The sequence below is a fragment of the Pleurodeles waltl genome, chromosome 7 (assembly GCF_031143425.1).
Source record: "Pleurodeles waltl isolate 20211129_DDA chromosome 7, aPleWal1.hap1.20221129, whole genome shotgun sequence".
NCBI lineage: Eukaryota > Metazoa > Chordata > Amphibia > Caudata > Salamandridae > Pleurodeles > Pleurodeles waltl.
Genome location: NC_090446.1, coordinates 599,271,262 through 599,415,440, shown reverse-complemented (window position 1 = coordinate 599,415,440; position 144,179 = coordinate 599,271,262). Strand labels below are relative to the sequence as shown.

The 144,179-nt window shown below is 46.3% G+C and overlaps 1 protein-coding gene across 1 annotated transcript; it reads left to right on the top strand.

Annotated features, from left to right (window-relative positions):
* Positions 1-35,562: 35,562 nt before the first annotated feature.
* Positions 35,563-137,031, top strand: F12 (coagulation factor XII). The gene is made up of 14 exons (XM_069244488.1): positions 35,563-35,666; positions 37,163-37,202; positions 61,335-61,428; positions 76,976-77,046; positions 77,432-77,539; positions 82,491-82,622; positions 89,074-89,178; positions 93,419-93,593; positions 94,066-94,163; positions 94,572-94,890; positions 126,887-127,023; positions 132,406-132,546; positions 133,243-133,391; positions 136,727-137,031. Exons 1-14 carry the CDS (start codon positions 35,604-35,606, stop codon positions 136,916-136,918), a joined length of 1,824 nt encoding a protein of 607 aa, XP_069100589.1. The 5' UTR covers positions 35,563-35,603; the 3' UTR covers positions 136,919-137,031.
* Positions 137,032-144,179: the final 7,148 nt, after the last annotated feature.

Below are 144,179 nucleotides of genomic sequence, written 5' to 3'. Positions count from 1 at the left end.
AGCCTTTTCCTTTCACCCTCCCAAGGTCCATAATATAAGTACCACTGAGTAGCACAGCAATAAACACCTCTTACAAAGTGCTAAGATACCCCAAATGGTGAACATGCACCTTACAATTAAAGGTGTTATGTTATGCCAGAGGGCGCCAAAGACAACAGCAAATGCCCGATGTGATCCCGGGGCACAAAATAGCCCTAGATGTACAGTTTTAGCCTATGTGCTGTAGCAAAAATAGTCGCATATCAGGCCGTGCGCCTATTTTTATGCATTTGCAGTGGTAAAAGTGCATGCATATAACTTGGAAATTCTCCCTCTTACTGCATAAACTGCAGACAGCAAAGCTAAGGAACAGAGAGAGGCAATCACTGCTCACTGTTTCTGTTGCTGAACCAGCTCTGAAAAATTCCGAGTTTTCTGTATGAGATTTAAACAGTACAAACACATAGAAAAGGCGTTCTGCTGAGCCAGCACAACTGTTCCTGCTAAGATGCATGTGGTATGTGGTAACTGTTGTATAATATAATATAATAGTGACTGCTGCCTGTGGTGATCACTGCACAGTAATGGCTCTTTGGGTGGTATCGCCGAAATTGTGCAGCAGGTCGATACGATAACAAAGGCACACTGTTATGTTATGATGCAAAATTGGTAAATATGACAGTTGTGGAACAGCACAAATAGGAGGAATAAAGCCCACTATAGAGGGATGGGGTAACTTTTAAGTAATGCTGGTGGTGGCATGATTATTGCACAGAGGATGGTGATTGGCTGATTACTGCACACTACATGCACTCTTTGGGATTACTGCACTATAATTACTGCTGTACTCCCAGTTCCACCCATGATGCATTGATTCTGAGAAACAGTTACCACACATTATGTAATCCTACTATATATTGCACAACAAGCACATGCTCACACAGTGCTGTACCGCTTTTCTTGCTGATTACCTGCACGTAAGCATTAGCAACTTCCACATCCTCACTGTATTTGCAATCTGTGGGCTACCAAGTGACTCAGAGGCGCATGCAGCGCTTAATATGTAAATAAATAAGTGTCAGGGCCCTCACCAGGAGGCCATTTCAGCTTGCACCACATATTGCCCCTGCAAGTACTGCCAATGACACTACCAATACAACTACTAAGCCTCATTCTCCTCCAAGTTAGGTCCAGGCGGAGCTCATGGAGTTCTACTCCCTGGAATTCAACAATTTATTAAAAACTCTGTGGAATTCTGCATAGTTCCCCGTGCTGTGTAGTGCCGCCTGGTTACCACTCTGGCATATGCGCCCGAACTCAGAAACGTTCAGCAGGGTCAGGCGCGCTTCCGATCTCGGGCGCAAGTCTCCACCAGTACACTTCCTTTCACTAACTGCCCCCCTTCACAAGCTTGCTATGGAGGGCCAAGCACACCACAGTCTTGCACCAGCCTTGCAATCGCTTCCTCTGCACTTACACACAGCCTCAGATGGCCCTTTCTTGAGGGCCCAGCACTAGTCAGAAGCAAATCAGCTCATCACCAGCAGCCTAAGTTTTCACAAAATGCTTTGCTTGCTACTGGGCTCTAAGGCACTCTCTTAGGCCACACACATCTGGCGGGTTACACTCAGCAGCTGATGCTCCCCTGGTCTCCAGCTCTCTGTGCTGGCCTCAGCACTATAACTCATAACACCACTTCCTTTCCCAGGGACCCTAGGGAGACAGGTTATTTTCCAGTGAAGCTCTGATTGCACGTTTCCTTTTTTATGAGCATAGACCCCCCACCCCTCATATGCAACTACTTGCCATGCCCAATGCCGGCCCCCATGTGCACACAGAAGAGAAAGTGAAACAAGGCCGGCCTTACCTGCCTCAAGTCAAATGCTGTCTGGCCCCAGGGTCCCGTTGCCAGTGGCCTAGCTCTCTGCCTCCCTCTACTCCCAGGCTGCTGAGGACAGTGGAAGGTGGGAGGCCTGGAGCTGGCACGCAGTGCAGACCCTCAGCAGCAGCTCCATGCCGACGTGGCAGCCGGACAGAATAACGTGCAGCCCAGGTATGGGCCACATGCCGCACGTGCATATTGTCTGCATTTGCACTGTGTGGCCCATAACTGAGCTGAAGACTAGTTATGGGCCACGCAGTGCAAGCACAGACAACCTGAGCTTTCGCTGTGTGGCCCATAACACTAGTTGAGTGAGCTCCGCTCTGGGGCTAGCAGATTTTTTGGCCAAACTCCGAGTGCCAAAAACATCACTGGCTCCACCAAGGGAGCAGAACTCACCACCCACCCTTACACCAAGTGTCACAATTCTGACTATTCCAGGCCCCCAAAGCTATAAAAATGCCTTGGGGGGCTGGTATTAGTCATTTTAAGGTATATTGAATTAACAAACAGCTGTTGTTGTGCTAGTCTCTAAATTAGACAAAGTGTGCCACCATGTAGTAGAGTATCATAAGAGCCAGTGTTGACAATTAAGTGCCGGGCACTGGAATCCAGTGGCTCAAATTAAACACTAGGTGCAGGAGAAGTTCATGCATTCTGCAGTCATACTAGAAAGTGTTGCAGTCAATTACAAACATTCTGCCTCCCTAAAGCCAACATACCTGTTATCATACCCTCACAACCTCCAACATATACCATTATCAACTCTCACTAGCCTGCTCCCTTCTTAAAGCCATATAAAATTAAATGCACAGAGCATTTTTACTTACTTAGTCATTTATTTAGTGCTTTGTGGTTTATCACTCCCAGGGCCTGGTTACGAGTCAGATTGTAAATGTTATTTCTGATGGATACTTTTGCCTTCTGATTCCCCACTTGTAGAACAAGGCCCAGGCATCAGACTGGATCTGGAAAATGTTAAAAATACAATTGCACTGGTAGAGGGCGCTGGATTTAGTTGGCACCAGAAGTGACATCATGCGACACCTGCTTGGCCGTAAAGCACCCGTCTTGGCACATCAAAGTCAGTTCCCTATTCTTCTCGCCTTGCACATGGAACCAGAGCTTCGAACGCTGAGGAAATTCCTCACACAAAAATGTTTACTAACAGCAGTATCATGTCTTTCCCCCCAAAAAATCAGGTTTTAAACCTGTAAGTATTGTGAGTGACAAATGTCCCACTCAGACTGTTTGTGGTGTCTGGGGTCTGGCCATGATTCCAAGGCACGATCCTTATGTCTCAGCATGAATCCCAAGGCTATCATGGAGAGGGAGGCAAAGCTCTTTTTGGCCACGGTGAAGGATGACCGCTGGCATTGAAAGCATTCTCCTTTGTTCTTGTTTTTCATCCGCCAAGAGGTGGAAGCACCACGAGAAAGCAAAGAAACACATACACAGAAAGTCTCCCAGATGCTCTGTGACTGCCACAGAACCAACTGGAGTCGGTTGAGATGCTACCAGAGGATCCTCTGTGCAGCCTTGCTCCTCCTTCAAGCCCAGCTCTTGATAGACCTCTGCAATTCCATAAAATTTCCAGCTCCGGACTCGGATCCGGGGTGTTCCCCGATGCCATGTATAGCATCTTTGCCTACTGAGCACCTTTGGGCACATCGGCACCACCATGGCTTCGGCTGTTCTTGCTCTTCCAAATGGCATTGGGCCTTTAGATTTGATGCTGATGCGTCCTGCTTCTGTTTCCGGGCGAAACAGCTGACTCTGTGGGTGGTGCAACCTCCACCCCTGCCACCACCTCCACCACTTCCACAGGCACCACCTCCACTTATGGAGCCACTGGCGCTGCAGACCAACGTCGATCCTAGAATCCATTCTGACAGAGATGCCCAATGCTTGCTTGAAGAGGAGTCTTATAGGACACACCTCCATTATCTTTGGCACAGAGTGCTTTGTGCCATATCATTAAATCTGGGCTTAACAAAGCTGACTTCATAACCTGTGCCCAGGGGACTTCCATTTCCATCCATCGCCATGCTTGGCTCCGCACGTCCAACTTCTCTTCAGATGTCCATTCCAATCTGATGGTCCTTCTCTTTGACAAGGTATGCCTCTTCAGTGATAAGGCAGATTCTGTGCTGAAGAGATTTAAGACTTTGAAAGCCACTGCGCTCTCACTTGGTCTTCAACTTCTGCCACCATCCAAGGACCTACAGTCATTTCGCTGCTTTTTAGTTTTGGCAGCAGTCCCTCCTTTTATCCCAGACAGTAATAGACACATTAGCAGCAACCTAACCCCTTCCTTAGCCAGTACAGGGGCTGATCCAGAGGACGGGAAAGTGGATTCACATTGCAAGCTTCCTCTCTATCCTACTGCTCCTCCCCAGTGCCTGCAGTAAAGCAAGTCTAGTTTGTTTCTCCAACCGCACACCTCTCCTCCTCCCTCTTCCCCAACTCTCAATCATTCGAACATTTTGGAAGTAGCAGCCCTCCTTCTGAAAGGGGTTGTGAAGTTGGTGCCAGATGCAGAAATAGATAAAGGTTGTGATGCATGCAACTTCCTGGTGCCCAAGAAGGACAATGGTTTGCATTACATTCTAGACTTCAGGGGCTTGAACTTCTTCTGCAGCAAGGGGAAATTCAGGATGCTGACCCAAGGATGCGTACCTCCATATTCCTATCCTGTGGTCCCATCAGAGATACCTGTGGTTTGTGGTGGCTTCTAAAAACTATCAGTTTGCAGTACTATCATTTGGTTTGACATCAGTACTTAGAGTATTCATAAAGGTGATGACGGTGGTTGCTGCTCATCTCTGCCTGTCAGATGTTCCAATTTTCCTGTACCTGGACAACTGGCTCATCAAAGCCAGCTCGCTGGAGATAGTGCTGTATCATCTGCAGTTGACCTGGGTTTTTCGGTCAAGGACCCCAAATCTCAATTGTGGCCCTCCCAGTGACTCCAGTTCATAAGGTCGTTACTGGACACTACATTTCACCTTGCCTTTCCTCCTCCACAGATAATCACAGACATACAGGAGATTATTCTGTTATTTGAACCAGGTGCGAGGGAGCCTGTCCTGAGAGTCTTCCAATTCCTAGGTCCGCTGGCTTCCTGCATTCTCCTGATCACACACATACATTGGCATATGAGGGCCCTGCAGTGGTGCCTACTCAGACAGCAGCTCCAGTATGGGGGAGTTCTATTGGACTACATCACGCTCTCTCCCAGCACTCTGGCAATCACCTGGTTGGGTCTCTAAATGTCAGAGCTGGTGTTATCTTGCCAGTCACAAGTGGCGTCTTTTACCTAAGGTAGTGCAGAATATCTTAGCCCAGTGGGCACACCTCAGACTTATTCACCTCCTCGGAAAATGCTAAATGCTAGCAGTTCTGCACCCTCCAGTATCCATTGAGTGGAGCCTTGGAGAACGTGTTTCAGTTGAAGTGGAACTTTCAGCTCCATTATGCAGTTCCTCTCCATACTCTAAGTTCCTCAGGTTCTGAGGAAGATTCACCAAGACCTGGCCCAAACCATTCTCATCGCTCATATTGGCAGATAAGGGTGTGGTATGCAGACCACTTGTGCTTCCCAACTTGTCCTCCTCTCTGCCTGCCAGTCAGGCTTGATTTTCTTTCCCAGTTGGGGAAATGATTTTGCACCCACACTCTCTGAGGCCTCCACATACATGCTTAGAGATTGAGCAGGAACAACCAAGCTTCTTTTAACTGCTATCAGAGGTGGTTGATGTCATTTTATCTGTGTGTTGCCACTCCACTAAACAAGCCTATTCCAGCAGATGGGGCAACGTTGTTATATGGTGTGCAGACAATAGTGTGGATCTTTTGCAGGCCAGGTTATCCCAAGTGCTTCAGTGTGTTTGTTCCCTGGTTCTGAGGGGAGTGTGCTGATGGCTCTGTAAAGGGGTATGTAGCTGCCTTACCTGCATACCTCTCCCTGCTGGATTAGCCATCTTTGTTTAAGTCCCCTGTTATAATACATTTTCTTAAAGGCTTGACTAGCCTTTTTCCTCCCACTCCATTTGTATTTCCTCAATGGGAATTGAATTTGGTTCTCACGTTCTTAATTGGGACTCAGTTTGAGCCCTTGCATAGTTGTATCCATTGCATTTTAACCCTCAAAACAGTATTTTGGTTGCCATCACATCTACTAGAAGGTTTACTGAGTTACAAGCCCTTTCCTGTCATCCTCCATTTACTACCTACTTTCCAGGCAAGTTGGTGTTGCGAACGAGGACTGCTTTCCACCCTGAAGTGGTCAATCTCTTACACACTGCCTAATCGCCCTTCCAACTTTCTACCCCTCCCCTCATCCAACGAAGGAGGAGGAACAGTTGCATCATGTGGACACTAGGCCGGTGGTTAATTACTACCTGGACCGAACTGAGGAATACCGGAAAGATGACCAGCTCATCATAGGCTACTGTGGAGCCAAAAAAGGGAATTAGGGTCAGAAGAGGACTCTATCCTTCCGGATCTTCTTATACTAAAAGACTTGTTACACTTTAGCCAAGAAGAAGCCACCTTAAGGGATCAGGGCCCATTCCATCAGGGTAAGTCCACAACTTCTGCACTAGCTCGGGGTGTCCCAATTGTAGAAATCTGTAGCAGGCTGGTGTGGGCTTTCTTGTATACCTTTGCTTATCATTACTGCCTTGTTGCAGAGGTGCGCAAGGATGCACACTTCGCTGGATCCGTTTGGAAGGATTTCTTGGTTTAAATCATCCATCAACCCTCCTCATGGGCAATGTATTGCTGTGAAATATGTTCTATAAGGGAGGAATCTGCAGGTAGAAGTATCCATCAGAAGAAAAAGTTACCTAACTGCAATTACAAACTTTCTGGTGGATACTGTTCCTGCAGATTCCTTACCAACTCGCCCGCCTCTCCATTTAATGGATGTGTGATATGGAAAGATAATAAGATCCCAGTTACAATTTTATTGGTATTGCAATGTTTTATTGATCTTAATCCCCCCCTTGCATTGGAATAAATTAATGGAAACTAATGTGGATGTGCTAGAGCGGGTGCTTTTTGGCCTCAGAAGTGTCGACTGGCATCACTTCTGGTGTTGACTGAGCCCAGCGCCATCTACCCATGACATAGTATCTTTTGAAGTTTTCCGGATGCAATCTAACACCTGGGGGATGTTCTACAGGTGCGGAATCTGCAGGTGGATTGAGCATCCAAAAGATTGTTACCACAGGTAAGTAACTGTTTTGTTATGTCCATAGCTAACACCTTACCTAGGGTAATGGTATTTATTTGGTGGAGTAAGGACCCCTTGAGCTTCATTCAACTTAAAAAAAATATTAGTGGGGTTACTGGCAAGGCCTGCCACAACTACAATCCCCACTACCATTGGGGTTTGTGATAAGTGGGGCAGTGATGTAGTCAGGGCTATGCAGAATAATTTGATGGGTACAGTACAACAAATTAGTGTCACCTGGCACTGGTAGAGAGGTTGCTTGGGGTGTGAAAGGACTTGCCGGTGAACTATGACTAGTCTGCCATTTAGTGAAAGATGAGCAGGTTAGAGGTAATGCGTTGGTTCATCTTGGCGGTGAACATCACCATTCTATGGCTATAGGTTTATTGTCTTTTCATGGCTACGGAGATTGCTTCTTTGTTGATTTCCTACATCTGCTGCAGCACCAGCCTTACCTGAAGTTTCACTGCACCCGTCCCAAACACTGTAAGGCCACTGTCTGACCTCCCTCGAGAAAAGTTAGATGGGTTGCATCCATTGCCATTTACTTCATGGAGCGAGATACTCCAGGAATGGGCTGGTGATGGAACGTGAAGAGCGATGACCAGACTGTTTCCACCAGTGGTGCCTTGAGTATCATTAAATTGCTAGGCTGCAAGTGCAGTCACATTGCTCAAGTTCACAGTTAATTTTTCTCATCAGCCACCCACAGGTTGGCGTCAGCTTATAGATGCGCCCTTTATTCTGCTGGCACATAGATGGCTGGCATTGGAGATCAAAAGGACAGGAAGAGGTTCTCATTCTTTTTTTTTTTTGCTTTTGTCACCAGGAAGAAGAGGGTGTAGGTGTGTTACCTGCTGTGCAGAGTGGAATTTAATTAGCTATTGCTATTGAAAAAGAAAACAGGCACTTTAGAAAGTTCATAACAGTCTAACACATGTTTAATGCAAATATAGCCAGAAAATATAAAAAATATTGTAATTACAGGTTGCCATATGAATGGATCAGAGCTTTGCTGCCTGGTCATTTGGAGCATGTACTACTAAATTCCCTATAATTCAGTACCACTTTTATACACTCCTTCTCAATGCAATTGAGTAAAGTTAAAAGCAGGTATTATCACTGATTGACACTAAGGAGCAGGTGCTGGGCACTTCTCATGGAAAGAACACAAGAAGACCTTGAAGCAGTTACTGTAAGATGGAGTAAAACAAAATGGCTGCTTCACCAAATCTGCAGATCTTGCTTCATTGTGCCGACTTCAGAATGAGGCTGAGCTTACAAGAATAGTTAGGCTGAACGTCCATTGTACACTCAGGATAACAAAAAGGCAGTGCATCCAACATTTGTGTAAATGTGAAATATAACTAAGGCTTTAGTGTGCTTTAAGCAGGTATAAAATACAAATTTGCATTTGTTAATATAAACAGAAAGATATGTAAACATTTTAGGTTCTCAAAAGCATCTGGGTAAGAGGAACTAGCTGTAGTATTTAGATGGATTTTGCAGACAAACCTCTGTTAAGTCTTGTCACTCCAGAGAGTTCCATGAAGGATAAAGTATTTGAAAGAAGAGCAGGTGCTGTGAGTTTCGATTTGTCTTTATTGGTAGAGAAGATAATCAGGGTCATCAGCATCCCCTCTCTCCAAACCCCAAAAGCCCAACCATCCCTCAGCATTCCATACTTAGCTGGGTCACACATTCCCGTAATAGCACACTACCTTCAAACAGTCTCCTTTTACAGGCCACCCCATAATATAACACTCCTCCCCAATACAAATAACGAAAACCCATTGCTCAAAAGAACAAGAACTAAGGGGCATATTTATACTTTTTGATGCAAAACTGCACTAATGCAGTTTTGCATCAAAATGTTTAGTATCACCGGCTTGCACCATTCATGAACGCCAGCCGAGCACCATATTTATTGAATGGCGCAAGCTGGTGGAAAGGGTGGGCTAGCATAGAAAAATGACGTTAGCCAGGTGGGGGTGGCGCTATGGGAGAAGGGTGTTTTGCACCAAAAAATGACGTTAGGCTGGTTAGAGGCAAAAAAATGCCTCTAACCAGCCTAATGTCATTTTCTGATGCAAAACCATCCATACCACATGACTCTTGTCTTAGAAAAGACAGGAGTCATGCCTACCACCCCAATGGCCAGCACAGGGGACCAGTGTCCCTTGGGCATGGCACTGCACCCTGTGACTTGCAGGGGGCCTCAAGTTGGGCCCCCAATGGCATTTTAATGAAAAAAAAAATACTTACCTCTACTTACCCTATTTACCTGGGATGGGGCCCTCCATCCTCCGGTGCCCCTCTGATGTGTGTAGGGGTGTTCCTGGGGCTTGAGTAGGGCACCTGTGGATGTGTGTGGATGATGTTTTACCATGGATATTGGTCCACGGGTCCTCTAACGCCTGGTCTGACCCTGGCATTAAATAGAGGTGCAAAGCAAGCTTTGCACCATTATTTAGCCCCTCCTCTCACCTGTGTGTCATTTTAGCACGGGGTCGTAATTATGGGGCCATGGGGTTAGCACCGTTTCTTAGATGGCAATGCCTACCTTCCATCTCATTGCCACAAGGTAGGTTCATGCATCTAAAAATTTTTGCAAACTCCAATATTTTCACATTAGATGTGTCTAACATCAAAATATAAATATGGAGCTAGTTTTGTGCTGAATTTGAGTTAAAAAAATTACGCAAATTTGGCGCAAATGGAGTACAAATATGCCCCTCAGTCCTTCAGTCATCCTAGAGATATCATTGCGCATCTTGCAGCCTTCGCAACCATTGAAAAATTCAACACTCAACTGTGCTGTTCCAGGCAAGTTGATCTCTTAGTCATTCCGAATAAGTGGCAAACCTTAAGCATCTAGCACTCATCCATTCTTCTCACCAATCACTTTGCACACACTTGTCACACTTCACAACTCCATTCTCAAGAGTGACCGCATTTCTGTCCACCTTTGATTGGTATCTTAAGACTTAAAAACAGACTGTGGCATGTAGCTAAATGGAAGGGGCAGTGGATGATGACCTGACCACTCCTCCTCTCAATGCACCTGTGACAGTCATCAGGCCTACACACATTTCACCCAGACGCTTCAATAATATTTTTTTGTGTGCTTTTACAAGAGCATCTATACCTAGAAGCCTGGTATTTAACTCAATGCCATAAAGGGATATGAAAGTGTCCACTCGTGGTTCTGGACCACCTCTTTGGGTGAATCTATCCATGAGTCTATTATTAAGGGAGAATTCCAAGCAATTCTTCACCCCTTTCAACTAACCAATTAGCTTGTGGACAGTATTAATGAATTTTTAATTGCTGTAAGTGTAGCTTATGATGATGGTCAGCCTTGCTGAAGTATTTTAGGAAAGCATTTCTAAAATGTTCCACAAAGTAGCTACAAAGCTAATTACATTTCCACTTTACAAATTGTATGCACTGATCAGTACTTAATATTTGAGGCAGCATTGCCTCAACAAATACACGTTTGAGGAAATTAAAAAAATTCCTATGGTTATCTCAACTATGTATCTAATCGCTATCCTCTTAGAAAGACTTTCCGCTTGTGTAAACCTCAACGCTTTAAAACCTCGACAGGATCAATTACATACAATATATATTTAAACAGAACTGTAGCAGGATGCAGTGGCAGTTGTGAAGCACACTCACCGTGGCCCTGTAGCTCTTTAAGTGCTGTTTTTTACTACTTGTTACACACCACTACCCATGCCTGACCACCAGCACATTTGCCTGATTCTTGTCCTCAATGCTGCTCATGAGCAGCAGGATTCAACAGTCTGCTCAAGTCAACTTAAGGCACAACTTAGAACCCGTTGACCAGTTTCCCTTAGACAAGAAACAATTCTGCTTTTTGTGATCTCAAAATACTGAACCATTGTGGGCCCCACACCAACCTTCCTGATGAATATTAACTTAACAGGGCACAATTTGTGACTCACTGCACTGAACTAAATCATAGGGGTGGTGATCTGCAGGGGTCAGCAGACTACTATCACTGTAATTGCTTTTCAAAATTAAAAACTTTTTTTTAAGCAGCCCGATTTCCTAAAAGGAAAGGAGGCTGCTTTTAAAAACTAAAGGAGTTATTACAACTTTGGAGGAGGTGTTAATCCATCCCAAAAGTGACGGATATACCACCAGCCGTATTACGAGTTCCATAGGATAAAATGGACTCGTAATACGGCTGGTGGTATATCAGTCACTTTACCGTCACTTTTGGGACGGATTAACACCTCCTCCAAAGTTGTAATAACCCCCTAAGTTTTTAATTTTGAATACTTTTGGTGATAGTTGGTAGTGGTCACATGGACCACTGTCTACTCTAGTCCCTTTAAAGCAGCCACCCCCATTTACAAAGGGGAGAGGTCCAAAACCGACCCCTTCTCTTTTGTGAATGAGTTACCATCACAACTTTGAAGTCAGTAACTTATCAACGGTTTGTGAATGGAATTCCAGGGGCTAACTAACTATTGATACATAGGGTATTTCATTACAGTTTGGAAGGGACACTCCCAACATGCCTCATCCAAATTAGGATTAGGTTTCCATTTATAAACCCATTTTAGAAACCTGTAAAACTTTACAGATACCTGTAATGGGTTTACCACAATCCAGATAACTTTCTCGGAAGCACAAACCACCTTATATGGCAAATTGTTTTTTTTTCGACCTCTGAGTTTTAATACATCTGGCCCTAAATAACTACTTCTATCTACTCCTTTCTGACATCTTACTCTTACAGTCGGAGGAGGGTAAGAGCAATGTGCAGCTTTCAGCACCATTGCAAAAGCAAATTGTCTTTCATGCGTAACTGAGGGTAATCCTCAGACCGCTGAGTCTCAGCCTTTAATAATCAAGACTTGCGTTGAAAGCTTGTTATCGGTTGTGATCACAAAAGGCATCCAGCACACAAAGAACCTGAAATTTTGTAAAACCATGCAACACATAAGCACTTCTGTGTTTATAACTAACTAATTCACCTTCGTAACCAAGAGCACTCATGAAGCAAATGTGATCAATATCTCATGTCCGTCCATCACCTGACAGAGAATCACCATTAAACATACACACTCAGGCACAGGGTCTTTTTCATTACCACAAACTAACCCTAGGTGGGCTGTGAGGAAGTAGCCTTTTTGATTACACTGAAAGCCTGACATCAATCTACTCATCAGACAAAATATGTCTTTGTCATCAATTTGCAGTGGTTCGCCGTTCTACCAAAACCTTCCAAAAACTGTAATAATTCATTGTGAATCCCAAGAATTACCTTAGCTGCTCCTTAGCCACACTAATATCTCCTGGGCTGAGATCTACAGCTGCTCAGGCTTGCAGGCTGGGGTCGCCCCCTCTTCTGCAAGCGCATGCAACTGCTCGTCCAATAATTTTAGTTTATCCTGCCAGTCCATCCATAAGAAGTGGGTATCGGGAATAGCAGCTTGGTGTATTTGCATGAGGTGTTTTGGTATGTTTTTAGTCTTCAAGTCACCCTGCTATGTGTAGAAGAACTCAGGGGCGGCTCCTCCATTAGGACCAAGGAGCATTGCCCCCCCTGTGACCGGATGGTAGGGGATGAACTACTCCGACAGAGTTCCAAGTGTGACAACAAAGAAGTTTTATTGGAATAATATAGATGAACAAGTGCAGGTACGTGTTTATGGTCATTAACTGCTGGGTAGAAGGTGGTATGGTGTTGTCTGTAGTCAGGTCTTCACTCTCCTCTTTTCTGTTCTGCTTCCATACGGGTTCCCTGGTGGGTACATGCAGAAAGAAGAGAACAGTAGCGGTAAGTGGACTAGGCACTTCTGTCTTATGGTAAGTATTTCTTTTATTTTCCTTTTCCTCACTTTCTTTTCCTGATACTAGTCATTCCAGTGCTTTTTTATGATTTACATCCATTCTTTCTGTGGTTTTTTTTCTCCCCCCCCCTTCTATAGTACTCGTTATCCTGTGCGCGATGACTTCGGTGATCTAGACTCTTGTTGTACTCTACGGTGTTAGTGGTAAGTGTTTCCAGCCCTCCCCCTCCCTTCCTTTCACTCCCTTTCCCCGTGTTGTGCTGTGTTTGTGCCCTTGTTCGACTCTCTCTCTCTCTCTCTCCGCTTTTACTCAGATTTAGGGTCGTGGTCCCACGCACCTGTACTGCCACGCTTCTCCGGAAGCGTGGCGGGATGCAGCAGCTCGTCCTCCCGGTCTCTGGGCTTCGGGGCATCCGATGCTCGTCTCCAGCCGTCTCCTCCAGGATACGAGTGCTTCACCTGCCTCCGTGTAGTCCTTTGGCTCCGTCTTCTGCTCCCGGCGTCTGTACTGTTTCCTTCCGACTCCTCTTTTGGATGATAGTTCACGGTTCCTCGATCGCCTCCAACTCCTTCCTCACAAACCCCGAACGCCGTAAACTCTGGTAGCGGCGATTTTAACTTCCTGACATCCCGCCGCTCCAAAGCGACAAGCCAATCACGGGAAGGAAAACTGGGCTGCCTGGGCCCACCAGTGGCAGTGGCAGCACAAGTGAAGTCCGAGTGCGGGCGAACAGGTTCCAGCCCGTCACACCCCCCCACCAGCAGCAGAAGCTGCAAACCTTTCACCACGAAGGGATAATAAACTATGTTTATAATCCCTTCGTGGTGAAAGGCGGGGTAGGGGGCTATGGAGGTAACGAGCAGTAAGGGGGAGTGCTGAGCACTTCCCCTCAGAGCGCATTTGTGTTTGGCCGGCCGTCTTGGGCTGGGTAAATGCACATGCTCAGTAGGCTCAGAGCCTGCACAGGCTCCCAGTCTGCCTGGGAGCACCTAGCCAGGCTGCTCAAAGCCAATCCTGTCGCTGCTCTGAGCAGTGTCAGGATTGGCCGCAGGGCAGGCTGGGAGCCTGTGCCTGCAGCCTGGAGTGATGACGAGGGAGAGATCAGCGGCGCGGCAACGGAGGAGGTAGGTTTTTATTTTATTTCTTTTTTTAATTAAATATTAACATCCCCCGTGCTGCGGCACCCGCCCAGCCCCTTTACAGGTCAGCGAGCTGTGACTGGAGGAACTTGGGTGGTCATTACAACATTGGCGGTAAAAGCCGCTTACCGCCGTGCAGAAGACCGCCAATACACCGCCGTGGCTGCGGAAATCCGCCACAGCTATTATGATCCACATCTCGGAATCCGACTAAATTCAGACACCCACACAAGTCCGCCACACCAAAAGTCAGTGATAAACTGGCGATAACAAATCCTCCACCATCACGCCAACAGAAACACGCCCATGCTATCACTACCCACGAATCCACGCGGCGGTCTTTCAACCGCGGTATTCCATTGGCGGTACATACCGCCACGCTCAAAATACACACACATCTCCAAAACACAGCCACATTGGACAATTCCAAATACACTCACCTGATACACATACAAACACCACTCCCACACACCCAACACAATATAAAACACACACCTACATCACCCACAAACCCCTACGACCAAAAATTATTGACGAAGGCCAGAGAGACTGCACAGCATAGACAACCCCACCACACAGAGGCACACAACACCATCACCCACACAACATCCACGCACAAAACATCACACACCACTACACATCACCACACTCAGCACCACATACACCACCCCACACATCACCTACACCACCCCATGGCACGGCAAAGATACCCCAGGTTCTCGGAGGAGGAGCTCAGGGTCATGGTGGAGGAAATCGTACGGGTAGAGCCACAGCTATTTGGATCACAGGTGCAGCACACCTCCATAGCTAGGAAGATGGGGCTATGGCGAAGAATTGTCGACAGGGTCAACGCAGTAGGACAGCACCCAAGAAATCTGGACGACATCAGGAAGAGGTGGAACGACCTACGGCGGAAGGTGCGTTCCGTGGTCTCAAGACACAACATTGCGGTACAGCAGACTGGCGGCGGACCCCCACCTCCTCCCCCACAACTAACAACATGGGAGGAGCAGGTCTTGACCATTATGCATCCTGAGGGCCTCGGAGGAGTCGGTGGAGGGATGGACTCTGGTGAGTCAAATCTTAACTATCATATCCCCAACCCTACCTGCATGCTATCACAGACCACCACCCTCACCCCCACCCCTATCACTCCAACTCCTCACTAATGTACTAATAACACAAACCACCCATCCCAACACCAAGCCCTGCATGACACAACAAAGCATGGACACCCCTCACTAAAGCATGCCCACTGCACATACCCATAACACCCCCCTCAACCATCATCACACAAGCCCCCACACAGGAATGCTAGCACTGGGGTACACGCTCACCCACCCATTGCACACCATGACACACACAGATGCAATAATCATGCTTTTACACCCCTGCAGGACCACTACTCAACGTCACCAGACAGGAGGGTCCAGACATCTCCACCCCACCCACAGAAGAGGCCCACAGTGATGACAGCAGCTCTGGCCAACTGGATCCAGATGACCAGCCCGGACCATCGTGGGCCTCAGGACAGTCGGTTCCCCACACCCAGTCACAGCCCATCACAGACCTTCCACCCTCTGGAAACACCAGCACAGCACCCACCCAGCGGGCCCATACCTCCGTACCCAGGACACGTCAATCAGCTGTGTGTCCACCACTACAGGGAACACAGGATAACCCACCACCCCAACAACAACAGGGACCTGGGGGCAGTGGTAGTGGGCACACGGTCCAGTGGACGGAGGCACAGGAACACAGGGGAACTGGGAGGGCTGCTGTGCGACAGGGGGCGGACAGGCCAAGGGAACCCACTCTCCACGAGGCCCTGTCCTCCATCATGGGAGCATACCACCACTCCCAGGAGACGATGGCTACGGTCCTGGCCAAGTTTCAGAAGACCCATCGCATGCAGGAGAACCAGTATTTGGGGTTCAGGGAGGAACTCAGAACCATCAGCTCCGCCCTGGGCACCATCGTAGGGGTGCTGAAGGACATACTGAACACCATGAGGGACACCGTGGCACTCCAAGGGGCCCCTGACACTAGCATGGACGATGAACTGCCCACCACCTCCACCGGCACTAGTGGACAGGATGCCCCGCCACAGGACCACCACACCAGCACCCCACCCCCTGCAGACGGAGAACCACCCCGCAAGCGGTCCCTGAGATCCAGGAACAGGACAGAGCACAATGGCAAGACCCCAGCCAAGAAATTAGACCACCCTGATTGTCATCCCACTGTCCCACTTTGTAACCCTGTACATATTGGAACTGCCCCAGCTCCACTTCCTATGCCAATATGGGCAGTGCACCTGTGAGACTAATAGACTGGACTCTGCCATGGACATTCCTCCACCATCACCCCTCACCATTTTACCACCCCCTCAAATATTTAGCAATTCAATAAACACCCTTGAAGCACAAAACAATCTGGAGTCAGTCTGTGAGTTTGAAAATGTGTATTAGCTGTGACAGTGACAAAATCTGTTCTCAAATGTAATGTCAACATACCTATGTCACACATCACAAGTCCATGAAGAATGCAAGCAGATGACACACGTAGGTAACCACACCTGTGAAACCGTAATGGAAATGTACAACTCAGTTACCAAATACTGCTTGAAAATGACAGACAGGATAGAGGTAGAAGTGTGAAAGTACTCGTAGTAGGCAAGAAAGTGTTCTCACCTGTGTATCACTGGAAATATTGCTGGATGACTGAGTCCCTGTTGTCAATGTCTTCTTCCTCTGCTTCCTCCTCTTCACTGTCCACAGGCTCCACAGCTGCCACAACACCGTCATCTGGACCATCCTCCTGCAGAAAAGGCACCTGGCGTCGCAAAGCAAGATTGTGAAGCATACAGCAGGCGATGATGATCTGGCACACCTTCCTTGGTAAGTAGAATAGGGAACCACCTGTCATATGAAGGCACCTGAACCTGGCCTTCAGGAGGCCGAAGGTGCGTTTGATCACCCTCCTAGTCCGCCCATGGGCCTCATTGTAGCGTTCCTCTGCCCTGGTCCTGAGATTCCTCACTGGGGTCAGTAGCCATGACAGGTTGGGGTAACCAGAGTCCCCTAATAGCCACACACGGTGCCTCTGGAGTTGACCCATCACATAAGGGATGCTGCTATTCCGCAGGATGTAGTGAGTACTACACTGGCACTGAGCCAGGGAACATATCATTTACCTGGGAGATGTACTGGTCTGCCAAACATACCATCTGTACATTCATGGAATGATAACTCTTCTGGTTCCTGTACACCTGTTCACTCCTGTGGGGGGGGACCAAAGCCACATGGGTCCCATCAATGGCACCTATGATGTTGGGGATATGTCCAAGGGCATAGAAGTCACATTTAACAGTAACCAAATCCTCCACCTGAGGGAAAACGATGTAGCTCCTCATGTGTTTCAGCAGGGCAGACAACACTCTGGACAATACGTTGGAAAACATAGGCTGGGACATCCCTGATGCCATGGCCACTGTTGTTTGAACAGACCCACTTGCAAGGAAATAGAGCACTGATAGCACCTGCACTTGAGGGGGGATCCCTGTGGGATGGTGGATAGCTGACATCAGGTCAGGCTCCAACTGGGTACACAGTTCCTGGATTGTGGCACGGTCAAACCTGTAGGTGATGATTAAATGTCGCTCCTCCATTTTCAACAGGTCAACCAGCGGTCGGTACACCGGAGGATTCCACCATCTCCTCACATGTCCCAGCTGACGGTGCCTAGGAAGGACAACAGCAACCACAGAGTCAAGCAACTCAGAGGTATGTACCCACAGCTACACAGAACACGAAACATAATCCAAAAAGTTGTCTGTATGTGTGTTGAGTTCAGGCCTAGGTGTGTGTGACGCAGTTGAAAATGAAGCCATGTGGGCCCCTGAAATGGCAGCTGCCTGACCTCTAAACTGGGACAATGGGATGTGAGGTAACTTCGCTGGCGTTGTACACCGTTGCGGTAGGCGGTCGAAGACCGCTGCGCAATGCTGCATTGGTTAACATTGGACCCTATGGGTCCCAGGAGCCAATGACGAAGTGCGCAGGCGGTGATGATACGCACCGCCGCGGACGTCACCGCCGCGGACGTGACTGCCATTTTCTATCTGTTGAATCACTCAATACCTGATCTTCGACAGGAGAGGACCTATACTGCAAGTGCTGCTGTGACCTCGGTCTGGAAGAGAAAATGGCTCGTGCATCTGGGGAAAGGGCCCCTGCCTTCACTGCACAGGAGTTGGAGAAGCTCGTGGACGTGGTCCTCCCCCAGTACACGCTACTCTACGGTCCTCCAGACCAACAGGTATGTACACAGGGAGCATGTTGTATGGGCTATGCCTGGGTAGAGAGGGCTGGTTGTAAGAAGGAAGGGGGCAGAGTTCTGCAAGCATGAAGGACTGTGAATGCATGTGCCACATGGCAAGGGTAGGGATGTGGGCCACTCACTTCGACGGTGCAGTTGGTAATGACTTCTCTTCTTCCCCTGTACATGTCATGTAGGTCGGCGCCCACCAGAAGAAGGATATTTGGCGTGCCATCGCCAAGGACGTCCGGACCCTGGGGGTCCACCACAGACAGAGCACCCACTGCTGTAAAAGATGGGAGGACATTCGCCGCTGGAGCAAGAAGACGGCGGAGGCTCAGCTGGGGATGGCCTCCCAACGTGGGAGGGGTGCCCATCGCACCATGACCCCCTGATGTTCAGGATCCTGGCGGTGGCCTACCCTGAGTTGGATGGGCGCTTGAGGGCATCACATCAGACACAAGGGGGTGAGTACACTCTCATTCAGCGGACTTTGCACGCAGTGAAGGTGTCTGGGTGGGGGAGGAGAGCTGTGGGTTTCCCTAGGCCAGGGCGAGTTCCGTAGGCTAGGCCCCTCCGTAATGCAGGCCATGTGGCACTCCACCCCACATCTGTAGAGTGCCAAGTACAGGTATACATGCCCCTGTGTCATCTATGTGTGCTGGCCATATCCCAGGAACTTCATCAGTAGAGCCCAACAGCGCGGCGTAGTGCAGGGGGCTGCTGTGTCTGTATTGTCCGCCAACGGTAGCGGTAAGCCATGCACTCAACCTGTCTTTCTTCTGTCGCCCCCCCCCCCCCTTTTTGTGCTTTCCTTGTTCTTTTGTGCATCGGCATCATCAGGCGGAGGTACAGTGGCACCGGAGAACGAGGGAGCTGCATCCCACATGGCCATGGAGGGCCACACCACGGACTCCGAATACACCAGTGGGATGGAGGGCGAGTGGAGCTTCACGGCAGGGACAGGATCAGCAACCAGTGACACGGACTCGTCCTCCGATGGGAGCTCCCTTGTGGTGGCGGCGGCATAATCTGTGCCCCCCACTTCTACAGGTACAGCCGCCACCCGCCCTACCAGCACCGCCCTCCCAGCAGCCCCTCAGCCTTCGCCCCATGCCCGCTCACCCAGGAAGGTGGGCATCACCTTCGCCCCAGGCACCTCAGCCCCTGCCCCTGTCACCTCTGCTGCCCTCAGTGAGGAGGCCATTGACCTCCTCAGGTCACTCACTGTTGGGCAGTCTACCATTGTGAATGCCATCCAGGGTGTAGAAAGGGAGTTGCAACACAGTAATGCATTCCTGGATGGCATTCATTCTGGTCAGGCTGCCCTTCATCGAACCCTGCAATCTCTGGCCTCAGCACTGATGGCAGCCATTGTCCCTGTGTCTAGCCTCCCCCCTCCAACTTCCTCCACCCAGACCCAATCCCCTTTACCCCAGCCTATCCCAAGCACACCATCAGACCAGCCTGCACACACGTTAACACACAAGGGAAGCTCAGGCAAACATAAGCACCACACATCCCACAGGCACTCACGCAAGCATCACACATATACAGACACAGCAACATCCACTGCCTCCACTGTGTCCCCCTCCTCCTCGTCTCCCTCCTCCCTCCCAGTGTTGTCTACACTCTCACCTGCATGCACTACCACTACAGCCACTAGGTCCCGCACCAGCACACCCACCACCACACCCCGCTCACCTGCACTCACCACCCCCACTCCCATTTACATGTCCCCTGTGTCCTCTCCCAGTGTGTCTGTGACGCCCCCTCCCAAAGTCCACAAACGCGGGCACACACCCACCCAACATCCATCCACCTCACGACAGCCTCCAGCGCATGCACCTGCACCCAAATCAACAAAAGTTACACCTCCTACAACCACCTCCTCTTCCTCCACTCCCAGACCCCCTCCAGCTACCCGTCCCAGTGTTCGTCAGAAACTTTTCCTGAGCAACCTTGACCTTTTTCCCACCACCCCCATCCCCCAATTCATAGGTCCCGTACTAGCACCTCAGCCAAAAAATGTCCGGTACCAGTGGTGCCTGTTAGAGGTATGTGGAGTGCACCGGGCACCAGGGCAGCCAGTGTGATACGGAGCCACAGCACAGCCAGTCCCCCCCCCTGTGAAGCACTAGAAGTTGGACAGTGGCCGACGGGACAGGGGGAAGACTCCAGCCGGCAAAGCCGCTCAAAAGGGTCCCGGGGGGACTGTCCACTCAGCTGTGACTTGTCCCAAGGTGGGGAAGGGGCAGAAGAAAGCGCCAAAGTCTGGGAAGAGCAGCATGGCGGAGAAGCCCGCCATCATCCCCGCTGCCCAGGAGGCCACCGCCAGCCCCATCGTCACTGGCCAGGAGGCCACCGCCAGAGTCAGTGCCCAGGAGGGCAGTCCCATCGTCAGTGGCCAGGAGGCCACCGCCAGAGTCAGTGCCCAGGAGGCCACCGCCAGAGTCAGTGCCCAGGAGGGCAGACCCATCGTTAGTGGCCAGGAGGCCACCGCCAGAGTCAGTGCCCGGGAGGGCCCCGGCAGCCACAGCCCCGCTGGGCAATGAGGGACCGCCATGGCAGACACCGCTGCACAGGTCAGAGACAGCAAAGTCAAGCACCACTGAACAGGTCAGAGACAGCAAAGTCAAGCACCGCTGAACAGGGCAAGCACCGCTGAACAGGGCAAAGACCGCCATGGCATGCACCGCTGAACAGGTCCGAGACAGCAAAGTCAAGCACCGCTGAACAGGGCAAGCACCGCTGAACAGGGCAAGGACCTCCATGGCATGCACCGCTGAGCAGGTCAGAGATAGCAAACTCAAGCACCGCTGAACAGGGCAAAGACCGCCATGGCATGCACCGCTGAACAGGTCAGAGACAGCAAACTCAAGCACCGCTGAACAGGGCAAGCACCGCTGAACAGGGCAAAGACCGCCATGGCAAGCACCGCTAAACAGGTCAGAGACAGCAAAGTCAAGCACCGCTGAACAGGGCAAGCACCGCTGAACAGGGCAAAGACCGCCATGGCATGCACCGCTGAACAGGTCAGAGACAGCAAAGTCAAGCACCGCTGAACAGGGCAAAGACTGCCATGGCATGCATCACTGAACAGGTCAGTGACAGCAAAGTCAAGCACCGCTGAACAGGGCAAGTACCGCTGAACAGGGCAAAGACCGCCAACTCAAGCACCGCTAGCCCATGAGCAGCAGGGGCAGTGACGGAACCGGGACCGTCACGGGGAGAGTGATGCACTCTGGGCACCAGTCTCCCTCCAGAACCAGTGGAGAACAGCATCCACTTGAGAGACTGTGGCTTTGTACTCCCCAGGATTGAACAGTGGGCAAACCACCCACTGTAGAGACTTGAGAGACTGTGGCTTTGCACTCCCCAGGATTGAACAATGGGCAAACCACCCACTGTAGAGACTTGAGAGACTGTGGCTTTGCACTCCCCAGAATTGAACAGTGGGCAAACCACCCACTGTAGAGACTTGAAAGACTGTGGCTTTGCACTCCCCAGGATACATCAATGGGCATGGAGCCCCCTCGTGGATCTGGCGTGGTGCTGTCATCCGGCTGAGGTGCCCCCCCTTCCCTTCCCCCTGAGGTGCCTGTTGTATTTCTATCTGATGCCCTAGCAGTGTTCTCTCCATTTTGCTCAGGTATCGTGTGTGGGCCTCGCCCATGCATTTTGGGCCCAGTGGTCCACGGACATTGAATGGTGCATTACCTGCACTACTAATCGTGATGTATACTTTGTTGAATGTGTATATATATCTGTATATATTTGGTTACTGTATTTTGATATATTACAATTGTTGCACTCATTTCCTTTTGTCTTTGCATTCTTCCGGGGGGTTTGGGGGTTGTTACTGTAATGTTTGGATATGCATTGGTGTGTGTGTTGTAGTGGGTGAGGGTGGGGGTGGGGGTGGGGGTGTTGCGTGTGTGTGTCCCTGACTTTTGCCTCCCCCCTCCCCTATGTCGTAGGTGCAGTAGTCCCCGTTGTCGGCATTGATGATGTTCGTACAGGAGCAGGAAGACTATCGCAGGGAGTATTTGGAGTTCCGGCTCCATGGTGTCCTCCTTCCTCGTGGAGTGTGTAGAGGTGAGCGTTTTCCCATTGAGATGGCTGTTTCCGCTGTGTTTTTATCCACGGTGAATCCGCCCCGGAAAAGGTGGCGGATTGGTAGGTTGTGATAATGTGGGCGGTACTTTGTCTCCCGCCTATCTGTTGGTGGTGACCGCTGGGCTGTTTGTCTTTACCGCCGTGGCGGTCGGAGTGTTAAAGTGGCTGTCTTTGTTGGCGGTTTCCGCCACGGTCATAATTCCCTTTTTTTTCCGCCGGCCTGTTTGCGGTCTTACGGCCGCTTTAACACCGTCCGCCAGGGTTGTAATGACCCCCTTGGTGTTGTGTCTGGCATGGGACAGCAAAGTACTGTGGCAGTGCACATAGCCACCCTTTCTCTTTCTCAGCAAATGGCAGTCTGCCTGTGCATTTATGTGCTAATATCATATGCGATTTTGCCGCACCTGGTATCTTCACATGCATTATAATACATGTATGTGCTATTTTATCATTTATTGTAATCACAAATGTATATCCACATAACATACCACAAAACATTCACAAATTTCACATGCTTGTTACCTTCATTGAAGGTGGTCCAAGGATGTCCAGAATCAAACGCCTAAAATTAACTATGAAAAAGAAAGCAAAATAATGTACACAAGTAGGCACCTTAAAAATCAGTATGTAAGCTTTAAATCCCATGTAGGTTATACATGCCAAAAAAACTGTCTGCCTTGCTCATGCAATGGTGTAAAAATACAAAGATTTGATCACAATACAAATAAGCACTGGCAAGACCAAAGGTCTGACTTGGTCCACCAGCTTTTTGAGACTTCTTGTTGGGTTTTGTTACGGCTTTTGCTAAACGTTATTGTTTGGGAAACTGCTATGTTTTTGTCAATCTAAAAAAACAATGACTAAAGATTCCATAAGTCATTATGAAGTCAGCCAGTGGCTGAAATGGAGTGACACGTTGTCCCTTGATGCATGCGCAAGCGAGTTGGGAAAGATGTGAATGACACAACCACAGATAAATGGATGAAGCACGGCTAAAAAGCCCTAAAAGTAACTGTCATACATGTAATTTTAGCAAAGTCAAAAGGTCTTGGCTAACACAGGCCAAAAAAAGCTGTTCATTGTGCCATTGGCTGTCAGCTTCTTGCCCTTGAGACAGAAAGAAAGGAATAAGGAAGAAAAGCAGGAAAGAGGGAAAGAAATAAGGTGAGAAGGAAAGAGAAGGTAAGAAAGAAAGGAAGAAAAAATGAAAAAAGAAGACAGGAAAAAAGGAAGGCAAGAAAGAAAGAAGGAAAGACAGATGGAAAGAAAGGAGGAAGGTGAGAAAGAAGGGAAGAAAGAGAATAAGAAAGAAGGAATGAAAGGTAAAAAGGGAAAGCAAGAAAGAGGGAATGGAATAAAGAAGAAAGAATAAAAAAAAGTACAGAAAAATTGGAAGAAGAAAAGACCAGGAAAAAGGGAATGAAAGAACAAGAAAAAAGGAAAGTAAAAAAGAATGAAAGAAAAAAGACAGAAGGAATTAAAGAATGAAAGGAAAAAAGAAGAATGGAAAGAAAGGAAGGAGGAAATGAAAGGAAAGAAAGAAGAAATGCAAGAATGAAAGAAAGGAAGGAGAAAGAAAGGAAAGAAATGAAAGAATGAACGAAAGGGATGAGAAAGCGAAATGAAAGACAGAGAAGGCATGAAAGAATGAAAGAAAATAAGGAGAAAGAAAGAAAAAGAAAGAAACAAAGAAAGAAGGCAATAAAAAAGTGTTACAAGTGCTTCAAATTAAACACAACAAAGGCTGCTTTCCTTCCTGGACCAAGTTTATTAAAGAAACATTGGTGAAGTTGAGACCAGAATAAACGTGTTCTTAAGAATTGTCCGCTTATTAATTTTTTGGGGGGATACTTCAAAAAATTTCCTAGTGCTGGTTTCAGGCAACCTGCATATCACAGATCGTCAAATTACATTATTAATGTTTTCTTAAAGATAGATAGCTCAGTTGTGGTGCATTATTACATAGGAAGTTTATCCAGGCAACCGGCCCTAGATAGGAGAAGGATCTGCCACCAGTTCTTGCTTGGTGGATTTTAGGAATTCTGGCCAACCGACGATAGGACATAGGCCCTCATTACGACCCTGGTGGTCAGTGATAAAGTGGCAGTAAGTACCGCCAAATTATGACCATGGCGGTGATATCTCTGAAAGACAGCCAATGTACCACACCGACCGCCAGGGCGGAAACAACAGTTACCACGGCGGTAGCCGCCTACAGCCAGTTGGAAGACAAATTTCCGCCCACCATATTATGACGTGGCAATCTGCCACCTTTTCCAGGACGGAACCAACACTATCAAAAGCCTGGCAGAAACACATCACAGAAGTGAAAGGACTCACCGTTGGAGACACAGGGAACAACCACGCCGCCATGGAACCAGAACTGCAAGTATTCCCGATGATCTTCTACGTTATGCTCCACCACGAACACCAACGCCGTTGAAGATGACGATGGTTCAGCCGCCTAGCACACAAGGGAGGGGGGAGGAAAACGAGAGTGACACACACACGAACAACACACACCCCATACACACACACCATACACACAACCAGCTGCACAAGAAAAACAATTTATCCCCTTAAATTAGCTGCCTAATGCAAGGACAACAGGAATTGACTAAAGTGATTGTAATAAGATCAAAATAAAAATAAATAATTTGATTTGGCAATGCAACAGATATGTACAAATGTACAAAAAAGGGACACTGCCCAGGCCTCAGTTCACAGGGGCCACATGGCCACAGGGCAAAGTCCAAGGCCCACCTCGTTCCCTGCACCAATACAGAGAGAACACTGCAGAGGCATCAGTTGGCAAATAGGCAGGCACCTCAGGGGGACGGGGGGTACCTCAGCCGGATACGGAAACAAGACCACTGGTTCTGGAGGGGGCAAAATGCCCTGTGCTTGGTCCTGGGGAGTGCAAGGCCACAGTCTCTCGAGTGGGCTACTGGCCCACTGGTTCTGGAGGGGGCAACATGTCCTGTACTTGGTCTTGGGGAGTGCAAGGCCACAGTCTCTCAAGTGGGTGCTTGCCCACTGGTTCTAGAGGGGCAACATGCCCTGTGCTTGGTCCTGGGGAGTGCAAGTCCACAGTCTCTCAAGTGGATGACTTGCCCACTGGTTCTGGAGGGGGCAACATGCTCTGTGCTTGATCCTGGGAGAGTGCAAGGCCACAGTCTCTCAAGTGGACGACTTGCCCACTGGTTCTGGTGGGGACAGGCCGCACAACAGCCCATGGAGGCTGGATCATATGGCGTCCGCCGGCAGTGACGGCTGCACTGTGGTGGTGGTGGTAGTGGGAGGCTCCTGCTCAGCCCCTGCACCCTCTGATGGTTGCACTGTGGTGGTGGTGGTAGTGGGAGGCTCCTGCTCAGCCCCTGCACCCTCTGATGGCTGCAGAGTGGTGGTGGTGGTAGTGGGAGGCCCCTGATCAGCCCCTGCACTCTCTGGTGGCTGCACTGTGGTGGTGGTAATGGGAGGCTCCTGCTCAGCCCCTGCACTCACTGATGGCTACACAACCACGGCTGGCAGTGGGGGCTCTGTTACAGCTGCTGGTGCAGGCTCCTTCCCCTTTTTTCTGGCAGGTGAAGGGTCCTTCCCCTTTCTGCTGGCTGGTGCAGGCTCCTTCCCCTTTTTGATGGTTGGTGAGGAAACAGGCGATGTGTGCATGGATGTTGTGGAGGTATCTGCCAGTGAGATGTGTGTTCTGCTTGTTGTGGTGATGATGCAGGTAGTGGATGATGATGTAGTGCATGCAGGTGTGAGTGTGGACGTAACTGGGTGGGAGGCAGAGGAGGAGGAGGAGGGGGGGACAGTGGAAATAGTGGATGTTGTTGTGTCTGCAACTGAATGGTATTTGTGTGAGTGCCTGTGGGATGAAGTGTGGTGCTTGTGTTTGCCTGTAACACTTTTGGGTGTTGTCCTGTGTGCATGCTCGTCTGGCTGTGTGCTTGGGATGAGGTGGGGTTGAGGAGAATAGGACTGGGAAGTGGTAGTTGGAGGGGGCGGTTGAAACAGGGACAATGGCTGCCATCAGAGAGGAGGCCAGAGCCTGGATCGATCTCTGTTGGGCCGCCAATCTACTGTGAATGCCCTCCAGGAATGCATTAGAGCGCTGCATCTGGACTGCCAGCCCCTGGATGGCATTCACAATCGTTGATTGCCCTACAGAGATGGATCTCAGGAGGTCAATAGTCTCCTCACTCAGGGCAGCAGGGCTCACTGGGGCAGGGCCTGAGGTACCTGGGGTGAAGGCGATGCCCACCTTCCTCGGTGAATGGGCACGGGCAACTCGCTGAGGGGATGCTGTGAGGGCAGTGCTGGTACAGGGGAGGCAGCTGTACCTGTAGCTGGGGTGGTCACAGAGGTGTCCGCCACTACCAGGGAGCTCCCATCGGAGAAGGTACCTGAGTCTGTATTGTCCCCTCCAGTCTCCGCCGTGAAGCTCCCCTCGCCCTCTGTCCCACTAGTGCCCTCAGTCTCGGTGCCTCTGCTCCTCCGCCAGATCATGCTAATGCACATAAGGACAGGATGACAAAACAAGAAAGGGGGGAGAGAGACAAATGATACACTGGGTCAGTGACTGCACCAACACCACTGTTGGTGTACAGAGCACCCTCACACACAGGGTACAGGCCTACGCACTATGCATTGCACAAACAATGATATTGCCAGCCACCAAGGCATGAGGAGGAGCACACACCACCAACTGCAGCACACCTGGGACCCATGCAGCCCTGACCAGTAGTGGGTGCTAACAAGCTAGGAAAGCAGTATTTCCCCTCCAGACCCTTAGCCACCAGAGGACCTGTGCTGCTATGTCTGGCCTGGCCTAGGGGCACCCACTGACACACACCCACCACCCAGATACCACCGCTCCAGCCGTTTCCTTCAATAATGGCCTCTGTACTTACCCCCTTGTGGCTGCTGTGTTGCCCTCAAGCGCCCATCCAGCTCTGGATAGGCCACCGCCAGTATGCGGGCCATCAGGGGGGTCCGGGTTCAACGGGCACCCCTTCCTCATTGGGAGGCCATCCCCAGGTGGGCCTCCGCGGTCTTCCGTGCCCAGCAACTCAGGTCCTCCCACCATTTCCAGCAGTGGGTGCTCCGCCTGCCAGAGACCCCCAGGGTCCACACCTCCTTGGCGATAGCACGCCATATACCCTTCTTTTGATGGGCACTGACCTGCAGAGGCAATACAGACAGGAGAACACCCACCATTAGACAAACAGTCCAGCCAGTAACCTAAATGGCCCACCATACCCGTTTCCAGCACTATTGGCACACACATAGCCCAGCACTCAATATGTACCCAGCCAGGAGGATATCCCTCCCCCCCTTACACGATGCCTTCACACACACACCTCCATACATTCATGCCACATGCATCGTGCCCACAGTGTACTCACCTGTTGGTCTGGAGGCCTATACAGCAGTCCGTAATGGGGTAGGACCCCATCCACCAGTCTCTCCAACCCTGCCGAAGTGAAGGGTGGGGCTCTTTCCCCGGTCACACAGACCATGGTAGGTTCCAGACACAGGTCACAGAAGCACATGCAGTGTAGGTCCTCTCCTATGGAAGGTCAGGAAACAAGTGAGGAATCAGATAGAAAATGGCGGTCACATCCATGGTGGTGCATACTGTCACCACTGGCGTAGATCACCATTGGCCACAGTACCCCATAGGGCCCAATATTAACCAATAAGAAATTGCACGGTGGTTCCCGACCGCCTCCCGCCATGGCGCACAATGTCAGCGGCATTACCTCACTTCCACCTGTCCCTCCATACAGGATAGGCGGACGCCGTTTCAGGGGGGGCAGGCTTATGGAATAATGCTGCGTCACATGAGAAATAGGCACATGCTGGAAAAATTACACTGACCCATTACATGTTTACAGATTGGAGACTACTGTTGTGCCTCCATTGTTCAGTTTGTGACAGCCTCCTCACTCTTTTTTTCCCTTAGATTCCTACCGCTACAGATGAATAGGAGATGGAGACATACCCCTGTGTACAAACCCCTGGTGGACTAGGCTACACTGGAGGACAGGCACATAATACTCACCTAGAGACTGACAGGGCCACAATCACAGAGCTGTGTGCCCAAGTGGAGCATGGCCTGATATCTGCTATCCGTCATCCCACTGGGATCCCCTCTCTTGTGCAAGTTCTATCAGTGCTCCATTTCCTGGCAACTGGTTCTTTCCAAGTGACAGTGGGCTTGGCAGCAGGAATGTCACAGCCAATGTTCTCAATAGTGCTGACAAGAGTGTTGTCTGCCCTGATAAAACACATGTGCAGCTACATTGCATTCCTCCAAGTTGAGGATTTGTCCACTGTAAAGGCCGAATTTTATGCAATGGGACATATCCCAAATATAATTGGGGAGAGTGATGGAACACATATTGCATTTGTCCCCCTCCCCCGCCAATATGGACAGGTGTTCAGGAATCGTAAGAGTTTCCACTCTGTGAATGTGCAGATGATGTGCTTGGCGGACCAGTATATCTCCCACGTCAGTGCTAAGTATCCTTGGTCATTGCATGATGCCTTTGTCCTGAGGAATAGCAGCATTCCAAATGTGATGGGCCAACTACAGAGGCATAGGGTGTGGCTCATAGGTGAGCCCCGGCTCCCACCCAGTATATGTTGGTGTATGGGTATGGTGTTGGCCATAAAGGATAGTGTGTGGCTAAATGTTATCCCTCAATATTTGCAGGTGACTCTGGTTACCCAAACCTATCATGGCTGCTGACTCCTGTGAGGAATGCCAGGACAAGGGCAGAAGAACGTTATAATGAGGCACATTGGTGAACCAGAAAGACAATTGAGATAACCTTTTGCCTCCTGAAGGCCAGGTTCCGTTTCCTCTGTCTGACAGGTGGATCCCTGTGCTACTCATCCAAAAGGTCTGCCGGATAGTAGTGGCCTGCTGCATGTTGCACAACCTGGCCCTCAGATGCCATGTCCCTTTTCTTCATGAGGAGGAGACTGGAGATGCCCCTGTGGCAGCAGTTGACCCTGTGGACAGTGAGGTTGAGGAGGCAGAGGATGAGTATAAGGACAACAGAACAACTGTAATCCATCAGTACTTCCAATGACTCACAGGTGAGACGGTGTAACTTTACATTTCAATGACTTTGGTTGTATTCTGTGTGGCATTGGCATGCTGGTATTCCCCACTTATATGCCCACTTGCTGTTCCCTCTGGCTATTCATTTTTCAGATGTTGGTGATTTGACAAATACTCCTGGTGTGATCACAACAGCCAGCTACAGGTCATTAATTCTATGCTAATTCTATGTACACTTCGTTTGCACTGGCTATACCTGTTTCAATCAATACATATTTGAAATACATGACATACTCAAAATCGATTTTTATCAAATGGTGTTTATTGAAGTGCTAACATATAGAGGGCAAAGTGCAATGGGATGGGGTGATGATGGAGGAAAGTCCAGGGTATTGTTCCAGTCTATTTGTAGCACAGGTGCATTGTCCAAGGGGTCATAGGAAGGGGAGCAATGGCAGTTCAAGGTGGACAGGGTGACTGTGTGGGACACAAGAGAGACAATCAGGGGAGTCTCATTTCCTGGTGGGGGTCTTGGCAAGTGTCTCTGCGTTCTGTCTGGACTGCAGGGAACGTAGCGGGGTGGTTCACCTTCTGCAGGGGGAGGGGTGCTGGTGGCCTGTGAGTCCTGTGGCAGGGCCTCCTGGCCACTAGTGGCAGCGGAAGTGGAAGGCTGTTCAGATGACTGGCTAGTGGCAGGGGCCCGCTGGTGTGAGACTGCCTCCCTCATAATGTTGGCCATGTCTGCCAGCACCCTTGCTATGGAGATCAGGGTGTTGTTGATGGCCTGCAAGTCCTCCCTGATCCCCTGGTAGTGTCCCTCCTGCAGCCGCCTGTTCTTCTGCACGTTGTCTAGGATCTGGCCCATCGTGTCCTGGGAATGTTGATAGGCTCCCAGGGTCTCGGAGAGTGCCTCCTGGAGAGTCGGTTCCCTGGGCCTGTCCTAATCCTGGAGCACAGCAGACCTCACAGTGTCCCTCTTGGCCTGTGCGTCTCTCTCCTGAACCGTATACCCACTGACCCCAGGTTCCTGATTGTTTTGGGTGCGAGGTGTAGCCTGGGGTCCGTGTACAGGTGGGTACATTGCTGATTGACGTGTCATGGGGACAGAGGTTTGGGGATGCTGCGTGGGTGCTGTGGTGTTGTTTCCTGATGGGAGAGGCTCTGTGGTGGTCTGTTACTGGGCTTGGGTAACTGGCTGTCCAGTGGTCTCTGATGGGCCAGGTAAATCGTCCAGATCCTGAAGGCCAGAGTTACTGTCATCAATGTGGGCCTCTTCTGTTGGGGGACTGGATAGTGCTGGCCCCTCCTCTCTGGTGACATTGGCTGGGTACCTGTGGGGATGTAAATGATGTGGTATGGTTAATGTGTATGACATATTGTACATCCCTGGCTTCCCCTGTATGGTTAGTGTTGCCCTGCCAGCTTTTACTTGTGTATGTTGGTGTATGGTGGGATTGTTAGTTCTCTATGCTGTGCATGCTTTAGTGATGAGTGTCCATGCAGGGCTGTGAGGGGTATACATGCATTGGTACAGCATGCAGGGCTTGGCATTGGGATTAGTGAGATGTGATGGTGGGGCGTATGGGATGTAGTGGAGTGATGGGAGTGAGGGTGAGGGTATGTGATGGCATGCAGGTATGGGGGGTGATAATTGTTAAAAGTTGACTTACCAGTGTCCAGTCCCCCTCCGACTATGGCCAGGCCCTCAGGATGCAGTATTGCCAAGACTTGCTCTTCCCATGCTGTGAGTTGTGGGGGAGGAGGTGGGGGTCCACCGCCAGTCTGCTGGATAGCGAGCTGGTGTCTTGCTGTTATGGAACGTACCTTTCCCCATAGGTCGTTCCACTGTTCCTGATGTCGTCCCTTGTTCTGAAGTGCTGTCTCACGTCATTGACCCTGTCCATGATTCTCCACCATAGCTCCATCTTCCTGACAATTCATATTTGCTGCACCTGTACTCCAAATAGCTGTGGCTCTACCCTGACGATTTCCTCCACCATGACCCTTAACTCCTCCTCAGTGAAACTGGGGTGCCTTTGTGGTGCCATGGGTGTTATGTGATGTGTGTTGGTGAGGGTGTGTTGGGTAATGTGTTGGGGTGTGTGAAGTGGGGTGCGTGAGGGATGTATGGGTGTATGTGGTGTGTGTATGTAGTTGTGTCAGTGGTGTTGGTGTCAGTCTCGTACCAATGAATTGTAATCGTAAAGGGTTGTGGGTAATGTGGGTGTGTGTTTTATAGGTGTGTGGGTGTGATGTGTGTATGGGTGTCAGGTGTGTGTTGTTTGAATTGGCCAATGTGTTGTTGTTTTGTCTGTGGGTGTCCATTGTGAGCATGGCGGTATGTACCACCAATGGTTTACCGCCATTGAATGCCCGCTGTGGTGATTCGTGGGTCATAATGTGATGGGTGTTGTTATGTTGGTGTTACGGTGTGGGTTCCTATACCGCCACTTTATCACTGACATTTGGTCTGGCGGATTTGTGTCTGTGGCTGAATTCTGTCAGATTGGTGTGTGTGTGTCATTATATGGTGAACGGCTATCTGACGCGGCGGCGGTAGGTTGGCGGTCGTCAGCATAGCGGTAAGCGGGATTTACCACCACTGTCATAATGAGGGCCATAGTCTTTAATTCACTTCCTGAAATAGCCTGCTCTGGTAGCATGCAGTGCTTTGTGGAAAAGGACTAAAGATATGAACAGGATCGTTTTTGCAATTGGGAGCCAGTGGAGTGCCTTCAGGTGAGGAGATTTATGAGTTTGTGGGGAGAAGATTAAGGAGAGTTTGGGCACCGAGTTATGTACCACTTGAAGTCTGTTAAGAAGGTAATCTGGGAGACTCACGTATAGAGCATTTCCATAATGTAGTCTAGACGTTATCAATGCCTGAATCACCATTTTATTTACTTCAACAGAAAGTGTGAGCGCGTCTGACCTTATTTGTCCTTTATTTATTTTATTTATAAGGGGAAGCATTAGAGGGTCGATGGACCTTTGGCCTCAATTAAGATTGTTCTATCATGGACACAATACCTGCACGTAACCCGCCTGCCGCAAACACAATCAAATTGAATAAAGCATTTGTCAAATTTGAGTCAGTAACCTTCACGCATCATGGCCCATGTGACCATGAATAACCACACCTTTTAGTAAAAATTAAAATATTTATTTCCCTGTATTAACAATGCTAAAGTCATGTAAAGCAATCTCAAAACCAATTGATACACATAAATGAACAACACAGGTTGACCAAAACGGCAGAAAAACCTCAATTTAACCAATGCGTTTAATACTAAACATTTGAGAGTGATCAAGCAGATTAACATCAACAATAACTGAGTTAAAGAAATAGCATACATTTAGACATTCACAGAAGAACAAAAGCAATCATTGGTAATAATATTTGTAGGCCATGGACACTCTAACTAATCCTCTAATTCGAATGGCATGATTGGCTTTCATGCAAAAAAGAAAATACATACAAAAGGTTAATTTGGAAAACATCTAACTATGATTCTAGTAAAAAATATAGCGTTGGTACCTAGAAAACAAAAGGACACTTCTTCCTCAGCTGGACATCCGTTTGGTCAGCATTCATAGTGGGGAAAGTGAAAGGGACTGACTCAGCCATGGTGGGCTTCAAGTCAGCTGAACCAACATAAGGGCATCAAACGAAGGTAGCAGCATCCAAGTCTCTTTCTCTTTCTATCATCTCTCTCGTACCTAACTAAAGAACATACTAACTGGACTGCAACTAACTAAACTGTGACTGACCGTCCCTCCTAAAGAAAATCGGGGATAAACTAAAACTACACAGTAATTTCTCATGTCATCATTGGTCAGAATATCAAACGTTCACACTGGAACCAATGATCATTAATTCCCTAATCAGTGATATAGTTAGGCTGTAGTTCACACATTGATGATTGGTTCCTCTTCTCCTGTTCCTGTCACTAGTTTTCTTCGAGTAACTTTTGTTGCGATTTACATCTCCGGTCAGTAAGGTCATTGTTGAATCCTAGGAGCCTTAGCTTCTCACACACCAAAGATACAAAATATCAACATCTGACACGGGACATTACAGCAAGCAGTTCTCATGAGAAAGTTAGGACATCAGCTAGTTTAACATTGCAACATTACAAATCTGTTTGGTCAACTCTGCGTGAGCAAGGAACAATGAACAGTGAAGCTTCTCCCCTTGCACCAGAAAACACTTACAAACATTTGTTAATGTCATGTAACTTAGCATGAGTCTCTATCGACTAGGCCCATGATTTTCACAATTACTCTACATTTAGTAAATTAAGCAAATACATTTAGTTAATATGTCAGTATGATCCACTCATACATTTTAATCCTATTCTGTGCATTTATTTCAAACAGTTAATGTTATTTTCTTTATTACTTTCGCATAGATTATGGTGGCCACTCAAGTGGGCACATTTTACAAACTGTTGGTTATTCTATATTATCATAATTAATGTCAATTCCTAGTTACTAATCAATACAAATTCATTATTAGTTAAATCAGCTATCACAAAAGCAGGGAAAGACATTTTTTTCAGAGTTGGAAGCAACCCACAACTAGAGCCAACCACCAACTGGGTTTGTGGTTGGAAGGAGAGGGCACTATCAAATTCAATTCATAAATTCTTTGCAGTGCCCTGTTGGGGATCAGGCCAATACGCCCTCCATGCATTTGGTGAGGTAGGGCCAAAAAATAAGACCTCTGTCTTGTCAGGATTACATTTCAATTGATAGATGGATATCAAACGTATATTATGGAAGCTTTCAATAACGTAATACAGAACAGTTTCAAAATGAAGCAGTCTGTTATGCTGTGAGATACCTGCAATCCAACAGTGAACAGAGAACACTACAAAAATAATTTGCAAGTGGCAGGAGACAGGAACTGATAAAGTGTGGAATGAGGCCTATGCTCACATCTGTTATAGCGTCCTTCTGTGACACAGACTATTAACACAAAGGCAGCATCGAAATAATAAGTGAAAACTATTTTCACAGAAGGGAACTAGCTTGTTTGTGGATATGCTGCTTGTGAAAGAGCAAAATGCAGTTACTCAAAGTGAAGTTATCCAGCGGCTGAAGTGGCCTGACCCCCTCCCTTCCCCATATTGTATTCTGTAGTTGGCGGAAGTAAAATGTGAATGTCACACCAGCAGACCAAAGGATTAAGAAAGCGGGCTGAAACCCCATTTAGATAAGTATATTGTACATATATTTTTTTTTTAAATCAAAAGGTCCTGGCTAACGGCAGACCAAAAAAGAGTCAATGTTATTTGCTCTTTGAAATAAAATAGGGGTTGTTTGCTTATTACCTTTAGCCTACCCCTAAATGAACTTAAAATATCTTTTGAAGCCTCAGTAGAGGTCCACTCACTCTCCTGCTCATATGAATAGCCCAGTGCCTTCCACATAGAAATCAAATCTCACCCCACCTCAGGGATAAGCAACAGGAAGGGCATATGTATGTTAGACCGCTTTGTCAGGGAAGCCATGGGAATACTCCACATTAGGATCTTGTGGGTTCAGATCTAAAGGTGACCAAGTTTGTAATTTGGGGTCTTTGGGGAAGAAAAGAAAAGAACCAAGTTTGATGGTATGGGGACTAGCATGACATCCTTGAATCAAACAGCAGATGTCATGATACCAAAAGTCAGCACCTCCTTTTATCCTGTGTTGAAAATCCCATCCCCCAACTCGTCAGCACAGTGTTTGCAGGCTCTCCAAGCACAAAGCCCCTCTGGCACTGGATCCAGAATCGTTTCAGAGATCTAGATCAACTATGCCTGGTGTCAGAGCTCTGAACTGTCGCACACAGGGAATGCTGATTCCGCACAAAGGCCTTCTCTTGCTGCATGTTGGAATTCTTTCCTAGCAGAAGAAATGTTCTTTCACCCACGACGCATCACCTCGGAGAGAGACTTTGCCTCCTGTCCATCGATTGCGCCATGTTTACTCTTCTCCTGGGCTCGGCCAGGGCTCTGGTCACTGGCCGCCATGGAGTCCCTGCGGCTGCTCCTGCTGCTCGCGATCCTCCTGCAACCTGAGCTCTCCAGACCGGTAAGCATGTCTAGAAAAATGAAGAATACCTTATTTTGGGGTCAAAGCAGTGAAGCAGGTTTTGGAATTGCTAAAGGAGCTCCAGTTTGCCTCCATCAGAGAGTCCATGACAGTTGATTCAATAGGAACCACCACACGGAGCACACACAGGTGACTGCAGGGCAAATAATTACTTTGCTGTCCTTAGGACCAACTCAACAAGCAACGTCCTGTAGAACTGTTCAACCTGATTCATGGCCTCATTCGTCGAGGCAGTCCGCCATTTTAGCAGGTGGCGTAGTAAGTTAACCATTCGTTGTTTGCTTGTGTGTGTGACGTGTAGCTGTGAGTGTAAACCCGCAGACTCATCTTTGTGTTCTACAATGCATTTAGACACATTTAGTTACGTAACATTAATATATTTTACTTACAACGCTCCAAAATTGAAGAACTGTGGCAGTAAACACGATATAAAAATATAGCTTGTCTGAACAGCTGTGTGATGAGTTTCAACTACTCCTTGTAGAGTAAACGTATTACCCCTCTGTACTTACCTATCTGGCAGAAGGACTAACTGTGCCTTCACTCTCAGGCTCCATCTGCTCGGCCTGTGTGTTTGTAGGTATACACGTGTGACATGGCAGCCTGTGTGTGCGACGACCTAGACAGCCATACTTCGTTCTGAAACAATGGAGCGTTATATGAGAGAAGGGTTGTTGGCCTGACTCCCTCTGAATACATCCAGCACATTAATTTCCCGTTATTATGGTTTCTAGCACAGCACCTACCCTTGGCTTTTTCATTGTGATGTGTTTTTGAACCATGAGATTATCGATTCCCTGATTACCACAGTGTATTTAACCCCGGTATGCAAGACACACTAATTACCCTAGGAAATGTATTTTTTTTTTTACCCCAAACAATAAATAGACGGGCAGTCGGGAAATGTCACTCCTGCCTTGCAGTACGCACTGCGTGAATGAGAATCTGAGGAGAGCGATGCTGGTGACTGTTTCCCTACCTGGAAAGGAATGGATAGGGCCTGTGCCGGGGAACAGAAGGGTGCAGCGCCCAAGGGAGTAGTGAGATGGGACTTGTAGCGACAGTCTCAGAGTAGTTCCTGCCTGTGAATCTGGAGATAGGGCCGAGCCATGGCGATATGATGGCAACAGAAGGATGCGGCTATTGTCTGGGAGTAGTGAGAACCTCTGCCAGGTATTCGGGGAGCACGGTGTCCACCGGAGAAACGAGGAATAGGTCATCTAATGGGGAGTCTGGGGACAGGACATCTCATTAGGGATTAGGGTGGACAGCTTCTTAGCGGAAATCAAGGGGAAGAGCTTCTAGTCAGGAATCAGTGGACTGAGGATCTACCAGAAACACGGCTGATCTCCAGGCTGCGCATGTGCAGCACAGCTATTTTTCTGTTAAATGTTTATCGGGGAGGGCAGTGTTTCATGTATTATGGAGTGCTGTGTCTTATCAAACATACATATTTCCTGTACTTTTTTTTTTAGGTTTTGCCCCACAAATCTAAAAAGGATCATGTTGCAGTTGGTGAGTGTTATTTTTCTTATGTGTGGACAGGGTTATGCAGTCTTTGGATCTGTCTATATTTTCCAATTATTCATTTGCAAAAAAGGAACCGGCAAATAATTATTTGATGACAAATGGGTCCTTGTTAAGAGCCTTTCATTTTTGGTTGTGACATTTAAACAGCTGCTCCATGCACAATACATCCTGTTGGAGCCCTCTCCGACTGCGACCATCAATGGAAACCGCCCTTTGAGTTAACAAGTGTAAGGATGTCCACTTGCAGAATGAATGTTGAATACTTGCAGTGACAATGCCCCAGGTATGTACTCCAGTCAGGGCGAGGAGAGTGCCCTGTGTGTAGGCTTTTGTTGCCACCTCTAGGTGGCAGTGTTACACCCTGCTAGAGAAAATGGGGTTAATGACAGTTTCCCCTAGCAACAAGAGGGTCCCACAAGAGCCTGCAGAGATGAAACTATTTGTTAGTATTGATGAGTGTGTGATTGGCTTGGTGGTTGAAAATATGTACTTGGTGTCTGCCAGGTAAACAGAATGTTCTGGTGTATGAGTCAGAGATTTTCAGAGAGTGCTCAGAGTAAGAGCCTTCAGGGGGCAGGTACTTTACAGCACTCTCAGAGGTGTATTTCCAATGCTAGCTCTTCCCTGGGGCTGGGACAGAACATACCTAGTGGCAGTGCAAGAGCCGGACGGGTGGGTACTAAGGGCCCGGTGTAAGAGTTGGCGGATGGAGTAACATGCAAGGGCCTGGCTGAGGACATAATGTTCACCAGGCTGAGACTACTCCACCCACCAAATTTATAAATGAGGACCAAGCTTGAGGTAATTTCTAAAGCATTTGCAGGAACCACCATCACAGCGGTTCCTCCTGTCAATGCTTATTGGTGTTTAGTGCACGGCTCCAAAGATGATATCAATCCTGACAATTAGATATAAGAGCTCTAATGGCCGGAGCTGAATACATCATTTGTAACAAAATAAGTGCAGGCGCCAAATGTTTTTCTTAGGGGCTCACTGGCTAAGATGTCGAAAGTTGGGGTTGCTGAATACCTAAGCTGCCTGGTCTTCTTTACAACTCATGCCTTATTTTTCCACCACCTTACGCTTCCTGGCTCTGCATCTCACTCTTACAGGCTCTCTCTCAGACCTATTTTGTGTGTTTATATGTATGTGTTTTTTGTATTGTGTGAACCTATCCTTACCTGCTGTATTTCTTTTGCTCTGGAAGTAAGTCAGGTGATGAATAATAAGTCCTTCTGGTTACAAAAGCAGAGCTGGGGATGCTATTCATGCTACTGTGATTACTGCTGTATTTTGCAGTGAGTTCCTAAACAGATCGGAAGTACCTAGAACCCTTGTCCAGCAGGGAGGTCATTCAGCATAAACCCTGAAACTGCTAGTTGTCCTTTCCAGGCGGAGGGATCTGGAGATAAAACTTGACAGTAGTCCTCTTCCAGCAACTATGAAATGGATGCAGCATGAAAATCAGGGCCATCATCCACTGGTTTGGTAGTAAACAACAGCTATAAATATAGTATATATGCACCTCTTCCATCCCTAGGGTCCTCTGCACCAATAGTAGCCACACCCTGCTGGAGCCTGAATGCAAATGGATGCTTTCATAATGAGTAACAGTAACCTAAAGGCCATTTACAGTGTAGATCAGAGATACTCAAAGTATGGCCCGGGGGCCACACGTGGCCCCCTGGTCAATAGCTTCACTGGGTTGCTTTTTACCCGACTGAGCACTAACATTTTTTTTTTTTTTTAACTAAACAGCTGTTTATTTATAACTAAACAGCTGTTTATTTATAGGTTAGTTGCAGTTTAAAAGGATATAACTAGGTGGTGCTGCACCACTTAACTTTAGGAGCACTTTCATTTTTGAAGACATCTTGCAGCAAAAGGGTAAAACTATAAGTCTCTTCAGAATTTAAAAAGTGTATTTTATTAACATGCAGAACAGTTTCACCTTAATAAATCGGATTATATCAGAACATTGAAAAATTAGAAGTTTTGTTTTTATAGAAAGTGATGTATTTTTTTTAAACATGAACCTAGAAACATGCATTTTCCCCCACCCTGGCAACAATGCCAATAGTGAACTAAGAGGCAAGTCAGTTGTTGTGTGGCCCTTTAAGTTGCATGGGTTTGTGTTATACATGAACAAAAATATTGTTTATTAAATCAAACACAAGAGGCGGTTTCGTACATCACTCATCCTGAAGTCCTGAATTTTGAGTGCTTTTATGAGAATGGAGGGAAAGTGGAATAAAAAAATTTCATAAGATCACACAGTTTGGTAACGTGGGGGAGCTAGGATTAATCCCTGGCTTCTGGTTTCACTTTGTGCAATTCAGCCACTAGATGTTTATTCTTTACTCCCCTAAACCCACCATACCTCCAACACCCCCCCCGAACCACAACCACCGCCCTGTTCGCTTCAATGCGGCCCTTGGTCACATCACAGACCAAAATGTTGGCGACTGGGAAAATCTTTGCGAGTTCCCATGGTGTAGACGAACGCAAATGTATTTTAATGGATTGGATCCTTAGGCCCATATTTATACTCCTTTAGCGCCGCATTTGCGCCGTTTTTTGACACAAAAACGGCGCAAACTTACAAAATACAATTGTATTTTGTAAGTTTGCGCCGTTTTTGCATCAAAAAGCAGTGCAAACACGGAGCAAAAAAAGTATAAATAAGGGCCTTAGTGTCTCAGTTAATGACATGGTGGCTGGTCACATGCAAAGTTGCTGTGCAAAATGCGAGGATCGACTGATGGCAGGAACAAATGGCTATCTCTGTAGTAACTCACAGCCCTACAAAAGCAACCGCATTCTCCAAAATGGCAGCGCTGTACTACAACATTTGTCTGAAACAATTCGTGCAGTGACTGCACAGAATTTCCAGGGACAGGTCAAGAGCACAAGTAAAGGATACATAGCAACAGCCATGCTGTTTTATCAGGCTGGTAAGAAAATATTCAGGGCCTATAACTTCTCCACACAGATCCATTGTGGCGCCAGCAGAGCACTGGACGCGTAAGAGACCACAGTACAGTGCACAGGTGGTCACTTCATACCCTTGTGCATTCAGTGGCCTCTCGCCTACTGCCGTTCAGAGGCTGCTGCTCCACAGTGGCTTGTGCAGAATCACAACACTTGCAAAAGTTCCGAGGGCCATGCTTACGGATGCGGGAACACACCAATTATGTTTTTCTGACACCATTGCCCACGTAGTGCATTATGGAGGATGAATATTCCTTTGCCTGTTTCTCTGATGTAAGTGATGCAGTCAGTAGCATCCATTTACAGGAAGGGTCAGCACTCGGCAGTGTCAGATGCAATCCACACCATCACAAACATGGCTACATAACATCCTGGTAGCACACATGGTTCATAACATGCTCATGCATTGTGGCATAAGGGAATTAGGGATGGTTAGCTCCAGTGCAAGACATTATCCCATCATATAAACATTAACTGTTAGGAAAGCCTGTTCTTTTATTGGTACTATCATAGGTGACAGACCATAAGTCATGCAATTGTGTATCCAGAGACAATTTCTGAATCCTAAATTAGCAAGATATATCTTCAAGAGCAGAACCGAGAACGATGTGAGAAACAAAAATCACGAGAAATAGAAAGTGAGAAAATCAAAACAGAAGAAAACAAAAAAAGCAAGGTTTGAAAAAAGATAAAAAGGAATAGGAATGACTAGGGCTAGAGTAACAAAAAAGAAGAGGTTATGAAAAAAAATGAAGGATAGGAATGTGGCAAGGGAAAATCCTAGGAAAGTATGGATGTGCATCAGCGCTGGGGATTAAAGTGAGGGTTTTTAAGTGTTTAATGGGAGGCAAGGTGTGGGCTGGGGTTAGGTTTAAGGGTCAGTTTTGGGTTAGAGTTAAGGTTAGTGGTTGGGTTTGAGGCATGGAACATGGCTAGGCTTAGAGAAAGGGTTACCCCAAGGGTTAGCATTATGCATAGGGATAGAGTGAAGGCAATGGTATGGATGAGGTTTAAGGTTTGGGATTGAATGGGGTGGGGTAAATTGGAGTTTTGATAAGTAAGGAACCCCCCTTCAATCAGAGTAAGGGGTAGTGTGAACCATAGGAATATTTTTGGATTAGGTTTGCTGTTGGGTTTAGGAGAGATCTCACTTGGGGATCATATTTAAAGGTCAGGGGAAATCACTGTAGTTACTCTTAAGATTTAGAGGTTATATTTTACGATTAAAAGAAGAAAATATTGAGGTAATTTAAATGTGTAGAATAACTTTCACCTAATGCTTTCTTACGGTTCGTATTTCCCATTTAAAGTGATGATATTCTTAAGGAAAATTTCTCACATAACATTATCTAATGTTTTCCTATCTTCTCCAATTCAGCACTTCACCACAGCACATTGTATGACAAAGTTGTTGGTGGAATCCACCATTGGCAATTTAAAATCACAGTTTAGACACCTCTATAAATCCAGTCGTGCCCTGTACTACGACCCTCTTGTTTGCTGTAAATAGCTGAAATGTTTTATACCATTAGGAGAAAACATAAACTAGGAGTTCCAAATGCCTACTTTCTCGGCATGATACAATCTCTTCTTTCTTTCAAATGAACACAGGTTTGCATCTTTTAGGTTGAACTCAGAGTTTTTGGACGAACAAAGTTCAACCGGTTGACGAATTGTGAACTGTGATATTGAGTTGTAGACTTGTAGTCATGTACGTGTCTTTTTTTATTTCCTATGGTTTGGTCCTTCGGGCTGTTGTAGAGTCATCTGAAGCCCCCATGAGGATATGGATTTAGTTGGAATCCTTCACCGTATGTATTCAGATAGGTGCCGCTCTTAAGTGAATAATCGAGGTATGGGCTATCTAGTCAATCAGTGACTAAATCCACATAGGATGTTCCTCGTGTTCTGTTATTGCATCATGCACATGGAGGTCAATTAAGGTACCCACGAGTATTAGTGGCTATCACTGTTTGATACGCCTGCTGCTGCCTTTGCTATTCCTGATCTCAGGGGTCATGAAGGTAGCGGCAGGGCTCTAAGTGGCTTGTTTACTTTTTTTTACTTTCGGTAGTACTTCCTCTTGTCCCTGTGCAGCAGATAGGAGTCTTTAGAAGAGCTAAAGGTGGACCAAGGGGTCAACACTTCATGAGGGGCAAATGACATTTGATATCACTTCTGTGTCCCACACTTTGTTGCAGCGACATCCATGAGCACGGCCAGCTTTAGCGCTGGTGGCACCCGGTGTGACAATCTTTTTTGCGCATCCCCCCAATGACCACCTCCTCTGATTCCCTCACTACCACCGGGCAAAAGTGCCACTCATCTCTCCATAGCCCCTCTCTTATATACATTTTATTTGTTTTAAATGCTGGCTTTACTAATCCACTCAACTGTCCACATAAAATACAGACCTGTTCTTTGCATCAGGCATATTACCCTCTGTACTACTTTATGGTGAGTCAAAACTCCCACTGGAGGAAACTCCAGTCTCTTCCTAGCAGGAACATTAACCACAAGAGTTATCTTGACATTTTGTTGCTGCCTAAAAGCTGGACAAACAAAGAATTCTGCAGCAGGTGCTTTTTAAATTGCATGTTATTGCAAAACACAGCTCCCCCTGAGGTCAGTGCCCCCTCTCCAAGTCAGTGCCCAGCGTGGCCGCACTGGTCACACAGCCCTAAGGCCGGCCCTTCCATGAGTATATGGGCTGTGCACATTTGTTTAATTTGCATGTTGATTACTCTTAAGGGATAATTGCTGTGCTGCTTTTGGAACCACTGGTGTGTGCGGTGTCTGGCTGGGTTTGTTTTTAGTATACAGTGCATCAACACCTGCGGTTGCAGACAGGTTTGTGAGTTCTTCTTCACATTACTACTTGGTACAAACATGCTGAGGATAGAAAGTAGTCCTCTCTACAGGTCACGGGGAGGAGTTCAAGTGGTGTATTTAAGCTGCAGGGTAAGTGGGCAGTGGGGGCATTTAGTAAGGACTTTGAGGACTGGAAGCATGCCAAGATCTGCTCGCTCTGAAAGAAATCCACAGCCGAATTAACAGATCTCAAGAATTACCACCCAAACTCAGACTCCTGTGACACCTGTCAGAACTTACAGAGAACTGCTGTGGGGCACCCAAGGATCCTCGTTGAGACCCAGGCTGTTCAACATCTACATGACTGCGCTCGCCCCAGTCATTTGGAACTACGGACTAAACATCGTCTCTTTCGCTGATGACACCCAGCTGATCATCTCCCTGACTGAAATCCCCTCCATGGCCAAAAAGAAGTTCCAAGACGGGATGGAAGCAGGCGCTGCCTGAATGAAGGAGAGCTGCCTTAAGCTGAACTCCATCATGACTGAGATCCTCATCCTGGGACCCTCTTCCTCAGCCTGGGAGGACTCCTGGTGGCCCTCAACACTTAAAGAAACACGAGGCAACAATGACTTCAATTAGCCGCACATCCCTACAATTCCTTCAAGTCCTAATGTCTCAATTAATGGTGCTCAATAACACTATAACACATCTGTTGCCACCCTGTGTAAGCTGGAATCAAAGAACCAGTTAATAATAGACACAAAAAATAGCGGAGCACAAAATCCTGTTTTTCTCAGTCAAATGATGGTTATCAATAAGACCATCTGGAAGAATGCATTGAATAATTATATGACAAAAGAGAAAAAAAAACATGAAAAATCAGATACAAAAGCAAATGGGTGTGAGCATTTTCTTAATCATCAACACCTTTAATAGTGTTATATTTCTTTATATTAAAAAGGCATTATATGACTCATCCTGTCCATGATTCCGGAGATCACATAAGAATTATTTTGAAAGTTGGAGAGATTAATGTCCTTTCATATAAAATTCCATTTGGCAGTGGAGCCCAGATGTTCAGTCTTTGTAAGTCCTCAACCAATGGAAATAAGCTTCAGACCATGCGATGTTTAGCCAACACATGTTTCGTCCTATGCAAGGACTTTATCAAGGCTCATGTTATATTCATTATGAACTCCAAATTCCAAATCCAATAAAATCCAGCTCTTGTTATTTTATACTTGTTTACTTTTCAATGTCCTGGTTTGGCTATGTAATTGTCTATATTAACCATGCATTTTCTTATGCATATCTCTATCCTATCTGAAACCTCATAGACAGTGCTCCGTGTATACGATCAAACCACTTAGCAGTTCCCCCACCATACAGACCACACATGCAACCTCTGCGTCGTCCTCGACTCAGCGCTCACCATGACAAGACAGGTCAACTCCGTCATCTCCAGCTGTTTCCACACCCTCTGACTCCTACAGAAGATATTCAGATGGATCCCTAGTGACTGCCGCAAAACCGTGTCACACGCCCTGATCACAAGCAGACTTGACCACGGCAACACCCTCTATGCCAGAACCACCAAGAAGAACCTGAGCAAGCTACATCAAATCCAGAATGCCTCCACCAGACTCGTCCTGAACATCCCCGCCAATAAAACATCACAGGACACCTGAGAGATCTCACCTAGCTCCCCATCGAGAAGAGGATCAACATCAAGCTCCTCGTACACGCATACAGGGCCCTCCACAACCTTGGATCCAGTTAACTCAACCACGGCATCACCTTTTAGCACCCTGCCAGACCTCTCCGCTCCTCTCAGCAGTCGCTCGCCACCGTACCCCACATAAAGAAGTCCTCGGCTGTGTAATGTTGTCACCTTACTAACCCAGTGTCGCTGGGCAGCCGCAACATTCTGGGGGTACCAAATAAACACACCAGACACGGTAGACTATTGCTTATTCAGCCGTTCCGTGGGTCAACCTTCTTGCCACCGTACGCGAGCCCCTTCTTGACTCCGCCTAATGGCCGCATTTATTTTATAACTTTACCCCATGTGACTCGGGTCTACAACATTGCACAGTGCACCAAAGGGGGAGGCTCACTAGCCTCCCCTTACTTGCACCTTTCAAGATGGTAGTGCCCACAACCAGTTACATCACTGGCACAGCGCTACTTTCCTCCCGAAAACCAGTGGAACAAGAGTAAAGCAGGTATAGACCATATATAAACAAATAATAATACTTTGTCTTACATCAGATGATCCTGCAGCTTCTGGGAAGGTGCAGGATTGCCACGTAGTTCATAATTGGTGTGTGTGGACCGATCAGAGACATTGTCTACCTGTCGTTCGCTGGAGCATGCTGGGCGTTCATTGCTCCCTAGGGCTGTGCAAGAATCAGATGGATGAGATGAAGGTGTCATTGGCGGAACATTGCTGGTGTTGGACAATGAGTGTTGATCAGTGTTGGGGAAACAAAAGTCGGTGTCCAGCCTTGCAAGGCAAGAGCTGGGGTAAAACCGTTTGAACATAGATACATTTCAGGCGATGGTGGCTGTTCCTCTCCAGGCAACAACCATGGTGCCATGCCGGCAAACAGTGGTCCAAGGGTGTTGTTCAAATGGCAACCAGAACTTGCTCCTTGGGGACTGGTCCTTGAGGAGTACCAAGTCAGAGTCTTTGGTGTGCCTGCAGTGACTGGCTTTCCAGTTTGCATCTAGTAGTTTCTGTTGCACCTGTCAATCATTTACTAGATCAGGCTTCCAGAGGCAATGGTGGGGGACAGAGGCTGACACTACACGCCCCATGGAGAGGTGACCTGGAGCTCACCTGTAGTGGAGTGTGGAGTCTGGCGGTAGTCCCTAAAAAATGAGTATATGGCTAGCTGTCGGAAGACGGAGGCTATTCAGATAAAGTTATTCAAAGTTCGCATGAATCGATTCAATACCCTGTTCACTTGAGGCCAGCGTGGAGTGATCTTTATGTCGTATACCTGTCGCATTAAAACAGGATGACAACTCATGACTTTGAAAGGGGGCCCGTTGTCTGTCTTCAATTTGGATATCAGACCATGGGTGGGCAGAGTTTTCTCGACTTTGGGTATTACATATTTGGCTGTCAGAGAGGATATGACCTCTACTTTGGGGTATTTTGAGTAGTCATCTATCACTACCATGGTGTGTCTCCCATCAGGGAGGCTCCCAAAATCTAAACTGGCTGAAACCCACAGTTGGCGTGGCCTGTCTTCTGTCTCCAACGGGACAGGGTAGCTGGGCTCCCCCGAGGCTTGGCACCACTCACAGGAGCGTACTATTCCATCCACTTTTTCATCCATCAAGGGGAATCAAACCTTGGTCTTTAACTGATTTGTTAGTTTCACCATCCCTTGATGCCCATTGTGGGCTAGCTGGACCATGTGGTCGGTGAGAGAGAAAGGAATCACCAGCCGGTGTCCTCTTAACAAACACCCATCGGGGTCAACAGACAGTTCTTGTCTGACATGATAGGTTCTTCATTACTCGTTGAGAGACAGCAGTGAGTAGTGGCAGTTGCTTCTTCACAACATGCCACTGATTCATCTGTACAACTTTTAATGCCTTGTGGAAGCACTCATTTTGGCTAGTGCCTGGAATATGGTCTCAGTAGAGAGAGGCAGCGGTCTAGACTGGTCAGCTATGTATCTCACATACTCTTCTACTTCATGAGCCTCGCTTACCTCCTCCACAGTAGCTGCTCGAGGGTGTTGAGACAGGTAGTTGGCTAGGTTTATTGGATCCAGGTCAATATTCGAGACAACAATTATATTCCTGTAATTGAAGAAACCGCTTTTCCATCCATGGGGGTGTTTTTGAGGCTGTCCCGTTGAACAGTGGGATGAGTGGCTTGAGATCTGTGGTTACTATAAAAGAGTTTCCCTACACATAAAGATGAAAATGCCTGCAGCCTCAATGTACCGCAATGGCCTCTTTCCCAATTTGTGAGTACTTCTGCTCAGTGTCGGTCAGAGACCTGCTGGCAAAAGCAATCTGTGACCACTCGTGGTTGTCTTGTTTTTGGAGCAGCACTGCCCCCAAACCCTTCGGTCCTGCCTCTACAGCAATCGTTGTTTCTTTGCAGGGGTCAAAATACCGGAGGATTGTATCTGTTGAGAGTGCATCCTTGGTGGCTTAGAAGGCTGCTTGTTGGGGTGGACCCCATGACCAGGGCTCCGAAGATTTTGCCAGATCTCGGATAGATGACCCGATCAGGTCATTGATTGTGGGGGTCAGATATCTCTCTCTCTTGATCGCAACGTTTGGTAGGTGCATGTCCACGCATATTCACACCTCACTAGGCTGCTTGGGCTTCCGAGCGACAACAATCGGGGATACCCACAGCGTGGGTCCAGTCACCTTTTTGATGATGCCAGCCTTCTCAGCTAGTCCAACTCCTTTTCTATCTGTGGTCCCAGATGGAACGCGATGCGTTGATGTCAAAGTGCTACTGGTTGCACGGATTCGTCTATGTGCAGCCGTATCTCTTTGTTTTGCAGGCAGCCAATGCTGTTGAACACTTCAGGGAACTCACTTAGGATGTCAGCCACTGACTCTTGGTGTACTCTGAACGTGAATGTGATGACGCCAAGGGCTTCGGCCACTTGGCACCCCAACAGCATTCCATGGTCGCTTTCAGCAACATACACTTGGGTCTTGACTGAGCGGGTCCATAGGCAATGGTTGTCTTCTCAGGACGAGTGGTGTGTTTTGCCTATAAACGTAGACTTTTATCTTTGCAGGTTTGACACTAAGGTCTGGAGTCATCTGGTGATAGACATCGGAGGCCATGATGTTAATGGAGGCTCCTGTGTCCACGACTGCAAGGGTTGGGTGTCCGCCCATCAGTATTTGGCATCGCGGTAACCACTTTGAAGTCTGAACTGCTGTCCCTACAGTAAACATGGAGTGAATTGTGTGTTCATAATCATAGTCGTCATACATGTCATTGCTCTTATACGGCATACTAAGGGCAGAATTGACTGTGGTGCTCTCAGCCCGTGTTTTGCTTGACCAGCATTGTTTCACAAAATGATTTACCTTGCTGCATCCTGTGCAACGCTTTCCTCTTGCTGGGCAGGCTGTGGGGTGGTGCATCGGCCCTCCACAGTACCCACACATTCGGGGCAGTGGGTGGGTGTTCTTTTGTTTTGTCTTGTAGGTGTACGCATCACAACATTGACCGGGTCATTTTTAATTGGTCTTTGTAGTGCGGCTTCCATGCGTGACGTGTGAGCTTTGGATAATTCCTTCATTGTCCTCATCGTCAGGATGTGAGCTAAGGCCCTCCAAGACTCTTCAAGAACCCTTTCACGTAGCTTCGCCGGTGCACACCTTTGAAGTGCTAACTAGTTCCTTGAGTCCCATGTGGAACGATTCAATAGACTCTTCAGCCTCTTGTCGGGCTTGACGGAACACAAAGCATTCATAGTATTTATTTGCCATTGGGTTGAAGTGCATGTTAAGGGCAGTGATGAGGATCAGGTGGGTCGTGGGGGTAGCTTCTGCAAGTGTTTTGGAGTTCCTGTATATGTCTTTGCCCCTGAGGTGTAGTGTCATGGCTCTCTTCTGGGCGTTCTCAACTATAGTAGCTTCAAAGTATAGTAGGACTCTTTCAACCCAGTCTTTCCATCTGGGCGCTTGGGCTGATGAGGCCCCCCCCATGATAAATGGCTCACCTTACGGGATGGTGGACATCATGGATTGGTTAGAGCTGTTCTGTGGGTCACAGTTTCTTCCTTGAGTACTGTCACAAGGAGTGGCTTAGTTAATGCAGCTCCTTAACTCAGTGCTAGTTTCATTGCAGCTGGGGGTAGGGAGTGTGTTTGTCTGTCTCTCCTCCTCTTTTCCTCCTTTTAAATGTTTTTTTTTTTTTTTTGTACTGTATTGTCTCTGTGCCGGCTCCCTGGCAGACTGTGGAATGTGCAGGTAGGTTTAAAGATGTCACCTACAGCGGTCGATGGACTCACGTTATAGCGAGCTTGGAGCAAGGAGTCACGCCCTGGAGGCAGATCTGGACGTTGGCTGGGAGCAGCAGCACGGTGAGCACGTGTGTGTGCAGGAGTACACGTTGCAGCACGGGAGCCTCACAGGTCCGGCATGGGGGCGCACGCTGTGCTGGAGCCGGATTGCCGCAGAGACAACCACTGGGATGTGAGCATGTCACCGACATGATCATCAGTGCATTGGTAGCACTTGGCAAGAGCACTGCATATGGACACCCGGCTGCCACAGTGTGCAGTGCACGGTGAGTGTGGACAACCACTTGTCACCAATGTAATGTTGTCACCTTACTAATTCAGTGCCGCTCGGCAGCCGCAACATCCCAGGGTCTGGGGGTACCAAGTAAACACACCAGACACAGTAGACTATTGCTCTTTCGGCCAGCAGGCGGGTTAATCTTCTTGCACCCTTCCACAAACCCCTTCTTGACCCCACCTGCTATTTTATAACTTTACCCCACATGACTCGGGGTCTATAACATTGCACAATGCACAAAAGGGGGAGGCTGACTAGCCTCCCCTTACTTGCACCTTTCCAAATGGTAGTGTCCGTGACTAGTTACGTCAATGGCGCGACACTACGGGCTGGAGAAAGATCGTTTACCGAGCTTGCGGCAAAATGTTGGAACACCTTTCCTCTCCACCTCAGACAGTCGCAATCGCTACCTCAATTCAGGAAGAACCTCAAGGCCTGGCTTTTCGACTGATCTCTGATGACATACCCCACAGTGCCTTGAGACCCTACGGGTGAGTACCGGGCTCTAAAAAAGACTAATTGGTTAATTGCTTGATTGACTCAGTATAATGAAGATTACTGGTAAGTAATACAGACATTTCATCCATAAGAATCACTCACTGGCTCTGACAAAACTCTGACTGCTCACACGAAAACCAAGCAGTTTAGTTTTATAAAAACTCACACTTTGCCAGCAAATATGTTGCCCATTTCGTACCAACTAACCCTCTTGCACTCTCAACTTTTGAGATGCACCCTACATCCGAAACTTGCACTTAAAGCAAGAGCCCCCAACTCCACAACGTTGTATTAACCTGCCTGCACTGCAAGTGAGAAACACGCAATGTGTACTAATTTCTGCCTTCAGGCTGCTGCCATAAATCACTTTATGGAACACAATAGGATGGAACTATATGGGACCTGCACCAGCCTTGACAGATTGATTCTTCCTCTGGTGAACGACAGGTGTACCCGCCTCAATCCCTCACTGTTGTCTGATCTTCTACCCTGCCCAGGCAGACAACCATTTATTGGGCCTTCTTACCTAGAGTGAGCTGGATCAATCATCAACCGCTTTTAACTCACCTTTCTCCTTTAAACCAGCAGCCTTAGACTGCATCGTTTTCTGTACATATGGCCCAACATATTTTAGACCCACAAAAAATGGTGCATATCGCACCTCACTAACCCCATGCACTCAATGATCCCTTGCTCCAATCTAGCTCTCTTGATAGCCATCGCAGGCCCCGCTGCGAAGGGACTGGCTCATGCTTTAAACATGTTTTAAATTACGATTTGTAGCATCAAAAGTGTCAGATTTTTGTTTGTTTATCCTTGATGTATTTCTGTGCCTGTTTTGCGTGAGCAGGACCTTTGCTTCATACTCTTTTGCTTCTGAAAATTGACATTGGTTTTCAATGGGCGAGGGCCGCTGGGCTAGAACACGTGCCATAGTGAGCTCCATTGTGCAAGTCGCTGCCCCCACATACTCCCACCGCCCTTACTAAGAAGCGAGACAACCCAGTTGTGGTATTCTCTGTGACGTAGCCTTTTTTTTACACTCTTTCAGCAAAAAATGCACACTGTAGCTAGACAGACATTGGACATTTCGACTCTACTGTAGCTGTTGAACACTGCTTCACCTAAAGACAGCATAGAAGAAAAGCACACGGTGCCACCCACATCATCTTTTGTCTTGAACATTGCACAGCACCCTTTACAGCAAACATTGTGCAGAAGGCCCCAATAGTATGTTATACAGATACATCATATCTCCCCGTCTGTCCTTCCCAGGCGTCAAGGAGATCATTGCCTGGCAGCAAGATAAACGTCATGCACTTATTGTAACACGTCCTCTTCACATATAGGGGTGAGGAAAGACTCGCAGTTTGCTTGCTGCCAACACACAATACTAGGGTACCGCGTAGCGCTCTGACCCTGCTGGGGTACCTGAAACCAGGCATACTCCCCTTTCACGTCCGCATCTAAGCAATTCAGGGTTGGGGCTGAAGGGTCCAGGACCACCAGCAGGTCAATCCCCCCTCCCGCCAGCCCCGCACCCACTCAACAACACCCTACCAAGGGATCAGTCCATGAAAACAGTCCAATTCTTTGGGTCTCCCCCTTCTCTCCGCAGATAGGAGTTTCGCCACAGGGCAATAAGGCTATTGGCAAACTCGCCCTTACCCATTTAGCTGCCGAATCACCTCATCCGTAGACCCTAAGATTGTATGCAGGAACAATTTGTGACCGCTGGCAGACAGATGCACCCCGTCCCTTTCAAACAACTTACCCCTTGTGAGCTGCAGTATGTTGAGGAGGTAGGTCAGTCGGGCCACGTCTATTGGCCTCCTCCCATCCCAAACCACTGGGGCCAGGCGCTGCCACCCCTTTAGCGCCCTCCTCACCCTCACACCCCTCAGTCCCAAAAAGAATGCTGTGGCTGAAATCTGTCTTCTGACAAGGACCACCGACCTGCCCCTCCCCCTCTGCATCACTATGAACTGCAACACACCCTCAGGTAAGAAACTCCTTTGTCCCTCCCCACACGGAAGGATGCAGTATATGCTTGCCATGCCACCTCATATGCACGCTTTGTCCTAGGTGCGAGGGATGCTGCTATTAGATCTGGGTCACTGGAGCACTAAGCTTCCGCAATTTCTTTGGGGAAGACCTCATCATACTGTCTCCTGTGAACATAACGCTGTGAAGTCTGCCAACCTAAAACAGGACAAGGCATCCTCAACTGTATTCTGTACCCCACATGCTTGCCCGCGAAATACACATTAGATGCGAGGCAAGCACGGACAAGAGTATTGAGCAGTCTAAGAACAAAAGGGTATTTCACATTTTGATTGTTGATGGCTGCTACCGCCGACATACTGTCTGAGCAAAAGACTATCTTATTGGCCAAGAGAGACCCCCAGATGTGCAGTGCCATAATAATTGGGAACAGTTAGAGGAATGTGATGTCCTTAGTGAGCCCTGAGACCACCCAATCTGCTGGCCAATGCTGCATACACCACTTAGTACCCAGGATTGCCCCAAAGCCTACACTTCCTGCTACATCTGCGTAGAGAGCCAGGTCTGCATTGGACTGCATCGGTTGGTGCCACACTAGTGTCCCATTGAAGTCTGTTTGAAATTCTTTCCAAATCAACACATCCTCTCTCACCTCACGTGACACCCTGGTGTGTTGCTATTTGGCTTTGAGGCCAGACATGGATCTAGCTATGCTTTTGGAAAAGGCTTTCCCCATGGGAATGACTCAGAGGGGGCGAAGTTCAACTTCCCAACCAGGACCTGAAGCTGTCAAAGAGTGACTTTCCCAGCCATTAGGCACGTGTCAATGAATGCCCGAAAGGTGGACACCGTGTCCTGGGGTAGCCTACAAATACCCTCTACTGAGTCTATCTCAATACCTACAAAACAGAGTCTCGTTGTGGGCCCCTTTGTTTTGGCCTCTTCCAACGGTATGCCTAGCATGTGCTCTAACTAGTGGAAGCTCAGCACGGCCTCTCACACCCAAGGGAATCTGGTAGACCATGAACAAGAAGTCGTTCAGGTAATACACAATGTTATCTGAAGTGACCAGGTCCCTCACTGCCCACTCAGAAAGTGGCTAAAGACCTCCAACAGGGACCTTGCTATCGCGCATCCCAAGGGCATGCACATGTCCACCTAATATTAACCCTCAAATGTGAAACCCAAAAGACAGGCATCTTCCGGGTAAGAGGCAGAAAGCTGCTTCAATGTGTAGGAGGCTGGCCTGGTTTGTAGTGGGTACCTATGGTACTTACACCTTATACCAGGTCCAGTTATCCCTTATTAGTGAAATGTAGGCAGTGTGTAGAAGCCAGGCTCTCTAGAGGTAGCTGTAGCTGAGCAGCCAAGGCTTATCTGGGAAGACAGGCAAAGCTCACACAGTACTCACCATTAAAAAAAAACACTCAGTGTTACAAAAATAAAGGTACTTTATTTTGGTGACACAGATGCCAAAAATACCATAGAGACTATACTCCCTTAGGAGGTAAGTAATACACAAATTATATACACTAGTATGCAGAAATAGGCATAAAAACTGTTCGAAAACAGTGTAATTAGTGAAAATCATATTAGATAGAAATGGGCCTAGGGGAACACAAACCATATACTAAGAAAGGGGAATGCGAATGTTGGTTTCCTACCTAGGCAAGCATAGTGTGTAGAGGGGTGCTGGGAGTACTACACAGCCCCCAAAGGTAAGTACTAGAACCCACCACAGTGCCCAGGAAAGCAGGAGTAAAACACAGTAACTTTCCTAGAACACACACAGAAACGAGAAAGAAGATTATGCAAGAACCAGAAGAGACTGCAAGACACCAACAGTGGATTCCTGGAACTGAGGACCTGTGGAAGAAGGGGACCAAGTCCAAGAAGCACAGAAGAGTCCATGGAGAACAGGAACCCCTGCTAACCCAGATGAAGGTGCAAAAGAGGAACCACTGGTGAAGAAGAACAGTCAGTATTCCACCCATGAGGACGGAGTCGGGTTCCTGGTTGATGAAAGTGATGTCCCACGTCGGATGGACGATTGCAGTCTGGTTTGCGTCGCTGGAGTCCGCCAACAAGCCTTGGCACATGCAAAGCTTGCGGTTAGCAGAAAATGGAGCTGCCTGGGACCAGGAGGGACCTGGTGGACTCTACCCAGGAGGAGGAGTCAGAGGAGGCTCTCAGCAACTCAGAGAGCCCTCAGAAGACCAGGCAGCATGCACAGGAGTCCCACAACACTGGAAAAAAAGAAGTACAAAAGGAGGCCCACGCAGTACTGCGACAAAGGCTCCCACGCCACCGGAGAACCACTCAGGAAGCTGTGCATCGCAGGATAGAGTGCTGGGAGCCAGAGCTGCAAGATGCATGAAGAACTTCATGGAAGGATGCCAACAAGCCTTGACAACTGCAAACCATGCAGTGCACAGGGGAACGGTCTTACGTGGGGAGGCAAGCTCTTACCTCCACCAAAGTTGGCCAGTGCGACGTCAAGACCATTGGGACCACTTAAGTCTACCACCCATGATGCAGGATCCATGCAGCTCAGCAGGAGAGGAGATCCACACAGCTGGTCGACGTTGCAGTAGGTGCAAGCCAGGGGAGTGACTCCTTCACCCCAGGGGAGATTCCTTCGCTCTTCTGGTGCAGGCTGTGTACAGGCCATCCTCAGAGGATGCACAACTGTGAAACAGTTGCAGTTGCTGGCAGGAGCTGAAGATACAATGTTGCAGAAGGCATCTTGCTTCTTTGTTGCAGTTTGTAGAGTTCCTGGAGGGTCCAGACACAGTTTATTTGGTGAGAAGTTTAAGTGGAGGATGCAGAGGATTCCTGCTGGAGTCTTGCTATCCGAATCTTAAGAACCACCTAAAGGAGCGACCCTAGATAGTCCTGAAAGGGGGATTGGTCATCTAACCAGGTAAGCACCTATCAGGGGAGGGCTCTGATGTCACCTGCTGGCACTGGCCACTCAGATGCTCCCAGAGTTCCCTGCCAACTTGGAATCCAAGATGGCAAAACCCGGGGACCCTCTGTAGGAGCTCGGAGCACCACCCCTGGGGTGGTGATGGACAGGGGAGTGGTCACTCCCCTTTCTTTTGTCCCATTCCGTGCCAGAGCAGGGACTGGGGGTCCCTGAACTGGTGTAGACTGGATTATGCAAGGAGGGCCTCAAATGTGCCCTTCAAAGCATTTCCATTGACTTGGGGAGGCTACCCCTCCCAAGCCTGTGACACCTATTTCCAAAGGTAGAGGGTGTTACACCCCTTTCCCAAAGGAAAAGCTTTGTTCTGCCTTCCTGGGCTCAAGCTTTTCAAGCAACAGGAGGGCAGAAACCTGTCTGTGAGGTTGCAGCAGTTTGGGGCTGCCTGGAAAACCTCAGAAGGCTGTAATGGCAATACTGGGGGTCCTCTAAGGAACCCACAGAGTTCACGGAATCATACAACCAGTGCTTGCAAAAGCCTTGGGGTATGATTCCAACATGTTTGATACCAAACATGCTTATGTTCGGAGTTAGCATTATGTAGCTCGACATAGGTTGTGACCTATGTCCAGTACACACGTAAAATGGCATCCCCGCACTCACGAAATCCAGGAAAATGGTACTGAAGGTTGAGAGGGCACCTCTGCTAGTACAGGGGTGCCCTTACACACAGGTACTTTGCATCCTGCCCTCAGGGCTGGAGGGCTGCTATGTGTGTGAATTATAGGTGACTTGGTGCAGTGTAAATGGCAGTGAAAGGGTGCCTGCACGTTTTCACACAGGCTGCAATGACAGTCCTGCAGAAGCCTTTGCATGAGCTCCCTATGGGTGGCAAAATAAATGCTGCAGCCCATAAGGATCCCTTGGAACCCCAATGCCCTTGTTACCTAAGTACCATGTACTTGGGATTTATAAGGGAACACCAGTATGCCAATTGTGGGTGAAATACTGGGTTACCAGTATGCAACATCCACATTTAGAGGAGAGAGAACATAATCACTGGGGTTCTGGTCAGCAGGATCCCAGAGAACACAGTCAAGCACACTGACACCAGTCAGGAAATGGGGGTAACCATGGCAAAAAAGAGGATACTTTCCTACACAATGTCAGACTTCTCCATCAACGCCCCTGCCCTAACCTCTGCAACTTGCCCAAGGCCTCATCAAAGGAAGTGTACCTCACCGTGTACTGTTTCTGTCCCAGGCCTCACTCACTAAGAACCCTTTGGGGAAGGATAGATTATTGTATTGTATTGTAATCGTATTTATATAGCGCTTACTACCCCTGACGAGGCATCGAAGCGCTTTTCGATGAGTAGCACGCTACTCCGGAACGCAACAAGAATTAGTGATGGATTAGTATCATTTAATAATGAGTACAGTTTTAGTATTATTATGAGATAATTTGAGCCACAGATATGAGAGTTTGTTAGTTAGATTGACTGGAGTAATGGAGGGGTGGAGGAGGAAAGAAATCCAGAAGTGTTAATTGGGAGTATTTCCTTCATTTACTCAAGCCAAAGGCTTGGGATGAATAAAGGGGGGTGGATGGGGAAGAGTATGTGGAAGGGTTAGGGAGAGCATAGTAGCAGGGTGAGATGAATGCAGGAAAATTTAGTAGGGTTGTGTGGGAGGTCACAGAGGTAGAGTGAGGTTCGGTGAGTTAGATGTGGAGGTGGAGGGAAGAGCTTAGGCAGAGATATTTAGGAGATGAAAGTGGTAGAAGGGATTTGGGATGAGTCAGAGTGAGAATGGAGGATAGTTTGATAGAGACATGACATAAGAGTGATGAGTAGATAAGTGTGATAAGATGAGAGCAGGAATTCATAGATATCTAGTATAACAACCCAAAAACCAGGAGCCATGCAATGATCCACGAACATGCCAAGCACAGAAACAACATATACAGATACATACACACACACATGAATACACACACATATGCACATACAATACATAATTAGAATCATGGGTAAAAAAATACTTAGTCAGACAGGTTTAAAGAGTGTGTGTGTATTTTATTGTTATGACAGTAGCAATACATATTTTCCAAAGAAACTATAAATAAATAGAAATATACATATAATCTGAAAAAAAGATATTTATCCACATAGGCATATGCAGTTCATAGTTGTTTGAAAAAGGTGGTTATGAAGGAAAGAGACAACTCTTGAGTAGTTTTCTGAAGACAAGAAAGTTATCTGTGGCTCTTATATTTGGGGGTAATGAATTCCATAGTTTGGCTGCTTAGATGGAGAAGGATGTACCACCTACAGTCTTTTTCTTGTATGTTGGTGTTCTAAGGCGGGGTGCCAGTTTTGAGCGGAGGGTTCTTTGTTGGATGTATTTGGTGATTTTCTTTCTGATAAATAGCGGTCCTGTTCCATGTATAGCTTTGTGGGTGATACAAAGCAGCTTGAAAGTGCATCTTCTGGCAACGGGTAACCAGTGTAGTGCTCTCAAGGCAGGGGAGATGTGGGCTTGCAGCTTTATATGTAGTAGTAGCCTGGCTGCGGAATTCTGGATATGTTGTAGTTTTTTCATAACAGATAGAGATGATCCATGGTAGAGGCTATTGGCATAATCCAGTTTGGATAGTACAAGTGAGATAGTAGCTTGCACCTTGTGTGGAAATCCGAGGTGGGGGAAGATGCGTCGTAAAGTCTTTAAGATGGTGAAGCTTGTGCGTGCTAATTTGTCTACTTGGGCATTCATAGTTAGCTTGGAATCCATGGTGATTCCTAGGTTTTTAACTTCCTTGGATAATTGAGGAGGTGGTCCGAGATCATCAGGCCAGACGCACAGAGGGTCATAATTTTTCCAGTCATCACATATGAGTATTTCTGTTTTGGAGGTATTTAGTTTGAGATGGCTCCAGGTCATCCACTGATCAACGGCTCTGAGGCAACTGAAGATTTGTGAGTTTTCAATGTTTTTGGGGTCTTCTAATTTAAGTAGTATTTGTGTGTCATCTGCATAGTTGTAGCATGTGAGATGGAAATCATTGATCAGTTCTGGTAAAGATATCATGTACATGTTGAAAAGCAAAGGTGAGATGATTGACCCTTGGGGAACCCCTGCTTTTGTGAGGTAGGGTTCGGACGAGAAGGGGGGCGAGTGGATGATGTTCGCTCTTTTTTGGAGATAGGAAGTAATCCAGTCGAGAGCAATCCCTTGTATGCCAGCTTTGTGGAGTCTTTGAGTTAGGGTGTCATGGTCAACCGTATCAAAGGCAGCTGAGAGGTCCAAGAGAAGTAGTGCAGCAGCTCCATTTCGGTCGACTGTGTTTTCAAGATCGTCCCAGATTGCCATGAGTGCCGATTCAGTGCTTCTTCCTGGGCGGAATCCAGTTTGGAAGTCTGAAAGTATAGAATTGTCTTCAATGAATTGTGACATCTGGGCGAATGCTGCTCTTTCTATCAATTTGCCCAGGAAAGGTCCATTTGTGATAGGTCTGTAGTTGTTGGGGTCTTGCGGGTCTAGGTTTGTTTTCTTTAATAATGGTCGTATGTATGCCTTTTTCAGGTCTGCAGGAAAAGTTCCTGAAGTTAAAGAGTTGTTGATGATTCTTCTTACAGGTGTGGCAGCAGAAGTAGATAGCAGGATGTTCTTGAAGATTTGTGGTGGGCAAGGGTCTGAAGGGCAACCAGAAGGTCTGCTTGCTTCGACCAAATCCATAAATTCATCCTGGGATATTTGTTTGAAGGACTGTAGAGGTTGGGATGGTTTATTCTTAAAGGGTATTTTAGTAAAGGGGTTGGTGCTGATGGTTTTCTTCTGTTTTAAATAGGAGTCCAATGTGTCTGCCTTGGTTGTGTAGTAAGTTGCCAATTTGTTTGTGAAATCTTGAGTGGTGGCATGACTTCCTTCCATGCATGTAGGTTTTCGAAATTCATTGAGAATTTTATAAAATTCCTTGGTTGTAGATTGAGCATTTTGAATTCTGTCTGAGTAGTATCTTTTTTTAGCTTTTTTGATTGATGATTTGTATATCCTGTTAAGTTTGTGTAGCTGCAGTTTTAGGCAGAACTTATCTGGTTCTTTCTTGGGCACTTTGTGGCATTTTAAACACACACACACACTTGTGTTACTATCTAACCAACTATGGTGCTGTTATTAGAACAGTCTTCGCTCAGCTCTTGTCCTGGGCTCCCTTCCCTTCTTGTGCCGTGCTACCCTCTACACACCGCTGTCAGCATCCGCTTCATGCCTACTACTGGATACCCTTCCTGCCTCTGTTACGATACCCACCCTGATTGTTTCAGGATACCCCCTCTAGCTGCGCCAGCCTCTCCTCAACACCTGAATGAAGCTTCCCGACAGGGAATTACCTGTGCTGTGAAACCGAGGGAGTGGCAAACAGCCAAACAAGCCAAACAAGCCTTCTTGCCAGGGTGCCTGTTTGCCTGAAAAAAATGTAAATGTGCACAACTAATTAATGTACAAATGTAATGGGTTCCTGGAAGCCGGTATTGGAATAACTTGAAGCTTCCTTATGACACAGATTTATTCTTTTTGAGTCGTATTGAAAGGGAGTTACCAGCTGAGCTGTGAAGAGTGTGCTTTTAAAGGACAGTTATTTTAAAAAACTGCACTTTTTACTGTATTGGAAGTATTAAAATCTATATTTTAGAAGCAATGTTTTATCTTAAACTTTTGTACATTTTGTAGCAGCCTATGTTATACTGTGCGTAAAGCAAATTTAAAATAACTTACATATTCAAAGTGCTATCTGTCACGATTGGGACCTTGTGACACTAAACACACACAAGTCACTATTCTCCACTGCATCAACCAGGATTCAGTTCTTCAGCTCTCTGGTTACAGACACAGACAGTGAATTAACTATTACGGGTTTTCTAGTGTACGATAGTGGATTTCCCACTGATTACCTGAACTTGCATGTATTTTTCAGTTAAGCTGTGCTTATTTTACATGTAGTTATCTGAAGATGAAAGACCGAAAAAAGTTACAGAATATTTAGTTTTTTGAGCCGCACCTTTGACCCCGCTCCCACACTCACTAATCCCGCCACCTTTGTGCACAGCATTACAGTTCCCAATATTTTAGTTAGAGTATAGCAGTGTGCAAGCGCTGCTTTTCTGACGTGTTCGTATCTTTGTCGGCTTTTAACCATGCCCACCGCATGCCCATCACTTTCATTCGTTTGTGGGCTTGCCTTTCAAAAATCCTTTGTTGTCATTGGTAAATGCTTTATGTTTGTCCCTCCTTGGGGCAGTTTTGTTACTGCCTTGGCCATCGACCCTGTTACATGGATAATTGCACGTTTTCTGATATGTTTAACTGCGAGCTAACTTCTTTCTCTTCTTGTGCCTGTCCTTCGCGCTCATGCTCAAGGCGGACATGGCGCTTTGAATCAGCTTGCTTATCTCAACTGTTTTACTTTACATTTTCAATTAATGTGGCAAGAAAAGTCCAGTTAGGAATTTACAAGGCTAATAGCTCTAACTCGAGCAAACGTGAGACCCACTGCTTTGCAAATGCTTGTAATTTCTGTATCTCATTTTAGTTACTGACTACTGCTTTGTAGTTGCTTGGCACATAGACTATAAACAACAACACTGCCCGAGCAGCAGAAAGTTAAAGTAATCCAGAAATCATCCCTAATTTACAATATTTGGGGAATCAAACCTTCATATTCAGGTTCTGTTTGTACTCCTTAAGGATGTTTCTGAAGCACAAAAAGCTTTCCCTGTGCCCTCTACACATCTGGGTGACTGACGACTATTACCAACCAACAGACTCTACTACGCATTGTATTTTCCTCTGGCGAATGAAAATCTGAACCTGGGAAACAGAGACCTTCTGAATGCAGTTTGTACACATAACTCTGAAGTAGGCCCATTAACACGCTGAGCTGCCTTGCCAGTGACTAGTAACATAAGAGGTCTCTAAGAGTAAGTGCCTTAAGCAACAGGCGGGGAGCTGTGCTTGTTTTGTCTAATCCTACTAGCGAAAAAAAGCTCACACTGTGTTACCAGTGTTCTCAGCCTTAACAGGAAATGTGGTCAGTTTAATTGTATGGCGAGGTTTAGGGTTGCATACACTTCCAAGGTAAGTGTGTACTGCAGGGTATTGTTTACCCCATGGCCACAGTACACAAACTATCCCACACTCACTTGGGTACGTAAATATCAAGTGTCCCTATTCTGGAGGATAGTGAGAAAAGTTGCAAGTTGCAAATGTTTCTTAAAAAAGGGTTATAGGTCATACCTATAACGTGGCGTGTAAAACAAGAAGCTCCTTCTAATTACTAGATGACTTGCTTATGTCAACTGTTTTACTTTACATTTTAAATTTATGTGGCAAGAAAAGTCCAGATAAGAATTTACAACGCTAATAGCTCTAACTCGAGCAAACGCGAGACTCATTGCATTGCAAATGCTTGTTTTTTCATGCACCTCAACCACGGGCTCACTTCCTCCCCTCGCCTATGCAGGGTTATCTTTGATATGTCTTTCCTCTCACAGTGATCTCCGTGCACCTTTCCATGTCTTGCAGTTCTGACTGAGAGCGGGCAGCCTTGTCATTTCCCTTTTCGTCACAACCGCCAGTTCTTCAACTCCTGCATCCGCAAGGGCCGACAAAGACTCTGGTGAGAGCTTGTGGTTTTATATGAACTGAGCCAATCTGCTGCTGGGTGTGGGGTGGTGTTGCTCACTGAGATTCAGATATGGTCTGTGTATTGTGACTCACCAAGTTCAAGTACTGTGTGGGTCTGTGCTGTGTTAGGCAATGGCCTTTAATCACCGAAGTTCTGTACAGGTTGGATCTGTGCTGTGTTAGGCAATGGCTTTTAATCAGCGGGGTTATGTACAGGCTGGGTCTGTGCTGTGTTAGGCAATGGCCTTTAATCACCGAGGTTATGTACAGGCTGGATCTGTGTGCTGTTAAGCAATGGGCTTTAGTGACTGATGACAAATCTCCCAACATGTCCTCTTAATGAGCAATGACCACCCTAACACTATGGAGGTAAAGGGCAGTAGAAGTCTTAATCAAGTCTTGACTGTCCTTTGCAGTTAACAGTAACCAGGGGAAGGTGAGGAGATGTGATGATGCTACTGTTGAGTGCTCCAGTCCCCACCATTGGCACGAGCTTAAGAAAATGCCTGACTGAGTATATGTGTAGACCTAAGCAGAATATAAGGACACATACCATCAAACTACACAAAGTGGCATGGTTTGCATAAAATGGCGAATGGCTACACCCCAGAAGTCATGTCCTCTAAGTGACATCACACATGCCCTGCAGTCTGGAAGTTATGTCATACGTGGACCTGAAAGTTCCAACTTCATATACCTCGTGACCCGATACTGACATCATCTATATCCCCCTAACTTCGAAGTTATGTCATCGATGCTTTCTGGCCTGGAAGTGACATCACCCATGCCTGTCTGGCTTGAGGGGCTCATTATCTAGGGGTTTGTAATGGGTGTATCTGTGTGTTAGGGAGTGGACATCCCAATAGCTTGCCTTCCTGAATTTGTCGGAGGTTTTAGGCATCCAGCCCTCCACAAGATCTCCTCTGCAAGTATTGACAGACATTTATATGCCCATCAGGGTGTTTTTCTTCATGAATTGTAACCAGTCCAACGTCCTTTCCTGACTCTTTACCTAAGGGGTTTGGCAAAGACCCATGAGGTATGGGAGCTGAAATCATTGCCAGCATGTGGGTTGCGGCTCGACGTTCTCCTTACTTGAATTGAGATAGGAGTTTGGGCGATGTAGTATAATTCCATGGGCTGTACTAAGGATATGCACAAGGCACGTACATCATGGATGGCAAACGAAGGGTAGAGGCATGGGCCATGTTCAAAGCATGGAAAAAGTATGCTCTTTGGATGCAGATTCACTGTAGAGTAAAATTATGCTCAGTGCTTAAGTGATCACACAGTGAGTGAGAGTTAAAAAAGACAGTGCAGTGTGTGTATTACAGACAGGCAATGAAACAGTGGCATTTTTTTGTTGCTTGTGCTGCTTGAGTCACATATTTCCAGACAACAAAAGAGTTGGTTTAAAGAGCGGTGCAACTGCCACAGTTTTACGATTGTGGCAGTTGGACATCTCTTAAAACATGAATCTGTTTAAAGAGCGGTCCACATGCCACAATCTGACAATTGTGGCAGTTGGACCGTTCCTGAAACAAGATTCTGTTTAGAGGGCGGTCCACGTGCCACAATCTGTTGAATGTGGGAGTTGGATCACTCTTAAAACATGAATCTGTTTATGGTTCAAATCTTTTTATAATCAGCATAGTCAAGATTACATGACATGCATACAAAACAACTAAGGAGGTGATCCAACACCCCAGAGCTACTATATATGTAGATCCATAAACACGCCCCAACCCCTCTCTCTCCCCCAGGAGCACTCATAACCAGCTTACGTTAAGACCAAACACATGATCTTTCAATATAAATCTCTTTATGTATCCCCTGTGGTTTGTGTCGGGACCACGACTTCCGTGAGTCACAAAAGTCTTAGATATTTAGGGCATGTCAACTCCCGGAACTCCTTAGAGAGTAGAGACAAATACAGATGCCAAAGTTCTCGAACGGAGTCTGCCTGAGCAGTAAGCACCAGAGTGAGTTTCTCCTTACGCAACACATGTGATAACCACCAAACAGGGTCAAGACTGATTTGCATATGGCTGGGTCTGAGCTGAATGTCATGGCAAGCAAAAAAAATGATGGATTAAACCCAGATCCGTGACTGGGGGTGAATGTTTGATATGTCCTGCATTCCGTCCATCTTCTGTTGTTTTTGCATTTGTCGCCCCAAGTGGGAAGGGCATGCCCAGACGTGTGTCCAGTGCTTGCTATGTCACCAGATATAAGCTAGCCTAGCTGATGAAGGGTGATACCATGTAACCGGTCTCTGGATGCTTGTTTCTGCTCCAGAGAGGACCTGGCCTGGCAGTTTGGGCTGGACTGTTCCCATGGGGAACAGGGTCAAGACTGATTTGCTTATGGCTGGGTCTGAGCTGGAATGGCATGGCAAGCAAAAAAACTGATGGATTAAACCCAGATCTGCGACTCGGGGTGAATGTTTGATTTGTTCTGCATTCCGTCCATCTTCTGTTGTTTTTGCATAACCACCAAAGCCACCCTAAGTGGGCAGGGAGGGCATCAGTGTCCAGTGAGCAAGGATTATTGGATGACTGCTCCTAATGCTACACCGATCTGTCATCCCCACCGAGATTTGAGTGTCTGTCATCCCCACCGAGATTTGAGTGGATAAGTAAGGGCGTTGGCAAGTCCCAGAACATCAAAGGGGGGAAATCTGGGAAGATGTTTGTCTAGGTGTGCGTCTAGATCATTCAGGACCCCATCCCAGTATTGTTCAAGTTCTGGGCATTCCCAAAGCAAATGTACCAGTGTCCCAGGAGATCTACATTTCCTCCAGCAATCTGGGATACGAGTGAGTTTACTCCTGTGCAGGCAAACTGGGGTGAGGTACCAGTATGTAGCGATTTTGGTTGCTGTCTCTCTGCTGACCATGTTCCATGCCTTGTGGAATGCCCTATAGTATACCTCATTGCATTACATTTTTTGGTTGTGAGTGCCCTTCCAAGCTCTGTCTCCCAGAGTTTCTGTCCCGGTGTTTTGGAAGGAGTGGGAATGTTTTGGAGGATGCCATACAGTTCAGTGATGAGACCTTGTCAGTGGTTTTCATCCAGAGCCATTATTAAAAAACAGTGAGCGGTTGTTGTGCTCCCTCTTGTATTGTCGGTTGCATCACTAAGTGTCGGATCCGCAGATATCACATTCTCTCCGTCTCCGGGAGTGCGTAGTCATCTAGGAGGCACTCGAATGAGAGTGGGCCTTCCTTGTCAAAGAAGTGTCCGATTGAGCAAAACCCGGCATTCAGCCATTGCCTAAATGTAGTCAGGTCTACGTCAGGTGTAAAGGCAGTGTTGTCTACTATTTGGGTGAGTGGGGAGGGAAGTGTGGAGAGAGCTCTCTGCTTCGCAACATAGTCTCAGACTTTTAAAAGCGTGCTTTTGACCAGTGAGATGCAAAGGCCCCATGGTCGAGTCAGGAACAGGATCTTCCAAAGGGAAGTAACCGCAATTGCTCGATCCTTGAATTGCCACCTCTTTTCACACTCCTCCCTGAACCAATCCACTATGTAGCAAAGTTTAGTGGCCTGGACATATTGTAGGAGGTTGGAGATCCCCAATTCTCCTTGCGATGGGGGCCAATAGCTCAATGCCTGACTCATCCAGGGGCACCCCCTTCCCACACAAAGCAATGAAATTCGCCCTGTAGAGATTGGAGCATGCCCCACGGGGATTGATCAGTAAAGCTTGAAAGAGGAATAATATTCTCGGGAGCACCTTCATCTTCAGTGCTACTACACGGCCTATCGAGGAAAGTGGGTAGTGCTTCCACTGTGCCAGAACTCATTTGATATGTTGGAGAAGTGTTTGATAATTGATGGATGATGTCTCGTGTATAGTCAGGCCAAGTTGTGTCCCCAGATACGGAATGGAGGTGGACTGCCATTGTATTGGATAGCAGCGCACAAGTAGCATCATTCCTTCTGAGAGGACCAAGAGATTGAGGGCCTGAGACTTCTGGATAATAATCCAAAAACCCGAAGTAGCACCAAAGGCCTCTGTCTTATCTATGAAAGCCAGACCAGCCCTCTGTGGATTATCCAGGGCAACAATGATAACATCGGCATATAGACCTAGGATATGCATCTTCTCGCCAAAAGTGATGCCCGTAGTTCTTGGATGATCCTGAACCCATTGTACAGGGCAAATAGCAGAGGTGAAAGTGGGCACCCCTGCTTCATCCATCGACGGATAGGAAATGGGGACGAGATCTGGCCTGACTATAGTTACTGAGGATTGAAATCGGGGGCCAAAGCTAAGGTGGGTAAGGGTTGCCTCTAAATATTGCCAGTGCACCCGGTCATATGCTTTCTCCACATGGCCAGGAGCATAATTTCCCAATTAAAGCACTTGACTTTATCAAGCAGATGTAAAATGCGTTTTGTATTATCATTGCATTGCCTGTGGGGAACAAAGCCTGCTTGGTCTGGGTCCCCAGCATGATTTGATTCTATTGGGATGCTAGTATACTAGTTAGTAGCTTGATGTCAATGTTTAGGAGAGATATTTCCTTGTAGGACCCACATTGGTGGGGATCTTTCCCTGGTTTGGTAAGAACGACTATTGCCGCCTCCATCATAGAAATTGGGAGCAAGCCAGGGCCAGTTATCACACTGAAGAGTCAAGTCAGGATGGGCTCCTGAATCGAGCAGAGCATTTTATAAAATAGAGCTGGAAACCCATCCGGGCCTGGTGATTTAAGAGGCTTCAGTTGTGGGATGGCCAATACAACCTCTTCTATTCTTATTGGGCAGTCTAGCAACTCCTCCTGTACTGCTATCAGTTGTGCGATGTGGGCACCTCTCAGATACGACTCCAGATCTTCCGCGGTGGGAGTTTGTTGGGAGTATAGATTTTCAAAGAACTGGTGAAGGGCAAATACGATGAAAGCATCCCCTATGATTGTGCTGCTGTCAGGCACTCGGAGGGAATCCACTCCCGCTGTTTGTCTTTGGGCTCGAAGCCGGTTAGCCAGCAAGCACCCACACCTACCCCCCCCCCACGTAAAAAGAGTGACGAAATATACGTAAAATGTACTCTGCCCTATTTTGATACAGACCCAGAAGCTGTGTTCTAGCTGCCTCCAGACGCGAGGCGCCTCAGTGCGCTTATGCATCCTTTTTAGCTCCAGCACTTGCTGGCAGAGCTGCTCTGTCTTTTCCCGCCGGAGTTTGTTATTGGCCACCAAAATCGCTATTAGCTATCCTCGTATGACTGCCTCTAAGGCTTCACACAGGAGGGAGACAGAGGTGTCAGCGGTGTCTAGGTACCATGTGATGGTTTGAGAGATGTGATCCACTATTGTAGGCTTCTGTAATAGAGTTGCTCTCATTCTACACGGGCGAAAGGCCCTTTGCAGAGGTGGGAGCACAAGAACTAGAGAAACTGCAGCGTGGTCGGATAGGCAGTGAGGTTCTATTTCAACATCTATGAGTAAATTCTGTATTCCTAGGGTCCCTAGAAAGTGGTCCAGTTGGACGTATGTCTTGTGTGCATGGGAATAGAATGTATAGTTTTGTGTCTGAGGATGACACTCACATCAGAGGTCCCTGAGCCCCATCTCCTGCACCCATCAGGCCCCCTTTGTGGAAATGGCCTCGGTCCCACCAAACCTATGTGCCGATCTGTCCAGGTCATTATGAAATACCAGATTCAGGTTGCCGCCCAGTAGCACCAACCTGTCTTGATGGAACATCACTTTCGCCAGTGCCCTTCTAAGGAATTTCTTTTGGCCCTCATTGGGTGCATAAAGCGATCCCACCACAAAGGAATGGTCCATCACATGCACCCTGTACACCAACAGTCGCCCCCTGATCTCCAACAATCTGTCCCCCTGCCTTCCCTCGGAATAAGTGTGAGGCCAACAGTACCACTCTCGCTATCTTGGTGTCAGTAGAGGAAAAGTATTGGTGGGGGCAGGCCTGTGAATTAAATCTTTGGCAGTCCCCAGGGAGTAGATGTGTCTCCTGCAATAGGCATGGGTCCGCTCCTGTTTGTTCTAAGTAGGACAGGATCCCTCTGCAATTGGTTGGATTATTTAACCCCTATGCATTACAGGTAATAACTTTTAACTTATTTTATGGTATAGGTGATCAGTTTCTGCGTTTGGGCAAACGGCCATCGCAAAGGTCACCCAATGTATATGTAATGGCAGGTCTACCTTAGGAGAGTCGTATTGAGTTGTCTATCTATCATGTAGTGTGTCTTTTGAGGTTGAGTGTGCTCCTATCCCAACATTCAGAATAAAACCCCTTCATAACAAGAACAAAATGTCAATAAACAGGTAAAGCCAGGATTGCCTAACATTGCCCATAAGGATATTTGGGCAGCGGGGTCTGTAGCTCCCCATAGACTCATGTTTCTCCACCCCTGTCCTCCCCACTTTCACCCCACAAACGCTGTGCTCTAGACCGCGCCTCTCCCCCAGCTCTTCACTGCAGTCCGACGGGATCTCACTCGTCGGCCTCTCCGGCTAGTGACTCCAGCACCGCACTGCATTTATTTGCCATAGTTTCAGGGTCCAATCTGTGGTCATTCGAGGAGGTCCTCCTGCCCCTCCATTGAGAGCATTTCGGTATCCTCCACTCCTGGGGGGCAGAGTGCTGAACGTCCTCCGTGGGTCTCTCAATTTGTAGAACCTTTCAAGCCTCTGCCAGGGATCAGTTTTCCTTCCCAATGGAAGATAATATGGAAGGAGTGCCTCCTGGAGTGTGTTATTCCTTTATCAAGGAGGAGGGTTGTGACTGGGCGGAATTCTCTTATCGGGCAGTCTAGCGATTGCGCCTGTATTGCTGGCAGTCATGTGGCGTGGGCTCCTCTCAGATAGAACTCCGGATCTTCCCCAATGGAAGTTTATTGGGAACATAGATTTTCGTAGAACTTGCAAAAGGCAGACGCAATGTAAGCATTCCCTACAATTGCAGTGCCGTCCTGCCCTCAGAGGGATTCCACCCCTGCTGTTTGTGTTTAGGTTCGGAGCCGGTGAGCCAGCAAGCGCCCACAACTATTCCCTCCCATGTATAAAGAGTGATGAAGACTAAGTAAAGCGTACTATGCCCTATCTTGATACAGACCAACAAGATGTGTTCTAGCTGCCTCCAGACATGGGTGCTTATGTATCATTTCTAGCTCCAGCACTTGCTGGCAGAGCTACTCCCTCTTTTCCTGCTGGAGTTTGTCATCAGCTGCAGAAATCGCTTTTAGCTCTCCTCGTATGACTGCCTTTAAGGCTTCTCACAGGAAGGAGACAGAGGTGTCAGCTGTGTTGTTCAGTTCTAGGTATTGTGTTAGGCCTTGAGAGATATGAACCACTACTGTAGACCTCTGTAGGAGAGTTTCTCTCATTCTCCAAGGTCAAAAGGCCCTTTGCAGTGGTGGGAGTGCAAGAATGAGAGAAACTGTGGCGTGGTCGGATAGGCAGTGAGATTCTACTTCAACATCTGTGAGTAAATACTGTATCCTATGGTCCCTAGAAAGTGATCCAGTCAGGCGTATGTCTTGTGCGCATTTGAATAGAATGTATAAATCTTCTGTCTGAGGATGACACTCATGGCAGAGGTCCCTGAGCCACATCTTCTGCATCCATCCGGACCCCTCTGTGGAAATGACCCCGGTCCCCCAAAACCTATGTGCCAATCTCTCCAGGTCATCATGAAATACCAGATTCAGGTCACCGCCCAGTAGCATCAGCCTATCTTGATGGGACATCACTTTTGCTAGTGCCTGTCTAAGGATTTTTTCTTAGCCCTCGTTGAGTGCATAAAGGCATCCCACCAGAAAGGAATTGTCCCCCACATGCACCCTGCATGCCAATAGTGGCCTCCAGATCTCTAACACTCTACACTCCACTTTCCCTTTAAATGAGCATGAGGCCTACAGCGCCACTCCCACCCTCTTGGTGTCAGTAGGGGTAAAGTATTGGTGGGGTAGGCGTGTAATCTAAATCTATGGCAGAACTGATGCTCTTAGCAGTCTGAGGGGATATTGCTATTGGGGTGCAACAAGCTGCTGATCATTTCCCTATAGTGGATTGACTTGCTAGTCTTGACTGCTGCCGCCCTGACCAGCTCAACATGGCCTGGTTGCCAGCACCTGTAATATTGAGACTTCTGAGTTGGCACAAGGAGCACAGAGCAGGGTACAAGACTGGCTGAACACTCGCCCCACCGGGAACAAGACACATTGGTATGGCATTGGCGGTATAACCGGCTCAAGGTCCCCTCAGGTGCTAGTGTGTGTGCTGCTTCCTCTCCTAATGGCGCTCTTGAAGTGGGGTGCCAACGATTCCCAGCAGCCACTACTGCTGGTAGAGGTGGGATATGGCAAAGGCTTGCATCAAGAAATACCTACCCTGAAAGAGATACTTTCCAAACCGACCGGGGGCAATATAGGGGATGGACCTACACCTCCCACCCTCCACCGTCCCCCTGATCAAGAACGGCAGGCTGATGGAGATGGAGGTGAGAGTCTGGTCACCCACACATTGCTAGAGGCACTATTTGCCTTTCTCGGAGAAAACTTGCAGATGTGAAGAAAGACCTCCCGCAAGATATGAAAGAAGTCTGCTGCGAGTTGGCAGAGATTGGTGATAGGGTCTCCACCCTAGAAGAACGCAAGACTTTGCCGGATGAAGAAACAAAGCAACCCCAGTAGGAAGTTATACGCTTCTGCAAATAGAAGACTGACCTGCAGGCCCATGCAGAAGATCTAGAGAACTGGTCATGAAGGAACAATATTCGTATGTGTGGGGCCCCCAACTAACGTGGAAGGGACAGACATTGTGACGTAAGTCAGGGCCCTATTCCTTCAGATCCTAGAGACAGCATAAGAAAAGGATATCCAGCTTGACAGGGTCCATAGAGTTGGCCTCCCAGAGGATGAGAACTCTCGCCCAGCTGACATTCTGGTTTGCGTACACGATTTTCAATTCAAGGGACAGATCCTCTGTAAAGCCAGATACTTGCACCCCCTGACGTTCAAAGGACACACTCTGGTCCTGTACCAGAATCTGTCAGCAATTACTCTGCAAACATGGAGAGAGTTCCCCCCGTCATAACCCTCCTCCTAGATAACAATGGTACACTGGTAGCATGTTGTGGATTATTTATGCCTAGTGAGCGGCACAGCAGAGTGGGCCCATGGCTGGCATGTGTGAGGGCAGTGCCGCAGCACACTGGCAATGAGGACAGAGATGAGCACGGCTGCTCGCATCACTGTCGGGTCAGCTGCTGGCCAGGGAAGAGGCCCGCCACATGGGCAATCACCCTCACATCCCCTTGTGGGACCGGGCGGAGTGCACCTGCTGCTGTGTACTTACTGTGGCCAGCGTTACCAGCACAGCACAACGGTGCCACCTACAGGCATGAATACAGTACCATGCCCTTCTCCCCAGTGAGTAGGTCATATGGAGCCGGACTGTGAGGGCAGATCAGCAAGGCCACGAGGATGTCACCCACCAGCCAAAAAAAAAACAAGAAGGAGGCACAGGCATTGAATCAGTGTGTAGGGCCCTGTAGAACAGTATTTACAAGACGCTGAGCCTCCACTCAAGGTGAGCACTTCAGGCAGAACATGATAAATGCAGTGTGCAAACACAAGGGACTAAAAGTGAGGGATTTCATGAATTTGAAGGAGAATTACAGCAGGTATGGGAACCTAAATGTAAGGGTCAAACGGGACCGTTTTGTGCACCTCCCACACAGGGACTAGTGTGCAAAGCCAGGAGTGTATGTCTGCCACATAGGACTGAAGATGGTAGACAACGCACAGCCACTACCCGTGGGTATCACCGCTGATGATAACTGAGAAACCCAAGCAGCCATAGGCCATGAGGCTCTGCGTCGACATGAGACTACCAAGTTGACCAGGAGAGAGTGCCACATCACACCAACAGTGGACTATATTATCTTTAAGCTTAATGGGTCAAAGTGGTTTTCAAAGTTAGACTTAAATGTCGGCTATCACCAGCTAGCACTATATCCAGACACCCTGTACACTACCACTTTTTCTACGCACCTGGGACTGCAGTGCTATGAGCAGTTAAAATTCAGAATATTTTCGGTTGCTGAAATATTTCAAAATACAGAGAAACCTTGTCAGGATTTGAGGGAGTACTCAATGTCAGTGATGATATTTTAATCTATTCATCCACTCTATCCGATTACCACAAGTGCCTCAAAGCCACCCTTCGAAGACTATTAGAAAGGGGCATGACGTTGCACGAAGGCAAGTGCTCCTTCTTTGAGCCCCTAGGTGGAGTTCTTTGGGTTTGTGTTTACTCAGAAAAACCTGCAAATTGACCCCAGAAAATCTGTGGCCATCAAAGAAGCACCTGCACCAAAGAATGAGACAAAGGTCCACCGTTTTTTAGGAATGGCTACATACTGCAGAAGGTTTCAGCTGAATATGGCCTGCTGATCTGATCCACTGAGAGCACTCACAAACACTGGACTCTGATGGCAGTGAGGCCCCACAGAGCAGGAGGCATTTGACATGCCTTCAAAGACCCTTCGGGTGGATGCCATGATGGCATACTTTGCCCCAGACAAAGCCACCGGGTGGTGGTGGAAACAAGCCCAGTGGGGTTAGAAGACGTCCTGACACAGAAGCAAGAAACAGGAGTTTGAGCCGTGCCTGCATTTGTGAGTTGTACTCTAACAACCACGGAAGCGTGGCATGCCCAAATCGAACGAGAGGCTCTAGCCATTAAGTGGACATGTCATCATTTTCACCTTTTCATCTATGGGCGTGAATTTTAGGTGATCGCTCATCATAAGCCGCTGGTGAGCCTGTTTGCAGGAACAACTCCCTATACACACACCCCCCTTTCACCCGGATGAAACCCTGGGCAGTGAAACTGTTGCCGTACCAATTCAGTGTAACATAGAGGCCAGAAGCCAAGAACCCTGCTTTTTTTCTGTCAAGGAAACCACTAGAACAAGAAGGGGTGTCAAACACAGCTAGTGATGAGGGTAAAGAGCTTGCCTACATGGTAACTACTGCAGCATGCCCAAAGGTCATGATGCTTGAGGAAATCAAGTAAGCAACAGTGGAGGATGATGGCCTCTGAAGTGTTGAAAAGGAAATGAGTGGAGGCTAATCCTGTGAGATGATAACCAGTGGCCCCCTGAAGAAAAGTCAAGGCTCTCGCATCTGGGGAGGATGAGAGATGAACTAAGCTTTATGGTTGAGGGCATCATCATGAGGTGCCACCAAATCATAATTCCTAAGGTGCTGGATAACAGAATCATCTCTCAGGGTTACGAAGGACTTCAAGGAGTGGAGAAAACCAAGGTATGAATAAAAAGCAAAGTATGGTTTCCAGGTATGGATGAGAAGGTGGAGGAAACTGTGCAGTGCTGCCAGACCTGCCCGGTTGTGGGAAACCCTGCCGCACCTGCCCCGGTGGTGACTGCAAATGCATTTAAGGCCTCATGGGAGAGAGTGAGTATGGACTTTGGAAGCTTCCCATATGGGAGGCTGACCATGATCATGGTCGATGACCAGTCAAAATATCCAGTGTTAGACCTAGTAGCAACCACAGCATTCACCCAAGTCAAAACATTACTGGCGAAGGTTTTTGCAGTGTGTGGCATACCTGAAGTCGTCAAGGCTGACAATGGCCCCTGTTTTCAGGGCACAAAATTTGGAGACTACCTGGCAGCCCTGGGCATCTGGCCCCAGAAGATAAAACCCAAGTGGCCCCAGGTGAATGGCACTGTTGAACGGTTCGTGCAATCCTTGAACAAGGCGCTCTGTGTGGCTCTTGATCAGAACAATGACTGTGAATGGGAACTACACCGGTTTTTGAGAGCATACCGCAGCACACCGCACAGCATGACAAGATGCACCCCAGTGCACCTCATGTTCCAGTGGGCAGTCAAAGGCAGCATTCCATCAGGCCCAGGATGGCAGCCTGATCCCCTCAGTGAGAGGGATGTCCAGCAGAGAAGACCATGTCTTAGTGATGGATCGCTACCCAGGATAGAAATTCTGCACCCTTTTCGAGCGGGGTTCGTGGACTGTGACAGCTGTGAATGGAACCATGATCACTGCCCAGAGGGGCCAAGAGATAACCACAAAGAACATCACATGGTTCAGACACGTCCAGGGCTCGGATAGAAGAGGAGACAAAGAGGAAGAGGAGTTAGACACTCAGACAGTGATGATGCCAGCTGGTGAGACTGAGGCGATGGCATCGAAAGAGCGCAAAGAAAAGACACAGTGATATCTGGGAGAAACCTCCAATGTCACCAGTGAAGCAAAACCAGGAGAAAGTGGGGGTGGAAGACGCTGTGACATCCCAGAGGTGAAGTGGTCACAGGTATAAATTGAGGCCAAATCTGGAACCCAACCAGAGACTCCATGATTTCGTATGTGCCCAGGTGAGTGTGATTCCAAATATCTAACAAATGAGATGTAGTGATCCACTCAGATTTACAGTGTTCCTGGTGCCATCAGCATGCACCACCTCGGGTGGGTCGGGCCTAGGTGATCAGTGGCGGTTGCTGCAAATCAAGAGTGGTTGGCGGGAGGGGTACTGTGAATTGGGGAGGGAATGGGGGGAAATAAAAATAAAAAATCTTATCTGCCTGCCGCTCACAATCCTGGCCACCTCCGTTGCTCCTCTTTTTCCAGCAGTAACTGGGGCTCAGGCTACCAATCCAGACACTGCTCTCATGCTATACCAAGCATGAGAGCATTGGCAGGATTTGCCTGAGCAGACTGGTTTGACGCTTGCTCAGGTAGAGGGAGCCTGTGCCATTTCTCCATCCCGGCTGTGTAACACAGCTGGGTTGGTGAAATGTAATTGCACGTCAGTTTGGCTGGCATTAGACAGCTGGCCAAACTGACATGCACACGTTACAGCGCCCACCACTCCTCCTCATTATGGCCCGGCCCTGCCCTGCCGTAGATGTGCATGGCTCAGACAGTGACAAATAAAATGATAATAAAATAATGTTATCATTTTGTCACTGTCTGACTGAGCAGGGAGGGTGACATTCCTCTGCCATTACAGAGGGGCCGCATCTGTAGGTGATATAATAAAGAATGATGAGCTGCAGTGGCTCAGTGCCAAAATAGTACACTGGTAGTATGTTGTGGATCATTTATGCCTTGTGAGGGGCGCAGCAGAGTGTGCCCGCAGCCAGTACATGTCAGAGCAGTGCCACACCACAACAGGCAGGGGGTGTTGTGCACCTTTGATTGATAGGAGAGTTTGTAGGCTGTGATTGACACAAATGGCAGCTGGACTGTTATTGGCAGGAGTGGGTGCTAGGCTGTGATTGTGAGGAAAGGCTGCTGGGATGTTTCTACTAGAAACAGGCTGATAGGACAGATGGCGTTCAATGGGGGATGTCACAGGGACTATTATTGGACTCTGAGGGTGAAGAAGGTCTCCATGAAACAAAATCTCTCTAATATTGTATGTGCACTTAGAAAGCAATAAAACTGCTCACTGAACAGACAAAGCCCTGCGTATCACCTTTCTGTTACATCAGGCTGCTAAAGGGTAAGGGATGACAAAGGGGGTGATAAAGGCATGGGCTCTCATTACGACCCTGGTGGACGGCGGTAATTTGGGAAAAGGTACTGCCAACAGACTGGCGGTACCTTTTCCCAAATTATGACATTGGCGGTTTGGCTGAAGCCAAACCGCCAATGTACCACTTTGTCCGCCAGGGTGGTAACAGCCTTTGGGCTGGAGACTTCGGTCTCAAGCCAGGCGGCTGTCACAATCCCACCCTCTGGATTATGACCCCACCTACTGCTATGGTTTTCATGACAAATCTACCACCCCGAAAACCATGGCGGTAGGCACTATCAGTGCCAGGGAATTCCTTTCCTGGTACAAATAGGGGTCTCCCCCGCACCCCCTCCCAGAATCCTCCCTCCCCCTTCCTTTCCCGACCCACCGGACATCGACACATGCGCACACATGCCCACTCATTCACACATGCATACCCACATCCACCCACGCATGCACACATACATACCCACACCCCGCAACACACACTAACATACTTTGTAGCACACACGCATTCACAACACACAACATACACATACACTCACATTCATTCATTCACGCATGCACGCATTCCACGTGACTCACATCCGCATGCACACATACAAAAACAGACCCCCACACATGACACCCCCACACCCCTACACATGCACACAACACTCCCAACCCCCCTCTCCTGTCAGAGAACCTGACTTACCTGCTTGCAGGGGGTCCTCCGGCAGGGGACGGGATGTGGCGCTGCTGCCAGCTGCAGCGTCCACCAGCAAAACACCGCCAGGCCATATCATGGATCATGATACAGTAGGTGGTGTTTTGCTGGCATCCACCGTACTGGCGTCCGCCGCCATGACCATCGACGGAATGCTAAAACTTTTTAAACACTGACCCCCCCAGTCACCGATCTGGGTTAAATCCATATTTCTTTTGTTCACCATGCCACCTCAGTTTGGACCCATCCATATGCAAATCAGTCTTGACCCTGCTCCCCATGGGGACAGTCCAGCCTGAACTGCCAGGGCAGGTCCTTCTTGGACTGGAAATAAGCATCCTGGGACAGGATTTGGGGTACCACCCCCCATCAGCCAGACTAGTTTGAATCCCGTGGGACAGCGAGCAAGGGGCCCATGCCAGGGCATACCATGATCACTTATGGTGAAAGTAGCAACACCACAAGATGATAGACGGAGTGCTGAAACTTTTCAAACACTCACCCCTGTCACAGATGTGGGTTAAATCCATATTACTTTTAATCACCATGCCACCCCTGTTTGGACCCAGCCATATGGAAATCAGTCTTGACCCTTCTCCCATTGGGAAAAGTCCAGCCTAAACCACCAGGACCTTCCTGGGCCAGAAACAAGCATCCAGGTACCAGTTTAGAAATTATTTAATGCATAGTAGTGTAAGTCTGGATACCCCTGTCTATTATTCCAACCATCCAGCAATATTGTGTCAGCAGTGTTGAAAGCAGAGAAAGGCAAAGGAATAAAAGTGGTGTTTTCTGGTCTTTGTCTATGGTGAAGAGGAGCCCTTCTTTTATGTTGGCCAAGGTGGATTTAGTGCTCCCCGCAGGGCCTGAATCATGACTGATTATCATCGAGAAAATGATTTGCTTTGACATGCTCTGTTGTCTCATCTCCACGATGTAGTGGGTGGAATGAAACAAGTCATTGTGGATGTAGGAATCGGGTGGGTTCAGGCCCTGGTTTGACTCTGTATGTCCAGTATTCTTCGCTATGCCCTCTGTCTGAGCTTGTATCAGAGAATTACAGTAGCTGCAGGTAGTACATGAATTGGGCGCTCACTCAGTCTAGGCTATGAATGAGTTCTGGTGCCTGGTGGGCACAGTTTTTTGGTAAATCAGGGCTTTCTGAGCAGTATGCTTAGATTCCCACCCTCTTTCCCTGGAGTAGTGAGTGCCTTGAGATACATCCTCGCTGTCCTCTGTGTGTGCCCATCACTTGTCCTAAAATCTATGTGTTCTTGTGCTATAGGTGCGCCATCACCAAGAACTATGACAAAGACCAGAAGTGGTCCTATTGCACAGAGGAGAAGATAGTGAAAGGTAGAGTATTTCACAATGATAATCAATAACACATCAAGGTACTGTTGGAAATTTATGATAAAGGCTCTTCAGTGCTCGATTGCAAATCAATAGTCTCTACACATCAGTTTCCTGTTGGAATTCCATAATCTAGAGAAGTCAGTACTGTACAAGAAATTCATAATCAATAAAATTCAGTACCCTACTGGAAATTCGTAAGCCTTATAAGTCACGGTCAAGTTGGAAATTGACACTGCAATGTAGTGCTTGATTGCAAATCCATAATCAGTACAAATCAGTATCCTAATAGAAACCCTCAATCAAAACAAACCAGTGCCTTGTTGGAAATGCACGTAGGGCTCCACTGATGTCCTCAGCGTCTTATCTCTGTCTCTCCTGCTCTCAGATCACTGTGCCAAGAGCCCTTGTGAAAATGGAGGCACCTGTAAGAACACCTTGACCAACTATGATTGTGAGTGCGTGGAGGGATACACCGGGAGAGACTGCCAGACAGGTGAGAGGAACTAATCCAATGATACAGAGGAAGACATTGCCTGACGGGTGACATGAACTAATCCAGTGAGACATTGCCTGAACGGTGAGGTGAACTAATCCAGTGATACAGAGGGAAACATTGCTTGATGGGTGAGGTGAAATAATCTAATGATATAATCTAATGATACAGAGTGAGCCATTGCCAGGTAGTTGAGATGAACTAATCAAATGATACAGAGGGGGACATTGCCTGACGGGTGAGGTGAACTAATACAATGATACAGAGGGAAACATTGCCTGACCACTGAGTTGAACTAATCCAGTGATGCAGAGGGAGACATTGTCTCACGGGTGAGGTGAACTAATACAATGACATAGAGGGAGACATTCTTTGACGGGTGAGGTGAACTAATCCATTGATACAGAGTGAGACATTGCTGGATGGGTGAGGTGAACTAATCCAAAGATACAGAAAGAGACATAACCTGACAAGTGAGGTAAACTAATCCAGTGACACAGAGAGAAACATTTCGTATGGTGAATTAACCAGTGATACAGAGGGAGAAATTACCTAACGGGTGAGGTGAACTAATCCAATGATAAGGAGGGAGACATTGCCTCACAGGTAAGGTGAACTAATCCAATGATAGAAAGGGATACCTTGCCTGATTGGTGAAGTGAACTAATCCTTTGATACAGAGCAAGACATTGCCAGACGGGTGAGGTGAACTAATCCAATGACATGGGGGGAGACACTGAGGTGAACTAATCCAGTGATGCAGAGGGAGACTTTGCCGGATGATTGAGGTAAACTAATTCAGAGATACAGGGGGTGGCTCTGTCAAACAGGTGAGATTAAATAAATACAAGTATTCATAACAAGATACTGCCACACAGGTAAGGTGACCTGTTTTCAGGATTGAGAGGGAGACATTTCCAGATAGGTGAGTGGAACTAATCCAGTTAAAGACACTACCAGAGAGATGAGGAGATGTAATCCAAAAATACAGATGGAGATACGCCCAGACAGGTGTGGTGAACAGATTGAGTGGTAGAGAGAGGACATTGCCAGCATGGTAAGTAAATTAATCCAATGATCCAGTGTGAGACACTGCTAGACTGGTGAGCTGAATAAAAACAGGGGATATTAGAATCTAAAGGGAGACAGTGCCAGACAGGTGAAGACGACAGATTCAAGGAAAGAGATGGCAAAACTGTCAATCAGGTGAGTGAACTAAACTGACAATACAAAGGGAGACACTGCCAGACAGGTGAAATGAACAATTACAAGTGTTATATGGATGAAGAGGGAGACGCTGCCATGCGTGTGAGATGAACAGATTCAGTCATAGGGAGGGATGTCATACAAGATTAGTGTACTAGACTAATCCAGTGAGACAGTGGGAGACACTGCAAGACTGGAGAGGGGAACAAATACAAAGGGTACAAGGATGCTGAAGGAGACACTACCAGACATGAAGCTAAAGTAAACCAATGATTCAGCAGGGTACACTGCCAGACAGGTGAGGTGAGCACATACAGGGATACAGAGGGAGCCACTGACACTCCGGTGAGTGGACTAAGCCAACAATACAGAGGGTTTCACTGCTAGATAGATCAGGTGAATAAATTACAGGGATGCAGAGGGAGACATTGACACTCAGGTGAGTGGACTAAACCAACAATACAGAGGGTTTTACTGCATAGGGAGACACTGCCCGGCATGTGGGCTGAGCAGATTCAAGGACAGAGAGGGACAGAGGTGAGAGGAACTGATTTAAGGACTGAGGGAGAGACACGGTCAGACAGGTAAGGTGAACAAATACAAGGATACTGAACGAGACACTCTCGGATACGAGAGGGGAACAGATTGAAGGATAGAGACGGACAAACCACACAACAGATGATGTAAACTAGACCAATGATAAAGTGGGAAACACTGCAGGACAGGTGAGGAGCACTAATCAACTGATTGAGAGGAATGCACTGCCAGACAGGTGAAGTGATAAGAGTTAAGGCTAGGGTGGGAGACACTGCGAGACAGGTGTGGTGAAAAAGTTGAGGCTAGGGCCAGAGATGCTGCCTGACAGGTGAAGTGAGAAGATTTAAGGCTAGAGCGGGAGTCACTGCCAGACGCGCGAGGTGAAAAGAGTTTAGGCTAAGGAGTGACACGCTGCCCAACAGGTAAGGTGAAAAGGCTTGAGGCTAGGGCGGGGAGACACTGCCAGACAGGTGAGGTGAAAATAGTTAGGGCTAGGGCGGGAGACGTTGCCAGACAAGTGAGGTGAAAGGTTTAAGGCGAGGGTGGGCGACGCTGCCAGACAGGTGGAGTGATAAGAGTTAAGGCTAGGGGGGGAGACGCTGCTAGACAGGTGGAGTGATAAGAGTTAAGGCTAGGGCGGGAGACGCTGCTAGACAGGTGGAGTGATAAGAGTTGAGGCTAGGGGGGGAGACGCTGCTAGACAGGTGGAGTGATAAGAGTTAAGGCTAGGGCGGGAGACGCTGCTAGACAGGTGGAGTGATAAGAGTTAAGGCTAGGGCGGGAGACGCTGCTAGACAGGTGGAGTGATAAGAGTTGAGGCTAGGGGGGGAGACGCTGCTAGACAGGTGGAGTGATAAGAGTTAAGGCTAGGGCGGGAGACGCTGCTAGACAGGTGGAGTGATAAGAGTTGAGGCTGGGGAGGGAGACATTGCCAGACAGGTGAGGTGAAAAGATTCCATGACACAAACGGAGATAATGCCAGACATATGAGTTAACAAGGGACATGATACAGAGAGAGATCCTGCTAGGTAGGTGATGACATCCCAGGACAGAGAGAAACGCAGATCCCAAGATATACTGAGACACTAGCAGACAGGTAAAGTGAAATGATCCAGGAAGACATGCCAGACTGAGACTTCAGCAGCTCTCCACCAGGCCCACCCTCACTTCTATAGAGAGATCCTGGAAAACCCATATTCAATTCGAGGATTGCACCCCTTGTTATCAGCGACCTGGGGGTTCAGTATGCAAGACGACTGAAAACTCTTTTCGTTCCCTGGCATCGACTGTGACTCCTACCACTCATTTGTTTTGGTGAATTTCAAACCCTGAAATTCAAATCCAAGCACAGAATATGTTGTTTGGTTTGTGTGCGCTTACAACCTTTCATAAGCTGTTTTTTTTAAATGATAGACATTTACCCTGCAAATACTTGTGGTACTGTCCTTTCAAAGTTCACCTGAATAGTTCTTGGAAAAAGTTATGTCGTTGGAAGTGGACTCAGGAGAGTGAGTCTGCAGACACAGAGGGCCTGACTGAGGAATGAGAGCTAGATGGACTATATGAGCATTGCTTAGTTGTCAATCAAGGAGAGTCCCTATTCTTTTGACACAGAAAGAACTATTTTTTACAAGACTACCCTTTCCATGTTCTCTTGCACTTCCTCCCAGAATGCCCACATACTTCCTGTCAGGCTCATAGCCATCACCCGTTGCATAGTATGGCCGCCTGGCCACTGCACATGCTCAGTTCCACATATCCCAGGATGCTTCAGAGCACACTGTTGTATCAGGGGCTCTAAGACTAAGCTCCCCCAGGCCATCTTGCAAATAGTGTGAGTTCTGTGAGAGAGCCTGGGAGGATGTGGAGTGGAACAGACCCCTGAGCCTTAGACTGCGTATCTTACATTAGAACAGAAGAAGACACTCATCACTTAGGCCATAAAACAAAGCTCTAACCGCGGGTTGGTAAACGAGAATTGGATTTAGGACATAGCTTGAACAAGGGGTTCAAACATAAAAAGACACTATTTGGGGTTTCAAATACAGCCTGTGGGTTTCAAACAAAGCCCAGTTGGAGGTTAGAACATAACCCGTTCTTGTGTATTCGTCTAGTGCGACGTTACTCAAAGTACGGCCCGCGGGCCGCCAGTGGCCCCATGGACCTATCTTGGCGGCCCGCGGACGTCCGAGAAACGCCATATAATAATGGCCACAGTACATAAACATAGAAGAGGGCCGCAGGAGCATGCGCAATAGTGGCTACTTCGCGCATGCTCCCGCGGCCCTCCTCTATGTTTACCTAAGGCGGCCATTAGTTATGGCGTTTCAATGACGATCCTGGCTAGTGGTGGGAAGCCAAAGCCCCTTAAAAGTTAGCGCTTGCAGCTAACTTTTACGGGGCTTTTTTGTCTGCTTCCTGTCACCGTCTCCACGTCTGCCGCCCACCCGCCTGCCGTGCCGTTGTACATTTGTGGCATCTTTACAGTGCTTTATTAAGGCAGGTAAGGCTCTTTGGTTATTTATTTATTTGTTTTTAATGTAGTGTGTGTGTTACTGGGGTAGGGGTGAGAGCAGATGGCGCTGTATGCAGATGGCGCTGTGTGTGATACTGGGGTTTGGGTGAGAGCAGATGGCGCGGTGTGTGTGCTCTGTGTGTGTGTTACTGGGGTAGGGGTGAGAGCAGATGGCGCTGTGTGCAGATGGCGCTGTGTGTGTGTGCACTGTGTGTGTTACTGGGGTAGGTTTGTAGTTATACCTGGATTCAAAATGCAGCATTGTTTAGCAATGTTTTGAAAAAGGGGGCGGGGTGGTTGTACCCCCTATAAGCCCCGCCTCCGCCCCTACCCCCGCTGTCACTTCAGTGCGACCCTCGGCCGCAAACCATACTGCAATTTTGGCCCCCGAGAAAAAGTTTGTGAGTACCCATGGTCTAGTGTGACAGAACCCAGGCTTTCTCGGGACTTGTCTTCGTTTACTAGAACAGAAAGGCCCCGACTATACTTAGAAGGTTGATTTGAGATTTACTGATTCTAAGCAGGGCCGAGTGGCACAGTAGGTGCAGGTCTCGAGTGAATCACTTCCGCTCTCATTTCGAGAAAGTATATATTGGAATGGATGAGCGGCTGCAGAGAGAGCCTCACCAGAGGTGTGTATTCCAAGTTTCAGTCTCTGCTCATTAGATGTCTTTTCCCCTCTCCTTTCTACAGAGATGTGCTTCGACGCCCAACTGCTGCAGTTTTTTGACTTGGAGGAGCGCTGGATGAGGGCCAGGCCACCACATGTGGAGGAGTGCCATTGCAGTAAGAAGGGAACATCTTGCAAGCGCACCAACGTCAAATGTAAGTTTCTGGTGTGCTGTGGGGGGGAGGGGCATTTCCTCCTGCATGTGATTGGGTATTTCTGATCAGGCACCTTACAGACTCGATGAGGCTTTCAGGAGTTCCTGTTGTGGTCCTTTTATAGCTATCTTCAGAACCACTCACAAAGGTTGTGACTGTCCATACGGAGAGCTCTCCATGTACTATGATTCTATGTGCTGGAACCCACAAATAGCAGTTTACCTTAGGGTCATGTGGGAGGAACTTCAGAGCAGCCTGCCATGCGTCTCGTGGGTTTCCGGAAAAATGGTGAAACAGCTTTTTGGGCTGAGCATCCAGCACGAGGCCTGCATGTTTTAAGTTAGAATCTAGACGGGGCTAAATTAGCCGTTGGTCCTTGAGAGGTTGCTAAAATCAGTACCATGGAGTTGAGTAAAGCAACTCCTGGTACTCAAGTTTGTGCATTGTGCATCCCCTCGGACAGTGAGACATCATTCGCTCTTCCACAGAAACATTGGTCAGAGGTTGTGGTCAAAGACCACATTGACTATCGTAGGTGATCCCTTCCTGATAGAAGAACCTTGACCTTTGACCCAGACACTCAATCACACTAACGTCCTGTCTCTAGCACTGCCTTCCCTACAAAACTCCTTGCTAAAAAGGCGACTAATCAAACTATACTTTCGAACAAGACCTACAACCCATAGTGTGCTCTAGCTGAGGAACGTCCACACTGAAGGATTCCTTATGAGTCTCCTGTGAAAACCAGGGAGACAGACAAAACTCTTTATTGTTTTCGTCCAACTTTAGGGACGATAACATTTGATAATTTTTAATAAAACAAAGATCTTACTGTCTTATTAACATAAAATGTTTATGAATTACTTCTGGGTTACAGCATTTCCTAAGCTTTTTTGTTCTCTCCCTACAATGACATGTAACAGCAGAAGAAGGATCATTGTAGTTTCTATCACTCCTTACACCCCCCCTGCCCCCCCTCCACCATAATGGTATCTAAATGTCTGCTGTTGGCAGATCCCTTCTGCTCACATAAATGACAGTCGCACTTAAGGACGAACTAGCACAAGTTTCTTATTTTGTTTAAACTGCTAAAAAGATGAATACATCAAAGCTATGCATTTTATTATCAGGATTGTGTGGAAATGTAGGTGCATTATCAACAGTAAAAGTACCATTACCTATAAACATGAGCTTTAAAAATCTCATCCGAATCTTACCCAATGTAGGGCACACGAAAACCACAAGATCAAAACCTTGGATTCCAAATAAACATAAATTACAAACTCGATCGTTTTTCTTAAGTCTCTCCCAAGCACTGGCTAATAGTAACATTTGCAATCTAGGGCCATATGTACGAACACATTTTCCCATTGACACAGAATGGGAAAAACCCTTTGCTACATCTGGCCCCTAGTTTGAAGAATCAGTGGTGCACAATATGCGCAATATTCCTACTCAGATAGTGCTGCATTATCTTAATACAAGAGGCACATACCCTCCTATTTCCGGGATTTAATAGACAGGAAGCGTTATCCAACCCCAGACTCAGAGCCGGGCTAGAATTATTACAAAATAGCTTAAATTCCGACACTGAGGTAGCTGCCAGTTCCCCTTGGTTAATTTTAAAGTAGGAAAAGGCAGAGAGAGGTTTTTCCCAAAGGCACTGTCATGCATCTGCTCAGTGAAGGCCTCTGAGCACAACTTCTGCTTGGAGTTTTATCCCTGGAATACATCAACCGAATAGCCGCTAGGCCGAGTACACATGCACTCACCAGTGGCGGCTCCTCCATATGGGCGGAGGAGTGTTGCCCACGCCAACAGAGGCAGCTGCTAAACCTTTTAAACAAAACAATAATAAGCTATGTTTATTATTGTTTTGTTTAAAAGGGGCGGGCCACAGGGATGACGTCTCAGGCCGGCCAAACACACATGCGCTGTAGGCTGTGTTGCCGGGCTGGAGAGAGCCTGCACAGTCTGCCTGGGAGCGCCCCCAGCCAATCCTGACGCTGCTTTGGGCAGCGTCAGTATAGGCCGCAGGGCAGGCTGGGAGCCCGTGCCTGTGTCCAGCCAGCAACAGGTAAGTGTGTGTGTTTTTTTTAAATTAAATTCAATTAAATTTTAGCGCCCGCCCTCCCGCCCCTCCTTCCATCCCCGTCCCTTCCACAGCCCGCAAGCCGCTACTGGTACTCACTAGACCCATTTCTAAATGCAGAGCCACTAATGGGGTTACCGTATTCAAAACATTTATTCTACGAAGAATTTTACCTTTAATGGAGTCCAGAAAAGGCTAACCAGCAATAGTCACAACCGCTAAGGCATTGAGTAAATAGGGAGGACATTTTAAATGATATAGCTGAAGCAGAAACTAAAAGTGCCTAAGGCATTGAACATTTTAAAACAATCTTCGCCTATTAGCATGGTTCATGGCTTTAGTGCAGGAATGGCCTACGTGATAAATTAGGACTGAAGTATTTTCCTGGATAAAAGTATGACTGTCCAGGTTCGTAAAACCTCACCAAGAATTACCAAGATATCGCAATTACTGGCTCCCGTATTACCACAGACAACATTCTGACTTTCAACCACTGGAATAGGCTCTGTGCACAGATTTCCCCAAGTTTTTCTCTCATTTCGAGTACTTTCCCGCTAACAGATTCCCTCTGCTATTTAGGGGTGAATGCTATATGAGAAGTACGCGGGAGTGCAGGTTTTGACAGGAAACTCGCAATACCTTTGCAGGGAAGAATGTTCCCCCGAATCAGGATTACGGAGAAACACCTTCGAGGGTCTGAGTATTTGAGGAAACGAGGCTGCGTAGTCTTAGTTCCGCTTTATGCCTTTTTTCCAACCACCAGACACTCCCGCACCTCTATTTCAATCTTTCAGAACTTTGTTCAACCTTGTTTTCTCCCTTTGTTACTGTTTTTCAGGCTTTCTCTTTCTCCTTTTGTGTTTTTCTTTCTCACGGTATGGGTCGAAGTCTGATGAAGAATAATAAAGTTCCAGTTTCCAAAAATGGGTGCCGGTGGGCTTCGCCTATAAGTACCAGCTCAAATTAAGCACTAGGCATCTGATACTATGGGTAGGTTCAATGAGATGACCGAAGTGCTGAAACAACCTCTGAAATGCGTGATTTTTCTCCTTTTGGAAGGAAATAGGTTGGATCTTCTATTGGGAGTGGGGGATGGTTCTGGTTTTGTTGACACTTTCAAACTCGACAGCAGCGGAATTCAATATTTGTCTTTGACAGGTGCATGAACTGTGTGCTTAGTTAAATCAGCGAAGCAGGTTCTTGACCACAGTGTAGGAGAAGTGACGACAGTTGGCGTGATACTGCTGTGAGACAGGCAGGCGTGCAAACAAACTGAACGCTTGATTAGGAAGTGTCCCAGACTGTCATAAAACAGTGTTGTGATAGGTCTGTTTGCCAGACAACTTAGGTGAAAGAAGCGGCCATCTTTGCACAGGCAGACAAAGGTTTTTGCTTAAGGAAGCACCCCATTATGCGACAACTTTGTCAAGACTTGGTCCATGAAGATCACATGTAGGCAAAGAGAAGAGATAGATATCTAGAGGGGAGAAAGGAGAGAGGGATTCGCTAAAAATGCGTATCGTTTTCTCTCATGATGGTGTGATGTGGTGCCATATTCGGACAAAATAATGTCACCTAACACGAAAGCCAAAAATCAAGTGCTAGTTGCCAATTGATGGTGTCAGCTAAACTGTTCAGGTAACTGATTGGCAGGCATGCAGAACATGGCGCGAAATGTTACCAGCTGGACAGATTTCCAATTTTGACTGCTCTTCGGCAAGTGTGCCTTTGTAACACAAGGTGCTCTCATTATTTACTTCAATAGCTTATTATGTGGTGCATCCAAAGAACCTATGATATCCCCAATATCTTTTAATATCTATATCAAACTGTCCACCGACAGTCTAGTCAACACTTCTTCAATAATTCTCAAAAGTACATGGATCTCATAGGAGATCCCTCCATCACTGGTCTCAACAATTTCTTCATCCTACTGAAGTCCTGAGTGACAAACAATTGGTTTACCTTCAACGCGGTTAAAACTGAGGTTGTGATCTATGTAACCAATCACAAACTCAAGAGTGGGTCATTGCCTGCATCCACCGCTTTCGTTGTGGACCTTGGTACATCAAGACATACCACAAAATCACAGATTTGTGGGAAAGCTTTGTCAACACCTAATCTGTGAAGACCAGGTCAACAAAGGTTTTTTAACGTGGATAATTCACCTTAAAACGCTTTAAGAAGGTCCAGCTTTCCCATTGCAGGCAGCACAAAGCCTCTACAACACAAACCACTTTGTGAGCAGACACTGGCTACTGAGATTGCTCACAGACCAAGCACCAAGAAAAAGTACTTACGGACTCCAAAATGCTCATTATTGTCCCAAACCGACTATGGATCTCATCAACAGGCATGTCCATCAACAGTGGCCAAGATTGAAGAGCTGAATTCAAGTTCTTAGCCACACTTTGCAATACAACACACAGCAACGCTTTTAGGTATCTTCGGTCACCAGATAAGTATCCCATAGAAATCTGTTGTCTTCCTTCAAACAGAGCCCGGAAATCCCAAAATCCAGGGGCGAATTGACAATTCTACTTGTGTAGACCCAAACAACCTAACTTTCACCTGCTCCTGCCATGCTGGAACATTTCGACCTTTGCACAAACCCATATTTGCACAGAGGTCGGATTTATGAATTTTGTGGTTTATTGCTCCCTGTTTGTTACATTGTGCAATAAAGCCTGCACACTCTGTTAAGCTTCAACAGGTCAAATCTGCCAACAAATACTGGAGGGGGGAAAGGCCCAGTAATTACTGGGACATGCAATAATGCATCAAACACTGCATACTATGCCCCATTTTTGGAGAGAGAACTGAAATAGACCTGGCTCTTTGATTGAGCAGCACACCCACAAACAGCTCCTTGAGACACTATGGGCCTGATTCTAACTTTGGAGGATGGTGTTAAACCGTCCCAAAAGTGGCGGATATACCACCTACCGTATTACGAGTCCATTATATCCTATGGAACTCGTAATACGGTAGGTGGTATATCCGCCACTTTTGGGACGGTTTAACACCGTCCTCCAAAGTTAGAATCAGGCCCTATGTGTGATAAGCCGTGCTCTACAAATCTCTGATTGATTGATTGAAATAGGTTCTGTTTAATACACTCAAATTTCAAAACTAGGGGTGTCGGATTGTATTAGGTGTGATACTTTATTGACCACACTAAACACCCAATACCCCTATGGGGCATTCGAAGTCAAGATAGAAGGAGATAAACCATTAAGTATCCTCAAGAATGTGAAGCTGTTAATCCTCAATAGGGGTATGCACAGATGCAACGTTTTTGCAATCTGCGGGAAGTTCTGTGGAATACTTTGCAACTTCTTGGATGAAAATGAATTGGATGTCTGTTGACTCAGAGCGTCGAGTAGGCACGTCAGAAGCTATCCCGATGGGACGAGAAACTGAAGTGGGGTCCTAATTAGAAAAGCCCCTGCTTCAGTGTTGAAAACAGACTGAAACGCTCAAAGATGTAGCTGTGATTTACTCTTGTAGTATCTTGGCCTAGCGCTGAATTTGAAACTAAGGCACATGTAAGTCAAATATACCAGTGGCTTATTTCTGGAAATCAGGAGCAGGCCAGGGGAACAACGAAACTGTGGCACACCTACTCATAGCCAGTGTCTCTAAAATGATGTGCAGGCGTGGATCAAATTATGCAGCAGGGTTGACTATATGAGCAAAGGTTTCACCTCATTAGTACTAGTTTAACACTCAGGCTCATCAATAAGCAAATGAAATGTGGCTAGGCAACCCAGGCGAAGAGCCTTCCACTGTGTTGCAACTCGGGCTGCTGCCCTTTAAGTAATTTTTGATACATTTGAGATAGAAACATTTATAGTTACAATCTGCAGATTATGAGGGAGATTTTATGCAGCAGATGGTGGATTATATGGCAATGCGACAAATGTGTGTTTATGCGAAAAACACCGTGGCTGCAGAATCGCATAATTCCACTGGCCCTTCTCATCTCATAGCATAATCTTTATTAATCACGTCCAAAATGTTGTGGAAGGAATGTTCAGCAAGAAATCCGGTTCCATCTAGTGATATGTTCCAAAACCATTAGATGGCGCCTGATGGCTAACTCTTCATTAATAAATAGTGCCGTTTTGCTCTGAGTCTATAAATAAATATTGCAGCGTGAGTGCGGCAGCCTCAGAAACGGCTGCGCCTGAGGAACAGCGAACCTTCTAGACTCCCGCGCCCGCCTCCCCTTCTGACGGCCCTAGCATCGACCTCTTCCGCTTCCAAACCAAATTTCTGACTTGGTTTTACATATGAAAGAAATATTTACATTTATGTTTTCACCAGACATCAGCTCCGCCTCTTTTTTGTTTCTAGCGTGTGATGTGAATCCATGTTTGAACGGAGGACACTGCTGGGAAGCAAAGAAAAGTCGTGTCTGCAGCTGCCCCAAAGAGTACACAGGCAAATTTTGTGACATAGGTAAGGTGGACAAGAGAGAGCGAGGGGAGAAGAGAAAGAAAGTGGGGAGAGAAGAGATGGGACAAAATATAATTATGTGGAAGCTGAAGGTCAAACTATGCTTAGTTTTTATTATATTTTAGACAAATTATGTAACACAAAGCAGAACATTCTGTGGCAGTACTATTTCACTATTTTGACATTTTAACACATAGTAAAAGTGTCTAAAAGATTTTACATCATTAGTACCAGTTTAACAAAAAATAAATCACTCAGCAGGAACTGAGGACCTCATTTCGAGGCTGGCTGTCTTACCACCGTGGACCCAGTGGTAAAGACTGCAGCATTACAAGTTGTGGTGTTTGGCAGATGCCAAACCACCACAACGCTGCCTGACCCGTTGGTGCACTCGCACCGACACGGCCGGCTGTGAGCTCCTCCAGCCCGGCGGCAGGCCTCTGCCTGCCAGCCAGATTACAAGCCTTCAGACAGACAGGCTTTCCGTGCCGGTCACCCCGCCACGAAAACTCTGGCAGTAACACACTCTGCAACAGGAATCCCCATTCCTGTCAATGGCACACACACCCCCACACGTCCACACATATGTAAACACCCCCCACCTGTCCACACACTTAGAAGCACCCCCACCCGCCCACACACTTACAAACACCCCCCCAACCGTACACATCCATTCTAACACCCCACCCACTCTCACACTGACATACACACCCCCCACTCACACATACACACCCCCCAAAAAAATTCTCCCCACCCCTCCCCAATCATCCACACCCCCACCCCTTCACAAACGCATACATTCACATACACACCTCCCTCATACGCATACATTCACACACACACTCCCACTCCCTCAGACGCACACACAAACCCCCACTCACTCGCAGACTTGCACACAAGCACCCCCAACTGCACGAATACATCCAGACACCACCACTTGCTCGCTCATAGACATGCACTCAGACACCCCCATACGCACACAAACATGCACTCAGATACCCTAATTCGCACACATACACACAAATACACGCACTCAGCCACCCCCATTTGCACACAAACATAGACTCAGTCATCCCCATTCGCACACATACCCGCATACACCACACGTGCACCCAACACCCTCCCTTTCGGACGATCAACATACCTTTTCCGGCATGATGGTCGTCCAGAGGGGACGGGTCCTGAGGGTTTTGCACCGGCAGCACCACCACGCCAGCAAGACTCCGCCAAGATGTATTACAGCTCATAATACAGTGGGTGGAGTCTTGCTGGCGTGGCGGTGTTGGTGATGCAACCACCTCTTCAACTCCGTCGGCCAGGCTGACAGAGCCGGACGTAAACACAACTCCTAATATGGCAGTCAGCAGACCTCCAGCACTGGCAGTCTCTTGGCTGCAGCGGCTTCAGCGGTCATTGGAAAAGACTGCTGAAGTCATAATGAGGCCCTAAATGTGACCAGATATCCTTTGCAAGGGGCCTGCTACTGAAATAACTTTTGATCCCTTTGAGCTAGAAGCAAGCATGTTCTTGTTGAAATCGGCAAATTGTGTAGCAGATGGTGTGTTATGTGGCAAGTGTGGTGTATCCTTAATTTTTGGATAGCCAGTAGTTACGTCATCAAATAATTCCAGTGATCCTGACTATAATACAGGGAGGTGTGAATATGGGCAGCAGAAAACGTGAGAGGGACAACAACAATGACAGATGAAATTCGGGGAAATAGAGGATGGAGTGCAAAAGAAAAAAACAGTGACCTAGTGAGTAAGAAGGAAAAGGTAGAAAAATATGGGACAGGAGAGAAAAGAAGTGGTGCAATAGAGGAGGGCAAGAGGAGAGGAGTGGAATAGAGAGAAAGAAGAAAAGAATAAATACAAGGAAAATGTAAGAGGGAAGACGAATGAGGCGGCGGTTGAGAGGGACCAGTGGGAGTGACGGAACAGAGGAAAGAAGGAGAAGCAAGAATAAGAAGAGACTGAGAAAGACCAGCACAAACTATGATCTCAGCCAGGGAGGAGTGCAAAGAGAGCTGGGAGTGAGAGAGGGAGAACGCGGGGGAAGATGAGAGGAGTGACAGGAGGAAATGCTTGCCAGTCAGCCAGATAGAGCGGAGAGGGGCTCAAGAGGATTTCATGTGACAAAGTTAAGGGGGGGGGGCAGACCGCAGTAGGAGAGACGTGAGAAAGTGAATTGGAGGGGATAGAGATGAAAGAGGAGGGATGGCTAGAGGCGGTTATATGTCAGAACAACGCATGCTCCAACCACGCATGCCTGAACAATGAGGTCGGAACAACGACCTCGTTTTTACCACTAATGCCTTTACCACGAATGCCTTAACAACGATTTTTTGTTGTAAAGGCATTCCTGGTAAAGGCATTAGGGAACGGCATGCATGGTTCCAGCATGCGTCCCCCCTGGCACCCGATCCCCACCCCTAAAAATTACCAGGGCCTCCCACCCCCACAACCACCCCAACCCTCCACCCCCAAAATTACCACAACCCCAACCCCCTCCACTAAAACCTAAAGCACCCCAACCCCCCACCCCACCCCTAAAACCTGGCACCCTCCCCCGCCCCTAAACCTTAATCACCCGAGCCCCCACCCCCAAAAACTAAAAATACCCAGACTTCCCACCCCGCCCCAACCCCACCCCCAAAATTACTGCAACCCCTCATCCCGCCCCTAAAACCTAAAACCACCCCAACCCCCTCCCCTAAAATCTAAAGCACCCCAACCCCCACCCCTAAAACCTAAACCCTGAACCCCATCCCCCGCCCCTAAACCTTAATCACCCCGAGCCCCCACCCCAAAAACTAAAAATACCCTGACTCCCCACCCCCGCCCCTAAAACCTAAAGCACCCCACCCCTAAAACCTAAACCCTGACCTCCCCTCCCCCGCCCCTAAACCTTAATCACCCCGAGCCCCCACCCCACTCCCAAAAATGAAAAATACCCCGACTCCCCACCCCTAAAACTAAAAATACCCCGACTCCCTGCCCCTAAACCACCCAGACCCCACCCCCAAAATTAAAAATACCCCAACCCCCCTGCCCTTAAAACAGCCCCAGTCCCACCCCAACTTACCTCCTCCTTGATCGCGTTGTCCTCCTCAGCCAACTCCCTTCTTCTGTGCCTTACCCACGCATGTGCGTGGTTCAGCACATGCGTGGTTAAGGCCCTGAACAAGGAAGTTGTGGTTAACGAAAGCGTTGTTCTGCCGTTCGGGAGGCTTCCCGCTAGAGGCAGGAGCAGAGAAAGACTCGAGGAATGAACAGGCACATGAACTGAGACGCAGGTAAGGAATAAGAGGTGTGTGGAGACGGAGAGGTATGGTGGAAAGAAGTATGCACGAGGCGACATGGAAAGAGAGGAAGGTGGGGGTGAGGGTATGGAGGGCGAGGAGGTAGAAATGAGGAAGAGACACATGGACGTTCTGTGACGTAGAGCGAGTCTCTATCCTGGGCAAGGAGCGGTTACTGTGGAGAAGCTTAGGTAGGTGGTGTCTTTCATCACCTGTGTCCCAAGGCTTCAGTACTATTGCTCTGCTCCCAGATTTCGCAGTTACGCAATTTTTGCACATGACGTTCCCTGAGGGGAAGAGAGAGATGTAGTCTAGAGGAGGCGGTAAGGAGTGCAGAGAAGAGAAGGAAGCCAGAAAAAGTGGACACTGGAGCTGCTGAATCTCTCCATATGTCTGGGCCTGTAGAGTTGATGGTGACGTGAATTGAAAGGTCAGATGTGCCCTGGTTAGCATCCTTTATAAACACTCTCAGCTGAATTTTAGAGGTCACAGAGCACCTAAAGGTCATCTGCAGAAACAGCAAACACCACAGAAAGTACTGAGGCACACAGCACGGCTTTCTCCCTTGTACCCCAATTAAAAATTCCTCTTGCTTTTCTGGAGTCAGTTTACTCAAACATGCGTCACCCATGGCCATGTCTGCTTCTGCCCTCGGTCCACAGAGAGGGAATTTCGAGTGCTGCAGTGGAGGGAAGGGCTCATAGTGGTGCCTGAGATCAGAAGGCTTCAAGGCAAGGAGTTACCATCAGAAGATGCTTAAATAGAGAAGGATTTGAAGGAAAGGAACGGGCAAATAAGATTGGGAAAGCCACAAGCTGTGGGTATAGGGGCTGAAAATGGAATACAGGGGTGAAATTGAAAGAACTTCGGAATTTGGGAAAAACATTGAAGAGAAAAAGCCATCCTCAGTACATCACAACTGAACTGAACTTTACTCTGCAGATCCCAGGGAGTTTTGTTACTCAGGGAACGGTGCTTCCTATAGGGGTACCGCACAGACCACCGCTTCGGGCCTGGAGTGTCTGCCGTGGAACTCGGACATCATGTTCCATGAGCTCTCTATCCACAGTATGGACGAGGCACTTATCTCCGGACTGGGTGGACACCCCTACTGCAGGTGAGATCTTTTATGGGGAACCAGTGGGTGTGGGTGGTAGAGGTCACCCTTACTGCAGGTGAGGGGGACAGACTGAGGTAGAAAAGTTGGGATATCCAAATGAAGGGGGCACCCATATCAAGAACTGGTTTCCCAGGATCATAATGTCTCTCGTACATCTATGTACGTACATCAGAACAGAGAGAGTGCTTTCTTCCAGCAGAAAGAAAAGACCTTGTAGGTTCTCGATAGCAGGAGTTGCCCAGACCTCAAAGAACATTGACCGGAGGCCCTTTATGAAGTTTACTCCTGGCGCACTAGTACAAGCTTCCCAAATGAAGTGAGGAGGTGAAAAGCTGTGATAGTAAGAGCATGAGAAACCATCTTATCTGTCTGACCTGCTGTCATGTTTTGGGAAAGAGTTCACTGGTAGCAAGGCCTAAACCAGTTCTATTATCTGTGACTGACTGAGCTGGCACTTTTGTCTCTGCAGGAACCCAGGACATGATGTGCAGCCATGGTGCTATGTGGTTAAAGACCAACGCATAAGCTGGGAGCACTGCAGTATCCCAAAATGCAACGTAACAGAAGGTAAGATGGGTGCCTTCCATTGTGGGTTGCGTGGTGCGGCAGGATGTTGGAGCTGATTGCATCTGGCGATTAAAAGGGTAGACCTCATCACATGAGAAGTGGAGAGAGGATGCCATCTGGGAAGGATTGCCAAGAAATGAGAGTTATCATGTGAGGCACAAAGAATGGCAGTTCGCATCATGGCGGGGTGGAGACTAGTGGCCATATTAGCATGCAGAGTAGAAATCAGGGAAAGCTAATGGAGCCCTTTGAGTGAGCAGCAACGACATTCATCCTGTTGTCCATTTTAGAAGAGAGATTGGGCAGTTCTGTGAGTGGAAAGGAGAATGTTGACACTGAGGGGTGGAAGTCAAAGAACCCTGCTTTCTTGCTTCCAAGCACAACAGACTGATTTCTGTTTCACTCCAGAGGAATCTACAGCTGTGACAAAAAAGACTCCCCTTGGATCGAAAGATACAGCTCCTGAGACGAGAGAAGCCACTCCTGGCACGAGGGATACTGTTGCTGGGACGCCTGAGCCACCTGTGAAAAGGGATACGTCACTCTCGAGCTGTGGAAAGCGTAGCAGGAAGAGCCCAAGCATGACATCACGCATTGTGGGAGGTCTGGTGGCGCTGCCCGCCTCCCACCCCTACATGGCAGCCCTCTACCTAGGAAAGCAGTTCTGCGGGGGCACGCTCATCGCACCTTGTTGGGTAGTGACTGCCGCCCACTGCTTGCAGATCATGTAAGTTCAGTCCTTTCCAAACGTAATCAGTATTTTGTTCTAATTCGCTGGGGTGCCATTGCAAGAACTCATTCCTTCACACATCTTGTAAAGCCAGCCATCCTCCCCATTCATTTCGGCACTACCCCTTAGGACACCATAGTCTCACCTTCATGCTCAAACCTCACCAGCACTTCTCAACAAAGGTGTGAACCCAATAGATCGTACACACACCTTTAATGAACAGTACCAGCACTTTACAGTACGGCTGTCAATCTAGTGTAAGCCAATACCCATATATCCTGGATGTGTTGCTATAGTTTATCCAGGAAGTGGCGCCACTTTTCAGCTTTGCTTCAATGCAAACAACTGACATTACCAGCACTTCTCAACAGGGCTGCTAGGCTTTTAAAACGAATCTACTTCCACTTGCCCACAGGGTGGCATGCATTTATTTGGAACAATCAGTGCTTATTTTTTAAATAAAAACGTGCCTGTGCTCAAAGCCCTCCTATTAAACACGCGGCTGCTGCAATTAAATGTGGGAACACGGAATACTGAGGCAGCGTAATCCTGAAGCCATCTCGGGCCTCTTTAATCCATTCACAGCCACCGCCTGCCTCTTCAGCTCACTCTAGCAGCTTTCTGCTTTCTCCCTTTGCGACGCTTTTTCGTTTCCCCCTTACTCCGTCTTTCCCAGATGTGTCTTTTACTCGCAGCAAATACTTGGGGCAGAAGAATAAGCGCCAGCCCTAAAAAATAAGTGCCGGTGCTCAGCACCGGAAATAAACACAAATTAAGCACTGAGAACAGTGGCACTTCTCTGCACGATGGGAATACTTCCTATGGGATATTTCCAGCACTTTCCTGTAAAAACATATTTTACTTGACTGAATAATCACATTTCTCCTCACCTGGAATAAACAAACGCATGCAACTGTTACACTTAAAAAAATAATTATATTGCCGGTATGAGAGCGAAGGCATGTTTATAGTCGGCCCTTTTTAAAAACCATTCATATTCAGTTCAGTATTACTCAGAATACAGAAGCTGACAGCACCTGCTAATCGTCCTGCACTGGTGGTATTAATAGTGAGTTATCCTGTCCTTGAATATTTAGGAGACCGAGGGTTGAATTTTCGTTGGATACTTAAAGGCGCTGCCGCTCACTGTTCAATCTCCAGTTAAAACAGTTGGGCAATTTATTTCCGTCCTGGCCCATGCCTGCCTAGATGGCCAGAGGCGTAATGCAACTTCAGCCCCCCGCTGAAAAGTACTTCTAGGAGGGGCCTCCCTCCTGGGCCCAGTCAGGGGCCTGCCGTCTGTGCACAGTGTACTGTGGCCGAAAAGGACCCCTGGAGCTCGCCCCCCCCCCCTTTCGGCGCTCCCGCGGAGGCTGCGGGTGCCCTTGTTACGCCACTGTAGGTAACGCACCACAGTCTGTAGCCCCTCCAATCCCACTTTTGCCGACGCTTGCTGCCTGCGCCTAGGCCCTCCTGTGCCGCTGCTACAGAGCCACATATGTGCCCTGGGCAATCTCTCCTGCGCCCGTCCGAGTGGTGGCTCTAAGCGCTGCTTCCCAACAGGGCCAAGTCCCCCGCCCGTTCCGCTGTTGCAGTGCCGCGGGCCCATTTCCGCAACTGCCATTTACATTGTCCCACTCCGGCTCCTGTAGTCCTCGGTAGTGGTGAGGAGGTGCTCTGTATATGTGTGAGGGAGATGACGTGGGAAAATAATGGACTGCCACTTAACCAACTTTCGTGGTCATCTGATTATGTCAGTTAGCCTTCTGAAAGAGTAAATTTCTGGGAAAAATAGAAATGTCAACTCTCGAGGAAATAGAAACAAATGACAGACAGAGTTAAAAGGCAGAAATACGACCAGCACTGATAATACTCGCGGGGAGGCTGCCTGAGGGCAAGAGGCAGCAATGATAAAGAAACAGTCATGTGAGGAAAGGGACAACGAGGAAAGGGACGATGTGCCTAGGAAGGGCGAGGCACTGAGAGGTGGGCAGAAAATGGTGACCAGAGGAAGGGTGACCAAGTGCCCCTGGTTTGATGAGACAGTCCCGGATTTCCACCAGCTGTCGTGGAAGATTTTGTCAAATTTGGCTCATGCCCCGGTTTTCAGAGATGGACGTCTGAATCAGTGTGTGTGGGGGGGGGGGGGGGGGCAGTTTCTGTGTGTTCCAAAGAGGGACTAATTACCGCCTGTTTTCAGAAAGCAATTGAATTAACATATACGATACTTGGTTTAAAAATAGCATTTTATGTAGTTCCTTTGTGCCTTTCCTGTATTTCTTCGTTGATGAGCGCTGTCATTCTGTGCATCTTGGTCGATGTAAACTTGTAGTCCCTCTACGAACAGTTTCTCCGAATTCAGAGAATTTATTCCGAAGTGGGGGATTTCAAACAGTAAACCTTGGCCCTTGAGCAGAAATTGATAGAACGTGACTATAAGTTGAGGATTGTCTAGAGGGCACAAAAAAGAGCAAGGAACTGTGACAGGGAAGTACAGGGAAGCCGAAACCCATTTATGTGACAGCCTTTAACACTGCTTCCAATGAAGTGAAACGAATAATCAATAGGAACTGAAGAATCTTGAACTCAAGTGGCCTACAGTTGAAAAAAAACAATGTTTTCTTTCAGGAAGAGTGCCAACATACGGGACCTATTGATCCACACTAGACCCCAACATCCAGTACCCATGAATGAACCTAAAATGTGGGATTTACCACAAGTGAGGGGCCATTCAGCAAGTGGATCTTGCAGTGTAGGAGGCTGGACTGGCTTGTAGTGAGTACCAAGGGGTACTTACACCTTGCACCAGGCCCAGGTGTCCCTTATTAGTGTAGAGGGGTGTCTAGGAGCTTAGGCTGATAGATAATGGTAGCTTAGCAGAGCAGCTTAGGCTGAACTAGGAGACGAGTGAAACTCCTACAGTACCACTAGTGTCACTTGCACAATATCATAAGAAAACACAATACACAGATATACTAAAAATAAAGGTACTTTATTTTTATGACAATATGCCAAAGTATCTCAGAGTGTACCCTCAGTATGAGGATAGCAAATATACACAAGATATATGTACACAATACCAAAAATATGTAGTATAGTCTTAGAAAACAGTGCAAACAATGTATAGTTACAATAGGATGCAATGGGGACACATAGGGATAGGGGCAACACAAACCATATACTCCAAAAGTGGAATGCGAACCATGAATGGACCCCAAACCTATGTGACCTTGTAGAGGGTCGCTGGGACTATTAGAAAATAGTAAGGGTTAGAAAAATAGCCCACCCCAAGACCCTGAAAAGTGAGTGCAAAGTGCACTAAAGTTCCCCAAAGGACATAGAAGTCGTGATAGGGGAATTCTGCAGGAAAGACACAAACCAGCAATGCAACAACGATGGATTTCCAGTCGAGGGTACCTGTGGAACAAGGGGACCAAGTCCAAAAGTCACAAGCAAGTCGGAGATGGGCAGATGCCCAGGAAATGCCAGCTGTGGGTGCAAAGAAGCTGCTACTAGACAGTAGAAGCTGAGGATTCTGCAGGAACGACAAGGGCTAGAGACTTCCCCTTTGGAGGATGGATCCCCACGCCGTGGAGAGTCGTGCAGAAGTGTTTTCCTGAAGAAAGACAGCCAACAAGCCTTGCTAGCTGCAAATCGTGCGGTTAGGGTTTTTGGATGCTGCTGTGGGCCAGGAGGGACCAGGATGTCGCCAATTGCGTCTGGGGACAGAGGGGGCATCGAGCAAGACAAGGAGCCCTCTCAGAAGCAGGCAGCACCCGCAGAAGTGCTGGAACAGGCACTACGAAGAGAAGTGAAACAGTGCTCACCCGAAGTTGCACAAAGGAGTCCCACGTCGCTGGAGGGCCACTTAGAAAGTCGTGCAATGCAGGTTAGAGTGCCGTGGACCCAGGCTTGGCTGTGCACAAAGGATTTCCGGCGGAAGTGCACAGAGGCCGGAGTAGCTGCAAAAGTCGCGGTTCCCAGCAATGCAGTCTGGCGTGGGGAGGCAAGGACTTACCTCCACCAAACGTGGACTGAAGAGTCACTGGACTGTGGGAGTCACTTGGACACAGTTGCTGGATTCAAGGGACCTCGCTCGTCGTGCTGAGAGGAGACCCAGGGGACCAGTGATGCAGTTCTTTGGTGCCTGCGGTAGCAGGGGGAAGATTCCGTCGACCCACGGGAGATTTCTTCGGAGCTTCTAGTGCAGAGAGGAGGCAGACTACCCCCACAGCATGCACAACCAGGAAAACAGTCGAGAAGGCGGCAGGATCAGCGTTACAGAGTTGCAGTAGTCGTCTTCGCTACTTTGTTGCAGTTTTGCAGGCTTCCAGCGCGATCAGCAGTCGATTCCTTGGCAGAAGGTGAAGAGAGAGATGCAGAGGAACTCTGATGAGCTCTTGCATTCGTTATCTGAGGAATTCCCCAAAGCAGAGTCCCTAAATAGCCAGAAAAGAGGGTTTGGCTACTTAGGAGAGAGGATAGGCTAGCAACACCTGAAGGAGCCTATCCGAAGGAGTCTCTGACGTCACCTGCTGGCCCTGGCCACTCAGAGCACTCCAGTGTGCCAGCAGCACCTCTGTTTCCAAGATGGCAGAGGTCTGGAGCACACTGGAGGAGCTCTGGGCACCTCCCAGGGGAGGTGCAGGTCAGGGGAGTGGTCACTCCCCTTTCCTTTGTCCAGTTTTGTGCCAGAGCAGGGCTGAGGGGTCCCTGAATCGGTGTAGACTGGCTTATGCAGAAATGGGCACCATCTGTGCTCATGAAAGCATTTCCAGAGGCTGGGGGAGGCTACTCCTCCCCTGCCTTAACACCTTTTTCCAAAGGGAGAGGGTGTAACACCCTCTCTCTGAGGAAGTCCTTTGTTCTGCCATCCTGGGACAAGCCTGGCTGGACCCCAGGAGGGCAGAAACCTGTCTGAGGGGTTGGCAGCAGCAGCAGCTGCAGTGAAACCCCTGAAAAGGCAGTTTGGCAGTACCCGGGTCTGAGCTACAGACCCGTGGGATCATGGGATTGTGCCAACAATGCCAGGATGGCATAGAGGGGGCAATTCCATGATCTTAGACATGTTACATGGCCATATTCGGAGTTACCATTGTGAAGCTACACATAGGTAGTGACCTATGTGTAGTGCACGCGTGTAATGGTGTCCCCGCACTCACAAAGTCCGGGGAATTTGCCCTGAACAATGTGGGGGCACCTTGGCTAGTGCCAGGGTGCCCACACACTAAGTAACTTTGCACCTAACCGTTACCAGGTAAAGGATAGACATATAGGTGACATATAAGTTACTTAAGTGCAGTGGTAAATGGCTGTGAAATAACGTGGACGTTATTTCACTCAGGCTGCAGTGGCAGGCCTGTGTAAGAATTGTCAGAGCTCCCTATGGGTGGCAAAAGAAATTCTGCAGCCCATAGGGATCTCCTGGAACCCCAATACCCTGGGTACCTCAGTACCATATACTAGGGAATTATAAGGGTGTTCCAGTATGCCAATGTGAATTGGTGAAATTGGTCACTAGCCTGTTAGTGACAATTTGGAAAGAAATGAGAGAGCATAACCACTGAGGTTCTGGATAGCAGAGCCTCAGTGAGACAGTTAGTCATAACACAGGTAACACTTTCAGGCACACTTATGAGCACTGGGGCCTTGGCTGGCAGGGTCCCAGTGACACATACAACTAAAACAACATATATACAGTGAAAAATGGGGGTAACATGCCAGGCAAGATGGTACTTTCCTACATGCAGTGTCTGCCCTTTAACTAAGAACACCAAAATGGTGGATGTGGGTCCGGCATCACCATGGATACAGACGAAATACGCAAACTGTAATTCTGAAAATGTAATTTACTTAATTCGGTGTCTGTGCGATCTTCCCTACATTAGGATGACTACATGGAAGGTTATACCCGAATTATGGAACATAGAAGCAATATTAGGTGCAGAAAGACGATAACTAAAATGACTACCCATTTCGTAGAGATGGGTCATTAAGCAGGGTACTTGACCTGGACAGTCTTGGACAAACCCACCATTCCCTTACATACAATGGATAATAAGGGGTTTTTACTTAGATGTGAACAACAGTATGTAGGAGGCTGGCCTGGCTTGTAGTGGGTACCAAGGGGTACTTACACTCTGTACCAGGTTCAGTTATCCCTTATTAGTGTAGAAGAGGTGTTTCTAGCAGCTTAGGCTGATAGAAGGTAGCTATAGCAGAGCAGCTTAGGCTGAACTAGGAGACATGCAAAGCTCCTACTATACCACTGGTGTCATATGCACAATATCATAAGAAAACACAATACACAGATATACTAAAAATAAAGGTACTTTATTTTTATGACAATATGCCAAAAGTATCTCAGTGAGTACCCTCAGTATGAGGATGCCAAATATACACAAGATATATGTACACAATACCAAAAATATGCAGTAATAGCAAAAGGAAGTAATGCAAGCAGTGTATAGTTACAATAGATTGCAATAGGAGCACATAGGTATAGGGGCAACACAAACCATATACTCCAAAAGTGGAATGCGAATAACGTATGGACCCCAAACCTATGTGAGCTTGTAGAGGGTCGCTGGGACTGTAAGAAAACAGTGAGGGTTAGAAAAATAGCCCACCTCAAGACCCTGAAAAGTAGGTGTAAAGTGCACCTGTATTCCCCAGAGACCACAGAAGTCGTGATAGGGGAATTCTACAAGGAAGACTAACACCAGCAATGCAACTAAAGTGGATTTCTGGATGAGAGTACCTGTGGAACAAGGGGACCAAGTCCAAGAGTCGCGACAAAGTCATGAGTGGGCAGATGCCCACGAAATGCCAGCTGAGGGTGCAAAGAAGCTGCCACCGGATAGTTGAAGCTGTGGATTCTGCAAGAACGAAGAGGACTAGGAACTTCCCCTTTGGAGGATGGATGTCCCACGTCATGAAGAAGCCTGCAGAGGTGTTCCCATGCAGAAAGACTGCAAACAAGCCTTGCTAGCTGCAAGGGTCGGGGTTAGGGTTTTTGGATGCTGCTGTGGCCCAGGAGGGACCAGGATGTCACCACTTGGACGAGGAGACAGAGGGGGCGCCCAGCAAGTCAGGGAGCCCTCACAGAAGCAGGCAGAACCCGCAGAAGTGCCAGAACAGGCACTACGAAGAGGAGTGAACCAGAGCTCACCCGAAGACACAAAAGGGAGTCCCACGACGCCGGAGGACAACTTAGGAAGCTGTGCACTGCAGGTTAGAGTGTCAGGGACCCAGGCTTAACTGTGCATGAAGGAAATCCTGGAAGAGTGCACAGGAGCCGGAGCAGCTGCAAATCACGCGGTACCCAGCAATGCAGTCTGGCGTGGGGAGGAAAGGACTTACCTCCACCAAACTTGGACTGAAGAGTCACTGGACTGTGGGAGTCACTTGGACAGAGTTGCTGAGTTTCAGGGACCACGCTCATCGTGCTGAGAGGGGACCCAGAGGACCGGTGATGCAGTCTTTTGTTGCCTGCGGTTGCAGGGGGAGGATTCCGTCGTCCCACAGGAGATTTCTTCAGAGCTCCTAGTGCAGCGAGGAGGCAGACTACCCCCAGAGCATGCACCACCAGGAAACAGTCAAGAAGGCGGCAGGATCAGCGATACAAGGTTGCAGTAGTCGTTTTTGCTACTTTGTTGCAGTTTTTCAGGCGTCCTGAGCAGTCAGCGGTCGATCCTTTGGCAGAAGGTGAAGAGAGAGATGCAGAGGAACTCTGATGAGCTCTTGCATTCGTTATCTAAAGAATTCCCCAAAGCAGAGACCCTAAATCGCCAGAAAAGGAGGTTTGGCTACTTAGGAAGGAGGATAGGCTAGCAACACAGGTAAGAGCCTATCAGGAGGAGTCTCTGATGTCACCTGCTGGCACTGGCCACTCAGAGCAGTCCAGTGTGCCAGCAGCACCTCTGTTTCCAAGATGGCAGAGGTCTGGAGCACACTGGAGGAGCTCTGGGCACCTCCCCTGGGAGGTGCAGGTCAGGGGAGTGGTCACTCCCCTTTCCTTTGTCCAGTTTTGCGCCAGAGCAGGGCTGGGGGATCCCTGAACCGGTGTAGACTGGCTTATGCAGAGATGGGCACCATCTGTGCCCATCAAAGCATTTCCAAAGGCTGGGGAGGCTAATCCTCCCCAGCCCTGACACCTATTTCCAAAGGGAGAGGGTGTAACACCCTCTCTCTGAGGAAGTCCTTTGTTCTGCCTTCCTGGGCCAGGCCTGGCTGGACCCCAGGAGGGCAGAAACCTGTCTGAGGGGTTGGCAGCAGCAGCAGCTGCAGTGAAACCCCGGGAAAGGTAGTTTGGTAGTACCCGGGTCTGTGATAGAGACTCGGGGGATCATGGAATTGTCTAATTCCATGGTCCTAGACATGTTACATGGCCATGTTCGGAGTTACCATTGTGACGCTGTACATAGGTGGAGACCTATGTACAGTGCACGCGTGTAATGGTGTCCCCGCACTCACAAAGTCCGGGGAATTTGCCCTGAACGATGTGGGGGCACCTTGGCTAGTGCCAGGGTGCCCACACACTAAGTAACTTTGCACCCAACCTTCACCAGGTGAAGGTTAGACATATAGGTGACTTATAAGTTACTTAAGTGGAGTGGTAAATGGCTGTGAAATAACGTGGATGTTATTTCACTCAGGCTGCACTGTCAGGCCTGTGTAAGAATTGTCAGATCTCTCTATGGGTGGCAAAAGAAATGCTGCAGCCCATAGGGATCTCCTGGAACCCCAATACCCTGGGTACCTCCGTACCATATACTAGGGAAATATAAGGGTGTCAATGTGAATTGGTGAAATTGGTCACTAGCCTGTTAGTGACAATTTGGAAAGCAAAGAGAGCATACCCACTGAGGTTCTGGTTAGCAGAGCCTTAGTGAGACAGTTAGTCATCACACAGGGAACACATACAGGGTACACTTATGAGCACTGGGGCCCTGGCTGACAGGGTCCCAGTGACGCATACACTAAAACAACATATATACAGTGAAATATGGAAGTAACATGCCAGGCAAGATGGTACTTTCCTAAACAGTGGATTTACCGTATTCGGAGTCATGAACAGGGACTGAATAATTAAATACCCTGGCACCAACTGAAATGTCAGTGACATCTGTTATCAAAATTGGGGCAGGATTAATTGGGTATATCCAATGTGGGTCTCTTTTAGCTCCTGCAGCCTCGGGTAGGTTGGAGATGTGGATTAGGAAGATTTATCCATGATAGGTAATAGGTTGTAGCATTGAAAACCATAACCCCACGAAATATATATAACAAATATATTCTCCCCTCTCTCCTCCCTACCCCTGCCCCCTGTCTCTTGCCCCTTCAAACCAACCTCCCCCCACCACCCCACCAGCTCCCTTAGCGTTTGACTATATGGGACCTTTTCCCAATAGAGAACTACGTACATTTTATATTTGTGGCTGTCAGAGTGTATTTTTGCAGAGACCAGATAACTCGTTTATTTGGGTGCCAGCGTCTATTGGTTGAACATTGTTCATAGAGGTGGTGCCAGCCATATAGTCATAATTAGGTATACATTTCATGGGATTTGGAAGTGAGGGTGGGTCACCCTTAAAATAGTACAGATTGGGATTAAACATACTCCTAAAATGGCCACCACAGTTTGGAGTAAATCTACCTGGACGGTTTAGTCTAGGTTTGTTGAGACATGGTACATTAGGGTGAACCACGTGACCCAGTGGAGGAGAGATAAAAGATGGAGCCTGGTACTGCTCGGTTGTCTCCACAGAGCTATGAGTGAATAATAAGAGGCACCGGTCTTTTTTCGAGGTAATCTGCGAAATGGGTAACCGATCTAGTTAAGGGGAGGGGGAGGGCTGACTCTCCGTCATGGGGAAAAGGGGTTGGTAGATCGTTTATGGGTGAGAGGAGGGATTACCTGAGAGAGGGACGGATGAGAATGGATCCGTTGAGCACAACACATAAACCGTGTAACAGTTAATATATATAGAGTTGGGAGTGTACGGAGGGTTCAACCTCTTTAGTATACCAATGGATTGGGACAACTCATGATGCAACACGAACCCCTGTGGAGGTTTATTTCAGGGGACTGATGACTCATTAACCTTGACAGGGGGACATGAGTGAGACAATATTACACCTGCAGAGATGTGAAGGTTGTGTTTTTGTGCTATTCATAATATTTTCTTGTTCAGTGTATGACTACAGGGAGGTGCTCCCACCAAGCTCCAGTTTAGGAGTTACATAATGAATATTCGGTAAGTGAATGCATAGACATTTTAAGACCCTATTGCCTGGAGGGAGTGCTTTGGGTCAATGTGTGTTTCATAATGGCGTTGACGCACAGAGTCTGTAAAGATTCCCGATTCGGAAATGGTAATGTGTGTATATTGATCAAATCAGGCCATGGGGTAATGGGCATATGTGTGACCTAAGGGACAGAGAGACAATGAGGGTGCACCTTTTGCCTGTGACAATGCCTTCACATTTGTGTGTGTTTGTCTTTCTGTTTTTTTATTGTACATAGCCCAGAGTCTGTGTACTGATAAGGGACTATTGAGCCTAAGCACTCACTCCTGTTGATCAAAGCTTTTTTGACGACATGTAGGGGATTTGATTGAAAGGGGATCGATGGTCCTGATGAAGGCCAACTGACACATATGGGCAACTGGAGTGGCCGAAACATGTTGACTTAATAGCAGAGACTTGGGGTGAAAGGGTGACTGTATCCTATATCACCACCATGAATCTATCTTTTTAACCCTATCCAGGTGGTCCCAGAATAAAGATTAGGAGTGGACATCCATGAGATAGTTTTAATAGTTGTTAGTGGTATTTTGTATGATTGAACCCGTTTGTTTTGTTTTGTTTTTTATTGTACTGTTTCCCCTTCCCTTTTGCCCCATCCCTGATGTTGGTTAGCGTGGGGATGTGGAAGCAAAAGCCCTATGATGAAGCATGCCATGAACAGTGAGTGAGTGCAATTTTTTATAGCTGAGCTATGCTTGATGTTTGGTAGAGTCTACTCTGCTGTGGTAGGGAGATCCACCGCAGTTTCTTGTCCTGTTTGTGGTATCGATATATAGGTTGGGAGGCTGGACAAGGAATCTCTTCCTCCTACCCCTCTTTAGGTGTGTTATTTTGAACTGTCATAAGAGCCTGAGTTGAAAATTGAGTGCTGGTGCTGGGCACCGGCAATCATCGGCTCAAATTAAGCACTGTGGTTTGCAGGGTATTGAAGAACATGACTAATGCAGAGGATCAAGTGGGGTAAACTTACAGGCGTTGGGCTGGTAATACTGGAAGAGGCAAAAAGTACAATGAAGAAAGGGTCAGGAGTTTCTGTCATTTGCTGAATGTGAAGGAAAACAGGCTGAACTGGCTTTTCAAAACAGCTTTCATGCTACTTCACAAAACCAGACCTATCTGTCCTATGTAGAAAACCAGAGTACAGATTAAAATTCCTAATTCTCTGCCTCAGGAATGGAACTAGCTAGAAAAATAATTCAATAACTATTGTTAAATATATTTTAAATGAATATTAATGAAAAGTAACTTTTTGAAAGTTAAGTTACTTTTCTCCTCCGCCTGAAGTTCCTGGAGGCTAACTTGCTTTGACTCTCCCACTTCTCCCAGCCACTGATTAGCATTTGAATATGTGTGAAGAAGCTGTGAAGTGCCTTCTAGGAGCAAACAATATGCTGACCTGAATGGACAGAAATTACTCCTTTTAATCTCCCAGAATATGCACGGTGGGGCTATGAGCACCCTTTTTGACATTACAGTGTCAAATCCTGCAGGAAAGTCCAGTCCTACTTGACAGGTCTGCTGAGTTTTACATATAACACTTTGGGGTATACTTGAAAGGAAGGGATACAGGATGCCAAAACAATTCTTAGGTATCCACCCTCTGGTTGTGGGAAACTACTACTTTTGTTCCATCAGACTTCTGTCTCTAGGTTTTACATATAATACCGAGGCCTCACTTCAAAGGAAAGGAAACACAATGCCAAAACAATTCTTGTGTGTCTACTGTGTGGTTGCTGGAAAACCCTATATTTGTCTACCATACATCTGTAACTGGATTTAGTGGGGGAACAGTGGGTGCTTCAGACTGGATTTTAGTGTTAGATGTGGGAGGACACTATGATTACCATTGTACATTCCCCACACACACCTTCAGCCTTCAGAGACCAGGTTTAGTGTAGCCAATGACTTTTGCCATTTTTTGACATCTTGAAAATGCCCAAAATGTGAAGGGTTGGCCCGGGAACTTGTAGTCCATTGGTTAAGATGCACTCAGGAGTCATTCCTACCCACTAGCTCATGTGAGGCATAAGTGTGGCATCTCTAGTAGGCATGGGCAGAGTTCGCTGAGTCGCGCTATGCAGGTCTCCACAGAGTAGTTAAAAAACTCCCATGCACTATGCGGAGTTCCGCAGGCGGGCAGAGTTTCCCCATTTCGTCCGTTCATGTTGAGTTTTATGTGAGATGTAACACATAGTATGTCCTCGCAGTCAACATCGCGCACAAACAGCACCACGCTGTTCGCATGGGCGTGGCCTTCTTGTTTTCTTACTCTGTTCATGGTGCTGGGCCTGTTTTTTTAATTTTTTGAATCTCTTTATATCTTTCCAATCCTCCTCCCTCCTAATTAATGTACTCCTCATTTTTATTTATTGTATTATTGGATGTATTTCTGTCTGTGTCTTTTATGTTTTTTTCATTTCTCTCTTGTTTTTCGTGACTTTTTGAATTTTTGTTTATTTTTCCCTTTACTTCCAAATTTCTTTGTTGCTTCTCCTGTTTCTTTTCTTCACCCCACTCAGTGCCATGGCAGAGAAGGGTGGCGAATAGGGAAGTTGTGGCGCCAGGCCCCCTGGAACAGCCAGCAGCAGCCGCCTACCCTGTGGATGCCAAGATGTGCAGCCCTGGGCTATTTTTTGAGAGGTGGAGGTGGCAGCACTGGCTTTTTATATGCAGGGCCATCTCCCCTCCATCCTAGCAGCAGGTGGAAGGCCTGGCAGGAGCGTCAGATGCGTTGGGGAAGAGTGCACAGGTATGTGCGGCACATCAGTCAGGTCCAGCGAACCACACAGCAGCTGACGCATCCCTGGTTCAACAAGGAGCAGACCTGCTTGGTGTTGAGATTCCAGGGCTTGGTGAGTATTAACTATATTATTTGTTTGTGTTCTACAATGCTAACATTTTTCTGAATAGCATGTTGTTCACACTCAGAGGTAAGTTATGTTTAGTTTACTTTAAGAATATTATTATGTGATTCAGTTTGAGCTAGGCAGGTTCTGGGCGCTACCTCATCGCACTCGTCAGCACTCTCTTTGGCTGATCAATTAAGAAGCTATTGCAATGCAGACTCCTCTGTCCTTCAGTCACCATAGTGAATTAGTGATATCAGTGAGTTAGCATTCTCTATGACTTTCTTTATGTAGCTCGTACAATTTACACTGTGTAGTATTAGTATGCATCTATGGATTGCAAGAAAGGGAGAGTAAGTTAGTCCATCAAGGGGGATGAGAAATGAGAATAGAATCAAAGATCATTCATTGCAATGCATTAGTTCCAAAATTTAGTTTTGGTTAAGGAAATTTGAAATAGGGATTTTAGAAGTATAGCCAACTTAATGAAAGTCGATACTAGTAACAAGGGTGATCTGATTTAGATAAGTACAATTTTACTGCGTTTTCCTGTTATAATAAGTTTGTGGAGATTAACTGTACCACTGATCTATTTTTTTATCTTCTTTATTTCTTACATCAGCACCCAAGGGCAAGAAGAGGGGCAGCAAAGATGCGGTTCTGGCAAGAGCCTGGGAGGAGACGCCGACCACCAGCACCAATGTAGAGGGCTCTGCTCATCCCAGTAAGACCTATTATTTATTATTAATATTTCCCTAACTTTTACCTCTGCCCACTATTACTCTGCTTTTAATTTTGTCTTGTTTATTTCTCCTATCCAAATTTAGCTTAGTTCCGGTTATCCTTGAATTATCTTTTTTTTCCTTATTTCATGTTTTGTTTTGGTAGCTGACTTTTTCCCGTCTGCATTACTCTGTTAATTTCTTCTGCTTTGCTGCTAATCTTTCCCGCTCCCCTATATACCTTGTGATACTGTAAGACCAAGAACAGATGTTTGGTACTTTACTTTCTACGGTGAAGACTGCAGGCCAAAGTAAGCTAGTATTTTAAACGAGAAAGTGGCCATGGTCATGTACCCACCTCCAATGTTGTGCTGTGTAATTCATTTATACAGTATACCAGCAGTTCCCATGACAGTGCAGCATGGCTGGAAGGTATGAGGTCCCATTGCATTTGCCAACTAACACCATATGTCTTTCATTGACCACTATTATTCCACCCCTTTCATTGCGCTTCAATGATTCAGAGTCATCATCATTATCACAGGCTATAGCTCTGCCCCTCCATTACAAATAGGTTTTGGTTGGCATGACTACCTGGCTTTTCTAACATTGTGAACCAACAAAATGCCCAGAGTGATATTTTTGATAGAAGCTACTGCAGTGCTGCTAACAAAACCATAGTGAAGTATTGTGATTGTATTTTTTTGATTACAAAAATTAAGGGGAGGTGTATCTTGCATCTGAAAAATGTATAATGTTTTTTTCTAGCCAGACCGACCGCCAGTGCTGCCGGCTCAAATGCAGCTGCAGAAGTGTCAGTTGGAGGGGGAGAAGCTGCAGCAGGGACTGGCGGTGGTAAGTCACATTGCTTGCTTATTGACAATTACTATTATACTCACTAGCTACAAGGGCGTCATTGTGACTCGTGACTGTGAACCCCCTGCTTTACCAGCTACAGCAGTGATTGAGGTAAAGCCTCTTTAATCTACAACTCAGCAAAGCTCACATAATGTACGCTAAAAATGATGACTTGATGGAAACAGGAAAGAACGGAAGGTTAAAATAAAGGATGGATGAAATAAGTAAAAGGAAAGGATGTGTGGGTGGGTGAAAGGATGTATGGCTGAGTATTGGGTAAATGGAGGGATGGCGGAAGTATGATTGAAAGAAAGGGTCGATATTGAATGGATGGATTGGAAATTTTGGTGAAAGACTGGATAAGAGAAAGTAAAGCTGAAATCATGGTGGCCTTGGGTCAATATAGTATGAAGAATGAAAGAATGAATGAATGATTGCTTGGATGAATAAACAAGGGAACTCTTCTGGAGAGGGACATGCTGCTCATCTACTTGGCTTACTTTGTTTTATGGTTATCAAAGCTATGGTTCGAAGTGGGGGGTATTTTTATTTTTGTTCTGATACCATGACTCACTGTATTTATTAAGCAAGGCAGATATGTATACCACCAATCATCATTCATCAGTCCCCTCACTGTCCATGACATTTCACCACACATGACAGGAACTGCAGTATGGTTCAATTTGTGACAGCAGTGTTGGCTGTGCAATGTGTGTCTGTTCTAGTTAATGGAGCATTTACAAAATGTTCAATGCATTGAAAACCGAACACACGAAGGGGGTCATTACAAGCTTGGCGGGCGGCGGTAACCGCCGTGGTGGGCGCACTCCGGCGGACCCCATTACGACATCCCCGCTGGGCCAGCGGGCGCAAACCAAGTTTTTGCCCGCCGGCCCAGCGGGGATGAGGCCGCAACATAGGAGCTGGCTCCTAATGTAGCCGGCGGTGTTGCGGCTGTGCGACGGGTGTAGTAGCACCCGTCGCGCTTTTCACTGTCTGCTATGCAGACAGTGAAAAGCTGCCCGCGGCCCTGTTAGGGGGCACCTGCACTGCCCATGCCAGTGGAATGGGCAGTGCAGGGGCCCCCAGGGGCCCCAGGACACCCCTTACCGCCAGACTCTTCCTGGCGGTGCAAACCGCCAGAAACAGGCTGGCGGTAGGGGGGTCATAATCCCCAGGGCAGCGCTGCTTGCAACGCTGCCCTGGCGGATTATCACCGCCGGGGCTAAAACGGCTGAAAACCGTCGGCCCCGGCGGTGCGAATACAGGTCTCCGTACCGCCAGCCTGTTGGCGGTACGGACGCCACATTACCCCTGGCGGTCTCTGACCGCCAGGGTCGTAATGACCCCCAAAGTGTGTTTCCCTTTGCCACTCAGTCACCTCTTAGTACTTCACTCCTTTATTCTTTCCCAAGTTGTTCTGTCTCAGCCTACTGAAAAATTGAAAAATCCATTCTTGGCATGTGCCACATTTCTATGGCCATTTGAAGTGATGCCAAAATATATTTCATGGTTTCCCATAGCAGAGTTATTTTACATCTGTTCAGATTTTTCCCTTTAGACCTTTGTCTGTTACAGTGACTGAATAAGCTAAAGCTTAGCCACATGAAAAATTCATGATCAGTGACACCCGTCCATTCTATAGCAAAAACTCTAGCTACCCACCAAATTCCTCTACCAAATCCTGCAGTAGAATTCGTCAAGTTTCCTTTCCTTACTACCCAGCAAATGCATTTGCTGGAAATAATTTGTGGTGGTGGGTAAGGCCAGTGAGTAAAGTGAGACTAAGGCGGTCATTCTGACCGCGGCGGGCGGCGGTCGCCGCCCGCCATGCGGTCACCGCCGAATGACCGCACCGCGGTCAAAAGACCGCGGTGGCCATTCCAACTTTCCCGCTGGGCCGGCGGAGCGGGAAAGCCCCTGCAACCATGAAGCCGGCTCCGAATGGAGCCGGCGGAGTTGCAGGGGTGCGACAGGTGCAGTGGCACCCGTCGCGATTTTCACGGTCTGCTAAGCAGACAGTGAAAATCTTTGTGGGGCCCTGTTAGGGGGCCCCTGCACTGCCCATGCCAGTGGCATGGGCAGTGCAGGGGCCCCACGACACCCGTTCACGCCAGCCTGGTTCTGGCGGTGAATACCGCCAGAAACAGGCTGGCGGGAAGGGGGTCGGAATCCCAATGGCGGCGCTGCAAGCAGCGCCGCCATGAAGGATTCCCTTGGCCAGGGGAAAACCGGCGGGAAACCGCTGGTTCCCCTTTTCTGACCGCGGCTTTACCGCCGCGGTCAGAATGGCCCTGGAAGCACCGCCAGCCTGTTGGCGGTGCTTCCGTGGTCCCCGGCCCTGGCGGTTTGAAACCGCCAGGGTTGGAATGACCACCTAAGTGCCTGATTTGATTTCAAGTTTGGCGTAAGTGATACTCTGTGACAAACGTGCCAAATGCAATCTATTTAGCCTGTTCCTTTCCCTGTAGTGCAGTGCATCATTTTCCCCACCATCTACTTACGGCAGACACTATAATAATATCCACATTTTACATGTGATGGGTGAGACGTAAAATCTTATTTATTATTCATCTGCCTCTTAAGAGTCAGGTTAGAAAGTGAAAGGTATTTGGACAAGAGCAGGGTCATTGGAATTAAAGATAGATAATTGTCAACTACAGCTGCTCCATCTGCAAACAGTAGCAAAGTACCCAAATCGCTATCTAGCATGCCTCCATCAATTTAGGCAGCCACAACTTGTACTCCATAGTGCATAATGCCTTACTCGTAAATGAGAGTTAATTTATTTTTATTTTTCTACTCAAAGTGTCTGTTTAGTTACTAGAAAAGCCTTCAAAAGAAAAAAAAAATCAAAATCAGTCTTTGCGGTGAGGTAAGAGAAGGATCTTCTACCAGTTGAGTTCTTGCGTATCCTTGAGTATGCGGGTCTGATGTTGTGGAGGTCCTTGTATGCGTGTGTAAGGCGCTTGAAGGTGATTTTTGTTGTTGATTGGGAGCCAGTGAGAGTCTCTCAGGTGACCAGAGATGTGGCTGAGGCAGAGGATATCCAGGATAAGTCTGGCCGAGGTGTTGTGGATTCTCTGCAGTTTCTTTTGGTGTGCTTGGGTAGTGCTAGCTTAGAGTGCATTGTTGTAGTCTAATTTGACAAGCGCCTGGGTGACTGTGAACCTGGATTCGAATGGGATCCATTTGAAGATCTTTCGGAGCAGGCGTAGTGTGTGGAAGCATGAGGATGAGGGGTATTGACTTGGCAGTTCATTGAGAGTGAGCAGTCGAGGATGATGCTGAGGTTGCGTGCGTAGTCAGTGGGTGTGTGCGGGGTTCCGAGCACTGGGAGGCCACCAGGAGTCATCCCAGGCGGAAGGCGTGGACTCCCGGATGAGGACCTCGGTATTGTCAGAGCTGAGCTTCGGGGAGCTAACCCTTCATCCATGCGGCGACTGCTCTCATCTCGTTGTGGAAGTTGCTTTTTGCGGTTGTAGGCTTGTTGGTGAGGGAAAGGATCAGCTGGGTGTCGTCTTCGTAAGAGACGATGTTGAGTCAATGGTTTCTGATGAAGTTAGTGAGCAGGGCCTGAGGAACTCCGCAGCTGATCTCTGTCAGTTGTGGCTCTGTCGGGTGACCGGTGGAAGCCTGACTCTCTGGGTGCGGCTGGTGAGGAAAGAGCAGATCCATTCTACGGCTTTGCTGCGGATGCCGGCATCATGCCGTCTGGTGCAGAAGGTGTGGTGGGAGATGTGTCGAAGGTGGCGAAGAGGTCTAGTAGGATGAGGGGTGCAGTTTTGCCTCTGCCTAAGAGAGTGCAGATGTCGTCCGTTGCTGCGAGAAGTGCAGTCTCTGCGCTGTGACTCTCCTAATCATAGTCACAAATTCCAACGGCCCTAGGAGACCAGCAATTTACTGCTATTATGCCACCCACTACTCAATTTTAAACACAGCATTGTTTACAATTTGTCTTTTTTCTTTACGTTTTTCTCAATATAGCTACTCCTGCTGGTCCACCTGCACCACCCACCAGGCAGGAGACAGAGACCCGTCTCTGGCGGTAGAGACTGGAGACCATCTGGGCCGAATACCAGCCGCTGGTGGTCCTGGAGGATGAAGAGGCAGAAATACAAGCTGCCTCTGACCTGGACCCCAGTTCAGCAAGCTGGCCCCAGCCTCCAACCTCCCGGCCATTCCATCGCCGGTGCCACCACCCACTGTCAGGAACTGTTGCCGCCCTCTCCCGAGCTGACACACAGAGGACAACTCTGCGCCCCATCTTGCAGCCTATGGATCGCCTGGAGAGGCTGGTGAGGAGCCGGCTGGAGAGGATCCAGCAGAGCCTTGTGTAGCTCTGGACCCAAATCAATAGTGCCCTCTTCTGAGCCCTTTTTTAATTTTTTGTTTTAGTGGGAGGGACTTGTTGTGGGTGGAGAGAGTGGGAGGGAATTTGGGACTGGGTTTTAGACTTTAGACTTTTGTTGTGGACTTTTCACTTTTAGGGACGATCTATTAATTTTGGGAGGGGGTGGGCCTGTTGTGGGTAGAAAAGGTGGGTGTTCTATTTGTAAAAATAAAAGGGTCTAATTTATTTTACTTGATTTATGCCTCAAATGTTTATTTTGGTGTTTTAGTTTGCACTGCTGTCTTTTAGAGTAGCCTGATTTTTAAACCTGCTAAAACAGTGTATGTCATTTACTTATACTCTTGCCCTACTGCCCTCTGTAACTATATTGACCACTCCAGGATGACTGCCATTGCCTATTTTGAAGAAACAAGGTTCCACTCCCACCTATGCGAACTCCAACTGCAAGATTATTGAAAGGGTTATCCATCACTGTCAACTAGATTGAAAGAAAGTTAGTGGATCATATTTTATACCCTTCGGAAGACTGAGACCAGACTACCACAATGAATGTATTTGACATACAACAAAGAAGACCTGATATGATAATAAACTAGCGATACCAACTTCTTCTGAGCAATGGAGAGCTAGTATTAAAACAATAAACTTAGGAAATGAAATCCTCAATTCAGGAGAAGTGAGGTCAGAGTCAGGAGTGGTTGTACAAAGTTAAGAATTTACAGAACACAAGGCCTTAATGATGATGTTGATAGGGCTGGTGTTGAATATCCCCCCGGTAATAGAAGGTCATGCAGTGAGTTGGTGTCACTTTCACCACATCAGCACACCATAATCAATGTGCTGTGGAAGGAAACAATAAAGGGATAAGTGTGACACAGTTCTGTTCAATGCATTGCAAACAGTCCCAGAGAGACCCAAGATAATATATCTCTAAATGTTATGTCGGTGTGAAAAATACAAATGATGGAGAATTGAATTATGGAGAATTGAAGTTAACCCACCCAGTTCTAAAAATTATTATCGTTAAAAGGAAAATTATATTGTATTGCCAAATTGGGTGGTGCATCTCCATTCTTCTTGGAATGTACGTCATTCTTGGGTGCCTGGCTGAACCTGTCTGGCAGGTAAGCTGGAGTGCTGGGCTTTCACCAAGTTTTGTTTGTGCAGGAGAAGGCTAGCATATTGAAAAGTAGTAAGTGTATTATAGAGTGAAGGATGAGGACAAACTGAAGCAAGGTAAGTTTCATGATGAGTCAGGAGCGTACCAAGAAAGCTCAGAGGCAGAGCAGGAACATAAAGAGGATTTTCACGTTTGAGTCAGTGATGCAGCAAAACACACTCAGCAACATTTCCAAAATGAACACACCTCTGTCTAGTCCACAGAGCTGAGTGAGTACTAGGCCTCGGAGTCTTCGCCATCATCATGGTTTCTCTGTGAAGTAGATAACGTTCTCATTCTAGCTGTTGTGGTAGTCCAGCCCTGAGTCCTTCCATTTCCCTCTTCGTGAGTAAATTCGTCCCAGTACTAAACCGAGTGAGGCAGACCAGTGTAGTGCACTGCTGTTGAAGAACAAATAGAGAAATAAAATTAGGGTATTTTGTGTAGATTTGTGTTTGGTAACTAAAGTGACTGTTCTGGTCTCTGAGGAACCAGAAAAAAGGAGTGAACCCCACTGGTAAATTTTGCTAAGTTTGAAAGGCAAATCACTTTCAGGAAAAAAAGATCACCCATCAGCCCCAAAACATTGCAAATCATCGAAATCAAGTTTACAAATTTGTTGAACTCCCTCCCTCACTGTCAACCACCACATACATCATCAATCATCACTCACAGTCACTCAATATAGCACCACTCATTGGTGCAGCAGTTAGTAGTTACCTCTTCCAATCCAAGCATGGTAGTTGATACAAAATATTATCTCCTCTTTGATTGTAGTAACACATTGGAATTTTGGCACTGGCAGTCTTTTAGTCAATGATCTTCTGGGGAAGTCTAACCAGATGATGTAAAGATAATAAAAGGATAGTTGATGGCATGTGAGGGAGGCAGGCATTGTCTTGAATGTCCTGAGGGGTATGTGGGGCCTTCTTCACTACACATGGGTCCAACTCCAATCCGGCAATATATGTGATTATTTTAAATGGTGTGGCAGCATAAATCTGTCACAAACAATGTTCCACTAGCAATTATTTTTGCAAAGAACTAAAGAAAGAATTTCAACGAAAAATAAAAAGTTCTATGGTAGCACTAGCATACTTAGTCCGGGAAATTGTGCCCTCAGGTGGTTCACCCAGAAGTTGGTCAGCAAACACACTTGATTTTGACCAATCGTCCTCTTCCTTCTCCTGTGGTGTTTCAGGAACAGTGTAATCAGGTGGTATAAAATGCTGGTTCATTTTGATAATGCTTAAATTCTCCACGTTTTGAGGCAAGAAACTGGTCCTTCTATCTGTGACAACAGCGCCAGCTGCATTGAACACACGTTCAGCAGACACTCTGGCTACAGGACAAGTCAACTACTTTATTGCCAGCGTGCTGAACTGTGGTCATTGGCGCATCTTACCATACCAATACAAAAATGGGTTTTGATCCACATACACCTCTTTTGGGTCATCCAGATGCTCCCAGAACATCCTCTGAAGTGGCATTGGTGCTGCCACTTGCTCGGCCTCTTTTGCCTTCGCCTCTGCACTGGAATTAAAACCTCCCACTTGAAACCAAACCAATGCAGAGGTTGGGTTTGATTCTTATGATGCTGTTGTTGCCAGTGTTCTTGCTGCTGGTGCTGGCTACTGTGAGACAAGACTGCCCTCTCTGGAAGTTGAAGGCTGCACCCCAGAACTGCAGAGTGGGACTTTAAGTTCCAGCCATTATTCTCCAAAATCTCTGGCTTGCTCAACAATCCACCTCTTGTAGTTTGAATCATCCCCTTGAAAAAAGGAATGAAAGTTGGAAGATTTTTTTTTGTAGAGTGTATCAAGTAGGGTGGCACAGATGTTCTCTTTGGACTTGATAATGTCATTTTGCAGCCTTGCATTACAAGTTAAGTAATAGTTTAGGCTCCCAACCAAGGCATGCGCTTCTGAGTTTTCGTTTACACCTCAGAGTGCAAAACTTTTAAATACCTTCTTTAGCTGCTCCTGTCACAGATGCAACAACGGGATAGCTTGGCCCATTGTAATGTCCTCCTTGCTAACTTCCCAAGTGAAAACCTCAAAAGGGAGCAGCATCTGTGTCAGGCATTTGACTAGGCCCCAATTGCCTTCATCCATGGTCATGGCTTTCCCAATTGCACCCCTTTCTCTTAGGATGACATTGTCATCGATCTGTCTGTACTGCTAAAACAGACTTTGCAACATATAATAGGGTGAGTTCCACCGTGTTGGCACCTCCTGTATCAGGGTTTTAACTGGTACTCTTACCACGATTAATAATCTGCAGCTGCTTCTGGGCTTTAAAAGAATGGCTGAAATGAGTGCTGATTTGCCAGCATTTGGTATGTATGTTGCTGATTATGTCTTCTTTTTTTGGGAAAGTTCTGCACAACCAGGTTGATACAATGCACCAAACACAGGACCCTGAAGTAGCCACCATCTGCCATGGCCTTCACTATGTTATTGCCATTGTCTGTGGCAACATATCCAATTCGGAGACCTCTGGGTAGCAGCCATTCAGAAACCTTGTTATTACATTTGTCCAAGATGTTTGCAGCTGTATGTGATTTCTCCCATGTGAACATGGCTACTGTTGCATGCCACTGAATGCTCTTTAAAAGCTCTTCAGGGCCAAGACCTGTAGATAGCTGTTGCTGTATTCCCGCAAAAGAGATCAAGTGTGCAGTGATGCACATGTAATCAGTAGCCTGACAACTGGTCCACATGTCTGTAGTCAGATAGATAATGTGGACAACACTTTGCTGCAAAGCTTGTCCAACCAATTGCAGCACATTGTGATGCAGCACTGGAACAGCAACTCTGGCAAAATAGGTCCGACTTGGAACCTTCCATTTCAGGTGCATGGCTCCCACAAACTCAAAGAATCCCACTCCTTGTGCAAAAGAGAAAGGGAGGAGGTCCAGCGCTAACATTTTTTCCAGCTTCCCATTGCACAAACGTGCCATTGGGTGGCTGTGGTCATAGGGCCCCTCCTGCCTGAACATGCCTGTAATAGTAGCCTGGATTTTCTTCTTTCCTGGGGCCACTGACACAGGCGACTTTTGAGATGTAGGTGGTGGTAGACCCAATGTGCGTCATGGTGCAGTCACTGTATGCTGTGGTGTCTCCATCTGACTCTGAGTGTTCCTGTGCCATTGTGAGGTCGCTGAGGCAAGTGATTCTGGTGCACTGCTGGCAACAGGGCTGCCTTGTCTGAGGATGTAGCCCTCTTCTTCCTCACCTTCCACTGTGATTTGACCAGTTGTAGCAGATGTGGTACCGGTCTCTCCTCACCTTCACCACCGCAACCACATTCAGCATTTTTTTAGGTGTTCCTCTCACTGGATTGCATGTTGTTTTCTTCATATGGGTCATCTGACCACCAATACCATAATGTGAACCAGGCTTACCTTGACGAACACTCACGCGGCAAATGGTGCATATCACAATGTTCTCTTCCTGTTTACTAATCGTAAAAAAGTCCTAAACTGTGGAGCAATGCTTTTTTACCGGGCCGATGCCTGAAGAAGAACTGGAGGTAGGTGGGTGTGTCAATTGCCCCTCTGTAGTGCATACCTTTACTGAGGTACGGGTTGGTGCAGGTCTCTGCTGGGTCCTGACAAATATGGGAGCTGGCAGTGCTGCCTGTGTCACATCCCTTGGAGCTGGTTGGATAGTAATGTCGGAATCCTCTGTGCCAGCTTCCACAATGACTGTCTCATCATCATCCTCCTCCTCACCTTCATCCCCTTCCATGATTCTAAGGCTTTCTGGAGCTTTTCTTTTCCCTTGCCTCTTCTGGCGCCTCACAGACTCTGCCGGGATCCACTCAATGTCCCTATCATCGTCATCAGAAGTGGTGTTTGGAGAAGATTGTGGAGTAGTACCATTCCTTTTTCTTGCTGGAGATCTGGGAGCTATTGATTCTAACAGAGGAGGTTCTTGCATGGCAGGAAGCTCAACCTCCGGTTCTGCTCCAACTTCGGGAAGATCTACTATTGTTGGCTGCAGCTGCTATCCACTTTGCTCTGTTTCCTGAAACGATTGGTACTACTTTGCGAAAGGAACAAATTCAATTCAATGTCACTGCTTGTTGGAATTGCTCTGATTGCAGTGGCTGCCTCACTGACAGACATGTCTTGGGCTGAGGTTGGAGTGGTGCTGTTGATCCAGGAGAGCTGCTCCCAGGTTCCTTCCCGGAGGCCGGTGTGGCAGGCACACATCTCCTGAAAAAGGTTGTGGTCGGCATACCACTCATGGAAAGCTTCTTCTTCTCACTGACTACTTTCTTGGGAGCAATATCTTCGGGCCATCCTAAAGCTCTCAGTTGGCAGTGGAACTATGCTGCACAAGTAGAAGAGATTGGAGTAATAACTGTACAGGCCTTTTCTTTGGTAGTACTGTGGGTGATGTGATATCTATTCTCTTGTGCACCTGTAAAGGAACCAGGCAAGAAAATAATGTAGTTAGTGAAACATGGCATTGTTGCAGGTTGAAATAGAACAGACAAATGCAATATTAGTGTGGTTGGTTACTTATGTAATAAATACCAATTTAATCAAACATTGTAAAGTCAAACCACACCATAACATTTCATTTCAAATCAGGCAGCACAACTTGCAGATATAGCTCTTTGCTTTATCTCCATCTGTTTTAAAGGAGACACCTGTGATAGTCAGAGAGAGGTGCATGGGCAAATGGAATAATCCTTAAAAAACATATGGCGGCAAGGTAGTCTAGAGGAAATGGAATAATCATTAAAAAATGAATTATGGTGCTGATTTGTCTGGAGTGCACCCCAGCCCGAGTGTTCAGGAGGAAATGGAATTATTATACACCTAAAGAAACCGAATACTGTAGAGCAACTGTGCACCTTTGGTGGATGGATGGATAGGAGGAGGAATGGATGAGGATGGATGGATCAAGGCAAAATGCAGAATAAAATAAAATGAAATTAAAAATTAAAAACAATCGAAAAGAAATTCTAAAAAATTAAATACAATGACAACAAATAAAATAAAAAGCTAAAATAAAAAGTAAAATAAAAAATAAAATAAAGAATAACAGAATAAACAATTAAAATATAAATAGTACACTGGAGTTCTACTATGCTCTTTTACAGGTGCACAGCTTTTTGGCATTCAATTGGTTAACTATTATTTAAATAGACCATATTGAGTACAGGAAGATAAGGTACATTATTTAATAATTTTTTCACTTTTGGTGAGCTGGAAACTGGACCATGTCATATTTGACTTATGGAACCATTTTGAGTGTCTGATCTTTTAGACACTCGTGACGTTCACTTTCTAGATCTAAGTCAAGAATACTAACCTGCATGAACATATCACAGTGGTTACTTTGTGTGTTGGTTACTAAAACTATATGAACATGTTTTCTGGAATAAAACAAATGAAATAGCAATATGCAAGACTTGGAAAGTTGATTTTGGTTTGGCCCTAATATACATGTGCTTGTATGGGGTAACTGTGGTTTCTTGACATAGGAATCACGATAATTGCACTTGCTTTTGGTTTTAACAATTTCACTTGCATGTGGTGGTTCTCAGGAAAATTGATTATAGACTTTGATTTTAAAAATTTGGCTGAGATTATTTGAAGTAGTAATCTAAAACAAGTGATTATAAAGAGTGATATGATTTGTTTTTGTCAGCCTTGATAAAGTCCTTTACCGGACGAAACATGTGTCGGCTGAATGTGATCGGGAAATTTACAAACCAATCTGATTATATTGGAGGACAAGAACTCTTATTGCCCAAAGTCAATTGATTGGACATTGTACATCACTTCCCATGAACTGATTGGGATTGTTTTGGCGTTCGGACTTTAAGCTATTTTCTTTGGAAGAACTTGGGTCTCAAATTGGATCAGATTATTTATGTTAAATGTGTGACATGTATATGTTGTTACCTAAGGTGTTTGTGACATTTTTTGTAATATTTATGTATCTTTGTTTGTTTGTTTTATAATTATTGCTTCATATTTATTGGTAACGTTTGTATTAAAATTGACAACTGTAACAGTCTATTTTTGGAACCATCACATACTTATGTTATCTTTATCTATCATTGTATAACCTTTTATGACAATTCATGTTATTACGTTTGATTCCATGTATATAGTTAGGATCTGAAAATAATTATTTAAAGAGTGCTCCGTTCATCCTTTGCTTTATAAAATATAAAATTAAAATGAAAACTTAAAATATAAACTTAAAATAAACACATGATCAATAATTAACAGTGTATGCAAGCCTATGGCAAAGGCACACTGGCTGCATGCACAAAATGGCTGCCAGCCACATGGTAAAACAACAACAGTGAGCAAGGAGGCATAGCAAACAAAGAATATACATGCATGTCTATGGCAAAGGGACAATGACTGGATGCAGAAAATGACTGCCAGCCACATGGTCAGACAACAACAGCAAGGAGCAAGGAGGCATGGGGAACAAAGAAGAACTGATGCAAGCCTATGGCACAGACACACTGACTAGATGCACGAAATGGCTGCAAATGCCAGCCACATGATAAAACAACAACAAGGATTAAGGAGGCATAGCAAACAAATAACTCATGCAAGCCTATGGCAAAGGGACACCGGCTTGATGCAGAAAATAGCCATCAGCCACATGAGCAAACAATAAAAAACAAGGAGCAAGGAGGCATGGGGAACACACACACATTAACACACACTGGCCTTAAGTAGGCATGGTGATAACATTGAAGAAAACACTTACATAAATTCAACAATGCAAAACATGAAAATTAACTCAGCTAGACAAATTTCACAACAATAGTACACATCCTCCAATTACATCAAATATTACCCCACAACATAGATACTTTTTGCAAAAACAAATGAAGTGCAAACAATAGCCAACATTTTCAATTTATTCCAATGTCATCCCTGCCCTAAATGAAGTTTTAAAAACATATACCACTTAAATATTTCATGCACTGATGGCTGCTAGTACTGGACCTACTGGCTAAATGGTCCTTTGGAAATCTAGGCCACATAGTAAAATATTATTGCAAATGTTACAAACATGTAGAAAAGGTACCAAGCTGTGCAACAATTTTCCTTTACAAAAGATGAAAAACCAATTAAATGCAAAATAAATACATAGGCCCATATGTTAATTCCACGCCACCCACCACTATAATTTTTTTTAATGAAATTAAAGTACAAAGAAATACTGGTGCATTCCCAAGCAAACAACACCCTTATTCAGTTGTTTTGGTACTTACTTGTGGGATTTCACAAAACCAAAGTCCTTAAATCCAAAGGTATATCCAGGAGACAAAAAGAGTGATCCTTCCACCTCGAAATTCAAGTGAAAAGTGACCAGGAGATGGACAAAGCACTAGGAGGAGCCTTCTGGACAGGAACAGGAAGTTGGGGTCTCTGGGGCACTTCCTTCCTGTTTGGTAAAAAAAAGAAAAAAGGCTTCTCACATTAAAAAAAAAACTGGAAGGATCCATTGGAGAACACCATCCACTCAAAAACCTCTTTTGACTAGATTTAAGTGTATCTCGAGTATAAAATCTACTCCAGGTGCATTTGCGCTCACAAACAGGACTGTTTTGGCTGCCGTCACGGATGGAAGCAGCGCGGTTAAACGTGAAGTCTTGCGCTACAGGAAACAACATGAGCGAATGCAAATTCTTGTGTCTGCTTGATAGCGGTCCTACCGTATTGTGGCACTCACGAGAGAGCGCCAAAACCAAATCTCATGCGTGCGAATGAACTCTGCTCCACGCCATATTGTGGAATTCGACAACTCTGCATAGTGCAGAGTGCCCAAATTCCTGCAAACTCTGCCAGTGGAGCAGAGTTCTGCTGCCGGGTCAAATATCTAGGCACCTACGTCAGAACACTTCTGGACCTGAGGGAGATCAGAAGAGGATTGAAACTACTTCTGTAACCTGAGAAGAGCCCTGAACAACTGAAACCTCTGTGTCCTGTATCCAGAATAAAGAAATGGACTTAAAGAGATATAAGGCTCACCTCAAGCTCAGGGTACATTGATACAACAATCTACAAAAAGCCTTTTCTGGAACTGCCCAGCTGATCACTTACAAATGGACCTGAACTAGATCCTGCTGTTGGCATTTGCCTGACACTCTGGAAGTCTCTTAAGTGCCTCTCCTTTGGTTCTGGCCTACTGGACTTTAGAAGTGGACTCCTATGGTGGAACGGTTCTAGTGGATTTAAGTCAGAAGGTAAAATCTTTAACCAGGAGGAAATTTGTTGGTGTATCTGTGCATCATGGTCAGTTTCAAATTGCGCCTAACTCCTGGTCTATCACAACCATAGACTATTATTACCACTTTATGCTTCTTGGCATTATTCCTACCTACACATTTAAAAGTTCATATCTCCGGTACTCCTATTGGATTTTAGTTATTTTGGTGTCATTTTTTTAATGGAATTTTACTATATTTTCTAATCAGTTTGAGATTTTTTATTGTTTTACATTTCAATTTTATTACTATTTTGGTACTACATAAATACTTCACACTTTGCCCTAAGGGGTTGAGTGCATGTTAATTTAGTGGCATTGAGGGTTCACACTGGCATGTGATTATTTCCCGAGGTAGGGAGTCACTTTCCTAAATAATAATCCAATTCCTTACAGTAACCCATGAAATAGGATCACCAGTAATGTTTCTAAAATATGTGCATTTGCCATGGCAAAAATAAATCTTTGCTCTGGGTACCTCCAACCACACCAGGACTTCTAACAAGCTATCTGGTTAGGTCCACATGCGCAGTAGGAACATGAAGATACACGCTGAAGATACACAGTATTCTGGAACCTTATAGTAGACATTATGGGGTCGATTATGACTTTGGCAAATGGAAAAGCCCGTCCGTCGAAGTCCCGATGGAGAGGTTGCTGCCAGTGCATATGCCTCCCCATTACGAGTTTCCCACTGGGTCAGTGGGAGGAAATAGAGTTTCCGCCCACTGGCCCAGTGGAAAACTGCCTACAGCATTGTCGTCGGTGGCAATGCTGTAGTGCAGAGTGTGCACCAGTACCCGTGTCGCAAACTTTACAGTCTGCCTTGCAACTGGACTGGCCGGGGGGGCCCTGCACTGCCCATGCCAAGTGCATGGGCAGTGCAGGGGCCCCCGCACCGAATCTCCACAAGCCATTTCATGGCGGTGCTCCAGCCATGAAACCGCTGGTGGAGAGGGGAGTCTGCAGCGCTGCCCTGGTGGATTTGGACTGCCAGCACCGCCAGTCCATCGTGTGGCAGTAAAGTGGATGTGCTGGTGATCCGACCGTAGGCTATCGCCGCCGCCGTAATGTGGCAGTCGGACTGCCACATAGGCAATGGGCCGACCGCAACCCTAGTGGCCTTAAGAAGGCCAGGGTCGTAATGAGGGACTATGTAATATTCAGTACATATTAAATACACACAGACACCTGCACACAGAGAAACGCAGCCAGGAGGTTAAACAAGTAACTGCCATAAAGTTTGTATTAATTTTTCTACAGTCTATTGTCAATCCATTGTATGGTCTCAAAGGTTATAGAGTGGATAAGAGTAAAAGTCATAATCTGAAATATTTGAAAAAACAAGGCCTGGGCAAAATTTTAATTACTCTGCCAAAATTGCAATTTTAAAAAATGTGTGCAAAGAAATTGATGCAAGGTGTACCGTTCAGGTAATTTTGGAACACAAGCAGTATTTCAGGTAGATTTTTTACCTAAGTGGACTGAGGGTAATCTTTGAGCAGGAAACTACAAATTTGAACACGAGCAGCGGTGTTTTGAATGCAAGCTGCAGTACTTTTAACATAGGTGATCAACAAACATTTCAGGTAGATTTTATACCCAAGCAGACCGATCAAGTAATCTTTGAGCGCAAAACTATAAATCGAAATGGGAGTGTCAGTGTTTTGAATGCAAACAACTGGAACGCAACCACAAAATCACATTTTCAAGTTAAACTTTCTCCCAAACTGCCTGTTTAGGTAATTTCTGGAGTGTGAGATGCATTTCACATAATTACATGAAGTTCTGCGTTAATTTCATATAATACCGCTACAGTAGATTAGAGCAGATTACACGATTTTTGCACGCCTCTAGAAAAAACACGCAATAATATTTAAACACTATGCAGATTATAGAACAACCAACCCTCTTGCCCTCACCCCTGCTCTTGCACTGTATTTTAGCTGAGATTTAACATTTACAACCTACATAAATAATTACTGTGTTCCAGCTCTCTGTGGTGGACAAGGGTGAACTTTATCTCTTTTAAATTAAGTAGCATTAAGTACCATTGTTACGAGAGGGTGAATTTATTGACCTGTGAGAGAATCCTTTCCCAATTACACCACATTGCAGAGGCAAGTTCATTATTTCACCTCCTGTCTTTCTACATGTAGCGGTCCTTCTGTTATCTTCTTATGATTAGGGCATTGCACAACGCATCCTTGAGAAAAAGGCAACCCAAGGGATAGGAAAATGGCACAGATCTATTATTCCCTAAATTGAGGGGAGAAATCTGATTTCATGATTTGATTAGGTACTCCCAAAATAAGCAACCTGTTTAAACAATATAAATGAATCAGTTACCCTCAGTGCAAATCATAATCCTTACCATCAGTGCTACATGTCATAAAGTCACCATGAGTCTAATTCGTCAACTATCAACATGTGCATCAGGCATTGTCACCCATCACCAGTCCCCATCAGTATCAAACAATCAGAGTAAGTTTCCATGGTCAGTGAGAAAAGCAGTAATTTCAGTATGCACAAGCTATACATGTCTGTACTTCAGGGTCCCTACCCTAATTACTTCCAGTATGTCATCCGTTAATGCCCTGTCCCTTGTTCCCCTTTCTCCAGGCCTGTGTCTGTCTTTTGTCTTACATCTTTAAGCTTATGTAAAATTCAGTATTCTCACCCCTTTAATGTAGACCCTTGTTCCCCAGCCCCAATTTCCCATGTTTTTTATTCCAATTGTCCTTTGCTCACCATTACTGTTTTTCAGTCCCCGGATCCTTCATTTCAGAATTTGCAGTCTTTCATCTATTTGTACAACACACTTATAGTCCGCATTTTCTCTTTAATTCTCTAAACATCTAACACAAATAATCCAATGTCTACACTCTCCTCTAGTCCCCGAACCTGTCCCCTAGCTCTCCTCCTCCACTTTCCTATACCTTCAAAGCCCATCATCAAATACCCTATTCTAAAGTCTTGATGACCAACAGGTTTGTTATTTCTCCTCCTACCTAACCCCCATTTATCCTGAATGCTCAGTCCACCTTACACTAGCTTCCTGGCCTTCTATAATCGACAAGTGTTTCCACATGTTTACATTTCCACATTCTACAGCCCTCCCGCCATCTAGTTCCTCACCTCCAACAATTGTGTTCTCCAGATTCTCTGATCCATCAGCCCAATCCTACACTCCAATCCTGTAATCTCCAAATGTGGCATATTTTACCTACAAAGGTCTGAATCTCCAAATGCACTCATATAGGATGGTTCATGGCTGGCACAACCCAGTGATGAACCATTAGAGGATGGCATGGCTTACCCTCCAGTGGAGACTGGTTAAAAAAAGGGTACAGTAGGGTCAGCCTTTGGCTGCAGAATCCTTCCCACATTCAGTGCTGAAGTGCCCCACCCCTCTGCAGATGGCTGGTGACTGAATACCACAAGCAAAGCATTGAAACAGCACACTTTGTCTTTGTCCTCAGCTCTGACCCCTCTCAGATGACTGTTGTACTTGGGCAGAACAACTTCAACGAGACCAACAAGAACACAGCTACGTTCCAGGTGCAAGCATACTTTCCACACGAAGAATATGTGCAGACCACATATGCTCATGACATTGGTGAGTTGCAGCTGCAGGGGAACGGGCGAGTGTGGGTAGGCCAATTGTGGTAATCTACTAAGTGCTTGAGTTAACAAGATGCAAAGATCTGGCAAAATATAGCCTCTAGGAATGACCCTGCTCAGATTCATAGACCCAGTTTAAGTTGTGACCTCTCCAAGATACGCGTTCTCAAAAGCAAAACCTATTAAACCAAAGTGAACTTAAATACAGCAAATCACAAACAGCAGTGACTCCATTTGATTACTTTGGTTGTTGAATATTTTGACACTAGAACAAACAAACTCAAGCTTAAGGTAGTGTATTGAAAAGTGCTTCAATATGAATTTATTTTCTTGAGCGAAACAAGAAACTGTAGCAATGTCATACTAGGCAATCCTTGCTCGAAAACTAATCTTAAAGCAATTCAGGTAAAGAATGGTCGAAATCAATGTAAAATAGGAGACTTTTCGGGGGATTATTTGTTTGATTATAGTGACAGAAAGATTATGGTACTCATTACGACTTCAGCAGGGAAGACTGCTGTGCTGGCGGCCCGCCAAAAGACCTCCAGAACGGCTGTCCTCAGACCGCCATATTATGACTGCTGGTGGCTTTCTGATATTTTCCAGACGAAAACCGCCATCGGTGATCTAGTGGCGGTTGTACTGCCGACACTGTCATGCCAACAAAACACCGCCGCCGTATTTCAATTCGAAAAACTGCGTGGTGGTGTTGCGTTGGTAGGGGCTGGCATCGGTGCAAGCGTCAGGACCTGTTCCCTCTCGGACAACCACATCAACGATCATGTAAGGTGCCCGTCTGAAAGGGGGGGGTGCAGTGTCTGTGAGCGTGTGTGACTGTGAGTGTGTGTATGGATTTGGGGTGAGGGGTGTGTTGTGTGTGCATGCTTGCGTGCATGAGTGTAAGGGTGTTGTGAGTGAGTGAGTGTCAGGGTGGGCGTGTGGGGGCGTGTGTGTCAGTATGTTGAAGTTTGTGCATCTGGGTGCGTGCATGCGTGTATGCGGGTAGGTAAGTATGTGGTGCGTGGGGGGTTGCTACGGTGAGCGCAGGGGTTGGGGTTGAGAATATTGTAAGGAAAGGGAGGGTGGGGAGCTCTTGGATGTAGGGGAGGGTGGGGGAGTCATCTACCAGCGAGAGGAATGCACATTCCTGTCACCGGTAGCCTTTCTGCCAGGGTACTCGTAATACCGATGGCAGTCTTAGGTGGACCGCCGGGTCAGAGATGCTTATCTCCGTCCCTGCAGTCCGACCTCCCTGGCGGTAGGAATGTGAAACTGGTGATTTGGCACAGTCCAAACCGCCACACTCGTAATATGGTGGTCCACACCGCCAGCCCATCAGCGGTGGGACCACCACCGTGAGTCTGGCGTACTCGTAATGAGGGCCATTGTGTTCAAAATATTGATAACAAAAATACTGATGTTATATACTTAAGATTAAAATGTTATCAATGTAAATAATGCCAGTCAAATAGAGAACATTCAAAATCATTGGGGCATACTTACAGTGGCATTTTGGATTAAGTAAAATGATACTCATGTAGTATTGTTTTACATGCCCTTACATGCTTTCATCAGTTGGCCTCAAACCTCAAAATTCGATGTAAAATGTGAATATTCAGGAAATATTTATTTACAGTGAATATAAGAGTGACAAAGGCATATACAACTACTTCCTGTACTCATAAATGCTTTTGTCAGGCATTCTCAATTACTACAAAATGATAGAGTACAAAAACATAGGGCATGGTTACAAATCTGGCAGTCCAAGGACAACCAGACTTGCAGTGACAGTTGGACCGCCGCACTCCTGGCGTTCCGACCGCCACGTTAGGACCCTAGGAGTCGGACCACCGTCTCCGCCTGTAACAAGGTTCCAGACGGGCTGACGGCGGTCAGACTCATGTTCAGCCAAGGCAGCACTGAACTCAACACCACCATGCTGATCACAACTCCTGTTTCGGCCAACCTTTCTATGGCAGGGACCCTGCCATGGAAAGGCTGGCAGAAACACAATGCAGGAGGCCCCAGGGGGCATAGGCAGTGCAGGCCTCCCCGCCATCCAGAAGCCTCAGAATGCACACTGACTGCTTTCCTGGGTGCTGTTGTGCTACGGTATTGGCCTCAGCTGATACCATAGCACTGATGCCGCCTGTCAGCCTCACAGGAATGTCGTAATACAATGTTCCCACCGGTCAGCCTGCGGGGACATTGGAATATAACGGGGGATGCTGCTGGCATGACAGCAGCAGCCTCCCTGCAGCTTTGGCGGTCCCGTGGTGGGACCACCAAAGTCGTAATGATTGTTATAGTATTGTAATAAACGTAAACAGATTTAAGAATGATGCCTTTTTAAAAAACATAGTTACCACAATATAAATAACAATTAACATATGAACTTTATTCTTTTTAACAAAATTAGATGTAATGTAGTAATTTAATTTAAATAAAATATCAAATGTTTTGTAGCTTGTTTCAAGCTGACAGAAAAATATTTTTCTAAATTAACATAACATTAACTATGTGAATATTTTTAAATTACATTTAAAAACTCGAAGCACATAGAAAAGTTAATTAAATATGCATGCTTTCAACTAAAAATAAATAGTTTTAAACATGTCACAATTATAATGAAAATGAATGAAATATTGCAAAATGTTTCTTATCCAAAGCGAAAAAGTCTCTATAAATAAACATATGATAATGTCACATATCTCAGATTCTCAAATGTTCTACAAACATTTAAACAATGTATAAATAAGGAACACTTAGATGTATTATTAGAACATAACACTATTAACATTTTTAACTAACCTATTAAAAAAAAAAAAACATTTATTATGCTAACTTCACCCCACAAACATTGATAAAACAGCATAGTTAAGGAAAGTAAAATGTACTGTTCCAACTCCACTTCCACATACAATGAGGAACATGCATTTATTTGGGGGCTGGGACGGTCACATTTCCTAATCTCTCTCTAGTCCTCAAATAATAGGAAAAGTACATGTATGTGGGTGGTCAGATTAAGCATTGTAACTCCAGTCCCGTAAACACTTGGGAAGTGCATATATTTGGGAGGAAGGAAGGTTTATTTACTATTATAACTTTCTACCTCCTGCCCCACAAATAATAGGGAAAGTGCCTTTATTTGAGTGGAGTGTGATACATATTTAATATTCTAATTCCACTGTCAGAAAAATTGAGGTGCTTATATTTTGGGTGATGTGGTTATTAGGAGTGGGGTGATGGAGAGTTCTTACATTAACTCCAGTCCACAGATATTTGGGGAGGTGCATATATTGGGGAGAGGGGGTGTCAAATTAACTGTTGTAACTTCAGTCCAATAAACACGGGGAGTGGGTGGAATGTAGTATTCTAACTCCCTTCCTACAAATATTGGGGAACACACCTATATTTGGTATGGAGTCATATTAACTATTCTAACTCTAATCGGATAACTCTTAGGAAAATTGTATATGTTTGGTAGTGTGAGGAGATGGTGAAGTATACTTTTTTGATTCCACTCCAATAAACAGTAGGAGCAGTGCATATATTTGGAGTGAGTGTGATTTAGTATTCTAACTCAAGTCCTACAAACATTAGGAAAAGAGCATATATTTGAAATAGGTGGGTCAAATATATTATTCTAATACCAGTCACACAAATAATAAGGAAAGTGCACCCATTTAGGGGTCGGTGGGGTTGGAGATACATGTTTAACTCTACTTCTACTAATGTTTGCGGAAAGGCCTACATTTGGATGGGTGGGATTTGCTTTTACAACTCCATTCCCAGAAACATTTCAGAAAGTCCATAAACCGATTAAGTAGAATGGAATGCATTCATCATAACCCCAAGCCTACTAATTTGTGGTATATTAAAAAAGTACTTTCGAAATGAAATTCAGTGTTTTATTAAAAATCCTTCATTATTTTTTGCTTATCATCTAAATTTAAATGTTACATTTTTAATGAAAAAACGTAATTTCTATATTATGAAACCATTATTGCTATTCCATAATTACAATATCAGTTGTCAATTGTTTTCAAATTTTAAGAGTAATAGAAAATATAAATACATGTACAACCCAATATATTTTAAAACAAATTTGAAATGTATTAATAAAAACATTGTATATTAACTTAATTAGTAAACTATACATAAACACTAAACCCTAATTTTATGAAATGACTATTCTTTCATAAATTAAAAAAATATTGGTACCATAATGTATTTAAATCATTCTTCCTATAATAATTCCCTTATAAAATACACAACCTATATATAAAAATACAAATCATCGAAATCCATTATTTTATTACATTATGTATTCTTTCTTCATTTGTTTCGGTAAATATTATTTTAATTGAAAATATTATAAATAAAACATATTAATTCATATATATGTATATTACAGACAACCCACCATAAACCCACAACGTTAACATATTAAAAATAATAGCAGGATAAAAAGTATTTAAAATGTTAATTAAATAAAAAGATTAGCATTAATTATATAAATAAATATTAGACATTTATCAATGAATAGGTAAAATAAAACACTCCTCACCCAATCCGCCAATAAACCCCTAACTCGAAAAAAGAATAAAAAAGTACAATTAAAAATGATGTAACCTTTATATATAGCTACATATGCATATATTATATACTACCTTACTGTAATGTATTAAATGTTTTAAAAATCAAAAATATTAAGAGACATAAAAAAATCTGTTCCTACCTTCAGTACTGCACTCACGATGTTTTGATCCCAGTAATATGGTGAAACAGTATTTTGGAGTTGCTATTCAGATATTACACTCTCCATAGGTAGTGCGGACCTTATCCCTTATCAATGCTGTCATTCTCTCATTTCATTCTGTGAAGATTCTGGGTTTCACTATGGACTCTGAATTATAGCTCAGCTCCCAGGCTAGGACTCTCATCAAAAGCAATCTGTTTTTGTCCACTAGAAACACAGTCAGGTTCTCCACATGATTGAAAATTTGAAACTGGGCCTTTGAGTGGGAGCCTATCGTGACCATAGCAGGTTTAGTAAGACCTGGACGGCTGATAAAGAAAAAGCAGTAGGATAACGTTAACCTAAGAGGCTGACAGTGAGCTAGTGTGGGACTCAAGTTCACAAAATGATAAGAATAATCCTTGGAAAACATAAGATGACCAGCATCAGACTCTTACTGAAACAGACTCCCTTAGAGACCAGAGAAGTACCTCCAGCAGAGAACAACACTGCAACAGAGAGCAGCACCTCACCCACAGCTTCACAGATCCCCTAGGAGAACCGAAACCAACATAGTCGCTCACGCTCCTTCAGCCTTTATCCTCACCTCTCTCTCCCCACCTATCTGCCCTGCAGGATTGGTGCGCTTAAAGGAGAAGGATGGTCATTGTGCTGAGTACTCATCTTTCATACAGCCCGCTTGTCTGCCCAGTGGCCAGGATCCTGTGAGAGCCAGCACACAGTGCGAAGTGGTGGGATGGGGTCATCAGTTTGAAGGTAAGATGGGAAAGGGCTTACAGAAGTTTAATCGAACAGAGCAGGAAAGTGGACAAAGCAGTTAAAGAGTTCAGTACAGAGGGAAAGTCAGAACAAGTAAGCAGGCAGATAAAGGGGCTGTACACCGCAAGGGTCAAATTAACGGGAAGGAAGAAGCAGAAGAAAGGGACAGTAACAAATTATTGTGGAAGTGGGCAAGTCATAGTATAGATAGAGGGTCAACCAACTAAGAAGAGCCCTGGAACAATGGAAGAGGGCAGTGTAGCGGAAGAGGGCAAAGCTGGGAAGGGGCAGAGCAGATGAAGCAGATCAGAAGTGCTTCTGGTATAAAACATGAAGGAATAGAAGATCCTCCTGCGGTGCATACAGATTAAGGATTTGAGAAGCTTCTTAAATTCCTGGGATGAAGATTACAAAGAGTCTTTGATACCCGGGGTTGAGAACCATTAGTGCAGAGGATGGGGAATTGGGAACTTTTGTTAGCATATGGTATGAGGGGATGAGAACCTCCTTTAGTTCCCTGGAGGAGAGTTGAGAACAATTTATAGTGCATTGGATGAGGGATTGGGAGACTTTAAAACGTACATCTTCTGAACCAGATTGGGGCTGGTTCCGATCCTGTAGTCGAGACACACAAATCTGCTCTCTCCCAGTATTAAATGCCTCATTTCACATGAACAATCTTCTCTCACGCAGAAGCCACCGAGTATTCAGATTTTCTGCAGGAAGCCTCCGTCCCCATCATCCCCCTGGACCGCTGCCGTGCTCCTGACATCCATGGGAATCGCATTGTCCCTGGAATGCTGTGTGCTGGGTTCTTGGAAGGAGGTACCGATGCATGCCAGGTAAGGATAATCTTTCACCTCAATGAAGCCCTCAATTGCAGATAGATCGTGCTGAGACTATGAAGGAGATTTATGTGTCACCGCTCCCATTCGACTCTCTTATACCCGTGTTTCAGGTTTTAGATTCTCTGGATTAGAGTGTCATAGTGTGTAGTCTGTAATACACATATACAGTGATGCAGTTTTAGAAATAGAAAAAGAGAAAGAGAGCGAGAGGAAAGGAGAGAAGGGAGACAACAAGAGAAAAAAGGTGAAAAAGAAAGAAAAAGGAGAGAGTGAAAGAAAAGAAAGAGGAAAAGGGGAACCAAAAAGACCAAAAGATGAAAGGAGGTAGAAGAATAAAGAGAGAAAGAAAGGAGAAAAATGATAGGGAAGAAAAAATAAACAATGGACTGAATGAAAGAAGAGGAAGAAAAAAGAAGAAAGAACAATAAGATAAAGAAAAAAGTGAAAACCAACAGAAAGAAAAAGAACAGTAGAAAGGGAGAATAGAAGGAGAAAAGGGGCAAAAAATGTTAAAGAAACTGAATATCAGTGAAAATTGAGAAAAGAAGTGAAGCAGAGGAGAAAAAGATAGAAATAAGAAGAAAAGAAATCAGATGAGAAAGGAAGACTAAGGAGTGGAACGAAAAGTGGAGAAAGAAGGGAAAAAAGTAGAGAAAGGAAGTTGAAGGAGAGAAAGAAGGAAAGAGGATAAGAAAGGGGAGTAAGGAAAAGGAAACGCAGAAAGACAGAGAAAGTGGAAAGAGAGGAAAAAAAGCAAAATGAGGGAAAGATCAAAAGAATTCGGGAAAAACATGAAATACAAAATGAGGAAAGTGAGAATAGTCGAAGAAGAACGAGAAACGAAAGAAAAACAAAAGCAGAAATATATGGAAACATACAGGAAGAAAAAAATAAAGAATGAAAGAATGCTGGAAAGTAGAGCGCTGGACCGAGGTGGATAAAGAAAGAAGTAGAGAATGAAAGGGGAGGAAAAAGGAAGAAACTAAGTGAAAGAAGGAAAGAAAACCCTAAACAGGTGATAAAAAGGAACCAAGAAGGAGGGAGAGAAAACAGGAGAAAAAGAAAGAGTGTATTTTTCAAAAGAGGGTAGGCTGTACCGTTCTGCACAGTCGGTTTTCAGGGCCTTACGGAAAGACACACTATTACATAATGCTGCCTTAGCTGGTGGACAGCTGCGTGTTTCCAAATCAGCAAACAAGCAATTATGTGTGAACAACTCAGAGGCATCCTGCGAGCTATTGGTCGTTTGTGATCGTTTTGTTTCTAGACTCCTGTTAGTCCAAATTCAACCCTAGTTGGTGAGTACGGGTGTGCATTCTGGGGCAAGTCTAATAACTTTGAAAATAAAACACTAAAGATGTATTTATAGGAGGAAAGGACACCTGGCAGCAGTAGGATAAACTCTATTGATATTGATAGCCCCAGTATGGGTAGTAAACCACTTAGAGAAATAATGTTTAAGGGTTGACACAACGATAGTCTATCATTAAAGCTAACACTCAGATTACAAACCATTTGAGAAGTCGATATGGGGAGGCCACGGGGGAAGATCAGTCGAGGAGCAGAATGGTAGATGTACATGCTGACATATATGTGGGGCATGCAGTATATCCTGGTGATGCTGGAGTGCTTTGAAAGGAATACATCTAATCTGACCTCATGATGCAGTCTAAGAGAATGGATGGGCAAGCACAGTATTGTCGTCCATGATAGACTGAGAAGGATCAGGGCACAGGCATTGCCTTGGTCTAAGGCAAAGCAGAACTGAACTCTTATGTGTATGTGTAAGTTTCAGTCTTGCAACGTTGGCAGACGCTAGCCTGGAAGCCACCGAAGACGAAATTGACACTGTGCTGCCACTGTGGTTTTTTAAGTGCTTGGCCAGAGATGGTAGGTAGTCTGACCAGTTCTCCTGGGGTGGATTACATTTTCATTACTGATCAGTGATGATATGATTTGGACCATGGGGAACCTCACCAGACTGGAAGGAGATGTTAACAAACTTTATGTAGCGGAGGCCCTTTTTGATGGCGGTGTCAGATAACTTCAGTTGTTTGATTTTCTGAGTGTTGATGTATTCAGATATGATTTCAAATTGAGCATGGTAAGGCGGTGGAGATGAAGAACTATTGTGAGGAGCAGAGGAGTGGCTACTATCTTCTTGTAGGTCTTATATATTTATATATGTTAAATGTTGGGGAGCACTTGTTTGGGTTAACACTATTTCCTTCCTCCAGTGGTTTGGATTCTCTATCTAGTGGACTGCTGGGCAAATGTTTTTAAGATGGCACTGCATTTGGACCATCAGTAGGGTATCCGCCGACACTGTCCATCTGCTCACATTGTTTCTTTGCATTTCGATGAATAGGATGACATCTGGCATTCTGTTTTACGGAGTAGTCCTCCGAGCCCACAATAGCCTGGGGAAGAAGTAATGACTCTCGTGCAGTGCAAATTTTACATTGCTGATACAAATAGGAAAGAAAAGGTTGATTGAAATATTGTGATCTGCATAGAAGGGGTTTACAACAAACTCACTACACCACTAACTTGCACGGCATGCCATAAAATGGCAGGAATCCCCACCACCATGGTACCTATGAGACGTGTAGATACACAACTCATTAGTACTGGCACCATCATGCGATTGCCCAGTGGATGGAAACCTATAGGACATAGATTATGGAAGGCTTCACCCTCACTGCATCATGGAGCTCTTCACCTATATGCACCTGAGGACACACCGATGCAGACAAAGATAGTCAGGGTCCTTGTTTTGTACATGTAGAGAGTGGGCTTAGATAGATATAGTTAACTTTCTATAAAGCAAGGAGGTGTGTCATCAGAAGCTTAGACCAATGAGTCATCGTTAAGACCAGACACAGTCAGACATCTGATCTTGTGTGTCTTTTTTCTCCCTTGGCCCTACACTCTATTATTTGATCTGAGAAAAAAGAATAGCATACAGAAATTCATTGCTCTACACTTTGTTCTGAAGAGTGCTTTCCTTTCATTGAAGAGACCTTCATAAAGATGTATAGGGCAGTCCTGAGGAAAAAGCTACACGTTCTAGCATTGTTAAAAATATGTTTTTCATTGCTATAAGCAAATGGACAGGAACTATCAGAGAGATCACCCTACATCCCACACTACTTGATGAATTCAGCCTTTCCTCTGCACATAGCCCAGTGAAGGAGCCAGGATTTTAAACATATGTGGCCTTCACCACCCACTTAGTTAGGCAATACAGTCAGAGGTTATGGTGGCCTCTTCTTGGTATACTTCTTGTGTCATCTTTCCAATCCTTCAGCTATTCTGTCTCTTTCCAGGGCGACTCTGGAGGACCTCTGGTGTGTGAGCTTGGAGGGCAAGTGGTCCTGCATGGAGTCGTCAGTTGGGGCTCTGGATGTGCTGAAGAGAACAAACCTGGGGTGTACACCAGTGTGGCAGCCTACAGTACATGGATCCAAGACGTCATAAGCCGGCACGGAGCCAGCCCCGTGGGCAAGGCAGGCCCCTAATCCTGCAGCCTCCACTACTCACCAGTGACATGTATGCTCTAGGATTAATGCCAAGAATGTTCCTCCTTAAAACTCAGTCATGAGAAAGAATACTATCCAATTAATTGAATAAAAATGGTAAAAAGATACTTCATAAATGTCTTATTTGTCTCCTGATTTTCGTAAAAATATTAGATTAAAGCCACCCATCGCCCCCAGTTACAAACTCTGTTTCTCTGTCACTCTCTATTTCCCTCTCTCTTAAGCTCTCTTGCTCTCTCTGCAGGCATCAGCAGTCAGCATGTTTGGTCCTCTATGCATCAATTTGAACAATTCTTGCTTTTCTCCAGTCACTTAAGGATCTTCTTCTCAACAAACATTTAAACTCCTCTCCATGTTTCCCCTTATAAAAAGCCTTCTTGTTTTTTTCTGCATACATCAGATGTTGCCTGTTTTCTTCCATCGTACGGCCTCTCCATCAAAGGTTTTCATCCTGTCTACTGGATTGTCCACTCTGCTTTCTACTGCCATTGGATTTCTCTCCAGTCAGTGGAGGTCCTAATATTATGGCAGCCATCAAAGATGCTCTGTGTTTATCAAGCCGTCAAAATATTTCTACCCTTCTTCTAGCATTTTAGGGCCTGTTCAACAATTGGCTAACCACTTCATCTCTTAAAACATTAAAGCTTTATTTTCTCTCACAAGCTTTCGTACGTCTACTCTCTCTTTCTGCATATTGGCACGCCTCTCTTCATGAGCCAGTTGTGCAGCCCTATAAACTTCTTCAGGTGACCGCTCAATCTCTTCAGTCACCTGAGTTTTTTCCGCATTTCCATCCACTTAAGGTGCCCTCTTCCACTCCTGGAGCCATCAATAGCACTTTTGGCTTCAGGATATTGGTGGGCGTCTCTCTTTTTTTTAGCTAAAAGGGTGCCTTCGGTTATCCGGAGCCCTTCCCACTGATGGTTTTCTCCACCTGAAGCCCTTGTTATTGTGGGTCCTCTTTGTAGGTGTACTCACTATGGGATGTCCTGTTTGTGGAAGTTCCTATCCTTCAAACGCCTTCTCCATCCACAGCCCTATTCGTAGGTGTTACTTTTCATTGAACGCCCATTACCCGCATTTCACTTCTTCTCCAAATAGTCTTGTATATCTCAGTCCAAATGCTGTTCTATCAAATTTACTCTTAACTGAATGCCTTTCCTTCTCTTCTTGGTGCAAATTAAACACTGAGGTGACTGGTAGCCAGTCAGATGGCCTCCCTCGAGTCTGAGAGTTGGAAAGTCAGGATTTACTTGGCCAAAATAAAGAGATACCCCTCCGACCAGAACCCAGTAGATGTGTCTCATTAACCTCTAAATTGGTATTTTATGGGTCCTGCAAGCAGATGGAAAGGTTGGTAGTTTCCACAGAGCTGACCCCGTAATTGGTTCCTTAATTAGCAGAGCAAGCCCCTAATCAGTAATCACCTTGCAACTGGTAAATCATAGGAGGCGATATTGGTATAGATACAAGCATATAGTTTTCGAAGTATTTGATGATTCACAATTTCCACAGTCAACCAAGTGTCAATTTAGGTTTTGCACCACAGATTGTACAGATATTTGAGAAAGCCTGGTGTACAGAGATGGCGGTAGATGTACCGTAGAAAGAGAATCACCTGCAGAAACGGTTCTCTTTCACTTAAAGCCACTTTTCCAGCTTTAAATGCCCAAGGATCCTGAGATGGAAAGCTGATAGCCCAGTTCAATGGCATTGATAATCCCTGAATTGCAGAATAAGGTTCAACAAAGCCAGCAATATATTTGTGGGGTGATGGAAACTACTGCATCTGTGCACTGACTTCAAGAATAAGCAGAATATAAAATACAAAGATGTCTCAACTTTAATCTGCATCTTTTTTTATCCAAATTAACTGTATTTTAACTCTGTTTAGATATCAGGTTGAGAGAGGTTTTGAATTTGACTTGGGGTAGAGCCTTCTTCTTTGGAATGTCCATTATGTTTAGACTTTACAGTAGAAGAACCTTACATCCTCGTCTCTCCTTGGAGTGGCATGGTTTGCAACTGTTGGTAGACCCAGGAAGATATAAAAGTGCCGGACTTGGCTTAGAACCAAAAAGAGCCCAAGCTAAAAAATCCTACCTTATCCCACAATGCACCAAGCAACTGAGTGAGGTCACTTTTTCCAGAAAGATTTTTTTTTTTAATTGAAGAAACTATGCATTTTATAGCACATTTTTTAAAATTATTTTCCTGAAAGGCATAGGTTTCACAAACATTTCTGAAGAGTCCAATGAACTATTCCAATCATTTAGAGTTTGCTACAGTTATCAAAAGCATAATTTTTAACATCAACTATTAATTCATGTTTCTATGAAAACTTGGTGTGCCCAATAGGAAAGTACTGGATGCACAGCAAATAAATACATTTTTGCCACAAAGGAAGCAACCACTATTTGATACAGTGTTCCTGACTGCAAAGAGAAGGGTTTTCACTATGTTCCCTATACACTGACCCACATCGATATCACATGGATTTTCAAGAATCTCTCACTATGCACCCCTCCATTGGCCTACAACCCTATCCCTCAATGCTCCTCTCTTTTGTCTTGCACCATACATGGATATTCTAGCAGTTAGTCATTTGAAGGACTTTTATAGGGTACATCTATTGTAATCTACAACAGGCACATCTTTCCTACTAGTCAGCTCTTCCAAAGCACTAGTGGCAGCCAGTGAATTTTGAAAGGGACGCATGTCACCATATTAAGAGCAAAGATATCTTACCTGCACGTATATCGACTGCACATTATCTTACGGCCAACATATTGTCTAGGTAAGCATACTCAGGGAATAATAGATGTATTCCTCTTAACTCCACATGCTGGTCTCACTGCCTGCACCTAAACATCTTGAAAGCAAGGACTGCTTCCTAACTTGCATCTGTACAATCCCTGTCTACAAAATTGCAAAGCCCAACCTGGAGTCCACTCCTTATGGTGATCAAGGCAATGTTTCTGCCCTCCCTGGCATATGGTCTGGAAATTAATCCTGGCAAGTGTGACAACTTAATGAACATCGCCCAGAGCAAAGTATTTTGCCTCCTTTTCTCTCTGCGCACCGTTCTTCATCAGCGCAAATTAGGTTGGAATTTGGGCTAAAAGAGCAAACATTGGTACAAAATGGGGTTCTCCTCAAATATACTTCTCTGCTAAAACAGGCACAGCCAAATTCATTAAAGGTGCTGATTTGGAAAGACATTGGCATTAAATCGCCGGATGTCTCAAATACATGGTCAGAGAGAATTGTTTTGGCAGTAAAGCATTTGCAGGTAGAAGACCTGTGGCAAAAAAACCTTACAGCATAAACTCTTCAAGCGATTATTAAATAAACAAACTAAGCTGCTCTTGTGGTGTAAGATAAAGATAAGTTCAAACTACAATCTCATTCTTGGATGACTATCAATACTTACAAGGCTTAGGCAGCACAGCCATATATAGCTGCATTATTAAAAAAGCCTTTAAAAATAAAGGTGCTCCACACCAGACCTGGCCTACTCCCTTTTTTTAATGCAGCTCCAAAATGGCTTAAACCCTCAAACAGCGGGAGGTGTAGGCTCTGTCCATTTCCCCGGGAGGCACATCTTACATATTCTTTGTCTATGCCCTGCACTAGAAACCTGAAACTGTATCTCAAAAAAATATTTAATTCCAATGGCATTACATCCTGCTGTCATGCAATTCTGTTTTGTCTTAAAGGACAGAGACCTCAACATATGGCATGCTTGGCCAAATTTATTTTAAAAGTTGAACATCTTTTTAAAACATGTGACAAACAGCCATTAAGGATGACCGAGCTCATCAGTTTTGTGCTGAAATTATATTGTGACAGCCCTCTTCACATGAGAAACCGGCACAGCACATTATTAAGCATCTGATATATTCTTGTCTGTTAAACTCTTGAGCAGGTACAACAAATAGCAAGTGACTTTGGGCCAGATGTAGCAAACTTGGAAATTGCGACTTGCAATTTGCGAGTCGGAGCGACTCGCAAATTGCAAGTCGCAATTTCCAATGCAGAACGGTGTCTCAGACACCGTCTGCGAGTCGGTATGGAGTCGCAGAGACCCACCTCATTAACATTAATGAGGTGGGTCGCAAATTGCGGCCCCATACCGACTATGGGCACTCGCAAACATGGAGGCCTGCTGTAGTCATATGCGGTCGCAAATGGTATTGCATACCACTCCGAATCGCAAATAGGAAGGGAACACCCCTTCCTATTTGCGATTCTGAAATGCATATTGCGAGTCGGTCCCGACTCGCAATATGCATTTCTGCATAGGAAAATGCGATTTGCGAGTCGCAAACGGCAATTTTTGCCGTTTGCGACTCGCAAATCGTTTCCTGCATCTGGCCCTTAATGCAGAATTTTAAGGGTGGTATGGAGCCAATGGGTACTTTCTCTGCTCTCTGGACCCGTGGCGATATACACTACAGAATTCATACTTGATTGCCTTTACGGCATCACTGGCTTTTAATTGTCCTCGCTTTTAACAATTACTGTGGAAATTTGGTTTTTGATGTTCTCTGGAGCTTTTTAGATGCTAATATCTGTTATCTACTTTGCTGATTGCAATGATTTTTTATAAATTACGCAATAAATAAATAAGCTGTAAACTCCAAATCCTCCTGCGTCAGCTATACATTGTTAGGTGATATTGGGGATTCTATGTAAGTGCAGATCGATGTTATATCTTCAATCTCGTGGTCCAACATCGTTGAAAATGATGGGACATAAATCAGCACCGTGATTTGCACCAAGTGAGTGAAGCAAGCAAGCCTCGCTGCTTGCTACCAGGCTGGTATCAGAAAATAACAGTGCATTATACTACAGTATTTTCAAATTTATTGGCTTGAAAGTCATAGGCTGTGAAGGTACAATCACAGAATATTTAAATACTTTTGTGGTGTGCCACACAAACCTGAGAGGCGAATGAGTTTCACCATCTCTAAAAAAGAAGAAAAAAGTGGCAAAATGGTCCGTTTTTCAGTACAATTTCACAAATCATTTGCTAAAAAGTAATTTAAGTTACAGGCAACATCTTTTTTTTATCGCTTTTGCATTCAGCTTCATTTAATTTTTCCATAGTGCTCCTCTATTTTCATAACTGGGCCTCTCCAGGTGACAACACATTTCCCCGTTCACCCATCTGCCTCTTCTTCAAAAGAGGGAAAGCTCTTTATTATGGGACACCACGAAAAACAGGATTGAAGCAACTATTGTCACCAAACTCTTTGACATCAACTGTTCAGAGGTTCTCCAGCGGTCACCTAATGGGGCAAACCATGGAGCTGGCAGTTAGCAGCGGACTGTGCAGCAGTGTTTTGTCTGGCCTGGGATATATTGAGAACCCACCTGATAGCCCCTGCAGTGCCCAGTATGTCATTGAAAGAATCCCACAGCCCTGTGGAAATCTCCTCTGCATCTTCTGCCTGTCTTCAGGATCCTGGACATCAGGGGGTCATAGGGAACAGTCAGGGAGGTGACATAAACACATCTTGCTGCTCGTGATTTATGCTACACGGTACCCAGAGGCCTTTCCTTGCCTTTGCAGGGCACTAGCAGTGCCCACGTGGCTGATATCGTTCTTTGCTCAGGTTGCTCATCCTGCCTCCGCCAATTAAAACAATCATTTTTAGGAGATCTAAAATGGGCCCCAGAGAATCTGTAAACTGCCCAAAAAGAACAGTGGAAGAAATACAACAAGAGCACCAGAGTAAAAAACTTACACATTGGGCACAATGTATTAGTTCTACAGAATTCCAAGAACAAACTGCTGGCCCAGTGGATGGACCCAACAAACTACAAGACATTTAAGGCCCTATTACCTCTTGCAGTAAGGAGTCGGACTGAAAACCTAGCATTCAAATCTATAATGTAAATCTACAAAAACAAATGGGAGGAACCTACTGCAGGTGGCTTCATTACTATTTCCACCAAAGCCAACAATCTCCAGGATGACATGCACCCAATCAGAGCCCTGGCACCGCGACAACAAAGAGTAGACTGTTGTCTAGTAACAGACTGCCGGAAATGATGATCTAGGACACATACGGAAGAGGATGGAAACATATTTTTCCACCCTCCCAGAGTAAACTGCTTGACTTGAACATAAAATGAAGAGTACTCCAGAAGCTATTTTAGATTTAGGCCCTAGAGGATCCCTGAGACTCAACGAAAAGTGGTAGACGAAGAAACTGAAGCAATGCTGCTCTTTGATATTATTAAGCCACCTGCAAGCAAATGGTCTTTTCCCATTGTCCTGGTACCTAACTGGACAAATCTATTCAGTTTTGTACAGACTGTTGACAAGTTATTAAATAGTCCAAATACTCTAAATACAAAGCCTACCTGATGCCTTGAGTTAATTAACTCATAGAGAAGCCCGGGCAATCTGATACAACAGTACTTTAGATCTGACAAAATATTAGTGGCAGGTCCCCCTTATAGCCACAGATCGCACAAAACAGTGGTTTAAAATCAGTAGTGGCTGTATCCCTTTAAAGATATTCCCTTTGGTCTGCACTGCAAACCTGCTAGTTTCCAATTTTACAGGGATCTTGCTTTTAATATTACCCTATGAAAAATTCACTTCTCTTTGTCTTGACAATATTATAGGTTTCAACCCTGCCTTGAAGAAGGACCCACAACATATATTTCCACTTTGACCAGAGCTGTATTAGCCACCAGTAATACTAAAAGTGAGCAAACAAGATCAATATGTAGGCTACTTGTTAGGAAATGGATTGGCAGAGACACAGTTCGATAAAGCTGAGGCCCTTGCTTGCTTCCATCCCTAGTCCATTTTCCAAGAAAGAAATCCGGTCTTTCTGTGTATTTATAGGATATTGTTGGTGGTTTATTCACTCACTTTCTGCCAAATAAGCTACACTTATTTCACTATTAAAGAAGCATACCCCACACAAACCTACATGGGACTGAGCACAATAGGGCGCTGAATAAGATCTAAAGAATGACCAGGCTTCAAAACTCATTATGGTTGTCCTAATTTCACCCTCCCTTTTATCCTGCAGTCTGATACCTCAGGAAATGATTTGCGTTCCATCTTAGCTCAGGGGTTTGCCGTTGACCGTCATCTTGTGCTCTTATTGAGTCTGAAACTGTTCCTCATGAGATGCTTTATGCCACAGCAGAAAGGGAGTGTTTGGCCATTAAATATTAAATGGGCTTTAGAATCCCTCAAACATTTTCTCTT

Excerpts from the sequence above, each read along its gene's own strand:
- F12 (XM_069244488.1), top strand. The coding sequence starts at position 35,604 with ATGGAGTCCCTGCGGCTGCTCCTGCTGCTCGCGATCCTCCTGCAACCT. Across the intron at positions 89,179-93,418 it reads AGGCAAATTTTGTGACATAG|ATCCCAGGGAGTTTTGTTAC; the intron begins GTAAGGTGGACA and ends TTTACTCTGCAG. Across the intron at positions 93,594-94,065 it reads GGTGGACACCCCTACTGCAG|GAACCCAGGACATGATGTGC; the intron begins GTGAGATCTTTT and ends TTGTCTCTGCAG.